At 42.2% G+C, this 138,622-nt stretch overlaps 17 protein-coding genes across 50 annotated transcripts in view; 5 read left to right on the top strand and 12 right to left on the bottom strand.

The window, feature by feature from the left end:
• LOC108026326 (uncharacterized) overlaps positions 1–163 on the top strand; it is a 12,849-nt gene extending 12,686 nt beyond the window's left edge. For all 4 annotated transcript variants that reach the window (XM_050889561.1, XM_050889560.1, XM_017097218.3 and 1 more), the window contains one exon: positions 1–163. This exon is cut by the window's left edge and continues 572 nt beyond it. The gene's annotated coding sequence lies outside the window, so the exon portion shown is untranslated.
• Positions 164–3,920: 3,757 nt separating this feature from the next.
• On the bottom strand, positions 3,921–12,761 carry LOC108026292 (poly [ADP-ribose] polymerase tankyrase). The gene is given in 7 exon segments (XM_017097159.3): positions 3,921–5,477; positions 5,537–5,693; positions 5,756–6,048; positions 6,111–6,268; positions 6,327–8,204; positions 8,275–9,057; positions 12,076–12,761. Coding segments are annotated over 7 exon segments (4,575 nt in total). The 5' UTR covers positions 12,272–12,761; the 3' UTR covers positions 3,921–4,367.
• Positions 12,762–13,230: 469 nt separating this feature from the next.
• LOC108026377 (myb-like protein P) lies at positions 13,231–17,303 on the top strand. Its single transcript, XM_017097298.3, has 5 exons — positions 13,231–13,926; positions 14,364–14,740; positions 14,841–15,543; positions 15,606–15,916; positions 15,978–17,303. The coding sequence occupies exons 1-5, from the start codon at positions 13,855–13,857 to the stop codon at positions 16,321–16,323; spliced, it is 1,809 nt and encodes a 602-aa protein (XP_016952787.1). The 5' UTR covers positions 13,231–13,854; the 3' UTR covers positions 16,324–17,303.
• Positions 17,304–18,840: 1,537 nt separating this feature from the next.
• LOC108026003 (relaxin receptor 2) lies at positions 18,841–31,541 on the top strand. Its single transcript, XM_017096693.3, has 10 exons — positions 18,841–19,094; positions 21,481–21,762; positions 21,897–22,077; positions 22,189–22,473; positions 23,370–23,441; positions 24,742–24,813; positions 29,803–29,874; positions 30,002–30,445; positions 30,508–30,782; positions 30,844–31,541. The coding sequence occupies exons 1-10, from the start codon at positions 19,007–19,009 to the stop codon at positions 31,380–31,382; spliced, it is 2,310 nt and encodes a 769-aa protein (XP_016952182.1). The 5' UTR covers positions 18,841–19,006; the 3' UTR covers positions 31,383–31,541.
• A 48-nt stretch (positions 31,542–31,589) lies between these two features.
• LOC108026004 (zinc finger protein 2) lies at positions 31,590–33,188 on the bottom strand. Its single transcript, XM_017096694.3, has 3 exons — positions 33,063–33,188; positions 31,985–33,003; positions 31,590–31,929 (listed from the first exon to the last, which is right to left on the bottom strand). Exons 2-3 carry the CDS (start codon positions 33,001–33,003, stop codon positions 31,773–31,775), a joined length of 1,176 nt encoding a protein of 391 aa, XP_016952183.1. The 5' UTR covers positions 33,063–33,188; the 3' UTR covers positions 31,590–31,772.
• Positions 33,131–33,834, top strand: LOC108026012 (uncharacterized). Its single transcript, XM_017096703.3, has 3 exons — positions 33,131–33,365; positions 33,447–33,632; positions 33,687–33,834. Exons 1-3 carry the CDS (start codon positions 33,237–33,239, stop codon positions 33,711–33,713), a joined length of 342 nt encoding a protein of 113 aa, XP_016952192.1. The 5' UTR covers positions 33,131–33,236; the 3' UTR covers positions 33,714–33,834.
• LOC108026011 (S-adenosylmethionine mitochondrial carrier protein homolog) lies at positions 33,725–35,049 on the bottom strand. The gene is made up of 4 exons (XM_017096702.2): positions 34,842–35,049; positions 34,520–34,786; positions 34,041–34,456; positions 33,725–33,953 (listed from the first exon to the last, which is right to left on the bottom strand). Exons 1-4 carry the CDS (start codon positions 34,935–34,937, stop codon positions 33,839–33,841), a joined length of 894 nt encoding a protein of 297 aa, XP_016952191.1. The 5' UTR covers positions 34,938–35,049; the 3' UTR covers positions 33,725–33,838.
• A 231-nt stretch (positions 35,050–35,280) lies between these two features.
• On the top strand, positions 35,281–38,236 carry LOC108026392 (isocitrate dehydrogenase [NAD] subunit gamma, mitochondrial). 3 transcript variants are annotated; one of them, XM_017097314.2, is made up of 7 exons: positions 35,281–35,459; positions 35,559–35,636; positions 35,707–36,486; positions 36,548–36,734; positions 36,801–36,876; positions 37,531–37,843; positions 37,931–38,236. In XM_017097314.2, the coding sequence occupies exons 1-6, from the start codon at positions 35,403–35,405 to the stop codon at positions 37,559–37,561; spliced, it is 1,209 nt and encodes a 402-aa protein (XP_016952803.1). In that variant the 5' UTR covers positions 35,281–35,402; the 3' UTR covers positions 37,562–37,843; positions 37,931–38,236. The 3 variants fall into 3 exon arrangements, with proteins under 3 accessions (XP_016952803.1, XP_016952804.1, XP_050744533.1); XM_017097315.3 differs by lacking the exon at positions 37,531–37,843; XM_050888576.1 differs by lacking the exons at positions 37,531–37,843; positions 37,931–38,236 and having other exon boundaries at positions 36,801–36,880.
• Positions 38,237–38,531: 295 nt separating this feature from the next.
• LOC108025999 (60S ribosomal protein L27) lies at positions 38,532–39,642 on the bottom strand. 3 transcript variants are annotated; one of them, XM_050888577.1, is made up of 2 exons: positions 39,621–39,642; positions 38,532–39,042 (listed from the first exon to the last, which is right to left on the bottom strand). In XM_050888577.1, exon 2 carries the CDS (start codon positions 39,026–39,028, stop codon positions 38,621–38,623), a length of 408 nt encoding a protein of 135 aa, XP_050744534.1. In that variant the 5' UTR covers positions 39,029–39,042; positions 39,621–39,642; the 3' UTR covers positions 38,532–38,620. The 3 variants fall into 3 exon arrangements, with proteins under 3 accessions (XP_050744534.1, XP_050744535.1, XP_016952178.1); XM_050888578.1 differs by lacking the exon at positions 39,621–39,642 and adding an exon at positions 39,601–39,620; XM_017096689.3 differs by lacking the exon at positions 39,621–39,642 and adding an exon at positions 39,547–39,569.
• A 219-nt stretch (positions 39,643–39,861) lies between these two features.
• On the bottom strand, positions 39,862–41,739 carry LOC108026014 (probable cardiolipin synthase (CMP-forming)). Its single transcript, XM_017096705.3, has 5 exons — positions 41,585–41,739; positions 40,916–41,467; positions 40,365–40,580; positions 40,170–40,305; positions 39,862–40,107 (listed from the first exon to the last, which is right to left on the bottom strand). The coding sequence occupies exons 2-5, from the start codon at positions 41,414–41,416 to the stop codon at positions 39,992–39,994; spliced, it is 969 nt and encodes a 322-aa protein (XP_016952194.1). The 5' UTR covers positions 41,417–41,467; positions 41,585–41,739; the 3' UTR covers positions 39,862–39,991.
• A 13,063-nt stretch (positions 41,740–54,802) lies between these two features.
• Positions 54,803–89,870, bottom strand: LOC108026163 (very low-density lipoprotein receptor). Of its 14 annotated transcripts, XR_001768243.3 has the most exons (13): positions 89,658–89,870; positions 88,478–89,021; positions 79,958–80,098; positions 70,887–71,006; positions 66,539–66,661; positions 65,824–66,050; positions 63,355–64,749; positions 62,589–62,787; positions 62,209–62,313; positions 57,590–57,726; positions 57,379–57,525; positions 55,975–56,157; positions 54,803–55,734 (listed from the first exon to the last, which is right to left on the bottom strand). XR_001768243.3 is itself a non-coding variant. In XM_017096899.3 (12 exons), the coding sequence occupies exons 2-12, from the start codon at positions 89,007–89,009 to the stop codon at positions 56,116–56,118; spliced, it is 3,165 nt and encodes a 1,054-aa protein (XP_016952388.1). In that variant the 5' UTR covers positions 89,010–89,021; positions 89,658–89,870; the 3' UTR covers positions 54,803–56,115. The 14 variants fall into 14 exon arrangements, 13 of the variants coding, with proteins under 13 accessions (XP_016952388.1, XP_016952386.1, XP_043951444.1 ...); XM_017096899.3 differs by lacking the exon at positions 66,539–66,661 and adding an exon at positions 70,328–70,447 and having other exon boundaries at positions 54,803–56,157; XM_017096897.3 differs by having other exon boundaries at positions 54,803–56,157.
• A 1,110-nt stretch (positions 89,871–90,980) lies between these two features.
• On the bottom strand, positions 90,981–116,995 carry LOC108026164 (very low-density lipoprotein receptor). 14 transcript variants are annotated; one of them, XM_050889021.1, is made up of 13 exons: positions 114,014–114,303; positions 112,658–113,155; positions 107,750–107,890; positions 102,378–102,497; positions 102,162–102,278; positions 101,186–101,308; positions 99,843–100,069; positions 97,710–99,122; positions 97,393–97,591; positions 97,067–97,243; positions 92,010–92,143; positions 91,780–91,941; positions 90,981–91,654 (listed from the first exon to the last, which is right to left on the bottom strand). In XM_050889021.1, the coding sequence occupies exons 2-13, from the start codon at positions 113,037–113,039 to the stop codon at positions 91,622–91,624; spliced, it is 3,228 nt and encodes a 1,075-aa protein (XP_050744978.1). In that variant the 5' UTR covers positions 113,040–113,155; positions 114,014–114,303; the 3' UTR covers positions 90,981–91,621. The 14 variants fall into 14 exon arrangements, with proteins under 14 accessions (XP_050744978.1, XP_043951446.1, XP_016952398.1 ...); XM_044095511.2 differs by lacking the exons at positions 102,162–102,278; positions 114,014–114,303 and adding an exon at positions 116,771–116,995; XM_017096909.3 differs by lacking the exons at positions 102,162–102,278; positions 114,014–114,303 and adding an exon at positions 116,669–116,751.
• An 11,569-nt stretch (positions 116,996–128,564) lies between these two features.
• LOC108026082 (probable palmitoyltransferase ZDHHC24) lies at positions 128,565–129,610 on the bottom strand. Its single transcript, XM_017096781.2, has one exon. It carries the CDS (start codon positions 129,526–129,528, stop codon positions 128,626–128,628), a length of 903 nt encoding a protein of 300 aa, XP_016952270.1. The 5' UTR covers positions 129,529–129,610; the 3' UTR covers positions 128,565–128,625.
• A 96-nt stretch (positions 129,611–129,706) lies between these two features.
• On the bottom strand, positions 129,707–130,643 carry LOC108026049 (probable palmitoyltransferase ZDHHC24). The gene has a single exon (XM_017096744.3). The coding sequence runs from the start codon at positions 130,606–130,608 to the stop codon at positions 129,763–129,765; it is 846 nt and encodes a 281-aa protein (XP_016952233.1). The 5' UTR covers positions 130,609–130,643; the 3' UTR covers positions 129,707–129,762.
• LOC108026048 (probable palmitoyltransferase ZDHHC24) lies at positions 130,637–131,760 on the bottom strand. The gene has a single exon (XM_017096743.3). It carries the CDS (start codon positions 131,612–131,614, stop codon positions 130,754–130,756), a length of 861 nt encoding a protein of 286 aa, XP_016952232.1. The 5' UTR covers positions 131,615–131,760; the 3' UTR covers positions 130,637–130,753.
• A 50-nt stretch (positions 131,761–131,810) lies between these two features.
• Positions 131,811–132,817, bottom strand: LOC108026038 (uncharacterized). Its single transcript, XM_017096731.3, has one exon. The coding sequence runs from the start codon at positions 132,812–132,814 to the stop codon at positions 131,948–131,950; it is 867 nt and encodes a 288-aa protein (XP_016952220.1). The 5' UTR covers positions 132,815–132,817; the 3' UTR covers positions 131,811–131,947.
• On the bottom strand, positions 132,801–133,953 carry LOC108026037 (probable palmitoyltransferase ZDHHC24). Its single transcript, XM_017096730.3, has one exon. The coding sequence runs from the start codon at positions 133,868–133,870 to the stop codon at positions 132,962–132,964; it is 909 nt and encodes a 302-aa protein (XP_016952219.1). The 5' UTR covers positions 133,871–133,953; the 3' UTR covers positions 132,801–132,961.
• Positions 133,954–138,622: the final 4,669 nt, after the last annotated feature.

The following is a 138,622-nucleotide window of genomic DNA, read 5'->3' as shown; positions in this document are numbered from 1 at the left end:
CGCACTTATGCATTCGGCATATGATGGCCGCATTAATGACAGAATCGATTACTCCATATATGTTTTAATTATACTCTTTTAAGTCTTCTAGCCTCGCAGTAACCGGGGTGGAAGATCCAAGCATTGCATTTCATTTATTAACATAATGGACAAAATACACTTATTTGCTTTGTTTTAAAGGCAGGGGAACGGGTCGACTAATCCAAATTGATCAATTTTCAGATTTCGGCAAAAGCATTATACCCTATCTGTAAGATGCACATCTGTAATGGTATAGAATCCTATAAATCCTATATAAAGGACCATACATATTTTAAACAATAACACATTTCATGGTTTCATTGATGAGTCGCGAAGATGCAAGGACCAGCCTAAGCTCTTTGGGATGAGAGTCGTTTTTTGGATCATAAAACCAATGACCTCCAAGGCTGACCCCTTCTTCGGCAACGATCTCTAATAGACCATTATATGCCAAAGGACTATATGATTGCTGGTCCTATATGCATAGTAAAAACGAAATCAGAAGTTGGGGATACATTTCATTTTCCTCCTGAGAGGCTGAAAAAGTAAACAATAGAAAAGGTCCTTAAGTTTGATTACTTTCTGTATGCGAGAACCACCCCAAAAGCTTCTGAAAGCTCCCAACTAGGAATGATTGCTTGCGGTCCTTGGTCCTTGAAACTGTGAACTTCTCAGGATGAACTTTAGATACTAACATCCCAGGAAGAAAATTCGTGCTGGGGAAATTTTTCAAACCAGTTGTGCCGGCGGCCATGAAGATTGCAATGGATTGCTTACGATGGCAATAGAATTCCTACTATTATGATCTGCTTTATGCCACCCAGAACCATCGGAGGTGTTCCCGAGTAGGATGCTGATTGATGTCGTGGGTCGGCCAACGCATTAACAAGACTGGCATAGTGCCAGAAATGTGTGCCGGGGCAAAAACTGGAACCTGCGTCGCAATGGGCAGCGTGGTCATTGCCAAATGAAGCCTGAGTAGGCACATCTCCATTTGGCCAAAACTGGGTGGGGCCTCCCGGCCATTTCTATGCGCATTTCCCCTTGTTTTCTTCCCTCTTTTTTAATAATGCGTCTATATTTCTTAATTAAATTACAGCTCCTCGCGTTTGGGAGTGAGTGTGTGCGTGTAATTACAGTGTTTATGTGGCTCTGGACATTCCTGGCTCCTTTTCCCAGCTGGCTGGCTGACTTGGCTTATTGATATCGCCAAGGCAAGGTACCCACGGATCGCAAAAGGTGAGTGGAGTGGAGTGGGGTGGGGAGGGGAGTGAAGTGCATCCCAGATGAGAGTGCAGTGGTGCATTAAAACGTCACCTGATGTAGGCCGTGCCCAGTTGCTATTTGTTGCTGTTTGGAAATACATATTGCACTAGTCCCGGCCTGCAGTGAGTGTCGCAGTCGACGATCTACACGAAGAAAACGAAAGAACTGTTTAAAAAATATTTAATTATAGTTCTAAGATTTAGTATTGCTAATATAAAGGTATATTATATTTCAAGATGAGCTATAAAGTTTAAGTTTAATCACATGCAATAATTAAAAACGTGGTGATTATAAATAACCTATTCATAAGATACATTTTTTAATACAAATCATCATTTTTGTAGTTTTATGGTTTAAAAATTATTAAGACATCGAAAAAAGTAGTATTTCTGTAAATTGTATGATCGACATAAATATCTATGGGGCAGCCACTGCTCGGGGCTCCCTTAAAATCCTTTAAAATATCATAGAAAAATGTATCTTAAAATGTAAATGTATCTTATATATTTTCGGCAATGTATCTTAAAATACATAGTTATTAAAAAATGTATCTTAGCATTTTTTGAAAACCATGAAAATTAAAGTATTTTGCAAATAAAAAAGAATAATATAAATATTTTATTTACTTCATATAAAGGAGCTTAAGGAAGGGTTTAATAGCCATTATTATAATACTCAATCCTGATACTGATCTCATGGTAATTTGATATGTATAAGCACTTATTATTAAATATATGGAAAACAATCTGTATCCCCTATTTTTTCCCGTGCAGTCGGACATCTTAGCATTAACGTAGACGCTAACTTAATGCTAACCGCACCACCAGAAACCATAACCATGGCCATAATGCGGTGCGGTGGGGCGGCATTTTGCGTGCTGCTGTTCGTCAAAGTCAGCACCGTCTTCTCATCTTCCCATCTCGACTGTCCTGGGCCCTGTAATTATATAATTTAATCAAATTACTTGCATATGTTGCCAAAAAAACGCAAAAAAAGGAAACGCCGAAAACTAAGGCCCGAAAAAAGACGCACTCGAGCGGGAAGGAAGACTTGAGAAATGGCCAAATGCGGGCCAACATAAGTGGCAACAGAAGTGAAAATAAAAATAAGAGCCAGCGACAGCAGCTCCTGGCGGCTCCCAAATGGTTTATAGCCGCATTTTTGACAGTGAAATGTGCCTGCGTGCGTTTTCTGTTTTCTTCCAGGGGGAGAAGGGGCCAGGAGAGATATTTGCGTACTTTAGCATTCATCATCATTATTCTTCGGATGCGGTTGCATTTTAAATTTTTAGGCGCAGCTTAACGTGTCGGAAGACTTGACAGTTGCAAATTGCAGATTGCAACCACATCAGCTGAGGGTTGAAAGCTGCAAAAAGCACGCTATAATAATAATCGTTAGGTTAGGAAGGAGTTTTCGTACTGGCCATTAAGTTAATCTGGTATGTTAAAATAGCTATCTTTAAGAAAGAAATTAAATAAAAGCAAGACAAATTATGAAGTATTTGGAAGTAAAGATTAATGAGTTAACAAGAAACGGTACACATAACTAATAAGTTAACTTGGTAGACCAGAATACATATACTGAAGAAAGATATTAAATGAAATTTGGACAAAATATGGAGTATTTTAAATTATAAAACTGCGCAAAAAATAAAACATTTAGGAAAATACATCTAAATAATGATGATGTATTATCTGCAGGAATATATAGTCACATGACTATAATTATAGCATGAAACAATTTTAAAAATAGCTGTTTTTCAGAGAGATTAAATAAATGTTTGACAAGTTATAGGGTACTTAAAATTATAAATTAATTAGCTTCCGAAAAATAATATGTACAAAATAGAGCTTAAAGTGATTATAATGTGTTTACGTCCTAGAAGTGATATGCTACTATAATTATAGAATGTATTTATATACGTTTAATAATATTCTAAGGCGAAGATAAGAGTCTATTGTCTCAGGCAAGCCTCCAAATTAAATGAATTGTTTGCAGTTCTAGTAAGTTGAGCTAAATAGTCAATGCCAACATAATTGTTAGTTTTAAAATTAATTACCAGCTTTTCACATATATGTAGGTAGCTAAAATAAATATGTTGGAAGAAATAATAATATACCTGCAGAATGTATTTATATCATTTTAATAATAATCTAAAGCAAACATAAAAACAAAAATAAAAATGGGTGAAAACAGATAAGGAATCATTTTCTCAGGCAAGCTTCCAAACTGAACTACATAATTGTTTGCAGTTCCATGATTGTGCTAAATACTCAATGCCAAGCTAATTGTTAGTTTTGAAATTAATAAACATCTGTTTACATATGTACATTGTATACAGCAATGCCATGAGCGGGGAACTTTCCCCTGTGAATGAACTATAAATAAAAGCACATATAGTTTTTGACCCTTGATCTTCGCTGATTGCCTCCTGAAATTGTACGCACATACAGAAATATGTGTAAATGAAGCGTCATTATCATTGTTTTCCAATTTTACAAAGAAAAAATATATTTACTTAGTTTTTGCTTTACAAATAAAAAAGTAAACTAATTAAATTACCAAAAATATATTTTTGTATTATCCCAAAATAAATCCTTACCTCTTACCCCGCCACATTATAAGAAAAAAAATTGAAGCAATACTCGTTTTCCGTTTGATGTATATGTATTTGTATATTTAAATTTAATTGGAGTTTTAATTATTGTTTAAATTAACTAAGCTTAAACACTTAAATAAACGCGCGAGCGCAATGTAATGTAATGTAATGCATTCATCGACAAAGAACTTGTAACCTCGTATAATCGCATTTTCCGTATTTCGAATTCAAAATCACTCAAAAACTGTGCTTCCGCTTTTGATTAACCCAATCCAAGCCAAGCCAATCGACTCAAGTCCGATCCTATCCGAACCCATCTCGCTAGCTCGCCCTTACGTGATATATTATAGAGTAATATAATAAACAACGAGAGAGAGAGAGACACACAGGACACGACATCTATAGCTAGTAATTGTAATAAAATAGACGGGAGGCCAACGGAGACAAAGAGATCAATAACCACCAGCAGGTCGTACCACCGTCACAACTCGTAGGTGATGTTGTTCATGTGGTCGCGCGTCTTTCGCGCCTTGAAGGGGGCCGCAAAGTGCTCGTAGGCGTTCTCCGCGTTGTACGACGAGCAGCGTCTTAGTCGGTGATGCTGCAGCGAGCTGCTGTACGGCGCATTCCCGTGCCCGGCTCCACCGGCTCCGAAGCAGCGCATGGCGGCGCACAGGAGACTGCACCACCGCCACGACGAGGTGAAGGCGTAAAAGTGACGACCTGCACCGCCGCCACCACCGTTTCCGCCTTTGGACAGCAGATGCTGGCGACTGTGGTGCAAGTACGGGTTGTAGTTCGAGCGGAAGCTGCTGCTGTCGCTGCTGTGGCCACTGTCGTCGCTGCTGCTGTCGCTCCGCCGCAATCCCAGCCGAAAGAGATTCCCATTGTTGTGGGCCGCATTGGCGAAATCCTCGAAATCCAAATGCGACTCGTACTCAAAGTTGCGATCTATGGAAACGGCGGGTGTGATGATCATAAATTGACTATACTTTTGGCTGCGATTCGCCTGCTGCAGCTGCTGATGATGGTGTTGCTGCTGCTGCTGCTGCTGATGTCGATGGTTGCGCTGCTGGTTGGCCAGCGAATTGAGCAGCGTCTGGTTGGTATCCACGGAGGAGTAACTATTGCTGTTCGACACCGGCGACATGTCATTGTTGTTATTATTCACATTGCCGCTGCTCGTATTGTTGTTGTTATTGCTGCTGTGCGCAAAGACGCCAGCGGGGGCAGGTTGGGTGGTGGTCACAGCGGGCGCGGATGCAACCACCGGGTGGTGCTGTGGCTGATAGTGCTGGTACTGCAACTGCAGCGACGGCTTGGGCCGCCTCTTGGCAACTGGAGCTGAGGTCTGCTGTTGTGGCGGTGGCAACGGCAGCGGTGGCTTCTGCTGCTGCTGTTGTTGTGGTTGCGTCTGCTGCTGCTGCTGTTGCTGCGGCGGCTGATGATGTGGGTGCGGCTGGTGCAGCGCTGGCGATGTGGTTGTGGGCGTGGACCCGACAGAGGGCATCCATCATCTCGTATCCTCCGTCCCGCTACTGCTGTCATCGGGCTTGACGATTTGGTAGGTTATCAAGTACTCCGGATACGACTGCAGAATCGGAGATATGAAACTTTGCTGAGGATATATATACACTATCAAGTACCCACCTGTTCGCCCCGATAGACAACGTATTCGGCGAAATGCAGGCCGCCCGCCGAGGGTCTTCCCACCACCGAGTGGTGTCCTGGCGGTGCGTGAGCCATTTTCATGGCGCTGTACTGTAAGAAGGATTTGCCCAAAGCCACTCGACACAGCAGCAGTTGTCTGTAAGCAAAGGGTTAATATAATTAGCAGTTGTATAAACTCTCCTAAAAGCAAAACCTTACCTAGGACACACGTAGCAGGACTTATCCTTGTGCGAGGGACACCCAATGCCGCCGCCAATTCCATACACATACTGGTTGCTCTTTGAGCTATGCTCGGCGAAGTAAATGCCAGCCCCAAACATGCCACCAATGTAGGCGTGGCGCTCATCAAATCCGCGCTGCACAATCGCATTGATAAATGGACTGCCGTGGAAGAGCATCCGCTCGTTGGACTGCAGGAAGTTCTCCTCGGCGATCTCCTGGCGGCGATGAGCGTAACGCTCCCACAACTTTCGGTTCTGTACTTTTTGAACCTGTTGCCAAAAAAGGGTTTTAGAAACAAAACTTTTTTCTGCGAATACTAGTAAACACGTACCCTTATTATGTTGTAGCGAGTAAAATAACCTCCAGCCTGTCCATTATCCCGATGCTCGCGAATCGTGGCCTGCATCTCCTCCTCGACCGCCACAAACTCCTTGTCGTCAGGCAGCAAATCCACCAACAAAGTGCACAGATTCACGTTGTTACCAATGCCTAAGGGATTATTTATATATAATATTTCCTTTTTTTTTAACATCTTTAATATATTCACCTGTGGTGGACCTTAGCTGGGCAATTCCCTTGAGTATCTTGTGCCGGAAGCCGTAGGCGGAGACGCCCACCTGCTTGAGATCGTCGTGGCCCATCTCGGCCAGAATGTCCAGGGTGATCTGCTCGCGTTCGAACAGTTCGGTAAGGTGATGCAGCTGCTGGCTGCACAGGAATCCAGACACATTCGTGATGGTATCCGCGTCCGGCAGCAGATCATCCGAGGAGGCACCCTCAGCCCCATTGGCCTCGGCTCCTTGGGCGGGACTGATCCGCGTGCTGCTGGACATGGGAAGTGGTACAGGAACACTGAGAATCATGGAGGCACCGGTGGGCAGCAGCACCGTTTCCGTGGTGGGCGAGAGTACCGCAGAAGAGGACGACGAGGAGGTGCCTGCACCCGCGGCAGCTGCATCTGGCGCAGGGGAACTGCTCGTCAGCGATTGCGTGGAAGCACTCAGCGCCTGCTGACTCAACGAGGTGGCCATCGCGTCCTGCAGCAAGCACTTCACATCATCTGCCGTGGCCAGCTCGATGGGCGTCTGTCCCTCCTGGTTCTTCATGTAGGCATCGGCTCCGTGGGCCAATAGCAGCGAGCACAGCTGAGTGCGTCCCTTCTGAGCAGCCTCATGAAGCGGCGTGAATCCCCATTTGTCCGTGGCATTGACCACGGTCTTGTGCTTAATCAGCAGTGCTGCAATATCCAAATGCCCATAGCTGCTGGCATTGTGCAGGGGTATGAGACCGCCTTTGTCCTGGGCATTAACATCCGCACCGTTCTCCAAAAGATACTCGGCACACTCGAAGTTGTTGTATCCTGCGGCCAGGTGAAGTGGTGTGGAGTTCCTGCCCTGCGCATCCCGGCAGTTGATCGACTCTGCGGTAACCAAGCGCTGAACCCGTGCCAAGTTCCCCTTCTTTGCTGCGTCCAGCAGGGCAGATGGTCCTCGCAACAGCTCAGCCACATCGTGATCGGATTCCTTGACCAAATCCGCTGGCGTGGCTCCATCCCGATTCTTCTTCATGGGATCAGCTCCATGCTTTAAAAGCAATTTGCATATATCGTACTTTCCCTTGGCGGCGGCTTCATGGAGAGGCGTAAACTTCCACAAGTCCGAAACATTAACGTTGGCTCCGTGCTTTACCAGCAATTCGGTAACTTCATAGTGTCCGTAGGAGCAGGCATTGTGCAGGGGAACTAGTCCGCCCTTGTCAGCAGCATAAACCTCGGCGCCGTGCTCCAAAAGAAACTGAACCACTGGCACTCGATTGAACCCAGCAGCGAAGTGCAAGGGTGTGGAATGTCGTCCATCCAAGTCCCGGCAGTTGACTGAGATCGGATTGTTGAGCACTATGCGGCGCACAGTATCAAGATCGCCGGCCTTGGCCGCCTCTAGCAAATGGGTCTCACTGTCCGGCGGATTCTTGAGCAGCTTCAGCACATTGTCAGAGGCCAATTGCGCGGCTGTAAGTCCCTCGAGGGAAACGATATTTGTATCTGCGGCGTAAGATAGCAGCAAACGAACCGCCTGCTCATCACGGGCACACCGGTGAAGCGGTGTTTGTCCTAGACTATCCAAGGCATTGACCTTGGCGCCCTGCTTCAGCAGCACCTCCATAGCATCGTAGTGGAGCAGTTCGGCGGCCAGGTGCAGTGGCGTGAGGAATGCCTTGTTTTTCTCATTTAACAGAGCTCCTTTCCGGGTCAGCAGTTCGATCAACTGCTTGCGCTTGCCATCCGGACAGACAACTGCCAGGTGGAGCGGAGTGTCCCCTGTGTACGGATGCACAAAGTTCACAATCTCGGCGCAGACCAGCTTCTTGGCACGGGACACGTCGCACTTTCGACAGGCGTCCAGCAGGCAGTGGCCCTTGTACTCAACTGGAAAAGAAAATGAGTCATATGTATAAAAATTAATCGATTTTAGGCATTAAATCCCTTGAGTACTCACAGGCAATGCGCTCCCTCAGCTCCCTGGTGGGCGCAGCATCAATGGCCGACTTGCTGTGGCAATTGAGCAGGGTGGGATCCGCTCCGCGACTGAGCAGCAGGCTGCAGACCTCGACGCGGCTCTTGGAGGCGGCCTCGTGGAGCGGCGTGAAGGCCCACAGATCGTTGGCGTTCACATTGGCGCCCGCCTGGATGAGCAGCTTGGTCACATCGAAGTGTCCGTAGGAGCAGGCATTGTGCAGCGGCACCAGGCCGCCCTTGTCCTTGGCATGCACATCCGCCCCGTTGTCCAGCAGAATCTCCACGATGCCGATCCTATTGTAGCCGGCTGCAAGGTGGAGCGGTGTGGACCGACGTCCATCGCTGGCATGACAGTTGACATTCAAGGGCGTCAGCAGGGCCAGCAGGCGATCCTCGGCCCCTGAGCGTGCAGCTTCTAGAAGCTCATCCTTGCGATATTCGCCGGTCAAGACGGGCCGCGTCGCCTCGTCCGCCAGTTCGAGGGGGGTCTTCTGCTCCGAGTTCCTTATGGTGTGGTTTGCGCCATGCTGCAACAGGGCCAGGCACACGTCCACCTTGCCCTTGCTGGCCGCCTCGTGCAGTGGCGTGTAGTTCCAGTTGTCGGTGGTGTTGGGACTGGCACCCGCCTTCAGCAGCAATCGCACCACCTCGGCGTGGCCAAAGGAGCAGCAGTTGTGCAGCGGATGCAGGCCGCCTTCGTCGCAGGCCTGGATGGAGGCGCCGCTGTTCAGCAGGAATTCCACCACTTCCCGGCGTCCATAGCCTGATGAAATGTGGGAAGAAAGAAGAGAATCCGTCATTAGATGGGTGTCACTTGGGCTCAGTGTGTTTTGGTCGATGGCAAGCCCTAGAAATGAACGGGAAGGTCTTGCCTTCAGGGTTCTCTGTCTTGGGTTCGGTCGACCTTGCCCGTGGCATATGAAAAAGGGGAAATCACGAGGAGAAATGAGGGAAGAAAGAGATTGGATTTCCGTATATTATCAAGCACATTTCCCAAGGGGTTTCTAAATCAGCAAAAATAAGTCTATTAGCTTTGATTTACGTTTTCTATAAGCAGTTTTTTAACTGTTTAAGTTGTTATTTAATTTTATATATTTTTTTATAGACCTACAAAGGTTTTGCACAGATATAAGGCTTATTATATATATTTTATCAAGGCTAATAATTAAAGTTTTTTATTAAGATAAAGATAACCTAAACCATTAAGATAATAATTTAAATGCTTTCAAAATTATAATAAAAATACAAATAAAAAATGAATGAATTTAAAGATTTATGAATCGAAATTTATAATTAAACAAATGCCACATGAAGCAGTAATCGCATTATAATAAACATTACAAAATTGACAGCCATAAATATTTAGGTGAGCTATCTGAGGCGGCGACTTATAAACATACTTTCGGCAACTCTTGCACTGTCTATCGCGGAAATCTGACTCATCTTAATTGGCCACCGGAATTAGTCACCCCGGCGATTATCAACATAAATGTTTATTGTCGTATTTATTGCAAGGTTTCCGAGCGAACTGCTTGGAGAACCGCAGCCAATTGCAAAGCCGGGCAAACAAAAGCTTGAGCCACCCACCAAAAAGCGGTTTGCGAAACGTGTGGTGCGCCGTTCACTTTTCTGTGGGCAAACACACAATTACGAAAGTTTTGCATTAAAAATTAATAGAATGGAAAACTTCATTTCAACTGTTGCACTTGGTGGAGTGGCCGAGCCTCATAAAAGTGATCCTTGAGTGTGGAATATCATATCATGCGAACTATAAACTGCCCGACTTGAGTTGATTTGCAATTACCAGCCCGAAGGCCAGTTTGCTCAGCTTTTTCGGCCAGCGATAAAAGTAAGTTTTAAGATATGGTGGGAAGGTCTCTCCGGGTTTATCGACCATATATACGCACGACCCGCCGCGATAAGGCGGCAATGTCAATAAGGCTGATAGCCGAAAAGATACTTTTATTGGGGGAAGGGCAGGAAACCGTTGACGTGAGCTTCGATTTGGTTTCCTCCGCAACAGGTATTGTGTTCAAATTCGAACGTTTCAAAATTTCATACATTCAACAAGGTGAAAACGAGCCAAAAAATAATACCACAATAAAAAACTTAAACGACACCCGACAATTCAACGGGCCCCTCGAAGATCTCACTTTTTGTGCACAGAACGTGACAAAAAGACGGACGAAAACCATAATGGAAAACCAGTTTATAGAAAGAAAGACCCAGCGAATGAATCATAGACCAGCGGATAATAAAAAAGTGCTCAAGTTAAAAAGAAGTCACCGATGGCCAAAAGGCGAAATTGATATGCAAGGGGCGTCGAGTGAAACGGTTAGCCAGAAAAGACAAAAGGCTTTCGGGGGGTGCGACTCTATCGAGGGGAAAGCCGACGTTTCTCTTGACTTTTGATGCTGGGCTGCCGCTGCCACTGCCGACTGACAAAATAAATCGCAATGCATAAAATGCTAACTAGGCCAAAGTCACAACAAAAGATGCGAAAATATTGAGCCAAAGACGTCAGCAGGATGGCGCATGCAACGCAGCAGCCACAACAAGTCGCCCACCACCCACTGCCCCATGCACCACCCACCACCCACTATCACTGTCAGCCCCCGAAAACACACACACACCCCTACAGCTGCAGGAATAGTTTTAAAAGCTCAGACAATAGTTTAAATACTTGGGTACTTGTGTTACGAAATATTAATTTGGCTCAAAAGGCCTTCAAAAGTCTGCGTTTAAAAGTTACAATTGCTAAACGTTTTATAAATATTACTACTTTAATATTAAGAGACTCCTTAAAAGTTAAAAGGTTAACCATTTTTTATATAGTTTGTTAGCAGTCCTTAGATAATTAAAAATTTTTAAAACCAAAAAATTATTATATTTATAGTAAATAAATAAGTAATATACTAAATACTACATTTTGTAAAAGATGTTGAGCTATGTTTTTATAAAGCTATATTACAATTTTATAAAAAAAACTTTGGGCTCTGATTATTAAGTGTAATGTCACCAAAAATCATGAATCATTGCAAAGACCCGTTTTTATGTTATAAACATGAAATTATCATGATTATTTTGAGGATCATAAATAACAGAATAATTAATTTCTTTACAAAACAGGTTAGTAACCCCAAAGTTCCAAATTTACACCATATGTTTCCAGGCTTTATCCCTGGAAATCAACAAATAAAGCTATGTAAATATGAAGTTATTTTCCCCCAATCAATTTTATTTCACCGCCAGTGCTGCGACAGTGAAAGCTCTCAGTGGAATGGCTAATTACCTTGGCACTCAGTGCTATTATCTCAACCGCAGTTGTATGGATATTTTTTGAAAATAGAAAATGCTAAAATGCAGCACGCACACCCATGAAGCGGCGGTGAAGAGGGGGAACCCCCACTCCGCCACAGAAAAGGGGGCTTCCGGAAACAAGCCGAACATATAGAACACACAGAGAAGCATAGGCAGAGGCAGCGGCCGCGGCACAGGCAGAAGCAGAAGCGACATGGAAACTAGGTCAACTCTCGACGCCATTGGAGCAGGCGAGTGTCCGACCGAGAGCGACGACAATGACGCCCGTCACACCCAGGCGCAACTAGCTCAAGGCCAAACCCGCACTGCAGCAGGGGGCTGGGGTGGGCTGGCTGAGTCCTTCAACCTTTCCACAAGGGGGCGGTGAAAGGATAGGGGGGTTACCCCCTCGCGCTGCCGTCCGCATATAGCCAGGCCGTCCTTGGACGGAGAGAGCACGGTGTATCATCCTCCTACTTACCCGCTGCGAAATGCAGTGGAGTGGACTTGCGTCCCGCCGTGTCCCGGGCGTTCACGGTCTGCGGCGTGATCAGCTTCTTCACCTTGGCGATCTCGCCCGTCTTGCAGGCCTCGAAGAGCTCCCGCAGCGGATCGTTGGCCATGACCGCATCGAGATTAACGCTCAAAATGGCCCGACTGCGACTGCTGTTGGCCATTGTTGTGGTTTTGTTTTAGCTACGCTTTGGCACACACACTCGCACGCTCCAAAGAAAAGCGATTCCAGTGGGCTTTCTGGTTCCCAGACCGCGGGTGTTGCTCCTCCGCTCAATCCAATCGACTCGAACTGGTCAGCTAAGCAATCCTCGGGGTGGCGCCTCCTTGGCTTGCCCGCATCCTGGTGTCCCCGGGTGTCCTGTGCCGCAGGAGCAACAATTTGCCACTGGCTGCCACGCGACCAGCCCTCGTTTTTCGCTTAATATTTAATGCACAATTGCAGCCCCAAAATCAATAGGATTTCCTTGGTTCGTCGTTGCGGGCTGGCGAGGATCGCGGCGGGCTCGTCTACGGTTTGATTGGGATGCGGACCAACTCGGGGGCTGGGTGCCTGGTGTTTGGCCTCCAGAGCTTTGGGCACGGGCGATTATTTTCGGATTAATTCACTCCTCCGCGGAATATTTTGTTTTGTGACCGAAGGCGAGTGTGACCGTTCGCGGAGTGACTAGCGGTGGGCAGGAAATATCGATATTTCCTGTCGATGTCTCTAGGCGGGAGGGAGTGCTGTAAAATACTAAAAAGTTACTGACCTTCATTTGGCGCTAAAATTTAAGTGGAGATAAATGAAATGGCCTTCTTCCAAATGCACTGCTTACCATTAGCAGCAAATGGTTGCTAAATTTAACATATATATAAGCACTAGCGCTCAGCAAATAAATTAAATGCATTAAACAGTTTATGAACATGGATATTTTCTGATGATAATCGATGTCTTTGAAAAATACCGAAGGTAGTTAAAATACGGCCACACTCAAATGTCGGTAGGTGTCTTTGCTTAGTCGAGACACTATCATCAAGAAATATTAGGTTGGTGTCCCCGCTATCTCATCGATAACTAGTACTCTCCAATCAGAACTGTTATCGATAGCCCTCGGGGACACCTGTTTGGCCATCCCTGGTCCGCTGCTGTTGCTATCGATTTTTGGCATCGAGTACAAGTGCAACAACAATGTTTGCGTTTACTTTTCGCTTTAAGCCGTAGAAAACCCCTTGAAAACAAATAAAAAGGCGGCGAGGCTGCTTAATAACAAGAAAAGGGTGCACAGAACAAGTCGAGTAACAGCGGAACAACACCACCGGAAGCGCGAAAGTAAACGCCAAATCGGAAATCCGAAAAGTGAATCAGAATTTTTCCAGCTCACACACACACACACACACACACAGCCGCACGCCCCGCAACACACATGCAAGCGCACGGAACCAGTCGTGTTGTTGCCGTTGTTGTTGTAGTAGTAAATAAGTGCAAGTGAAGAAGAGGAAGCAGAAGCTGCGATCGGAAAATTAAGCGAAAATCGTGGAAAAGCGGGCAGGGGCGGGGGAAAGTGGGGTGGAAAGTGGAAAGGCTGCTAGCACGCTTCGCTGGCCGCGCGACAGCAGAACGCCAGTCAAGCGCCAAGAGCCATTAGCGTAGAACCCCCTTTGCAGCTGGAGCGGCACAAGAAAGCAATTTTCTGGTAGCAGTGGCAGAAACAGAAATAATTGCTCGAAATCTTCGGAGCGACGGCGACAATTAGCCGGAATCGGAATGGAGCTGAAAGTTTGGGTCGAGGGCATCCAGCGGATCGTGTGCGGCGTTACAGTGAACACCACATGTCAGGTACAGTGAGTCACAGATGGGGTCAACATAATAGCTCTATATCATAAATTAAGAAAACATAGCATCAGCAGAATCATAAACTTCTGAAATAATAAAGAAATTTATATTTCTATATATATATTAACCCTTTAATATAAACAACAATTTTTAACTTTTATTTTTCCTACAAAAATTCAAATAATATCTAAAGAATTTGCTATTTTTATGAGCAAACGTCGAAAAACAAGGTTTCCTTTAAAAAACAGTTTTTGAAATCTATGTTTCAATACTTCCTTAATCATTAAACACAATTTATTTTAAATGCCAATAAATAAAACCACTAAAGTAGCAATACCTCATCTAAACTCAAAGCCATAGTGCTATTATTGTGTCATCAACTGTATAATATAACCCCTATATTATTGATTTTTCCCTAATTAACCTCTTATTTCCCACAGGATGTGGTCTTTGCCCTGGCCCATGCCACTGGGAAGGTCGGCAGATTCACTTTAATCGAAAGGTGGCGTAATAACGAACGCCACTTGGCCCCCAACGAGAATCCCATGAAGCTGCTGCTCAAGTGGGGCGAGTATGCAAATGATGTGCAGTTTATATTACAACGATCCGAGAACAAAACGCAGCAGCAGCAGACACAACAACAGCAGCAGCAGCAGCAGCAAAACAACAATAATAACAACAACTACGCTGTGATGACAACGAAAAAGCCGCTGGGCACGAACAATAATAACAATAATAAGCCAGCGCCCACCTTGCAAAAGCAAAAGTCGAACGTCGAACTCAGCTACCGCACAAAGGAATTGAAAAAGAGTTTTGGGTGGGTGGTTTTTATACAATAACTGATTCTAGAACACAGAGCTACCCTTAAAACCAATACTTACTATAAATAACACACTAATAACGATTATTTCTTGCAGCGGCTACGATGCCAAACAGTTTGACAATATAGGAATAGTCAAAGGGATTCCTCAGCAGCAGCCACCGGTTTCAGGAGCCCCAGTGAGCCCAGCAGCGGTTCCACAGGAGCAGCTGCCACCGCAGGATAACAACAATGTAGCACCTCTAGTGCCTAAGCATGAAAAGTCACTATCGAATCCCTTGGACATGACCAGCACGGGCAGCAATCCACCAACTTCTGCCAATGGCTACAACGACTTCTACAACAACAATAGCAGCAGTAACCATATCTACAGCCAGCTAAGCAAATCCAGCAACGAACTGCGACGCGCCAGTCCCAACGAGATGTACTACAACAATAATAACAACATTGTCAATAACAACAATAACTCACCGGAGCTGTATAAGCAAACCCCGACGATTTCCGCAAACGGTGCGCTAGTTCCACCTCCATATCGTGATCCGCCGCCGCCGAGGAACAGCCCTATGTGCCAGGGCCAACGCTTGCCCAGCAGCAATGCGGACACCATGTCCAATGCCTCCTCCTCGACGAATCCGTTCCTCAGCGACTACGATCAGCACAGCAACCATAACAATAACAATAATAGCCAGGCCATGGAGGAGGGCGAGACCATGTTCCAGGCCACGCAGTACAACGATTTGCTGCAGCTCATCAAGTTTCAGCGCGAGAAGATTACAGCCCAGCAAATGGAATTGCAAAAGGTAAAAATATTTACTAATGTACAATGATTTCAGGTACTAAACATTCCCTATGAATACCTTAGTTTGATACGGAAATCGTTTATTTGGAGAGCAAAGAACGCGACCACGCCCACGAGCTGGAGGCCATTTCTCGTGAGATTTCCAAAGCGGATCAAATCTTTCGTCAGGGCAGTGAACAGCTGCAGACGCTGCAGTACGTGGAGGAGGAGAACGAACTGGTCAAGCAGCAGGAGAAGACCCTGAAGTCGGAAATAGCCCTGCTCCGATCCAAGCTGGCCAACTGCGAGACTGAGCTGCTGCAATGCAAGAACAAGATGCGCCTGCTCATGGATGACATAGAACTGGAACAGCAACAGCAGCAGCAGACAAATAGGTGAGGAAAATTGTTTATATTTCATTTAGCCAAATCTTTTTACACTCCCCGACTATTGTAGGCAAACAGTGGAGCGTGACTTCCTAATGGAAATGGAGCGGATACAGAGCGAAATTGACCAGGCCCTGCACAACACCGACACTTCGAACAAGTCGACGGACAACTTGAAGAAGGAGCTGCTGATGATCGAGCATGCCATTGCCGAGAAGAAGCGGCAGGTGGAGCAGCTGGTCAACGAAATGAAGGAGGTGAACCTGCAAAGTCTGACTGTGACCACCACGGAGGAGATCAAGCACCTGTTGGAGGGACCCAACAAGCAGGGCAGCAGTCGGCGGATCATCGGTTCGCCCCGGCAACTAGAAACGGCTGTTCCAACCAGTAAAAATCCTCACGGCGTCTGGGTCTAGAGCGCACAACCTCCTTAGGCATCGAAACTATTTTTCTAAACATATTCATCCTCCAACCAATAATGTTTTTGGGAACAAAATTGATGAACATATCTTGAATGCATAATGGAGTTGACACGAATCGAATTCCATATGAATATCACAATTTTACACAATATTCTATACAAATTTACAATTGTTAACGTGCTTTTAGTATGTTTACATTCCAACCACCCTCTTATGGATCTCTCAATGCAATGATAAATGTTACAAATTTGCGAACACAAGCCACATGTCTCCACATTCCGCACTGCACTTTGTATTTTAATGTAGTTAATGAGTCCATAATCACGTGCCCCTAATTTTAATTTTGTGTGCTATACTTTTGTTTAATTTTTGTTGCTAGTCTACATGTTAACAAAAACCCTTTTCAATCTCTACAATTCGCCATTAGTTGTTAATTCTTACAATGAACTTAAATTGTTGCAATAATTCGAAAGTATCGTAACTTGAATCGCCTTTTTATCAGATAAGTAGTGCACTTAGTGATTTGTCTCCCACAGAATAATTCATTATAGAATTCACAATTCGAATTACACAAAAACTAAAGTACTTAGCAATTAGCGCAGCTTTAAACAGAAAAAAACAAATTACAAATTAGCAATGCTTTGTTAAAAAGTTTCACTTTTAAAGTGCTTAGCCTTAGCCAGCGGAACTGGAAGCATAGGACCGAAAAGGTGTCACGCATTATTATATGACTCTTATTTGGTAGGTTTAAAGCATAAAACTAATTCTGTATTATGTTTTTAATTAGCAATATTTAATATTTACACAAATTGATAGTGAGCCACACAAAAACACCAACCGAAATGCAATTTATCGAATAATATACACTACTATGAACATTAAACTAAAAAGGTTTTAGAACAAATTCTAATTGCATTATATCTAATTAGCTAATAAATACATTTTTATGATTTATTTCTTTAAAACTCGAACAAGATGATTTGTGTTTACTGTTTAGGGAGTTGGGGAACTAAAAAGTTAAACATTTCCCTAAGGATTTGATAAAATTTTTATGAAATATTTAAGGAAACTGCACAAAAATGAAGTCAGCGCTGGGACTTGAACCCAGGACCACTCTGAGCTCCTGAAAACCGCAGCATTTGAAACCCAACGGTCAGCCGAAGTCCTTTGGCACCCGAAGCTGCTCGGTTGATTTTCCTCTGCGGAGGATAACAAAATCAGCAACACTTGCTGCCACCAGCTTCAGTTGGCCGCTGTGCGTGGACGCGTTTGGTCCTTTTATCCTGGTCGATTTCCGTCGCCCTTGAAACACTCCTTTCCTGGAGAAGCGCGCGCGACTTTCGATTTAAAAACGAAAACGAAAAGAAAAGAAAAGTGTTGCCCACTTAACGGGTCAGTGAAAGTGGCCCGAAAGGAATAAAGAGGCGAAGGAGCACACATTTGAATGGTCTGTTTTGGGGCCGTGCTATCGCATTGACACAATCTGCAAAGTGGTCGAGGGAGCATTAAGTGGCCCGGCAGCAAACGCTCCCTTTTTATGGCCCTCTTCCACACCAAATGCTGTTCAATTGCGATGATTGCGATAATGAGAGTCCCAGTTTCGGTTTAGGGATCATGCATCGCCGAGACAATGTGACCTTTTGCGGAAATTATGATTTGTCTCCGGCTGACCTTGAGGCCTCCGGGGAGGCGCGACCCCGCCCCCCGGATTCAATTAGGCGAAATTTAATCAGCCCGAGATGAAATGTCGCGGAAAAAGGCCCCCCTCGAATATTGCCGGTCACATATTGCACTTTCACTTGGGGACATATTTATAACCTTCAGTCGGGCTTAATGTCTTGCATAAATCAGGAAGTAAAAGTGGCTACTTAAAAATAGAACCACATGAGGGCAGCCAAATTATTCCTTTTCCGTCTCGGAACTGAAATTATTCATCTCGATTTGTGAAACTCAGCGGGGGAGATATACAAAGCCAAGGTTTATGACTTTTTCTTGAAGGAATAGGAACTAATCAAAATGTGTTGTATTAAAGCTAAAAGCTTTCAGATATGTGATCTAATTTTGTATTTATTTTAAAACCACTTGGAAAAATTGCAAAATCTTGTTCTATTGATTTTCTTACTTTTGCTTGATTGAAACCAAAAGAAATATTAGAAAAAGCCCTCCGAAAACTGCCACTAACTTTAGTCCCTCTGCGAAACCCAAGCCCGTCGTCTGCCAAAATAGCGCTTTATGCATATTTTTTATGGACATCAAATCAATTTTATCCAGCGCTGAAATCGAAACCCCACCAAGTGGAAAGCACTTGCCATCCAAAATATTAATTTTGAACCCCCCTCCCGGCCGCGGCACCAGCATCCTCCTCCTTCCGCTCCAGCTGCTGTCTAATCCTGGCACTTAAAACTCTTCTCCACGAGCTGTGAACATTAGCCAAATGAAGTGACAAGAAATTAACAAAACAAAAACAAAAAAAGAGGGAGCGATATAAGAAATAATAATATAAGAACCCAATGAGTCAGCAGCGCATCGGTTGTTGCTGCGAGTGGGGGCGTGCCCGGAGTGGGAATTGAGTGCTCCTAATGATGAACTCGGTCAAGGAGCCAGTGCAGCCACGCTGGCCAAGTAATTAGATAAGCGAGCGTGGAAAACAGGACCGAGCCGATAAATCGCCATCGCAATGGTCTACGGGAGGAGCATCGCCGTAGGCGTCGGCCTGATGACCATCGTCCTTCTGCTCGCCGCCGGGATATTCTACTTGAGTCTGGGTGAGTAATACCCAGTCGAAACTTAAAATTCCGAAATTATCCAAAATCTCTTAGAACAGAGGTGCGCCAAAAATCATTTTCTACAATTATTAATTTTAATTTTAATCAATAAAAATGTTCTATAACTTTTTCATCGCTTCAATTATTTATACTTCTTTCCAAGTTCTGGGTTCCTAACCCATTAAAATCGTAGTTCCTGATACTTTAATTTCAAATTTATATTTTGATATTATTAATATTTAAGTTTTTGTAATTTTTTAAATATTGTAATACTAAGGAATGTATAAAATTATAGTAATGTATATATATATCCTAAAAACCACTTCAAAATAATTATCCCAAGATGCTTATGCTAATGAGTATATCCCTTTCGAATCGCCAAATTAAATATCCCAAGTGGCTGCGTTGCTGCCTTCTGGCCAAACAAAAACCAAAATCAAATTCCAAGCTGCAAAATGGCCATAAATTTTCTACTCAAAAGTATTTGAAAGTAATTTGTTGTATAATACGATAAAAAATCAGGCAACAACAAACAACAGGGTGGCAAAAACAACAAACGGCTGACCATAAAAAAATAAATACGAGTACGGAGCAAACTTTGTCCTGGGCACAAAACAATTTTCGCACATCCCCTAGACAAGCGAATGTATTAATATATATCTGGGCCTGTGCTCCCGAATGTTTTGGTTCCTCGTTGGAGGCTTTTATCTTGTTTTACGAGTATCAATATCGAGAAATTCGCGCTGCTTTTTGCTGCCTCAATATTATATTATTTTTTATGCCAATTTGCGTATTGATTTGCCATACCAGCCGGGAAACAGGCAAAACATGTTTGATTTATGCCCTTTTGTCGCCTCGGTTTCCAAGCACATGCACCAGGAAAAATTATCCATCTGCCGGAGAGCATTTGTCCGGCTTAGGTTTAAATCAGCCGGAGAAAGATGGACTTAAAGAGGGGGAAACGGGCAGCCGGATGTGTGTTAACATGTGTCCTTGTCAGAGACACAATCGAAGTCTCCGCCTAATGCACAATGCTTTTGTGTGAGCACAAGCCCTCCCCAATGAAGTTACATATTTATTCCTTTAGGAAATACAGCCAGAAATGAATCCATGCAGTTGGGTATTTAACTAAAGAATGTGCATAAGCAATTTGACAGGGAATTTACGTAAAAGACTTGACACTTGACAGGTTCATTTACATTTTCACTTTCACTCTAACATATTTTTGACATGGTTAATTAAAGCAGTCCTTACTTAATATCTTTATTTACTTAATGCCAAAGCGGGCCAAGAGAAATCCTTCTGCGAGATAAATTAGACAACCACACCTAAAAATAAAATATGTCTCTGACGCAATCCTTGCAATTGGATTAAAAGCTCCTCAAGGTGCTCAACTTTCACTTTTATTCGCTCATTTGTCCAACGCACTATGTTCCAAATTCTGCACAGAGTCTCCCGTCGCGGCACCCAAACAAATCATAAAAATGATAAAATGCAAAACAAAAATGTCATTCCGTTTTACGACAATTACGCAAAAAGTTGTAGGCATTCAGGCAGAAAAAAGTGCCAGGATAAATTAAATCTAAGGGTAAGAAATGGAAGTTATTTCGACCATCAATTGTTGAAAGTCAGTTGAACTTTTAGAGTTAAATTAGCTCAAATTTCGATTCATGTTGTTAGGTTCAATGCTTGAAAAAACATATTGTTAACAAGGCAAGCATCTCAAGAATAAAACAAGAGACAGGACAAACTTTTTTGCACATTAAGTTTAATTGCCATCTCTTGACAAAAAAAAAGACAAACAATAAACTGAAGTACTTTGTTTTATAGAGGGTAAAGGCCCGCAGATTAAGTTGACGTCTTGGGTTTAAAGTTGGCTTGACGGCGATTAGAATAATTACTCATACGTAGCGTGGGCCAAGTTGTTTTGGCAGGCACTTGAAATTATGAATTAACTAAAAATGTATTCAAAATAAATATAGAAATTTACATCCTTTAGAAATACATTAAAAATAATTTAATTTAATTTTTAATTTAATTTTTTAGGTATTTATATACATATCTCAAGGTTTGAAAAAAAGCTATAATTAACTATACTTAAAAACAATACCTAATTCACACGACCAAGAAAAAATTCCAAGAACATTATGGATTGTTACTTTTCCTACATGATATGTTAGACATTTTATTTTGTTTTTGATTTAATGCTAAAAGCATATTGTTTATCGGTACGTATATCTTAAAAAATCCCCTTGAAAAGGGATATGAGAAGTGAAAAAACCATACTGAAATAGCTGAACTGAATCCAAAGTAAATGCAGACCTCTCCGCTGTCCTTGGGTGATAATTAATTTGGGATCTGTTTGTGGTGTTTGGCTCCTCCCCAGGACCCTGCCCCGCGGGCAGCTTCGCCTGCGACAACGGCACGCTGTGCGTTCCAAGGCGCCAGATGTGCGACAATCGCCACGATTGCGCCGACAGCAGCGACGAGAATCCGGTGGAGTGCGGCCTCCTCTACGGAAGCAAGGAGATTGCCGACAAGATTGTGCGTAATGCGATTGAGAGGAAGCAACAGCGCCTAAGCTCCTCCGCCTCGAACTCGAGCAAGGTGGATGTGACACCGCCGGCGGTGCCAAGGAACCAGAGCCTAACTTTAAACATGACTTGTGGTAAGCGGATGACCCGATAATAGTTGTTTTGAAAAGAAATATAATCCCATTAAGAGCGTTTACCAGGAAGAATACTTACTTGAGAGTATTTATAAAGGTTTATTGCAGCACTAAGAATATTTAATATATTTTAGATATCGTCACATATCCCAAAACCTGTCAGTGCGGTCAGCGAACCATCATCTACTGCGGTCGCTATGCTAAGTTGCGTCGGTTTCCCAGGATCAGTTCGGAGGTCACCAATCTGATCATCATCCGCAACAATCTGAGCCTGAGGGACAACATCTTTGCCAACTTGACGCGTCTGCAGAAGCTGTAAGTAAAGAAAATGTTTAATAATTATATATATTAAGGCATACTTTTAAAGTACTTGATTTAAAAATATTTAAGCTCACCTGAGATCCTCCTTTGTTTTCCTCTCCGCAGGACCCTCAAATACAACAACATATCACGTGTCCCGCTGGGCAGCTTCAGTGGCTTATTCCACCTGGAGCGCCTGGAGCTGAGCCACAACAACATCAGCCACCTGCCCCACGACGCGCTCGTGGGCCTGGACAGCCTCCAGTGGCTGTTCCTGGTGAACAACCAGCTGCACCACCTGCCCATGGAGCAGCTCCGACTCTGCCACCGCTTGGAGTGGCTGGTGCTGAGCAGGAACCGCCTCACCCTGCGCAATGAGCAGCTGCCGAAAATCCCGTCGCTCTACGAGGTGTGAGTAAATCGAATTGCTTGTGCTGCTACTCCTCTATTTGCTAGATTAAAAACTGAGGAGAACTCGGGTCGGAGCTCTGGACTTGCAGCTCCGCTGATGTATTCAAGCGTGAAATGCTCCTGAAAGTGGTGGTAATGGTGCACCCCGCTCATTGGGTTACTCGGGTTCCGGTTTCCCACAAGCCGGCAACTGTTGGGCGATTCCCCTTTTAAACTGATACAATGTTGTCAACGTGGTGGCACTCAGTTAGTGTCCGAAGTGTGCGTTTGATGTCCTTTGGTGGCAAATGTTCTGAAGTTCACGCCTTAAAGTTGCAATCTGAGTGTTTTTTGATTGATCATTAAACACTCTTTAAATGCTTACTTTTTAACAGGAAGGTCTACTTAAAAAATCTTTAAATTACCACCGAAATGCAATTATATTGAAGTTCGTCCCTTAAAGTCTTTACATTATGTATCTTTAAGTATTTAAATCTTTTATTAGTGTGAGAGTGGGGCAGCTTGTACTGTTGTACGATGTACGTGTGCCGGCAGAGGCTGAGCAGAGCTATTTCCTATGCTTTAAAAGCATTTTCACAGTAGTAAAAGCTGTGTTTTAAATGGCATTTTCATTACATCTATTAATGGCATTGATTTATTGTATAAAGAACGTCATATCTTGATATCTCAAAGGTTCTTCCCCTAAAGTTTCCAGTAAACCTTAAAGTCTAGTCCCAGCTCCAACTGTGGTTATCTTACATCTGGCCACGAAACATTCCTCACTTGTCCACACAAGCACGCACAAAAGGCTTAGGGCAGTCTTAGAACACTGGCCCAAAAGTATATATACACCAAACTACAGCCTACAGCTTAGCCAGATTGTGGATGCCTGCATAAATATCTCCTTACTTTTACAGATATTTGGATTTCAATCGCATCGAATACATTGGCGAGGAAACTTTTTCCCAATTGGATAATTTACATTTGCTGTAAGTAAAACAATCAACTTTCCCCTTTCTCCCACTTCCATCCAAAAAAAAAAAGAAAAAGAAAAAAGAAGATGCCAGCAAGTGTCGAAAAGTCTATTGAAATATGTTGTACTTAGATTTTATGGGGCGTATGCGTAATTTTTACTCTTCGTTGCATTTCGCTTTCGTCTTCACTGCTTTTTTTCTGTACTTGTTTACTTTGAGAGATTTATGTGGGTTACTTTGTTGCTGAGACAGTGAAAATGGGAGACGGGGCGTTGCGTATACGCACTGTTGACATGACACTGAGCTGGATACGCGGTACTTCGACACCTTTTCACCGTCAAACCAAAGACAATTGAATTTATGCACCAATAACCATAAATTGGCACTTTTATTGTTTACGCAAATAACATATGCTAAACATATATTTAAACGAAGAGTGACAAGGAATAACAAGGCGGAAAATGGAATCTAATAACCGAAGATGGAAATACCCTAGGCAAAACAATTCCTCATTTTAAAAATATTAAATATTTTTAATTATAACTTATCTTTAACTATAATGTTATATGTTTTAGTCTTAGTCAAAGAGGGTATTTTTATATCACTCCTGTGAAAGGGTATACCTGAATAATCCTTAAAACTTATCACTGAAGTCACCTAAACAACTTGAAAGCATTTATCAGAGGTCGCCTCACATGTCGTAGGCCCTCTCTTTTTTCCCTTGAAAATCGCCGCCTGGCGGGGCATACATAATCATTAATTTATGCATCAATAGCTGACAATATAAGTCAATGGGTCGTCTGGGTGCCCGACGCCTAGCTGCTAACTGAAAATAAATCAGTTACACAAATTGCCCAGCGTAAATAAATGTGTTAACCTTTACAGACATTGGGAACGAATGGCAGCCATGAGATTTGGATGGGATAAATTGTGTCGCAATTTTTGTGCCCATCATGGCATCACATGTATTGTCAATTTATTTGGTAATCTCAAGCATATGGGAAGTTGAAGTTAGGTGTTTAAGGGAAATATAAGAGAATATGTGTCTTAATAAATGCATGATGTGTTCTGTAGTCTAAAGTGTGTACCTTAGTAAACATTTTTAAAATATATTTTTTAGGTGCCTAAAAGTATGCAGTAAATAAAGGACATTCGCCTTTCTTAATGAACTCATTCTAGCTCTGAGCTTAAACTTTATTGTTGCATACTTTCAGACACCAAAATAAAATATTTCAAAGCGATTTGTGTGGCACGCCCAAGTACTAAATATAATCTAGGATTTTAATTTTTAACCATTTCTCCCTTCCCTTCACAGAGATCTCCAGCACAACCTCATCACCCACATCCATGGACGAGCCTTTGCGAAGCTAACAAATATGCGAGATATGTGAGTATACAAAAGGGTAGGGAATGAATGCCATTCTGGATTTCTGAAAGTTTAACACCGACACTAAGCATGAATTATGGGCCACAGAGAGTTAATTAGCATAATAATACGAATAATGCGGCGAAACACAAGTAAATGAACTCGAGATCTGGTCAAATAATCAGGACTTCGCAAAAACCGCGGCAGTGTCCGCAAAGTAAATCCTAATTTGGCAAAGGATTTCAATTCCCGCCCCCTCTCCGGACACTCGCTTTGTGATTCAAAATCATATTCTATGATATTAATTTCAGTTCATTAATGCGCAATTACGTATACGAAATGGCGGTCCCTCTGTTTATGAAAACCTAAAGTTGAAAACTTTTGCGCCCACAGACAAATAAATAATAACAAGGGAAAGAAATTTCTGGGGGATGCTTGAGTTCCCTTCAATTGCAATGTTAGAAATATTTTCTTTTATGAACTTGACCACGCCCGCGCTATAAAAAAAGTTTACCCCCTCGGGCCAACTAATCTAACCTTTATAGTCATAGTTTATTATTATGCAAGTTATGGCCAACTCTAAACTAAGCAGGCGAATCTATAAACGGCAGTCGTAAAACGGAAAACAAATTGTTTAGCGCTTTGAGGAAGGAATTTGATGAGCCTCAGACAACATGGCGTATGCTCAATGTTTGATAGGGAAACCCAGTGATGGCTTTAAGCAGGGCTTGTAAAAAGGGAAAAACATCGAAAGCTGTGTGGCTTTCATAACCATATATCAATGGCATATTCAATAAATGTCTCGGGCAACTCTGCATCCATCGTCTAGCATCAAGCTGTGGCCTTAATAAATTTACCAAAACCATCCAGCGCATATACATACATCAGCATATCGAGGATGATAACGGACACACCAGGCTCTCATTCCAACTCTTGACCAGATTGGTTTTAATACAAACATTTCTGTATCTTTGGGACTTTGACTTTTGGTCCACCGCAGCCAGAGCAACAAATAAACAAACATTATTATGGCCAAATAAAAATGCAAATAAATTTGTATTTTATGTGAAAACAATTTCGCCAAAGCCTTGGCCAGTAACTGAAACCGACTGCGAGCCAAGTTGTGGGCCAATAATGAAGGAGTTTATTGAAATCGACTCGGGGCGGTATTCCCCAATCGTCATTGCTTCATTAGATGTTGCCCCTCCTGCCCCTTTTTGGTCTGCGAATCCTTTACGCCTGTTGATGACACCTCTTGCCATCTTACCATAAACCGCCCATCTTGGCAGTACCACCCCCTTTCGAACCCAGATCCATGCAAATAATTCGCCCTTTGTTGGCGTGATAGGAATTTCTCAGCATTCCAGGGAGCTTGTATGGCAAGTGTAAGACTTTTATGGCCACACGGAAAGAAAATACAAATCTATAAAGAACTAAGTCTAGGGAAGTTCCAAACGATATTACTTGGTAATATGTTGTTCAGAAATATATATAACATTTTATAACGAAATTTCTACCTTTTTAAAATATGCTTCTTATTTTCATTCAGTTTCATTCAGTAAGTACTATAATTTTTATAATAGATCTTTGAAAACCGTTCTCCCCTAACATAAATATGCATAAAATGTAGCATACTTCTCTGCACTATAGTCTTTTTCAAATAACCCTTTAATAACATTTGTTAGATTGTTACATACAAAGTGTATTTAAAGTTATTTACTTGTAATTCACTTCTTCTTGTGTGCTCCGATAAAAATAAACTGCACAGAAATTCCTTTGGCCGGCGTATCTGTGTCCGTGTATTTGTATCTATCAGATACGCATCTAAATGCTGCTCATGTATCCTGTCTTCCTCCAGCAATTTCTGCTGATTTGTTTTGTCTCTGGTAACGTATCCCCCAGGGGTTTTCGCGGGGTGGAGACAACGTGGCCATAAAACAAACGAAAGCGAAAATATTTGAGAAATCGCTGCACTAATTTGATTCCTGCTGTCAAGCCACTGAGCCACTGACAGGTCATTACGGAGATTTTTGGATGCTTCCATTTGCTTTAAAGACCCTCAAGTCCTGCATTGTGCACTGGACATGGCCGTGACGTTAATTATGGTCAATAAAGGCCCCGCCGCCCCCGCATTGTTGCAACAAATGCCGCAGTATCTCCGCAGAGCACATTGCCCCAAAAGAATCCACAGCTGAAACGTGTCATTTGCAAGGGAAGCGTAAACGGCTTCATTTGGTTAATATGCACTACCAGTGAAAGGAGGTACTTTGAATCAGTTGACAAGGGAAAAAATAACCAGGGAATAATTGAGATGGGGAATATTAATCAACAAGCTGACAGCATTCCCAACAAACCACATGAAATATTTTAAGTATCTTTTAACTACTCCAAATGTCCGATAAAGATGAACTTTAAGTTGTTCGGAAGAATAAAATCTTTAAAGAATCTTTAATTTGTAAAATATTGTCAGTGCGTCCTTTACGATTTAACTAAATTTTAACCCAGTTATGCTAAACAGGTCAAAGAAAAATATCAGTTTTTCGCCAAAAAACAAAGTTTCTCATTTTGCACCAAAAAATAATCAGTATTTTGGACGAAACAAGAAAAGTAATAGTCAAAAAATGGAATGTCATACCTTGTTGAACTCGTAATAAAATTTCCTATCGATTGGCATTCTCAACTAAAAAATTTTATTTTTGACCTATTTTCGCAAAAAAAGACGATGCTACCCCTTATAAAAAAATAAAAAAAAAACGAAATTTTTAAGTTTTTAGAATTATTCAGCAAATGACTGCGATCAATAATCCAGCTTGTTAGCTGTCCAAAACAGTATGTCTTTTAGATTTCGAAACATTTTTGACCAAGTTACACCAAAAAAGGTCAAAGAAAAATATCAGTTTTTCGCCAAAAAACGAAGTTTCTAATTTTGCACCCAAAAATAATCAGTATTTTGGGCGAAACAAAAAAAGTAATAGTCAAAAAGTGGAATGTCATACCTTGTTGAACTCGTAATAAAATTTCCTATCAATTGACATTCTCAGCAAAATTTTTTTATTTTTGACCTATTTTCGCAAAAAAAGACGATGCTGCCCCTTATAATAAAAGGCAAAATTGGCCAAATTTTTAAGTTCTTAGAAATATTTAGCAAATGACCGCGATAAATTATCTAGCATTCTAGCTGTCCAAAACAGTGCTTCTTGTAGGTTTCGGACAATTTTTGACCAAGTTACACCCAGAAAGATCGAAGGAAATAGTCGGCTACTTAGGCTACTTCGTTTCCTACCCTCGGACTTCCTAGGAAGAGTGTTTGGCCGTCGGTTCGATCCACCCTCCTACATTTGTGATACTTCTCCGCCATGATTTTTCGCTCTTGCACGTAGCGCACAAACACAACTAGAGGCATTTATTTGTCATTTTCTTAAATGCGCAATGACCGCCGTGCCAGCCCTTCATCGTTTACTCAGTCCTTTGGATACTGACGCACTTTCGTGCCCCCCCGAACGGGCCACGCGTAGTGTGTGGCCACTGGAGGATGTGCTCGCCCATGAACAATGGGCATTACTGGGGGCTTATTTGGGAGGCCCGCCACTGAGGGACTGCAACTTGTTGCCTGCCCTCCAGGAGAAATATGTTAATTGTGCTCGTGTGTCGTCGTCGACGTCTGGTTGGGCCGGATATTTATGAAGTTATTAAGTGCGGACTTTTGGGGTGCCCATGGAACCGCCGACAAAATCATGATGCCGGCCGATCCGAGAGGCCTGTCCCTCAATAATTAATTACAAATTTACATATTAAAATTTTGTTGGCCGCAGTAGCCACTTTTCCAACGGCTCAATTTGTGGCCGAGTTAAATATTTAGTTTAAGATTTTCCTCGCCTCGACCACGAAAAATTGCGCTGCAACTTTATAGCCAGCCAGCAATTACCAGCAATCTGTGGCGGCTCCTGGGGATGTGGGCTTGGGTGGGCGTGGGTGTGGGGGTGGCCATTGTCTTTGGGCGACAATCCATAAAAACAAACTGTTAACAGTTGGTGCGCCGGCATTGATTGACCAGACAAGTGCAAGCAATGGAGCTCCGACCAAGAGCTCAACGTCAGTATCCACATCCTCAGCACATAGCACCATCTCCATCGGATTCAGTTCCCTGGATCTCACATCAGATGCTGCAATTCCCATGGACGTGACACGGTGGGACCGAAGCTCCCCTATCCTGACTCCGAGGAAATATTGAAGTTATTATCCCCCTACGCGATAAACATAATAATAAAGCAGAGTAACTTTCGCCACACGGAGGAAAAGAGTCGCCAAAATAGGTCAATAAATTGGTAGTTCCTTAAAGGTTTAGGTAATTCAAGATCTTCAAGTTCAGTTTTAGTGTTTAAAAAAAAACCTTATAATCCTCTAAGCTATTGTTGTATATAACTATAGCAAATGTTAAAAAGATTATTTTTAAGATTAAAAAAAAAAATAAAAACATTTTCTAAGAATGATTTTTAACATAATACTATGTATATATGTATACTATATATTTTATATATATACTATATTTTCTTATTAAAAAATTTAAATAAATTTGTATGGTGCATTGACTTCCAAGAGCAGTTGCACATTTTTGAGTGGTTTCAGGCCACTGTGCCGCATCCTGTCCGCCCTGAATGATGCGCCCTTTGCTGCCAACACATTAAGCCCCGGCCAGTTGCATCTATTCCACACATTGATAGACAATGTTTGCGCTCTGATTTATACTCAGCCAGCTATTAAATACGAATTTTTGTTATTACGCTGCCCAGCGGGATTTTGTTGTGTGACTTTCAAAAGCCCCGGCCAACTTGTTGTGGCTTTGGCTTAAAGCCGCGCAGGGGAGAAAATTGTTTTTTAAGAACTTTTAAAGGCGACAACGTGTGTCTAGCTTTATCAGCCGAAAGCGCGGGGCCATTATGCGCGGCTCACGCGGCGTATGGGTAACCTTATATCTGCGAATAATTCTTAGACGTGCATTTCGTTTTACAGCCGCCTTGTCGGTAATCCCATTAAGGAGTTATCTGGCGAAACATTTCTGCACAACACTCGACTGGAGGCGCTGTGAGTATACTCGAAAAAATATTTCTATTTAGATTTTTAAAAATTAAATATACATTTTTTTATGAATGGTGAAACAAATGCACTAAAAATATGACTTAATTTGATAAATATTTTGTGTACCCACCAGTTCCCTGGCCCAAATGCCCATCCACATCAGTCGCGGCCTAATGGAGCCTCTGAACATATCGTTCCTGAATCTCACGGGCATTCGCTATGATCACATCGACTTTGCGGCCATCAATGCGATGCGCAATCTTAAATACATCATCTACGACCGGTTCTTCTACTGCTCCATGACCCCGCGGGTGAGGATGTGCAAGCCGTCCACCGATGGAGTCAGTTCCTTCCAGGATCTGCTGAGCAAACCCGTGCTCCGCTACTCCGCTTGGGTAATGGCCACCCTTACGATAGCAGGAAATGTTTTGGTGCTTTGGGGACGCTTCATTTACCGGGATGAGAATGTGGCTGTGACGATGGTCATCCGAAATCTCGCCCTGGCTGATATGCTGATGGGGTTCTATTTGGTCACCATTGGGGTGCAGGACTACCGCTACAGGAACGAGTATTACAAGTAAGTTGGAACCCATTCTGTGGATATACAATAGGTTAATTAATGGTATTACAATTATCCAGGGTTGTGCTGGATTGGATTAGCTCATGGCAGTGCACGCTGATTGGCACCCTGGCCGTAAGCTCTTCGGAGGTGTCCATGCTTATCCTGGCCTTCATGTCGCTGGAGCGCTTCTTGCTCATCGCGGATCCCTTCCGTGGTCACCGCAGCATTGGGAGTCGGGTGATGTGGCTGTCGCTGATCTGCATATGGATTACTGGAGTGGGCTTAGCTGTGATACCAGTACTCCTGTGGCGGACAAGCACCCTTCCCTACTACGGATCCTATTCCGGCACCTGTAATACAAGAATTTCTATAAGAAAATGAATCTCCAGAAGTATAGAAATTAATTATTACAGGTTTCCCTCTGCACATTCACGAGGCCTTTCCCATGGGCTGGCTTTACTCGGCGTTTGTTTTCCTGGGCGTCAATCTCCTGCTGCTGGTCATGATTGCCATGCTCTACACGGCCCTACTCATCTCGATATGGCGGACCCGAAGTGCCACTCCGCTGACGCTCTTGGATTGCGAGTTTGCAGTGAGGTTCTTTTTCATCGTGCTGACTGACTTCCTGTGTTGGGTGCCCATAATCGTTATGAAGATCTGGGTGTTCTTCAACTACAATATTTCCGATGACATCTACGCCTGGCTGGTGGTCTTCGTCTTGCCATTGAACTCGGCGGTTAATCCACTCTTGTACACCTTCACCACGCCCAAGTATCGAAATCAAATCTTCCTGCGCGGCTGGAAAAAGATTACCTCTAGAAAGCGAGCGGAGGCGGGCAATGGTAATGTGGCCACCACCACGACGGGCACGGCTACCGGCTCCTCGCAGCATCCGGATGACTCCACAGCTCTGGCCAAGGCCATGCCTTTAGCCCTTACTCTGTCGAACTGAAGGATTTTTGTGGGTGAGATCGAACTTGTATACCATCAGATTTAGCAGCATTTATTTTGTCTATGATATCGAATATCTCTATACGTGTATGTGAATATCTATCCCTATTCGTGTAAGTTAACCAAAAGAAAGTGTGAAATAAATTGAATGTGATATTTGTAAGGCAATTTTGGTGTGTTCTTAAAGGGCTTAAAAATAGATAAAATATTTGTGATGAATATATCATTAGTTAATGCAATCGAAACACCAATACTATATTTTAAAACGTCTTTAGAAAACTACACAGATTAAAATTGGCAATATGTGACATACATTGGCCTAATTGCAATATTTAAATTAAGTTCTTATACATTGGCTAGATATTTAACATCCTTTTGATTTAGACGTTCCTTAGCTTTTATTTTTAAAACTGCCTTCTGTTTCCTCCTGACCTGTATAAACTTTTGCCATTACCAACTTGGAGCGCACTTTATGAAATTTACGCATCTCTTCCAGCTCCTCCAGTTCCACTACCATATTATGCTTGCGCTCCAGATGTGCTCTCAATCTGAAATAGGATAAGATACTATCTAATTTATATTTTATATGATTAAGATACCAACTTGTTACGGGCTGGAAAACTCTGTTGACAGTGGGAGCACTCAAATGGCATGGCCGTATGGGTGCACTCGTGATTCCTTAGCGATGAAGACGACGTAAAGGACTTCTGGCAGTCTGGAAACTCACAAATAAAGCGGGAGCCCGTGTGCTTCACCTGCTGGTGGACAGTCAGATGGGAACGCTGGGCGAATCGCCGATCGCAGAGATCACAAGCATAGGGAAAATCTTTGTTGTGAAACCGTTTGTGAATTTCCAGGGCTTTGGCGATGGCGAACACCTTGCCGCAGGTGTCGCAGTGGACTCCAGATTGCCTATGCTTCGAGTCCACGTGGACTTTGAGGGCCTGTTTGGTGAGGTAGACCTTGTCGCACTGGCTACACTCGAAGTGTGGACGAACGGTCAGGTGAATCAACTGGTGCTTGGCCATGCGGGAATGGTTTTTGAACAGCTTGTGGCAGTATTTGCAGCTGAATTCACCCGAGTAGCGATGACGGGGCACGATGTCCTCTAAGGCGGAGTAGGCATTAGAGGTTTCCGGTTCATCCTGGTCATCCTGCTTCTCCTCAATCTCCTCCTCCACAGGGAATTCCTTTCCTACATCCTCCTCCTCTGGTAGCTCTGGCTCGGAACTTTCTGTGGATCCAAAGATCTCCCTCAGCTGCTGGTTGGCAATATCCACTTTCTTGTGGAAATCATAGGCCCAATGCAGCTCCACGGCACATCGTTTGCAAAGAGTTTTGGGCTCATGGCTGAGATTCTGACGAAGATCCTCCTTGGTGCAGATCTCGTAGCAGTCATAGTAGCTCAGTTCTGCCTCCTGGTCATAGATGGTGGACATATCCATCATCTGGTTGGGGTGGGGCTCCTCCAGACACAAGCGGCAGCAGTTGTTAAGCTCCAATAACAAAGCACCTTCTGAAAATGAGACTTCTGGGGGCCCAAGCTTCTCCGGAACTTCGGTCGCTCGCTTTCTTATGGTGAATGTCAGCGTTTTAGCTACTACTTTCTTTGGCGGATCCATCTGTGGAAGAGTGGTTATCACCAAATTGCTTAATTTGCATTAAATTACTTATTACTTGCCTGTTTGCAGTTAAAAATCCCCGCTCAGCACATTAAACGCATAGAAAAACTAAACATAGCTGGCACAGAGTTGCCACCTGTTCGGGGAAAATCTGGCAACGCCGAGGAGCGCTTAAATTTTTAAGAACTTTTCTGCTCCGCTGTTGTTGTGATTATTTTGTAAATCCCCCGAAAATGGAGAAGAATTTTGAGCCGGAGGCGACCGTGAAAAGTCCTGACACGGATATCCTGCATCCCGACGACGCACAGTACATTTGGCTGCCCATTTCGGTGCTCGTTGGCATTTTTGTTCTGGCAGCCTTGGTGCGTTACATTCCTTATCGCCCGTCTGTTTGTTCAAGTGAATTAACATTTGTTTAATTTATGCATTTGGGTTGTCAACAGGTCTACGCCATGTCTCGTAGTCGCTGCCGGGTTTCCTGGGACTGCCTGAGACGCAGGAAGGCCCCGCGAAGTGGCTACATCAACGTGGACGAGGAGGATTCCGATGTGCCCATGGCCTGCGGAGATGAACTTGGGGATCAACAGATTACAGCCAGCCTGCTCGCCGGTCGTCTGCACATTCAGGATGTAAGTAAAGCCTATATCATATGGTACTTCCCCTATAGCTTGTCTTATCCTCAGGCAGCAAGTAACGCTTCCAATGCCTAGAAAGTCTTCAATTACTTGCAAAAACTTTATTGTCCACGTTAACTCAAAACGGTGGTTGTCCTCTATTAAGTTACTACTGCAAACTACGTGCCTCTACTACAAGTACAACGAAAATAGCCCTAATGTTAATGATCCGTACTGGTGGCCCCCAGTATTCGCGTCGTCAGGTCGTAGAAGCCAAAGAAGAATGCACCGCCCAGTGTGATCCACATAACCCGCGGCACGAAGCCAGCGAACAGACTGAAAAACAACACAAAACATACATTAATAAATGTTTATTATTATTATTAACCTAGAATTTGCCTTGTTTATGTGGTCATTACTTACCCGCCAAAGCCTCTCTCTAGATAAATGCCGTGTAAAATACTCCGGGCACTGCGACGTCGGTTAAGACTCTCCCTTTCGGCCAGCATGATCCGGGTCTTGACCACATCGAGTGGTGTGGTTAAACCCGCGGAAATGCCACCAGCAACGGCTCCACAAAGAGCCACCGACAGGGGAGTGGATTCATAGCCGGTTAGGGGAGTCCACTGAAGCTTAAAGTACTCCCAGAGAGGGAACTGTATCAGACTGAAGGGAATCTCCCGCATGATGGTGGATCCGAATCCCCGATAGAGACCGCGTTGCAATCCCTCGGTGCGATAGGCCCTCAGCAGGATTTGCAGGCCGGACTGTTTGTTGCCCAGTAAGGTTTGGGAGCGCTGTTTGGCAATCTCCACGGGAACGCGGATCAGGCAGGCCAACTAAGGTAGAGAGATATTTGTTAGCTTCATAATCAAAGTACAAGGTTTCCAGGATAATCCCACCACTTCTGCCGCTGAAGCTGCAGCCATGTGAACATAGGGCGAATCTTTGGTTTGGGTGAACGAGCTGAGGAACTGCTTCCCGCACTCGTAGGTGCAAAAGAAGAGCGCCGCCGTGGGAGCACTACCGGCAGCCGCGGGAGCCAGTCCCTTGTAGATGCCCTTGAAGCCTCCAGCCCGCCAAAAACCCAGCTCGCTCTGCAGGCGGGTCTTGACCGTGTCTATGGGAAAGAGGGCAATGTCCACCACCATGCCAGCCACTCCTCCAGCCTGAAAGATCTTAGTTTAGGAACTTGATTCCCAAGTAGGTATTGCAGGTACTCACAACAAGGGCATGTAGGAATTTCAATTTGTTGACCGGCTCCTGCATGCCGATTTCCACAGACCCTGCGGCCGAGTCCAGACTTAGTTCCGCTGCCATGTCCTAGAAGTTTGTCTTAGACACCCAGTTTATGTCATGCCGCGAGGATATTTGTTTAAATTAATTAAATAAACAAAAACATAAAATGTGGTTGTTAACGTAACAGTCAGCTGGTTTTCAATGGTCCGGCAACGCCGCGCACCTCAGCTGATTGCTTTAGAGTTGTCAGGGTGTTTAAAAGTACAAATATATTTAAGAACTTGAAAATATAAATATTCAAACTAATTTTATTTTAATAATTATTTTAATTTTTTGGAGTTTTAAAAAAGTATTTAATTTTTTTATTGGATTTAAAGATGTAATACCTCTAATTTGCACTTGACAACCCTAAATAGCCGTCGTTCTTGGGAGGAAGAAGAGGCACAGCAGCACCGATTTGGCCAAGTGGAATAAAATCGGCCGTGATTTAACCCATAATAAAAGCTCGCCAGCTGCAGTAGAAACAAATAAACCCAGGATCGAATCATGGCCCTTCGCTTGTCCCAGAGATTGCTGCAGACGCAGACGCCGTTCCTCACCCGCGTACGTTTTGTCGGCCGGATAATTGGCCAACACAAATGCAAATTACATAATGCGCGGCGGGCAGATCCTACAGATCGTCTTTAACCATTCCCATTGCAGGGCTACCCCCTGCTGGTGACCAAGGAGAAGACCGAGGATGTGGCCCACACCAAATCGGCGCTGCAGAAGAAAGTCACGGTGAGTCTGGCCGCTGCAACTCCTGTTCCCCAATTGAGGTTATAGCATCCGTGTATATCTTCGTGGACAGGGCACAGACATCCCCTCGGCACAGTACGGAGGTCGTCATGCCGTCACCATGCTGCCCGGCGGCGGCATCGGTCCGGAGCTGATGGGCTACGTGCGCGAGATCTTCCGCTACTGCGGTGCCCCCATCGACTTCGAGGTGATCGACATCGATCCCTCCACCGAGGGCAACGAGGATCTGGACTATGCCATCACCTCGATCAAGAGGAACGGAGTGGCGCTCAAGGGCAACATCGAGACCAAGTCACAGACCCTGTCCGAGGTGTCGCGCAACGTGGCCATCCGCAACGAGCTGGATCTGTACGTGAATGTGGTGCACTGCAAGTCGTATCCCGGCATCCCGGCCCGCCATCACGACATCGATGTGGTGCTCATCCGCCAGAACACCGACGGCGAGTACGCCATGTTGGAGCACGAGTCGGTGCCCGGCATTGTGGAGAGCATGAAGGTGGTGACCGTCGAGAATGCCGAGCGTGTGGCCCGCTATGCCTTCGAGTATGCCCGCCAGAACAACCGCAAGAAGGTGACCACCATCCACAAGGCCAACATCATGAAGCTGTCCGATGGTCTCTTCCTGGAGGTGGCCAACCGCGTGCACAAGGACTATCCCGAGCTGGAGCACAACAACATGATCATCGACAACACCTGCATGCAGTCTGTGTCCAACCCGCACCAGTTCGACGTCATGAACATGACCAATCTGTACGGCACCATTGTGTCCAACGTCCTCTGCGGCCTGATGGGAGGAGCTGGCCTCATTTCCGGCAGGAACTACGGCGATCATGTGAGTTCCTCTACCTTATATTAATCTTATCACCCTCCATTAATACTAAACCACTTTCAAGTACGCCATCTTCGAGCCGGGCACCCGTAACACAGGCACCGCCATTGCCGGCAAGAACATCGCCAACCCTGTGGCCATGATCAATGCCAGTATCGACATGCTGAACCATCTGGGCCACAAGGAGCACGCCAATGTCATCCAGGAGGCCGTCTACCAGACCATTGTCAACGATGCCATTCGCACGCCAGGTGATTATCATCCTGCAAAGCATTCTTACCGAACGGAAGCACTTATATCACCTTTGTGTCTTCCAGATGTTGGCGGCACCCACTCCAGTACCGATGTGGTTGAGAACATACTCAAGATCTTGAGTGCCAAGCGCGTGAATTGGTAAAATAATCGTCTGCATTTAGAGTAGCTTATATGTTCTTTTATCGCGCTGTCAGAACCGAGTGTTGTATTTTCTATTTAGTTCTTAAACAAACAAACATCTATCGCTTGTCCCCCTTTTACTGTTCACTGTTGCGATGGGTTCTGCCCAAGAGAACCTTGTTGTATTATAATTTCATGCTCTGTTATTGTATTATTTTACTTACTACTGATTACTTCAGCAGAACTGTAAGTGTTATTGCCAAAAAAAGGCCTAACTGTGTCTCTAACCAACCAGCACGCCCACAGACTACACTTAACAACTAACTTTTTGGTTTCTTGACAACTATATTGGGAAAATTTACTATAAGCGATGGCAAATAACTTGTTACCAAGTTACTTTAAGTTGTTTATGGATTATTTTTTGAACACTCGTCTACAAAAATTGGCAAGCTATTTAGCAATTGCTTTGTTGAACTATTTTCTGTTGTAAATTCGTCTTAAGTAGTGCTCCTGTAGATCACACCACCACCACACACACATTCAGTACACAACAAGTATGTAGTTTTTCGTTTTGAACGTGTAACCAAAATGTCCTTGTGCAGCTCTAATCAACAAAATTATTCTGTTTTCTCTCCTCCCCCCGAAAATCCGAAACGCTTTACCGCTCCGCAGGCCACATGGAAACTATTTTAGCCAATTTTAGGCTCTCTTGCACTACCGAAACTCAACCAACTGCTAACAAACTCAGCAAGATAAACCAAATCGAACCAAGTCTAATACCAAAACCAATCAAAATTATATTAACCCACAAACTAAGCCAATTCGAGACATCTTGTACCCCAAACCAATGCATTCAGCCCTAATGTGATGCCCAGAAAAAAGTCGAGGTCGAATTGTTCCGCTGCTTAACCCAAACAAAATAAGATATGTTTCCCCGGCTAAATGTCCATTGTGTGTTCATTCGATGTCCAAGTGTGATAATCAGGTAATACAAATTCCAAGTAAATTTCAGTTTTAATGTTCGTGAAAAGTCTGAATGGAAAATAATAGTGTATCTTCTTATATTTCACAGATTTTCTTGCCGGCCCTCTCCTATGTTTCTGCACTCTGACTCTTTTTTTAGCCCCCTACTGAGAGACATACATTTTATTTTTCTTAACTTTTCTGTCCAAAATACCCTAAGGCAACAGTTGTACAACAAGAATAACACACTTTGCGCTCCCTAAAAGCCAAGCAAGTTTCCAAAAATAGTCAAAGCGATGTAAAATTGTAATTTAAAGTTTTCCAAAAGAAATGTAATAATGAGAAGTTGATTCAAACAAAATGTATTATTCTGTTCGAATATTTATTAGTAAAGAAAAGTAAAAAAAGACACTAATTATTAATGTTTTCGAATGGGCGGGAAAAATATTTGCATTATTGATAACAAATATTACCGATTGAGTTTTTCAAATATATAGGTCCTTCTTTAAGTTTGCGGAGGATAGAATTAAAATCCAGTGATAAACGTATATGAAAATACCTTTCGATAACTTGGGTTTAGATAGCAGTCACACCATTGGACTTCTTTGTATGTAGGAACATCAATATTCATGCTTTTCCAACTTCATCACACGGCTACTACAGGCTTCTGCCCCGCTTGAACACACAGAATGAAGGCACAGTTTCCACAGTTTCGGTCAGTTTTATCAGAATTACTTCTTTGTTTATTAAACCTTAAAAAGAGCGACAATCCAGTAACCACGGGTAGCGAATGGATAGCTTAGAAACGCAGCTTCTGGAAGAACCACTTGTTCTTGCCCTCCTTGTAGACGGACTCGAACTTGACGCGGGTCTGGAAGCGGTGCGTCTTGCGCTTGACGGGATCCTTCAGGTCCTTGGGCGACAGCTTCTCGAAGCTGATGTCGTGCGCGGTGTAGCGGGTGGGCATCAGATGGTTGTAGTTCAGGCTCTTCAGGAAGGGCTTGACCTTGGACTTCTTCTTCAGCTTGTTCTTGCCCATCTTCTTGGTCACCTTGCGCGGGTAGCGGTCGATGCCGGCGACCAGAGCGTGGCCGAAGGGCTTCTCAGGGGTGCCATCGTCGGAGGTCTTGACGATGATGGCCTTGCGACCGGCGTAACGTCCGCTAAGGACGATTACGATCTTGCCCTGCTTCATGATTTTCCTCATCTTGGCGGCTTGCTCTGAAATGGAAGCGAAAACAAGACACTCTTAGTATATTCATCAAATGATCAGTACTTAAAATCTATAACTAATTCCTGCCAAGAGATATATTCATTTCCGTCGATATGTGATAACAAGATATCTGCTGTTATATCGTTCCTATCTTTTGGTGGAATCTATACGACAACATAATGAAACCAAAATATGTCACCAACAAACACGTTTTCAAATTTTTTGCCGGAAGCATTAGGGTGCTCATATTCCTAAGCAGTATTTCTGTATCTTCAAACACAATTAACATATCCGAACTAAGATATAACCCTATGAAGTCAAAAGATAGAGCCGAGTACACCATGCGGAGTGTTACATCCATATATTGTTGGGTTTTTTATGGATACACAGGTGGACATTGCCTGTGTCGGATCTTTGGATCTACTTTATAGGGCCAAAAACGGCTCTTCTTTAGCAATTTATATTAAAATCCACTTCAAGAGGGCATAGTATCCATAATATACACCACTCACAGTCCTAGCGAATCACAGAAAAAGATATTTTGGCTAAAATTTAACTTAATTTACACGCGGAGCACACCACTCACCGGAAACGGGCGAAAAGAAAAGAAGGGGAGATTTTAGAGCTGGGAAATACTCGTTTTTTTCGATAACACCGCCTAGACGCGGTCACACTTACATTTAACTCTAATGAAAAGCCGGGTCACACTCACTTAGCCAGTGCACCCACCAATACCGATAACAAATCGATATCTTGTGGTTGTTTTTAAAAAACCTATTCTAATTTCCCTTATCAATTTTTAAAGTTCTGAAGTTAAAACCCTCAAATTTGTTAACAAAATAGATTTATTTAATTTTAGATGGTAATTATTTAGAAAACACAATACATACTAATCATTGCTTAAGGAGACTAACTACTCCTTTGTAGTGGTTTGATATTTATAGGAAATGCCCGGTCCTACGTCTTTTTCTGGATAATCTTAAATGTGTTACGCCGATTCAGTACGTAGCTGACGGCAGTGGCAGCCGTAGTTAGGCCAGTCAAATACCAAAGGCCATGCAGGGCGGGATGATCTGTGGCGGGAAGGTAAGAATTAATTACTTCTTCATGGTTAAGAATGAGATCGGAATCTTACCCAGATAGTTCCAAATGGGAGCCCCCAAGCTGAGGCCAATGGTGGCCAATTGCACGCCCGTGTTGATCTTGCTCAACATCGTGGGCTCCAGTTGAGCAGTTACATGGGTGGCATCGAAATAGCGCGAAAAGGTTTTCTGCGGAAGAAAAGAAAATGTTTACGAAGAATAAAGGGGAAGACGTATTTTCAACTCACCGGCGGTGGCAGACTTATGTAGCGTATAACAAATCCCGCTCCCAGGAGGAAGACATCACGGAACACCACGATTCCTGCCAGCCACATGGGCAGCAGATCTGTGGAGCACAGCGCAATGACCAGCGAGCCCATCAGCAGCTTATCGGCCATGGGATCCAGGAAGGAGCCGAATTTACTCGCCTGCGAGGGCCAACGGCGGGCAATCTGGCCATCCAACTGTGTAGTAAAAAAAGAAGATATTAGTATATGTAAAACTTTGTGCCTAATAAGAAATATTTAAATCATTTCACAACATATTTGCTGGCATACCAAAGCCGAAAGGCAACAAGTGTATGCGCCTATTTTGTTAGGATAAACAAACTATTTTTGGACCTATGTCCAGTGAATTCTATCTATTTAAAAGCGGGCAAAAAACAAATCAATAAATGATGCCAAAATATACGCTGCAAACGGTTTGGTTTCCCATTTAAGAAATTTCGTTGATTTTGACATAGTTAAACCTACAATATTAAACAGAAATACGTAAAGAACTCCGGTCTTAAGAAACTCACCAGGTCCGTGAACCCGGCGAAGGCTAGGAGACTCATTCCCAAGGTGAAGTCCCCCTGGACGATCACATATCCTATGTAGGGTGAGAGGACGGCGCGACTGATGGTCAGCATGTTGGGTATGGTCATGATATTCTCGCGCTCCTCGCGGATCTCGTCGATCTTCTCGCGCACTCGCTCCTGGACCTTGTGCCTCGCCTCGCGGATATCATCGACCAGGAAGTTCTTCCTCTCGATGACGCCCTGCAGGAGGTGGCGTCCCTGCAGAGTGCGCAGGTGGAGCGACTGCTTCTTGGCATCAGCGTAAAGACGGAGGCGGGACAACTCATAGTTGCGCCGCCGTTTAATGTCCAGGAACGAGATCCGGATGAATCCCGTGGCGGCGGCATAGCGGTTCAGGCAGTTCACGAAGCTACTGCCGCCCACGCCCAGGACGTGCTCCAAAGTGGCGGCTCCATGATGCAGTGGCCGCTGCACCTGCCGGAAAATGATGGCGGGCAGCATGGGTTAATTGACGTCCGATCCCAGTCTCAATTCCAGACTCTTTCTCGGGCTCTGCAATCACAAAATAAAGCCCACAATCAGTTCCAATTTATTGAGATCCGTAACCTTGGCTCCAAATAGATCGGCCACCGACCCTTGGTCGGTCGTTATCACCCGGTAGAAGCGTACCATTTGTCGGGGATCCTTTTTTACCAGTTGCCCCTGGGTGCAATACGAAATCTGGTTCAATATTCAATTACTAATTAATCAGTCCACGGCATTTACGGAAATTTTAACACAATTTTGCCTTGTTTTTATTACACAAGTCGGCTCCGATAACACTATCGATACGGCGATGACACCATCATAGGGCGCCGATAATTCCACGTGACTGTCAGAATGCACTAAATAATGCCGGTCTTTTACGCAACGGTTTTTTGAATTGCTTTTTTCAATTTATTTGAATTTATTTATTCAGGTGTTTTTATAATGATTGGCTTTCATCTTTTGAAGATTATTGATTTATTGTAATTATTTCGTAAGAGCGCACCACTGTTTCTCGTTGTGGAGGCTGAAAAGAATACTGTCCAATCTTTTATACTAACTCATCCCCACCATACAAAAAAATGAGGGAATACAAAAGATAACTAATTTATAATTACCAATTTAAATAGGCATTTACGTTGGCAGGATGTGCACTTTATTTTGAAAAAAAAATTTTAAACCTTTTTTTGCCTACTTAATAAAGTTAGTTGTTTCTGCACCTCATTAAATTTAAAATTTTTTAAAAACCAATCTTACGAATTTATTAAATTGTTAATTCAAATACATTTTTCGACCAGGTTAAATAAAATTTTAAAACGACTCTATAATAAAAAAGTACATCAAAATTACAAAACCCTAAGACGATTTATGTACAAGGTAGCCCTATGATAATCCTAGCAGTTAGCGTGATTTTTAGAACTTCCACGTTTACGGACCATTTTAAATTTATTAACATTTTTCCTGAATAAGTCTAGGTCAGACTTCTTATATACTTAATGAAGCCACCATTAATAAGCCGGATGGCAAGCTGCTCTGGACTTGTCAGTCGTTTAATTGGATTAAATTTAATTACACTGCCACTTAACCCAGGCGAAAGCTGCGCGGCGGCCGTCTTGGATATGGAAATTAAGCCGCGGTTAACGTTTATTACTTAATATAAACTTTGGCAGCGGCTCGACCATGACCTGACCCTATCGGCCGGCTAATGAATTTTCCCGAAAGTTGCCAGGCCGAATCTGTTCCACGTTTAATGGTCACAATTACGGACATGGCAGCGCAGTTAGTGAAAGCAAGCGGGAGCAAATAATTATGAAAGACTGCCAGTTTGCACTTTTGCCCAGGCTGGCACAAAGCAATCTTTTAGAAATACAGTCCCTCGTTTAGGGGCTGGGTCATTATGTCACGTCCTGGGCATCATAGTAATTAAAGGTGGGGGGACGAGGCGATGACACTTACGGGAATTTCCCCCTTGGGCATCCAAGACAATGCACCGGCATTAATAATGAACTGCAGGCCGAGGTGTTCGGGCCCAATAATGTCCATGGCATGTCAGCCGTCAGTCTGCATGTTAATTTCCAGAAACCACCTTCCATTTTCCCGATTTTCTGAATGACACTCTGGGCTACTCAGTAGCTGTCTGCCATAAACAGGAAGCTCTGGAAGGGCGGGAATTAAATTAAATAACAATTTCATATTTTATTTCTTTTTAAAAAAGGATTTTGGTTTAACTCATCATTTGGTAATGATTAAATAAAAGAGGATTTTTTACCAGTACATTTTTAAAAAATAATTTTAAAAACATAATATTGCATGATTATGCTTAACAATTTTGTAATTAAATGGTAAAGAATATAAGCTCAAAACTAATGTTTTTATCAAATTCTGTAATCCTTAAATTTAATATTTTCCTATTTATATTGAAAATCAATTTAAAGAAAGCTTTTTAAATTGAAGCGAGCCTTCTAACCTTGTAAACGAAATAATAATCCATTTTTCCTAGACAAACTATCCCTTGGCAAAGGGAATTTAAGCTTGGTGTTCGATTTTTGCCCTGCCCACTGCCTTTTATAATTTTTATTTGCTTCTTTTTTTGCGCGCCTCATTGCGCTTCATTAATCAAAAGTAATTTTCCGCCTTTCACAGCAGTCAGCGCCCAGCGCCAGCCCCTGCTCTTACCTGGCGAAATTCACCTAGTGAAGATGCCAAACGTCAGCGGCGAAGGCGAGGGAAACCGGAAAGGAAATGGCTGGAGGAGAAAAAACAAAATGATGGCGGCCATTTTGCATTAAGCCAGGACATTTGCCGTATGTGTGAGTGAGCATTGCGAGTGTGTGTGTGTGGGTGAGTGGGGCTAATTAACTGTTTTACATTAAGTGGCCATAAAGGCAGCGGAACGGCGGGCATTTTGGTCTATTTTAATGCCCTTCGAGTGGCCAGCGGGCGTGATCGACTCGGCAAATGAGGAGCTGGCAAGAAATGCTGGCCATTAGCGGGCATGTCTATATTATAAGCTCCATCTCAACGGACATCGCCATCCGCTCCGCCATTTTCTTAAATGATTTACGACTGCTTTAAAGGCCAGGCCATAAAAACCCAGAAGCCAACTTCATCTGGCCGCTCGGTGCTCGGTGCTCGGACTTTGGTGTTTTCCTTTGTGCTTAATTTAATTAAATACTTGCTCGGACTTTTGCTCTTTCGCTCGTTCTGTCGAGAATGGTTAATGTGGTCAGCATAAATTGTGGCCACCTCATTTCGCTTTAAATCATTTGCGGCCAGCTCTAACGCCCCGGCCCGAACATAAACCGTATAAACTGAACATGAACTGGCAATCGGTTCGACTAATGAGAGCGAAGCCAGGTCGCAATAGTTTTCTCCAGCAGGTGCGGTTCGAGATTTATAGTTAAGGTGTTTCCACACTGTGGTTTTATTATATATTAGTATAGACATTGTTTAAACTGACAAAAATATCTTGAGATCTTGTCTTTAAGATAAATGGGTTCTTTAAGAGCACCTATATCGTGGCAAAGTAGAAATTATTTTAAGGAAAATAAAATTTTGGAAAGTTAAGATCTTAGTTTAGATAAGATATATGCGTTCTCATCCCTCCCTCATATCATAGAAAACTAGAAACTATATTAAGAACATTTAAATATATATGTTACTTTTCTCATAATACCATTCTATCATGATAAACTATAACAAATCCTATACATTTTTTCACTTTATTTTTATATTATGATAAATATGTAATTATTTGTTAATATGTGATAGCTAAATTATTTGGAAAATGTTGGATATGCCCAATTCTTCAAAACATTCCTTTTCATATAGCTTCTTAGCCCTTAAACTCATGGGAAACCTCTTTCCCCAGTGCAATCCAATCAAATTTCCGTCCTGAGGTGAATCAAAAATCTGAACACAATTACTAGTTGGCTTTTGTGGTGGGAGAAGTTCGGTTCAGGTTTTGGAAATGCGTTTGGCTCTCCAATTTCGGAAATGCCCGAAAGTCTGCCCACAAATCACACGCCAATGACGACTAATTAGAGAGCTGAAAGCGAAGGGCCAAGGCGAGCTCTTCAGAGTAGGGTAACAATGACTTTTCACAAAACTCCAACTATTTTCAAGCTGTGCAAAGGACTGCCCTCGTTCCAGGACCCTCGCCCCCCACCCCCCTCTCCTAACTGCCACGCCCCCTGTGCCATATCCCTTTCCAACGCCCACATTGCCGCCCCGACTTTGCTTTGTTCTAAGTTATAAACCCACAAGTGGCGGCAAACTTTTGCTTTACGGTGTCGCCATCTTTTTTGCGAGAAGAAAATGGGGCGGGGAACGCAACTTAAAAGAAGATTAAACCGCAGCTGTCGGGGGATTCCCCCTTCTACTAGGAAAGGGTAGGGCACGGGGCGAACTTTTCCTGGACAACGGCACTTGAAATGAGAGCGTTTGGCGATTTTCAGGCGACACTTGTCGAAAGTTACGCGTAATTATAACAATGTGCGGGCATCCTGGGGATCCTCTGAGGATGGGTGGTTCCGCCTGTTAACCCGCCAAGGGAGCCACTTTGGTTTATGCCCAAAATTGGAAGTAGGGAGCCCCCGTAATAAGCAACCAATATGCGGGCAGGATGATAGGTGTTGGCCACAAGGAAGGGATGAGAAACCGCACACCAATTAACAAAAGTCGAGCGATAAGGGAAAGTTCAAAGGATTTATGTGTTTACATATTCTGCAGCTGGGAGATAGGTGGTGGAGGGATATTTCATTTTGAACTGTTATCATGCTAAAAAGTGTTTATATATATTTCAGGACTTACATTTCAATTTCCCACTTTAATATTTCCTTTTAACAAAATGTGCTTTGTATTGCAACTTTTCCTATTTCCCAGCACTCCATCTTAATTCGCTCATTTCATAAGGTACTTGAAAATGTTGTAAAGCCCATTGAAAGTTAGCTAGACGAACTCAGGAAAATGTGTAATTTACAAAGCCAAAAATATGAGCACAACCCTCGGCCGTTTGCAGCTTGAAAATGAAATTCTTGCGAACGGAAAAATAAGCCATTTTATTTCAACTGGAAGAACTCGCCTCGCCATGGCGACAGCATTAATTCGCTTTTAATATAATGAAGCCGCTTAAATGCCAAGACAATGAGACCAGAATATGGCATCAGGACAGAGGGGCACAATCACAAGACCATCAATCAAAATTCCGACGAGGGCCGTATGAAAAACTATAATAAAATCATTAGCCTGGTAATCCCCCAACGTCCCGGAATCAAAATAAAATCATCCGGCCGGAATGATGATGAATGGTTGCCCCGGTCGGTAGGCCCAAGTGGCCACCAGTGGCAGAGGCATTCTCCGCCGGTCATGACAAAACTGGGAATCTTTCTGCACTCCAATCTCTTTTTAATAAACACAACAAAGAGGAAAAAAATAAAAACAAAACAAAGTGATTGTGTTTTGTATGCTTCAGCGGCCAACACTCAACGGGCAGTCGGAAAACAGCAGTAAAAGCTATGGCGATGGCTCAACGGCATCATTATCGGGGAAAACGTCTGGCATCGCATTGGTCCCAGTTTGGTCCAGGCTTCGGACCCATGAAAATGGTTTTAGTTAATACTCTCTACCTGCAATTGTTGCCAAAAAATATCTATCCCCCATAAAACACTCTAAAACAAGTAAAAATATATGAAAGTTTGGATCTCAGAACTAACACTAGGATAGTCCTTTCATTTATTTTAAAATTTTATCATATATCCTGACCTCTTCTGATTTAAGTATCAAGTATCAACTTTTTTTCAAGGTCAAAATCTCTATAGACCGGAATTTTAAGATTGCTTATAACAACATAGATACCGATTTTACAAATGCCCCAAAAGCTACTTACACATGTAAACGGTGGTAATCCCATCAGATTTTACTTATAAAACCATTGCCCCCAAAGGGTATTAACATTTTCGGCCTGACCTATATATATTTATCATCTATTTTTGGGCAAGAAAAATGAAAATGTTTAACGGAAAAAATAAAATACTCACGTTTCTCCCAGGCGAACGTGATTCAATTTGTTTTGTTGGTTAGAAAACTAAAATAGCAAAGGCAAGCCACCAGCAAGGAGGGAAAGTACGGCTAAGGCCGGGAAAAGTTGAGGAAAGCGGCGAGGAAAGCACCGCAAAGCAAGGCGAAAACAGGAAAAATTATAGAACAAGCAAGAACGGTGGGCGGAAAGTGCAGAGGGTGGTGGCCTGCCGTTTGGTCACTCGGTGTTTTTCGCTCGGCATTTTAACAAAAACACACAAAAAATAAAATAAAAGCGAGGCAAAATGGAAAAATGTTAAAAGGCAGCCGGATGAGTCTTAAAGCCAGGATTGAGGCGATTCTGTTTTTGTCTCGGCCGCAGGCGGGCTCTCAAGAAGGCACCGGACTATGAATGCGAATTGCTGCACTGCAGTCCCTGCTGCTTCGCCCCAAAAAGTAGGCTACGGAAAAAGCGCGGGAAGAATGGCAGCTACAGAGGGCGGAAAGTGCAGTGGGAAAAGCATATAAATATAAGGGAAAATAACTCAAAAATATTATTATTATTCCAAATTTAACTAGCAGTAATAAAATATTATTTTTAATTTAGTAATCTATAGAAAATGATTTTTTTAATTAAATTCTTAGAATGTTTTTCAGGATTTTACAAAAAAAAATGTCCTTTCCTGTATAGTATTCCAAAGTGTGTCTAAAACTAAAATTTGGTATAATAACATTTATTTTTGAGACAAACTTCTACAAGATTATTATATATTTACAAAATTTAAGTAAATTCTAAGCTCCTTTAGTATAAACAGTATCAGGAATATCATTCAGGTGACTTGGCAAACTTTCATTGCTTCCCTCGCTGTCCGGAATAAAGTTAAATACGCTGCGGCCGAAAAAAGCATCCGCCCACGGACGCATCTGGGGAGACATATTGTACATTGTAACATGACCGGACTATTGTGCCGTCTGGCCCACATGTCGAAGGTCATTTTAAATTAGTTTTACTCCGGCTCCGTTGTGTTTATTTTTTTGCCACATCCTTCGGTTCCAGTGAGTGTGCGGGGGGTTATCCGCTTATCCCGCTTACCGGGGACATTGGGTCGATCTCTAACAATGTTTGCCTCGGGATTTGCCTCTCCACATCGGCAACTCGGTGGGCCGAAATAGTCATACGTCCCGTGGTCCCCGTGCTGCCGTTATGACAATTACGTTAGACATTTGCGTCACGTAAGTGAGCAGCGCCAGCGAGGAAAGCCCCGACTCATGCCGACCGGGCTAAAAACAGAATCGCTGGCTCATCCTGCGAAGCTCCTGGCCATCTCCCCGTGCATGTGTATAAGCTGCTCGACGTGGGTGTGTAGGAGTATTCGCAGAGCCACGTGTAACAGCATTCGACATAATCAACAACTTCATTCGGCAAAAATGGCTGCCTATATTCCCGGGTGATGGTGATCCGATGGAATGAAGGGGGCTTCTCCAATTGTTGACAACTTGTGCCTGTTCCCCTGCCTCAAAAAAAGTCATAATAAAGAAACGTGCGTGCCATTTTTTTGCCACCTGTGAGGGAGTTACCGGAAATACTAAAAGAAAGACTTTTTGGAAATATTAAAACACTGATCAAAATATTTTCCATTTTTAACAGCACATATTTTAATTAAATCATTAAAATGAATCTATTTTGTTTTAAATGAAGCCTTTATCAATTTAAATGACTTATTTTCCAATAGCCACGTGTTTCTTTTGATTTAATGCTTTTTTCAGAAATGCTTTAATCACGTTGTTTCCATTACCAAAGTCTGATTTCCCCTTGGTCCTTGTGGTGCTTCATTATCTGCTGGTCATTGTATCCCTGAAAATCCTTCATAAATTCGCAGCAAATTCACTTTGTGTCCTCTGCAGGGTAAGCATTCTCTCACTACAGGTGACGTCGCTCTGCGCCCTGTCAAAATCAGGATCAGGATTGGGATCAGGAGCAGGAGCAGGGGACGGGAGCAGCAGGACAACGTCTGCAATGTTTCTTTATTGGAACTGTCGTAAAAGTCGATAACAGAGCCCCGAGGCTGGGCGCCCAGTGGGTGGGTGCGAGTGGGTGTCTGGTGGGTTGCGATTCAGGTCACAGGCAATTTAATGTCAATTTCGGTATTAAACGTGCCGGCTGCCAATTCACCTGCCGTTTCCGCCTGCCAACAGCCTCGCTGTCTCCTATATTTCTTCCTTTCTGTCTGACTGTCATCCGCAAGCTGGACTTGGCCTGCTACCACTGTTTGCAGAGGCTGCCACACGCACTCAGAGCCACAAAAGCGAGCAGTGGGAAAGGCTCAACTGGGATATGTCCTGTACACACTTTCTACTACCAAAAATAAAATATATTTTTAAAGATAAAAATCACGACTGAATTCAAAAATAATTATGAAAAAGGATTTTATTATTTAATTTCTTCATACTGCATACAAATTATATAAAAAAATTGATTGAGTTAAAACAGAAAAAAAGGTTATTACAATTAAAATTCCAAAAATACAATAATACAAATACTTAACTGTTTATTATTAATAACCTAAAATAATATTTTTTATTATTAAATATTTATTTATCCCTTTATACGCTTGTTCTCTCCTAGTCAAACAACCAATTCACTGGGTATTACGACAACGGCTAAGTACGGAGGATCTTGCGAAGGTCCTTCAATAACTTTGGCAAACGAATATTGACAGACCACTGGCATGCGATTAAATCTAATTAATTTCAGCACAACGCCACGATTGGCGAATTGGTTTGTCGTCTATTCGCCTGTGCACTCTAATAGTGTTCGGATTTGTTTGTTTGCCATTAATTGGTTGGCCAGCGCAAAAATATTTCGCATTATTTGCCAAAAGCGATGAGCACTGTCAGCGATTATAATGCTTAATTAAATAACATTTCGGTCGATGGGGTTTTTCGTATATTAAATCCATTATTTTATTACAATCGAAAGATAGAAAAGCAGTTGAAATTGTTTATTTATTCAAATGATTTGTCAAATAATGTTTTAAAATATTTTTTTGGCTTTAGGAGTTTTAAACAGAGTTTTAGAAAGGTAATATTTAATATTTATTATATTTTCAGTATTTATAAGTAGGAAGCTTCTTTCCAAATGATGTTAATAATAAACCTATTATAATCGATCTTACATACTTAAAAGCCGTTTTATAGTTGGTTAACATTTAATGCAGATCAGCTTATGCTGTCACCGCCATTGCATATCGCCCACGCACACCACTTAACATGTTAACAAAATGGCGGCCACACTCGCCGACACACACGCACACCCTCATTCACACACACCCACAAAGTGCAATCTGCTGCCAACCGCAATACGAACTTTTCGCTTTTTTCGTGCTTTTGCTTTTGCTTCGAGTAATGGAAAAAGCGAAAAGAAATCCTGCCCGCTGCGCTGGGAACTCGAACAGCCGACATCTGGCGCTGGCGTTTCAAGTTAAAAATTTGCAAACAAGCCGAAAGACGCACAGAAATTTTATTTTATTTAGTTGAGGTCCTCGAGAGCACATTATATAAAATAAAAAAATTAAAATGCGAGTAATTAAAGCCCCAAAATACTCTTCTTACACACAAATGAAAAAGAAAAAGTTTGAATAGCATTGAACATATATCTTACATTTCCACCTTCTTCTGTCAATTCATAAAAAGGTAATCATAACTTAATTTCTATAAACTTTTCTTGCTCCCACACATTATAACTTCTACATTTTTTGCCATAATAACTTTTGCACATTGTGGATGCAGCATCAATTTTCATGCTCCCTGCAGTGAGCGGCAACCTTTGCGCGAAAGTAATTTTACCCCGGGACAAGGTCAGTGAGGGAAATCGCACAACTTTTTTGCAGGGCAGGACATAAAAAAGTGAAATTTAAGCCACACACGCAGGGCACAAGACAGACGACAGTTTTGCGCCAAGGCCAAAGGACTCGTGGTGCGAGTGTGAGTGTGTGAGTGCATGTGGCACACCCCCACCCACCCACTCATACACACACACGCTGCGTTAAGTCAGCTGCCGCCATTTTGTAGCCATTTTATCATGGCAAACAAAAGCGGCTTACAGCCTCCCGTTGTCTCCTGGTATTTTCTTTATTTTCTGTTTTATTTCTTCTTGAAGTTGATGAATTTTCCTCACGCTCAACGACCGTCTGCAAAGTTATTTTAGGCCCCTAATTTGGCGGGGGGTTTTTGAGGAGACGCGACAACTCGAAAAGCCGAGAATGCGGCACTTGATTAGCCGCACGTCAATTAGGCAAATGGCCTGGCTGCATTTTAAACTCTCCACATGCTTATCGACTTTGCCTTTGATTAGGCCCCACCCCCCACTGAGCGGGCTCTCAGGCGTAATTACATTAACAATTCCGAAAACACGGAACCCCAAAAAAGGCCGAGTCGTCGGCCAATGTCACTCACTGCTGGGCATTCAATGTGGCACGAAACGTATCCATTATTCAGGACGTGGTGCAAACAACTCGACCGACAAGCCAACATCGCCCTCCTGCGTGTAAGACGCAGTGCCTCCTAAAGTCCTGGAAAGCCCCCGTCCGCCCTATGCAGCCGCCCATCACTGCCCATTACCTCCCATTACCACCCACACATTCCATGGCATACGCACAGCAAATTTGGCTTGTGAACTTGCCTACTAACCTTGTGTGCATGTGCCATGCAATTGGCCCAAGGATAACCCAGCCATAATAACAACAACGGCAACATCGTGAACAACTACAACTACCACTGCAGCAACAGCCACTGCAAGGATGTGCAAACATGGCGAGGTCCTTTCGACTGCAATGGAACCGCTGGAATGGGGCAGGTGGTGGCCAGTGGAGTTGGCCTGTAATTAAAGTTCCCCCAGTGGCTGCTCCCTATAAGCGAATGGCGACAGGTACAGTCGCGGCAAAAGCACGTCATTTAAGATCATTAGTACAAAATATAAAAAACAAACATCTAAAATAAGTATTTATTATATAGTTAAAAAAACAGAATATAATTATAAGTCAAAGAATAATCAATGTGAATTTTATTAATAATTTTTTAAAAAATTGTACACTTAAGATACATTAGAATCTATAAATATCTTATTCCCTTGTCAAAGATAGTCATCTTTTTTACCGTATCTACCCTTTCTTAAAAGCACCCTAATTATCCCAAAAGGAATTTAATGCCAAGTCCTGCTAAAAAAAACACAGTTCCCGTTTCCATAGAAATCGCGAGTTTGCCTCCTCTAATAGAAAGCCCTTTTGACTACAATTTCACTTCTCATCCGAACGTGAAATGCAATTGCATTTTCGGTTCCCTTTGACAAGGAACACAAGCCCAAGGGGCAGGCGAAAAAACCGAGAGCGAAAGATATTGTTCACCAAAGTTATCGTTGGCTGCGCATCGCTAACAAAGTACAGTGGCGGCGGCGTGACCAATGACAGCCATGTTTCCTGCATCAGGAGTTGCACAAAGTTGTCGCTCAGATGCGTTCCAGCCCCAGCCCCATGCCAAGGCCCCAAGCCCCAGCCACCATCTCCATACACTCCCACGTCCACGTCCCTTCGAGCCACACACAATTCTGGCCACGTTTCCTCGTTCTATTTCTTTTTTCCAACTGCCGAGGCTCATTGGCTTTTGAGCAATGCACGGTGAAAAATGGCAGACATAATATCCTTAAAGCGTACAAATTTATGAGATACTTTTTTACTGATAAGGCTTAAATTTAATTAATGGTATAAGGTATCTGCGACTTAAAAATAAATAACAAATAAAGATAAGAAAAATATTTGATGGATTTTAAATGTAATCCAGGTATAATATCTTTAAAGCTTAAAAACATATGAGATACTTTTTTACTGATGACTTAACGAATATTCAAAACATAAAGTTAAGAAAAATATTTTATGGATTTTAAATGTAATCTATAAAAATATCCTTTCTGTCATTTTATGAATGCTACGTTTATTTGCAATTATTTCATAAACATATATATACTTTTTTTAATGTATTTTCTAGCATTTCTTTATTAAAAACAAATATTATATATTTTTTTTAACAGGACAAAGTCCTCTTCACCGGAAATTGATTTTAAGTTAAAGAATGCAGGTTAAGAGGTATCTGTTAAATTAAATATTATTTAAACTACAATTCTAAGAACAAGACATCTCAGATAATATTTTCAAGACTTCATTGAGCTTAATTTCACAACCGTTTTTCGCAGTGCACGACTTTGTGTGCGGGGGTTTTTGTTTGGTGGCCGCCTGCGGCTGGCAAAACGACAAAATGTATGCTATGTTCCGGCTGAATTGCAGATTTTCATCCTCGGGCGCGCAGTCCCCTTGCACGCACACCAACACATCGCTTATTCCCTGCGCCTTTATGTGCCAAAAGGGGGAATCCCTTTCGCCGTAGATTTCACTTTGTTCGGTGCTGCGGGGGGCGGGACACAGTGCTTTGCCATTTGGTCGCATATTGCTAATGGAAGGCAGCCTCAACCTCAGGCTCAGCCCCGTACACCTGGCGACGGGGGATTATCCCAGCCGTTTCCCGACATACTTTCGGGATCATATCTAAATTGAAAAAGTTATCGCTGCCGTGTGTCAAATGTGTCGCTGTCGCCTTTTATTTACATTTTATTTTCATGGCAAACGTGAGCCAGCGATGGCCCCAAGCCGGGGATAATCGATTCAAATCGATGCGCCAGCCGAAATCCGGAATCCGCTCACAACACGCCGACACTTCGCCAGCATTTCGCTGACAGTCGGCTGTCCGGCAGGCAATAAACAAAAATAATGTGGCCCGCTTCCAGGCGCGCTACGTAAATTATAACATTAAAGACACCCCCGAAAGGCATAAAAATCTTATTTATACAACGGAAATCGCAGCGTTGGACTTTTGTTCTCCCCCTCCGAGATAATAGGCAACCATAAATTAGGGGGCTCGATGGCGAGAGTTTGTGGCATGAAATTAAAACCTGTCGAGGCTAGACAGTCGCTTGTGCCTATCGAAAGGCGTCCAAAAACCACCCATTAACGACTGTTCAATCTCAAACTTCGACCTCAATCGGTCTCCGGACGCAGCTCATTACGTATTGATGCCCTCTCATGCGAAATAATTGCCGTAGTTGTGCATTAGCATTTAATAATTCATGGCTGGGTGTCCGTCTCCGTGAGGATGTGTGTCTGTGCCTGTGCTTGTGGGCCATCAAAAGTCAGGGCTGTGTTGGCGTTGAGGCTATTAAGTCCAGGCAATCAGCCACAATGTGTAAGCCGAATAGGTTGTGCCGCCCTGCATGTGATGTTCAATGCGCCTATCATCGCCATGATAATCCAGATGAACCAATCGCATGTAGTTGATTGATATTCGTATCCAGTGGATTTCCAATCTCCAGAGCACAATGCAGATACACAAGTTAAGTTTGTTGCTTCCAGGGACTGGGAAGTATCTAGATTGCTGCTAAAGGTATATCTACATATTTTGCGTTCTCGCAACTTACTCCCTATTTATAGAGATTTTTAATCATATTATCTATATGATATATTTATCATAATTATTAATCTTTTTCAAATTTTTCATGTTTCAAGATTAGAAAAGTATCTAGATTGTATAAAATATATTATATTATCATTTTAATATATTTTAAATATATTTTCATTATCCAGAAATTGTGTTTTATAATTATTAGATTTTAAAATATATATAGTTTTTTTTATATCCAAAGTTTTTTTTTTAGTATATTACCCCTATATATTAATTATTCCATTTCCCAACTCATCATTAAAATTCCATTTTATTTTTCAGAATAAACTTTAATTTACAATATTCTTTATTAATTTGTTTTATTACCATCATAAATTTTTTTTATTCAACTTTACACACATACCAGTTCTAGTTAGCTAATATTTTGTTTTTTTATGTTACTTTCAAAAAGCATTAAAGCAAATACTTTCGATGCCTAAATTAAAATACATTTCACAGGAACCAAAAATTGCCAATACACATTAAAATGTTTGATGCTGTGTAAAATTGGTGAATAAATTAAAACATATGAAAGCTTGTTTATACACTAAATAAATGAGAAGAATATTAGGCTTACTACAAAAAAAGATGATTTAATGTAGGTTTAATGCTTTTAAACTGATCACAGCAAATTGTTTTGAATACCCAAGAAAGAAACGCGGAGCAAAGTAAATATGCATACAATTTTAAACATTCTAATTTTCTTTTTTTGGCTTGTAAATTTTTTCTAAACATTTTAGTTTTAAGTTTTTGCTTCAGTTGACTTTTCATGTATTTACAGAGAGTTCTTTGTTCAAATATTTTGCTAAAAAGTTGTCCAACTTGGTGCTAAAAACTTTACTCTCAAGATAATAACTGCTTTTATTAATTCATTGGTAACAAAAAATATATGTATATTATAGCTAGTCACAATAATTGTTAGGTCTATAAACAGTTTCAGTTTAGCTATTATCTTATTTTTCGAGTTCACAAAATGTTTCTTTTGGTACCAAAAAACTTCAACGAAATGTCTTAACTTTTTACAATTGATTTCATGGACGTGAAAGGAAAGTTGGACTTCTGGCTCTGAATCCTGCCTCGTTCCTTCTCTGAGTTCTTCTGGGCTCAAGTGTGTGTGTGTGTGGTGTGTGTGTGGTTGCGAGTGAGTGTGAGTGTGAGGCGTTGCTTGTGTGGGCGCAAGGATATGCTTTCGTGTTTGTGTGGGTGCGACGCTAGTCGATGTCAAAACGTTGCGCCTAGAAAAGTTTGCGTTGTTATTAGTTTATGGGCGTGTCAGTGTGTGTGTGTGTATGGTTGTGTGTGGGTGTGTGTTTAGTGTTGTTACATTTAAATTAAATTTTAAACTAGGCAACAAATTGAATTTGTTGAGTATTTTCATTTTCCCCCTTGCTGATGTCTTGTCTTTTCTATTTTCTTTTTGGCATTCTTCATTTCTTACTGCTAAATGAAAGTTACATGTTCCTAGCATTTCTCACATTGAACTTTCACTTATTTAGTTGAGTTTTTTGGGGCCTTGGTCCAAAAAGGAATTACTAGTAGGAGATGCTTTGTAGGTCTTCGCGGTCAGCCGGCCAGTTCTTGCTGGATATGCATTTAAGTGGATCTTTGGCGGTGCCCTAGACACATTCGGTGCCGGGTTCAAAGAGGGGATTGACGGACTAGAAAAGAGAGTATTTCATTAGTTTAAATGCGAATATTAGGTCATTAAACTACAACTTAAGCGAAGGAAAATATTATAGCTTATAATTTATTAAAATCAAAAAATTATATATCAAAAATAAATTATAATCACTTCACCTGAAAAGGTTATTCTCGTTTTTCTTTAAAATAATCTTTTTTTGCCACAAAAAAGTTGCCAAATAATTATCACCGCTAAGTACTAATAAAAAAGAGATTTGCCCACAACACTTTACCAACGGCGATATTTAATTATAAGCCCTAATGAAAACAGCCGACCGCTAAGCCTGTGGCCTGAATTTTCAGTAAACCGAATCGCCTGCTTATATGCAAATTATGATGTTATTTATTGGTTGCCAGGCAAACAGAAAATCTCTCTTAATGCCATTTTGTTTAATTTTGCGTAATTATTGTTGTGCATTGTTGTCGGCTTCCGCCTGGATTTGTCTTATTTTTAACGTTTTAATTAATTAACCGCTTTAATTAAAATTGGCAACGAAGCAGCTGCAAAACGTGCCAAGGTGGGGCAACAAAAACACCTAATTTAATTGAAATATTTCACCAAAATGTGCTGGCCAAGTGAGTTGTTTCGCGTTTTAGTTGGCCAGCTGTCGGGCCGCCGAACATTTTGACGCTCCAATGCGGCCATTTAATTGGCCTTTTAGTTAATTGGCCAATTGATATGCATATTTTGATTGCATTTGCAGCTCTGCAATTAGCGAGACCCACGGGCATCGAATTCAAAGAGCACGCATTTCAAAGGGGGGCTGCTCCACCGAATGCTCAAATCGACGGTAAATTAAATTAAATTAAAGAGCAATAAAATGATAATTAAATTGTGCACACGAGACGACAATTATGTAACATAATATGCCAATAATTATCAAATAGGGATTTTGTGACCACAACTTACCGTTTTTAATATCTAAATTGTCACCGTGATTTCGTTCGCTCGCGGCATTTAAATGGAAAACAGTTCGATTAAATGGGGGATTCAAAACCTGCTACGTTCACAACAATTTTCAGGACTTATACCACTAGTCTTAGCCCTAGATAGGTACACCTATGATACGAGCACTTAGCCATCTATGTACAACATTAACTTAGCACCTAGCAGTCCCATGGGAGTGGGACACTCCCTAGAACCGGACGTAGCTAAAGTCGTTAGGATTCGTGGCCATCGGTGGGGCCGAACCGCTTACCTCCTCCTCCATGGCAGTGGCGTACATGTGCGGCGTCACGTTCTTCTCCAGACTGAAGTGATCCTCCGTGGTCTTGTGGTAGACGGGGTTCTCAAAGTTCATCGAGTTCACGGCCCGCGTGCAGCGTCGATAGACGACAAATATTACCTGTTTGTATTATTATAAAATATTTATTTATTTAAATAGTTATTGAATTGGTAGTAAAACTTACGCATGCCGTTAGGGCTGTGCTCGTTAGGCTGGCTATCACAATGAGAGCTATTTGGCCGTAATCCTTTTCCGTTTTTTCGGCAGACTTATCGACCCTGACGGTTGAGTCTGTGCCATTGCCAGCGCTTATTGCTCGATCTATTCAAGGAGAAAGTAAAAGAAAAAATCCCAAAATTACAAAATGTCTAATACAACTATAGACAACCAAACATATATGTAACCACCAGTGATGAAGATTGTTATTATACCAAAACCATGTAAATATTTAAAAGGATGTTTTATAAATATATTAAAAACCACTACCACCAATTAAGTGTGCCAATGAAACCAACTGTAGATTTTTCCTAAATTCCAATATCAAAGGCAGGCTCTGAAAATTGTAATAATAGATGCCTCCCCCGAACTCATCCTCTTTTTCGCCATAATTTCATAATTCCTATGGCCAAATATAATTAAAATGTTGTCTTTCTGGGAGCTTGGCAATGGGAAAGGAAAAAAAGCGAAGCAGTAAACTCGACGACGACTACATCCCGTGGCGAATATTTCCGCTTTTGGGGTTTCCCTGGCTTTGCTGTCAGCCTCTGTGCGCCTTTATTCGCTGCCTTTTGCTGTTGTCCTGGCAGGAAGTTGTAGGATTTTTCCGCTGTCATCATAATTCGTTTTCATATTTTTCCGTTTAGAATTTGTTCAACAGCAGAAAAAAGCGCACAAAGTTGAGAGAGCAGGAGGCGCGCGTTCGTCTGGCAAAGGATATGCGGCGCTTTTTGGCGGGTCCTCGAAATAAGTGCCACCTCCCCAAAAATAGACACCCAGCTGCTATTAATTTTTGCCCTACGAGTGTCCAAAAATCGGCAGCAGGAGGAGGAGGAGGGGCTTTTGGATCTGCTTGAGAGCATGTGGCAGGGAATTATCATTAAAAGTTGATAGCGGCAACAGATGTGCGGCATCGATTCTTTGGGAATTTTCGGCGTGGGCGCGCGTTAAGAAGCTGCAAATTTATTTTGGCGGCATTAACAGACAGTCAAATGGCAGGGCAAACATCGGAAAAGTTGCACGTTGTCCTGGCATATTAATTGCACGATTTCCTTTTGCTTTAAGCGTGTGGTTGTTTATCTTTTTCGGGGGACTGAGGCGCCAGAAACAGCAGCTGTTGCCTTAAAAGTTTGCTTCTAACATTTTTGTCACTGCCTTAAATTTATTTTGTGAAGCAGAAATATTTGTATTTTCTAAACAAGCACATACTGAGGTTTAACTACCTTAGATATTTGAACAGTAGCTTTTGTTTCTGAAATTTGCTCAGGCATTTTCATTCATTTTCATGCTAAATAGCATTTCACAAAACTCTGGTACTCCCCAACCATTTTTGACCCATTTCGACAAGATTAATTTATTTCCCTGCCAAAAGTGCTTCACAGAATTTGCATTTGTGGAGCACATCTCTGCCGTCTGGTTTTATGCTCGCCTATAAATGTCATATATTATTGCGCACTTCTAATCTATACAAAATGCAATTTCCGTGCTGCCAGCACACAAATACACACCCATAACAGAGAGTTATGCCTCATCGCCCATTTGTATAATCCCGCACATGTGCTCTCATATTTATTTCGAAACTCCAACTCAGGATAACGCATAGCAGGTGCTCAGGACCCCCTGGAAGCCCTCTATAAAAAGGACCCCCCCCCCCCCCCCCTCCTAGGATACCCGGCCAACGGAAGTGCCATAAAAAGTACGACAAAATGGCTGCCGTGCCACAATTTTCCCCGGCCAAATGAAATAAAAACGCATAAAATATGTTCCGTCACCTGTTTCAGGGTTCCCCTTCCCCCCCGATAGACATAGAGAGGGGATGTAAACAGATTAGATAAACCGACAGCAGGAAAAGTTGCAAAGTTTTATGCGAGAAAGTCAAAAATAAACAACATGGCGGCTTTGGCGGCCCCTGGTTTCTGGTATTTTTGACCCCATTGTGGCATTTCCTCACTTCGAAGGCAATATGCAGTAAAGTTAGAGGCGGACAATAACAATTGCCGGACTGGCCGAAGTGCAGGCAAATGAAAGTCATAAAATGCTGCAAGGAGCAGCAGCTGTTCGCCCAGTTTTTCCGCCCCTTTCCCGCTTTTCACCCCGGTTGCCCTCTCCATTTTCCTGCCATTTTATGTGGCCGGCTATTAAAAACGCAGTCGTTACTTCGACGGCTCAAAGTTTATGGCTAGTGGGGCTCTGTCCATCTGGATTTCGCACCGCCATTTCGCCGCCCTTCGCTCAGTTTCTGTGTCTCTCTGGGGTATTTGCGAAACTTTGCCGGCGCTTAATTAAGCAATCTGAAGTGGGCAAAGATGGCCATAGAAAAAGTGGCACAGACCGCTAATTGAAATTGCAGTTATGCTGGGCTGGACCCTCTAATTGAAATAGTCCCTAACTAGTTTATAGTTATTTACTGACCCGCGCCTGGCCACGACCACCCACCCCCTAGTTTGCTTAGGCCCTCCCCTCGTGGCCGCTAATGTGTTGGCCAGGACCAGAGTCCTGAGTCCTGAGTCCTCGACCTTCAAGCCCTCGCCCGCCACTAGGACTTCTTTAAATTGGCGTAATTAGGCGCAATTGTGTGGGCTTCTCGCTAAGCTCCTGCAGGAAACTTGATTTTAGCCCGTAGGCATGACAACGTTTTAAAGCTCCGGAAGTTTGCCCACTTTTCGCCTCTAAGCTGGCAGGACAACGAAAGAGGATAACGACTGGCAATGGTCGAGATTGAAAAAAAGAATCTTAGAGAGCAGAGGATTTATTTTATATCCTGTGTGGCTTGCTAATTTACCTCCCTAATTGGGTTTTTTAAGAGTTCTTCTAGCATTTTAGGGCAAACAATACTGCTGTTAATAAAATGTCACTATAAACTTTTTAAAGTAATTTCATACATAGATTTCAGTATGCCAAGATAGCACACTCATCAAAAAAGACACGAGTAAGCAAGGCATTTCTCTTCTCGTTTAAAATTTGAGTTTCTTTTTTGATGCCCACGGAAGCAGAGAAAATACCTTTTATTGGCCTCATTTATTCCCCGAAAAAAACAGTCACAAATTCGGTTGCCACAGCAAAAAAAGGAATATCTTTGTTCATGCCGCTGTAGCTTGTCGTTTTTAATACCCGAGGACTGTTCAATTTCGCATTCCCATTGATCAAAGTGCGTCTGCTAAATGTGGGTTTATTAAAAATAATGATACGGCATTTAGACGAGCCAGCGCCGAAAAAGAAATTCCAATTTAAATCAATGGCTTCAGCAAAACGGATGAAAACGGCCTGCATGCAACAGCAGTCGAGTGGTGGATGGCGATGGAGAAACGGGCTTTGCGGTGCGACATGTTTTTAGGGATAAACCGCCGGCTAGATGGGTTGTAATTCACTTTTGCCACACGGCCAACGCAAATATTTCGCACTATCCCCGCCCCCGAATGTCGACAGTTCGAGGAGGTGTTGACAGCGCCAATTTGCTGGGAGGATCACAATGCTGATGATGATGATGATGGTGCTGGGGGGATGACGAATCTCTGGTTAAACCATTTGCCATGCCCCATATCACTACGCCTGTGTGGGCGGCCGTTGCCTATGTACAATTTAATTTCGTGGCGATTTGTTGACGACTGCCGCTGAAATAGCCCTGCTCCTGCCCCTGCCGCTGCGGTTGTCAGTCGTTCATCATTCGGTTACGTTGCCATACCATCCCCTAGTATCCCCTACTATCCCCTAACATCCCCTCCAAACCCTACATCCCCGCATCCCAGAGCATTGCGCAAATTGCACGGACAAATTCTGGGCTCGCAGTTCCAGATACCAGAGTCCCAGAGTCCCGAACCCGGTTTATACATATACATAAGTTGGCCCAGGGAACAGCTCTGGGAATCGGTGGGTGGCGGTCCTCTGTCCTGTTGCCATTAAACATGTCACCAATGCTTCCCCTCTGTGGTTTTTGCCCTGTGTGTGAACCCGATATTTATGTTTTACGCTCCGCATTTTGCATGAGTATTTGGGCCAAAGGTCGTGCGGATGGTTGGATGTGTGCATTTTGAGTGATTACGTCGATATCATTGATGTTGATTTATGATGATGACGATGGCCGTGCATATCCGTGTAAATGTTTCTCCAGAAATTCTCGCGAAAATGTCAAATGAAATTAAAATGCCGGGAAAAGCAGGTGTAAATGCTGTTTACAAGGGTATAAGCACAAGTGAGACAGGTCGACTAAAAATAACAAACACCAGATATGGTAGATGAAAAAAGTACAGTCAGAGGTGATTTGAGATACATTTTTGTTCTAAGGGTGCGTACAATAGGAGAATTTTAAAAAAGAAGGGAGCTGTGATAAATATTTAAGTAAAGGAAACTGATTTCTCTTTAAAAGTATTTTTCGCTCAAAAGATAATAAATAATGTCTTTAAAGCTAATTCTATAAATTTTACAAGTTTATAAAACAGGAATAACCCTCTTCAACCTATTTAAAAAAATTATATTTATCACAGCTTTTCTTTAATTTATAATTTTTGAACCAAGTTTTCCGTGACAAATGGGTACTACTTTAACCCTAGAAAGCCACCACCATAGAGTTCGTAGAAAAGTGTCGCATACCCGGCGCTTCACTGTGCGCATCTTGAGGTAGTTCTGTGGTCGAGTTGGACGACTGGCTGGTGGGCCGGTGGCTCGGTGCAGTGGGCTGCACACTTGGGATACGCGCTACAAGCAAAGGGTAGATTTATGGATATAATGACATTCGAAAAGGTGGAAATGCAATTCAGTGAAATGCACAGCGCAGGAGGGCCATTTAAAAGGCCGCAACCGCAACAGGAAAGCTGTTCTGCACGACTCCATGCGTGTGTGTATCCACGCTTCGATTTTCAGGCCGTTGGTCAGGCGGACCGCAAAATGCAGCCATCGAGGCGGACGGTTCAAATGCAATTACGAAATCCCCCCGTTAAATGCCCAAAGAACACACGGCGGAATCTACTTACGATCTTCGACGCACATGAGGCCGTCGGGCATCAGTTTCAGGCCCGTCGGACAGGCGCAGGATATGCGAGGACTCCGCTCGTTAATCCTGGGCGCTGGCAGGCAGAGGTGCGAGCAGTGGCCGTTCACCGACTGGCAGTGGTTGACACCGTCGGGCTGGCGATAGGGGTGGTACACATGCACCACCATCGGATGTTCCACCTGAAATTGGAATGCGTGAGAATTAGCAGAATGGCTTAAACTTCAAATTGGGTGCGATTTCTCAATGTCAGGTTAAGGTTCTAGTTAGAGGAATTTATGATTTCGTTTTTAGAGCAACAAAACAAAAAGTTTCATGTTATCAAGGACAAAAACTTACATGACCTTGGGAGGTCGGATCTTAAGCAATACATTTTAAAGGCTAAGAGATATTTTTTATTTCCGTTCAATGATTAAACAAATAAATTTCCCTGGTAACATCTTTTTAAATTCTTGGAACCCTTTCACGATTCACTATCTTTTCTCATTACTACTTTACTTGCTTATTCGCTTTAATGAAAAACCCACACACTGCACAAGCAAACGCTTGGCACCAGATATAAGCATAAAAGATATATAAATATTCTCAAAACCGCAAAGCTGCTATCAGAGCTTGGGACATGGAATAGGAAATTTGGAATATATTGTACGCTTTACAATAAGCGTTGTATGACAAATAAGTGATAAATAACTTGTTTTAACCAAATTAATCACATTTGCTCTCATGATTTAATTCCAAAGTATGCCTACCATATGCGTCGCCGTGACGGCCTGCACTTCCTCCCCGTTGAACTTGTTGGCCTTGAACACCGCCTGCTTGTCCCAGTCGGTCCAGTAGACGTTGTCCTCGAAGGTGGTGATCGAGAAGGGGTGCTTCAGATACTCGCTGGAGTACAGCACCTGTCGCCTTTGCGAGCCGTCGTAGTTGGCCGACGAGATGGAGTTCAGCTTGCCGTCCACCCAGTAGAGGCGCTTCTGCACCAGGTCCAAGGTGATGCCATTGGGCCACTTGACATCGTAGGTAATGATGGCAGTGCGGTGGGAACCATCCATTCCCGCCCTCTCAATGCGGGGCGAGGCTCCCCAGTCGGACCAGTACATCCAGCCCTCAATGGGATCCAGGGCGATGGATCGCGGAATGTCCAGCGAGTCCTGCACCAGGACCTTGCCCATGCTGCCCTCGAAGTTGGTCAGTTCGATGGTGCACTTGTTGGTGTCCGTGAAGTAGACATGGTTGTAGATCCAGTCCACAGCCAGGCCATCCGAGGTCACCGAGGATTTGGTCAGCACCACCGTCTTCTCACTGCCCTCGTCGATGGGCGCCTTGTAGATGCTCTTCGTGGTCACATCGCTCCAGAAGATCATGCCCGTGCGGAAGACAAAGTCCAGGGCAGTGGCTGCCTTTGTACTGTTCACTATGGACGTCATTTCCATGTGGTCGAGGGCTATCTTCCGGATGTCATGACGCCGGGCCAGGAGCAGCGAGGCATGTCCTTCGCTGGCCTTGCACCTGGTGTGATTCCGCAGCAGCCGCATGTAACCCTCCTCGCACTCGCACTTGAAGGCTCCAATCTCATTGACGCACACCTGGGAGCAGATCCCGGGGGTCTCGCACTCATCGATGTCCACGCAGGTGCGCTGGTCCTCGGCCAACTTGTAGCCATCGTGGCAGACGCAGCGGTAGCCCACCTCCAGGTCCTCGCACTGGTGCATGCAGCCTCCGTTGTTCGTGGAGCACTCGTTGATGCCACACTTGCCAGCCGGCTCGTCCTCGCCATTCGGACAGTCCTTCCTGCGGTCGCAGACCTTCGAGAGGGCGATGCACTGACCACCGCCGCAATCGAATTCGCTGGTCGAATTGCACTCCCTTGGCGTCGAGTTCATTTGACAATCCTTCTCATCACTGCCATCCGAACAGTCGTGGTAGCCATTGCAGGTCAGGCGTCCAGCGATGCAGGTGCGATCGTCGCACTGGAACTGATCCGGACGACAGGATGTTTGGGGGCAATTCGCCAGCGACTCGTCCTCGCCATCAGAACAGTCTGCCTCGCCATCGCAAACCCAGGATCTGTCCAGGCAGGTAATCATATCCGAGCACTGGAACTCCGAAGACTTGCACAGGGACAGGCTTGCTGTGCAGTTTTGCTGCGGAGAGGGGGCAAAAGACATAGATAAATTAAATATCTAAATTTAAGTACTACAAAAGAATCCTTGCTTAAGGCTAAATTTCGGTCCTTTAAGCTGAACATTCCCCTGAAAGATGAATCTGTGCGCGTGGCGAGGATAAAGGAAGTTAACTTTACTGCTGCTACAACAGTTTGCTTTTCTTGTTAAGTGCCAACCAAATATTCAGGCAGCTAAGCCCGGTTCACAAACACACGCACACACACACAAGCGCACACGCAAGTCCTTATGCACCAGCACGCGCACACACATGTGTATGAAATACGTATATAGTAAAGGTCCCTGTGGCCATTGCCTGCATTTTTTGTGTTGCATACTTTTGAGAGATGCCAGAAAGCATTTTCCACAATTCATACGCTTTGTTCGAAGGGGTATCGGCGACTTATGATTGGTTTAAGCTGTTTATCTAAACTATTTACACTACTCTAATAACAGTGATTTTTAGTAATAATATTTCATAAATAAGCTTTAGTTATGGCGGAGTTTTGTTTGATGAGTCATATCAACTAATAACCATTAAACTTATGGTAAAAATGAGGCCATATTTTATTTTATAGGCTGTCTAACTTTAGGAAAAGCCAATTTTCATTTCTCATAAATTTTTCTAAAATATCATCTTAATAAATCGCTAAAAGAGCATTAAAGTTTCCATTCTTACGGGTAGTTTTCCCCATAGTTTTTATTGCTATTCGGTGGCATGCAATTTCGGGCACCACCCTACTGACAACAAAAGCCATGCGTCATACATATAAATGTTTATGGGAAACAGTTGCCGACATGGTCCTCGTCGTCGTTGCCAGTTTTGAATAATGCTCGCGTCTTGCATAATTTATGCTTCCTAGCTCGCTTCACATAAATACATATTTATATGCGAGGGCTGTTAAGCAACTCACTGCGTGTGTATAGTAATGTGTGTGTGGTTTGATAATGTGCTCATATCAATTTTCATTGCCAGTTGAGGGGAAGGGAGCCGTTTGAGGGTTTTTTATTCCATAGATTTTACCTGTTAGTATTTTAGTATTTTTGAGAACTCACCATCTCATCCGCTCCATTGCTGCAGTCAGGTTCCCCATCACAGACCCATAGCTGGGGAATGCAGGTGCCACTGGGGCAAGTGAAGGATTCGGGTTCGCATTTCGGCTTGTCCCCGCAGTTCTTTTCGTCCGACTCGTCGCCGCAATCGTCGTCGTCGTCGCACCTGAAGCGACTCTGGATGCACCGTCCATTGCCACAGGTGAACTCGTCCGAGCGACACGTCCTCTCTGCACAAAGTTCATTCCAATGATTAGCTTGATTCCTCCAAGGATTTTTGGATGGGTGATTTTGATTAGGATGCATTTGCGGATGGAGTGAGGAAATGTTTAGGCCACATAGAGCAAGGGGAAAAGCCAACACCATTACAAATATATCCAGCAAACAAACAAAGCATATACATAGAAAGTGGGAGTGAAAGGGAGGTGAAAGTGACAACAACAGAAATAGGGCAAACACAGCAAACTTAAGTGTTCCCTCTTCGGGTGTGTGTGCTTGTGTGTGTTTTCGCAAATATTTGTGCTCTATTGCATACTGGCTTAAGCATGGCATTACACTAGACTCGGGGAAATGTGTGCTTGGCACAGTCGAGTGCAGGGATAAATACGGATAAATAGCAAACCAACACCAAGGAAGGGCAGAGAAAAATCAAGGATAAATTCGGTTATTATGGCAACCAGCACCAAAGAAAGCTAGGAAATATTCGGTTATGGCTTACTGCACTGGGCCTCATCGCTTCCGTCGCGACAATCCTTGTTCTGGTCACACATCCAGGACAAGGGAATGCACTCGCCCTCGCCCGACTTGCAGGCAAACTGCTCGGGCGAGCAGGTTTGACTCCCTAGAAAAAGATTAGATCAAGAGGGGTTATGATTTGAGAGCCAATGTGAGATGTAGAAACATCTATATACCAAACTTGGGAAAGCCCAAATATTTGGCATTATTCTGTAATCAGTATAATAGTATTCATATTAAAGTTTCTTAAAGTAATAATATTTTGGTCACTCCCATATTAAAAAAAATATGTTTGGCTTCCCAAAAGTAGTGATTTGAGCAAGAGAGTTATATAATATATAATAATTTTCACTCTCCAGTGATGGTATGTATATTACATTTTGTTTTGAAGGTAATAAAAAAGAACTTGTAAAACATAGGACACCACCCTCAAGATTATAAGCATAAAGGGCCCCAGAAAAACCCTCTAACTGCCTGGCTAATGGGATCTTGCCTGGCTGAGATAGGAAACGCGCCCTAAAGTAGGCAACGGAGGGCAGTCCTGTAATTAAGTTTATAAGCAGCTGCCATATAAAAGGGCGCGGCAGCAACCGTTCTCCAAGTGATAAACATAGTTGTCATGCCAACACACACGCACACACTCAGGCACAGGCCAACTCACACAGGCACAACCATTCGGGGGCTAAACAGTTGGCATTTTATCTAGGCAGTAATTAAGACATTATCAGCCAACACTCCATAAAGTTAAAACGCACACATGCGTATGCATTAAAGCAATTATCGCACACACACACTAGCGGGCGCACACTGACACACACACACACACTACAATACTGGCGGACTGGAAGTTCCATTGAAGTTATCCTTGCCAAAGGAGCGGACATTAAACAAAGCTGACAACACTCCCACACAGGCACACATTAAAACGCTTGTGTTTAACCCTTAATGCGTATTAGTATGCCAGTTCTCGGTGCCTCGCTTTCCTGCTTTCTTCGCTTTCTTTCGCTTCCCCTCTACCCCTCTTCCAGTTTCACTGCCTACCACAAGGTCCTTTGTTCCACGCGGTGTGTGTGCGTGTTTTGTGTGATTTTCGCTGATATGATTATGTACCTACATGCCCGCTGTGTCTTTGTGTGTGCTGGCAATAAAATCTTATGGTTGCGCCACATATTTGAATATGCTTTTTGGCGTTTTGTCTACCTCATCCGCTTTTCCGCCCCTTCTTCCTTCCGCACTTTCTCCCCAACTTTCTTCTGTCTATTTGTTTATCGTTTACACGTGCATAGCGTACGGCGGAACGGAAATTTCTGACATCGTTGCAAATAAATTAATTTATTATTATTCTCTTCTTGGCATTCGCCATTTTTGGCGGTTGCTTAGCATGTACAACGCGTCGTATGCGTGATATGCCTTTAATTGGAATTTACTGTGACCAGCTTACTGAATTCGCTAGCTGAATATTTACTGAAACTGCCAGGATGCCTCTCAAAGCATTCTAAAAAGGTAGTTACATTTTTGTTTATAAATTGCTTTCAATAAATTTATAAGCTGGGTGCTCTGTGGCCTAGGTTCTGATTATAATTTGATATTTAAATCATCTATTCGTATTAATAAAATCCAAATGAAATAGTGAAAGTTAATAATATCCTTCAGCTTTTAGCTCTGGATTGGCTCTATGGTCTAGATTCTGATTATAATGCGATATTTAAAAACCTTTAATCAGAATTCATATAAACATAATATTACTTTTTTATAAAAGCTCAGCTCTCTGTGCATAAAATCATCGTATTCGTATTTCGTATTAATTAAATTCAAACGAAATACCGAAATTGGAAAATGAATGTGAATTATTATTTCCCTGTAATTATATACTTTAGCTTTCTAAAGTTTTCTCATAATTAAATGGAAGCTTATTCTCGTTCAGCTCAAACTATTTCTCGAGTACTTCGCTTTGCTTTCTACCAAAACCCTGATATATATTCAATTATCCAATATTATTTTGCCAACCATAATTTATGGCTTCATTAAATTCTCCATCGTTGGCGAGGATAAACATTTCCCCGGGGGAGCCTTCGAATATATATGAAAACTTTCCATTTTTATCCATTCGTAGGTAACTACTTGGCTGAACTGAATGGACGTTTCATTTTCGTTCTCGTGTGTCCATGGGGACTCAGCAGCTTCCTTCTCGGCTTCTGCTTTTGTGAGTCCTGGCAGAATCAATTTGCTGTCGTGGGGTCACAGTCAATGGAGGGTCCTTCCCCACACACACACACGCACACATCCTAGCATCCTGGCACATCCTGGCCCAGAACTTGGGCATTGTATTCAATAGCATTTTCTTGTTATCTGACGCCAAACCCCATATACTTGCAATTTGATTTTAATTTTATTTAAAATGCTTTTTAGACCATGTGTACAAGACAAGTCTTGGTCAAGTGCAGTGGCCACTCCCCCCAGCCCGCCCTCGGCACTCGAAAGCCAATGAAGCTTAATGCCTTTGTGGGGCAGTTTGCGTTTTGTTTATTGTTTTCTACAGCCCCCCTGCTCGATCTTTTGTTCGAAGGGTGGCCAATTTCCACCCATAATGGTAAACAAAGATATGAAGAGTCCGAGTGGAGTGTTAAATGGAATTAAATAACGGGGCGGAGACCATAACGGGCAAATAGCAGTTTTAAAGGCAGTAATCCTTTGCAGCGAGCGGAACTTTTTGTGGCCCCGAAAAACCAAGTTGAATTAAGATTCACAAGGGTAACCGGGTAGCGCGGCAAAAGCAGAAATGTCAACAAGGTTTGATGACAATTTTAAAGCACATAAAAGTCATAAAAAGACAGCCATATCCATTCACATGGGCAGACTTGGCTTTATGCACACCCAACACACAGCTCAAGGCACTGCAGTACTGCTAAGAGGAAAAATAAAAATCATCTAGTGATTTAAAAAAGAAATTTATCTTAAGTGAATTTTGTAAATTTCTTCAAAAAGCCTTCTAAATATATTTTCTCTTAAAGTAAGGAAATTATCTTTACCAAACGAAAATAAAAATGTTGTTATATATGTTTAATAAAATATTGCTACAGCATTTGCAGCTAAAATATCTTGAATATTTTTAAAATGACACTATTAACTTGAACACCATTGTAAATCCCGGCATCCTGGTAGCCATCCACTGAGCTACGACTCCCAGCGAATAAACCACAGGCTCAATTTGGCGCTGCGTTCGCTTTTTGATTACCGGTTTTTATTTTCATCAAGGATAACATCATAAAAATCGCATCATTTTTTCAATTACAGCGTTGAAATTCCGCCCGGCATAAAAACATTTTCGCCACTCTCCTCCTTCGGGCACTCTCCTCTGTATAAGTAGTGTACATAAAGTTGGAAAATTGTGTGTCGCAGACAATAAACCACTAAACAAGTTACTGAGCAGGAAAAAATGAGACGACTAAAGTGAAAAGCGGAAACTACGCCGAAAATGAAAAGAAAGGGAGCCTGAAAGCCTAATGCATAAATACAAATTAGTTCCGCCGATGGTCACGTCGCGATTTTCTCCGCAAGAAGTGACATTAATTTATGGCCTGGTCAGTCTTGGACCCGGGCAAGTCATAAAGCCTGTGAGGCAGATCTCCGGGGCCAATGGAGGTCCTTCATGGGGCATGCATTTAAATTTCGATTAAGTGACTCCGCTGTTTTTTGGCTCGCTTTAGTGGATGGACAAATCCTCCAGTTAGTATGCAAATGTGAGAGGGAATAATTCATTCTTTTTGCTTACTGCCACATTCCAATTCGTCGGACCCGTCGCGACAGTCCTCGTCGCCATCGCAGATGAAGTCCGCGTGGATACATTGCTCGCCATTTTTGCACATGTGCATTGTGGGCGCGCAACGATGTCCTGAACACATTATCATATTTTAATAAGGTTAGAAAAATCCTGCATTTTGTTACGGGTTCTTAGCTACATTTTTCTCTTTCATTTTAATGGGTTAGAAATGAATTTTAAATATACCAATATTAACTAAAGTTATTTATATTATATATGTGTTTAAATTAAATTTATATTTTCATAAGATTTCTAGTTATTTCATTAGTTTTGTAATGAGTAAATGTACTTTTTAATGTTTCTAACTTTTAAAAAATATAGTATGAACATAAAAGAACTCAAGAACTCAGGAACTCAACAGTTTCATATTTGGCTTGTGCAAATCCACAGAGATTCAATATTAAATCCCCTATTACCATTTGGAACCGCTTGGCAAGCGTTTCAATTACTTTCTCAATTACTACCAAACCGATATCCACTGCTTATATCAATAATAATGGCCAACACTTACGGCACTGGGTCATTGCCTCGTCGCTTCCATCGGCGCAGTCGTTCTCCCGATCGCAGACCCATCTCTGCGGAATGCATTTTCCGTTGCCACAGCGGAACTGCTCCTGGCTGCAAGTCGATTCTGCAAGGGTAAATGTTTGAAATCAATTTTACATAACTGCTGGAGATAATGGCTTCGATAGAATACTCCCATTCCCATTCCCGTTCCCATTCCCGTTCCCATAAATATATATATGCACATTTATGCAGAGCTTGGCTTTCAAACTTTTAATGCTCGAATGGTTAAGTGTGTCAAAAAAATAAATGTGATTTTTATGTTCCTGCGGCTTCCGCTTCAGCTTTTGTTTTATGCTTTAGGGCAAATAGTTCTTCTGTCATTTTCCGCTTATTTTAGTTTATGACTTTGCTCTTCTAGCGTCTTTGAAGGGCTAGCAAATATACGGAATGTTTAATGGAAGGAAAACAATTTGTTTGGCCGTCTGGGTGATGGCAATGCAATTAAAAGATAAAAGGAATTCCTGATGTAGTTAGGTTTGGCTTGTTAAACAATTGACAGCAGAATGTTGTGCTGGCTGATGTGGAGAAAATCTACTTATTGATTGGCCGCCACAAAGTGGCAGTATTGAAAGGCAGAGGGAAAAGCACTTGAAATATTCAAATTTTTTAAATGGCAATTTATCGGTGGTAAGAATTTCAAATTATTTAAATGTTCTAGAATATCTAAGGTTAAATAATAATAGTAAATGCTTCGTAACAATTTATTTTATTGGAAGTATCAACCCTTCCATTTTCCCTTTGCACATATTTTTCTAGATCGTGCTGCATTTTCCCCAAAGAGTTTCCTAAACGCTGCACCTTTTGTCAGCTTTGCTACAAGAGTGCAGACAATTTGGCGCTTAATTCAAACGAATTCCTTTGAATCACATCTGCATTCGGCTTGGGGATGACTTTAAGGGGATCCTTGGCCGCTCCGCCGGGTGAAGTTTCCCGACCCACCGGGCCGGTCCGGGAGTCGTTTGCCATAAACTTAAGCGCAACTTCTGTGCACTACCCAACTCCGGTAACCCCATGGCCCCAAACTCTGAGCCCCAAAACCCAAGAGCAGACCTAAACAGGAAGCCAAAGCCCAGGGGACTCAGACATACAGCCGCCGCAGTGCGAAAAATGCGCATCACGTTCTGCGTTTTGCGTTCGGGGACCCGGGAAGTCGGGAAAATGGTGGGAAATTGTTAGCTGGAATGGCGAAAACGTTCTGGGGCGTGTTTACCTAGACAGCGGCATTTAGCGCACCGAAAAAGGAACATTAACAAGGGGGATTAGTTTCCCGCGGTCTGGTGTGGGCTTAAAAGTCTGCTTTGGGTTTGATTTAGTCTCCGGCTAATGAGCAAAAACCATCAACGAGGCTCAAAGGAAGCGAGTTAAATATTTATAATCAAATTTTGGTTTGTGTTTTAGCACTGTTCTTCGTAAGTAGCGTAATCCCAAATAGCTGTGCAAATATATAAATTATTTATTTATTAAACCATAAATAGTCTGTCATCGCCAGAAAATTACACACAAAATTAAGGACATTATCCTTAGCTAAAGCACAAATAGACATTCTTCACAGGCAATTTGTTTTCCTTTATTGCAGAGAAAGAAATTTTTTGATAATAAGAAGAAATGGGAAAAAAAGGAAATAAAATAAACAAATTGTTGGGATTATTGGGGATGTTGTTATGCAAATTCAGCTAGTTATTATGGATGTTAATAAAGATATATCTAGTAAATATCGACTATTTATATGCCACTAACATGCACTGAATGTCCTTTCTTGGATAAAAATACTCTACATACACCCAAAATGTTGATCTTTGGTCCACAGTTTGCTGGAGTATATATGTATCTGAAATTAATGTATGCATTTTTTGTTCCTGTGCCTAAAAGCACTTTTCGCAGCTGCTTTGCTTTGCCACTTGCCACTTGCCACCCAGATGCAAACTTCATTATTTACAGTCTGCCGCGTCGCGACAACGCGGAGCAAAAGGTATGGGTTTTCGGATGGTTGTGTTACGAGTGGGCGGAAAATGTGGGGGTGTTCCCGCCAGACAGGCTCTTAATTCCCGTTAGCACAGGTGTGGGGGGAACAGAGCCCCACCCCCAAGCCACCCCTACAGATTATGCAATTCATTTAAAGTGCTTTTCCCGCCGCGAGGGGAGAAAATCCGACGACACCTCCGCGTGCGATAATGAATGTCACACCTGCGCTGGCAAATATTTATTAAACTGCAGTGCAGCACTTTGATTTCAGGAGACGCGGGGGCTATCGCAAATTGAGGTTCCCAACTGGCGGCGACAACAAAAGTCGAAGAAAGTCAGCCGACTTAAGCCAAAGCAAATACATCGAAAAGTTTTCATACACAGACACCGAGAACTAACCTCTTGGCAAAGTTTTGGTAACAATGCAGGTCCTTCCTCTTCGTCCTCCCCCTCTGCTGCTCCAGGACATTCCCCAGGACATCCCCAAGCTCATTTACAGGCCGAAAGCTTAGTGATAGAAAAAGTTGCCTTGTACTCGGGAAGTGTCCAAGGGAAATGGGGGAAAAGTTTCTGCGGTCATTCATCGATTTGGCGCATTAAAAGTTTTCTGATATTTGCCGTTTTCCAATATCCTTTCTCCACCTTCCTCCCCTTGTGGAAATTCCCATTTTGTAAAATTAATGCAAAGATTAAGTCCGTAGTGACAACTTGAATATTTTGCAAATCTAATATTCACTTTCAAACAAAAGAAAGGAAAACCCATAGGAAAAGGCCATAATATGAAATACTTTTATTGATTCCTGCGCTATTTTTTTTTTTTGCGAACGGGAAGATGTCCTAATGAAGTTTGTCTGTCTGGCAGAGCATAAATTGAATTGTCCGATTCATTTAAACGGCGGAAGAAAGCAAAAAATAGGAAGAGAAACAGGGAAAATGGGAAAGTGAATTTCAGTCTTGCCCCCAAGTCCACCTGACCCTCATCTCCTACGAACCCCCCTCTACGCCTGTCTCGTCTCAATAAATAAATGAAAAATTTGTGCCGCAGTTAGGGGGATTTTCCTTTTTTTCTTCCATTGTTCACAATTGTTTTTGCCCCGCCGGTTCTTTATTTATTTATTTTCCAGCCTTTGTTTAGAGAAGTATCTGCTTCCGCACACAGCGGGTTGTGTCGTAAAAAAAGGCTCGCCGCTTGTTGTTTATGGCACCTTTTTCCACTTTATTGAAGTTGTACTCCGCCTCAAGTATTTCAATAAAAAAAGAGCAGGAAAATGGGCCAGCCAAGGGTTTGTTTTTTATTCGCTACATGAGACAATGTCGAGCATCATAAATCATTCGCTGGCAAAAAGTGAAACCCTAATGAGGCAAAGTTTTATGTTTCGTTTAGGCCGAGCCAGCAACTGTTGCTGAATATTGGGCAGTGCAACAAATGACCCTGCAATCGCACTTTAAATGTTTGCCAATTTATATGTTAAATAAACTTGTTTCGCGGCAGCGACGCAAACAAATTGATTTTGCAGAATGGCAGGGGAGGGAGAGGAAATGGCGCCGTGAAAAATGCGAAAAGTAATTCCCATTTCCTTGGATTCCTGGCCAACTAAGGATCGAGGCAATTCGATGGATTGCTGCGCTTAAAAATGTGCGGAATACATAATTTATGGCTGTCGGGTAAGGACACGGATTGGGAAGCACGGCGAACAAGGCCAAGGACCAACGACCAAGGACCAAGGATGTGTGCGACTGAAGTTATCTTAGGCCCGCAGTTGGCGCACATAAAAATACATGGATATATATAGAGAGAGGATTCAGCTGCTGCTTCGTCACATTTTCCTTTTTAGATTTTTCACCAGCTCCTCTGGCCGGGCTTATCAGCTGTCTGCCTTTTCCGAATGTGCTGCATGAATATTTATGCCCTCGATATCGAGCACTAGCCTGCCACCCCTGACCAAAATGTGTGGCTGCCGCGCAGAACACATGGTGTTTAGGGGTGAAATAAAACTGCTTAAAAGTCTGGAGGCGTCTTCAGTGTCTCATGTCCCTTTGTCTCTCCGCCCGGCTTACGCGGCGTATGGGTAATGCGCTGTATATGGGCAACGCGGTGTATGAGCAACGCTCCCTTTAATGCCCTGGCTCAGCCCTGTTGTTAATGGCCCTGCCCCGTTTAGTTGCCTATAAGTTATTTATTTATTTACTCCGGCTTCTAAGACATTGTTTTTTTTTGTCATCTCGCTGGAATTGGTATCGATTTCCGCCCACTTCCCGGGGCCACGCCCGTGCATAAAAGATAAAACACCCACTCAACGATTACGCCGTACAGACAATAACACTAAATTGAAACTCACTTGAAGCGGCTAATGGGAGCGGGCTTTGTTATCTCAAAAACTTTGACCAGGCACTTTCAGATTGCATATATCTAGGTTTAGCCACATGGGGAAGTTGCATTACTAAGATAATTGAGGGCCCACATTTACTTTACAATAATAGCCGGTATGATATCAGCTTTCATTACATAAACACTTAAGTGTGTCAAGCCTGTTGTTGTTCTTTAAATATTGACCTTGAACCTTGCAGAATAAAATGTAAAGGTTATATAAAAAGGTTTAAGCAACAGCTTAGTTATCTCATTAATAATCCTTGAACTTATATAGTCATATATAAGTAATATCTTTATTATTATTATTTGATAAAAATGTAACCAAATGATATGAATTTTATTTTTAAGTTTGTTAAGCAACCATTTTTAGGCATTGTAAACAGATCCAACCATCTTATCCCATCTTAATCTGGTTGCTAATCTGATTTCGGGAATTATCTTCCCCAATCGTAACCGATTCCCCCGTCATACCAAACGCTCTGATAGCCTCCTGCGGCACTAATCCGATGATAAGCAGCAGGAAGAAGCAGCCGGGAGTGCTGCGCATGGGTCCCATGTTGGTTCTTCTTCGAGGCTCCACTGTACACTATGCGGCCGTGCGATAATGTTCTTGCCTAAGTGCTCCGCTGAATTATTAAATTAAATTGCTGTTTATTCGGGTTTGCTATGGCGCGAATGTTTGCACTGGGCTCTCTGTTGCGAGCGTGTAATCATAATTATTTTAAACGGCAGCCAAGTGGTTGGCCAGCAAAAATGGCAGCCGGAAACATCGTCGTGACATCATAACATCATATCGGCAGAACAGAAAGGCCAACGGCAGTGGCAGTAACTCAAAAGTAGGCAACTGTTTTCCGCTCACAAATAATAAATAAAGTTTATGCGCGCGAAAACGTCAGTTTAATTGGTTTCATGTGCGTTCAAGTTGTTCCTTTCAAGCGCTCAAATTCAATTTATGTACTGCCTTTATTAATGGACAGCTTTTTTCTGATATTTTAATGGTTAATTTGGCTATTATTCAGTTTATACATATTTATTGGGCTGCAATTGTTGCGCACAATTTATTGTTAATTTAAAAAACGCCACTTTATTTATCACTTTTTCGTTAAATTAACAAATGAATGGTTTAAAAATGTGGCTTAATATTTGCCCGCATTATCTCTACTTTAAATTAACCTTTTCATAAGCGAAACGCTTTCAAAAACTATCCATTTTAATTATTTTTTATGCATTGCTCTTATTGTTTGTTCAGTTCTCACATTTTCAAGGCATTTAACGCTTTAATTAAGCCACTTTTTTCTTGTCTGCTTGTCTGATTTTTGTTGAATAATTATTAATGCGTCCGCTTTATCAGAACTTCACATAATCCTCGCGCGGAATATTTTTTTTCAGTTAAGCCGAGTCGAGTGTTTACATTTAATTGCAATTTTGTACTTTGACATGACGGCAGGAATTATGACCCTCACAAATTCTCACACACAACTGGGAATTTTAAATGAAAACAAATAAATATAAATAACAATTATAACGGATTAAGGACAGGAAAGTGTGAAGATTTAATAGGATTGATCGAAACGCTACTCAAGTGGCGTTTTCTAGGTCCTTTAACCTGCATTCGGTGTCAAGTTCATGTAATCCAATGCAAAACAAAGACGAAATCTTGGCTAAATCAGAGCCGAATTATGCCAGACCGAAAAGAGCATTTACAAAGAGATGTTCCGCCGAAAAAAGAGAGTGGGCGAGTGGGCCAAAATGAAAATGTAATAAAAAGTGGCGCGCAGAAGCGTGATAAAAAAAAAAAAACACAAAAAACGGGAAAGCGGAAAACACACGCACACAAGGAACTGCGGAAAAGCTTCCGTTTTGGGGGAAAAGCTGCTGTTGCTTTGAACGCGGATGCCTTTTGATGTTACCGCCAAAGGGACGCCAGCCAACTGTTTTGGCTAAGGTTTGTGGGCACAATTCGGCCTTGCCATTCATTTTTGCTGGCTAACAACAGATGTTTATGTATAATTTGTATTTTATTATATTTTATAAATTTTTAATATTTTTAGGAATTCATTTTCCCTAAAAATCACTTTAAACTCGAAAAGCGTGGTTACTATTTTTTACTTTCTCACAACTTGTGTTTTACGAGTCTGTTTGTTATTTGCCGCCTCGAAGTCCTGAAATCTCAAATATCCTGGCCGAAAAGCCCACACGTCCGAATCTTTGCAGAGTTCGACGCAAACTGAGTTCCGTTTGGTCCTCATTGTGGATTTACCAGATGTAGTAGAGCCCCATGTTTCGCAGACTCCGCGGCAAAAGCTTGCACTCAATTGATAAGAGTTCCACTCAAAGCTCTTACTCACAGGGTGAATCTCACTCGCAAGAATGAGTCTTTGAATGAGTCTTGCAACTCACATGCATTTAAATATAATCCATCTAATCTTTGTGCGCAATTGAATTGCCAGTGAATTTGTCAAAACAAAAATCCCAAAACCTATTGACTCGACCCACTATGAAAATAATCTAGACTGCCATAAGTGTCGCCTCGTTATTGAAGGCGTCGCTTAGTTCTAGTGTGTAAGTTCCTGATAAGGTTCGTCTACTAGAATTCCTCCTGATTATTCCCTAAAGATCCGGCAGAATCTGCTTCTATATATGTTTTGGGTCAAGTTCGAACCGCATTTCTTTGTTGTGAGCTTCTCCTAATTCGTCTATTCTGCTTTATTTTGTTCTACAGTTCTTAAGGCGCCATTTCAAGCTTCGATAATACGAATGCGGAAAATATGTTTACTTTATGTGAAGGGAAATTCCCATAAACTGCTTGGGATATTTAAATGATATTGAATTGTTTATTCAGCATCTGTGTTTCCGGGAATTTGGGGGACTTAAATGTTGAGGAATTCGACTGGATTGCAAATTTCTTGTTTTTAGTTTCAAGAACTGCTAATTTAAATAAATATATTCCACGGTTTCAAAGAAACTTTCAATAATTACTAGTTAGAAGGGGAAATAACAGATAGCGAAGGAACTATGAATCTTTTCTAAACAATTATAAAATTGTTTTCTTATGATTGTGTACATGTAGATATTTGTTTTTTTTTTATTATTTTACTCGGTTACTCACAAAATTTCAATGATTAATAGATAGGGGGCACGAAATAGATAACGAAGAAACTACGAATGTTTTCGAAACAATTATAAATAAAATGATTGTATACATGTAGATTTTTTATATTTGTTATTTACATGTGTTAAATATTCATGATGTAACTTAAATTTTCCAATTATTTTATTTAAACTTCATTTTAAGATAATCTAACATATTGGTAGTTGAGTTTATGATTCTTTGAGTGATTAAATCCGTTCGATTTGAGCACTTTGGCTGGCCAGCCAAGGCTGATGCAATGGCTTAGTTGAATTGCACTTGACTTGCTGGCTGTGCCCCCAAATTAGACTCAACTCGACTGTAACTGGGTTGTTGGTAAATTACCAGGCGTGTGCTCGACTTAAGACCCCCTATACCATATATAATTGCGGCTGAGCTGAGTTCAGTGCTTAAAGTCTAAGCCCCTGCCCAATATTTACGGCTGGCAGTGTTTTGAGCATTGCTGCCTGAAAGTAGGCAATGCTACGTACATTTTTTTCTGGGAACCCCAGGCCAAACGAAGTCAACGAACCGTGGATCGAAACAGACTGGTCTGCTAAAGCAAACTTAAATTAAATGCAGTGGCTAATAGCAACAAAAAAAAAAACGAAAAAAAACACCCGACAACACACTCGGAGTGTAAAAATTAAATGAAAATAAATTCGAGGAGCCAGAGGATTTTCGGGGGGAATTGCGAGTCCTGCCTACATGACACTAAATAAACAGCCAGTTGTTACTTACTCAACAGCGAAGCCAAACAAATGGCCAGAGCACAGAAGCCCAGAAACACCAAAACCAATACGAGGGCAAACAGCACACGCAGAGCGAAGTAAATGGTTAGTTCTGTGACATTTCTAAATTGAAAAACTACAAATGACTGACAACAGATTAGAGCGAGAGCGCACGTAGTTCGCAGGCAACAGCTGGGCTTCGCAGGTCCTTCGTGCTCTGCAAATCCCTGTCCCAATAGCTAACCCAATACGGAACCCAATTCCATGGCCAGCGCTTGACTTTGTAGGATATGGCCAGCTCTTGGCCATGGCCACACACATAAGAAAATAAATAGAAAAAAAAACCGGGGGAAAAAACCAACACCATCTAGGGGTGGAAAAAAATTGGAAAAAACTTTCCTTTAAAAGGCTCCGGCAAAAGATACAGCCAGAAGAAGTGAGGCTGCAGATACAGTTTGCGGCTGTGGCTGTTGATTTCTTTCAAGTGCGCCGTTTTGTGCAACCTTTCGAGTGTATTTGAATAAGACAACAGCCGAAGTGAAGGCCTAATCAAGGCCGGAAAGATACAAATTGTAAGAAATAGCCATTGAGAGTGGCAGGGACAGAGATCTTTTTAGATAAAAAAAATAACTTTTCGTTTATTCAAAATTTTCCAAAATATATTTAACAAAATGTAGGGAAAAATACTAGAAGAAACTTTAATTTTATGAAAACTTAAAAATTTAAAATAGAGTTATTTTAAAGTTATTATATAGTTAAAACCCCAAAAGAGTAAAGTTTATTTCCAAGTTGAAATAAGAATTTTCTCCCAGTGGACTCACCTGTGAACTTGCACTGCTCCAGCCGCTCATCGCTGTGGTCCGGACAGTCGGAGTCCCCGTCGCACACGAACCGTATGGGGATACACTGGCCCGAGGAGCACTGGAACTGCTTCTCGTCGCAGTAGTTGGACAGGCCGAGCGCTGCAAAATCAAATGCATGTTAATTAATTAAGTTGAGATCCTCGGGTTAGCCGCAGACTATAATTAAACGGAAATGGGAGACGGCGGCGGCCGTAAGTCGGAGTTTTGTCCCAATGGGAGGGCCTAATAAAATTCATAACTAAAATTTAAGTTGAAAACTTTGGCTCGTTAAGCACACACCGAGGAGGCGAGATGGCGATGGTTAGACGGGAAAATAGGGGAAAGTGGTGAAAAGGAGCCGTTCAAGGCGTTTGTTGACAAGCCTAAAACCCTTTTTAATGAAAGCCGAGACTTGACAATAAACAAAAACTTGTAAATAATGAAATCCAACCGAAGGGCGGGCCTTCACATGTCCATGTCCGTGTAGATACATAAATGTGGGTGTTTCTGCGGTCCAAGTTTCTGTGGTGGACCGCAAAGGACCGAGAAAGTATTTGGGAATTAATAAGCGAGAATTTGATGGCGGCTAGTTGGAAAGTGTCGGATGGGATGGCTTCATCAATCGTTTTACGGGCCACTTGACATTTCACTCGGCCGCCCTAATCTATCCTTCATTTTCTCTTGTCATTTCTTCGATTAGCATATAGGCTGGGACCAACCGAATTTCGGTTAATGTGCCACCATTATGCCAAAGTATCTCATGGATGCGCGTGTGTGAGACGGTCTATCCGCGTGCCATTTACCGTTTAATTGCGCGCGTTTAACACAAATTGACAATTGCTTGGGAGACGTCACAATCACGCACGAGCTCATTCTGAAAGTCACACACACCTACGCAGAAAGGGTGGACCCTAATTGTTACGTTCTTAAATAGGAAGTATAAATATATGTTTATGAAATTCTTGAATAAACTCTTAAGAGGTGTTTAAAAAATCTTTAAAAATATCAAGAAGTTTATAAAATAATTCAATATTATCATACTTTTTAATATTCTTGTTAACATTTTTAGGGTAAACAAAGTTAGTTACATTTTTAAGTGGTGTTTAAAGCACGTTAAAAAGTATACCAACATAATAACGACTTTTTTATAACTCCCTTTATTGTAAGCGATCTTTGGCCTACCTAACGTATAATCTATTTTTCTCACATTTTAGTTGAAGTCACCAAGTCAAATAATTAAAAAAGGAATTTTTCACTAGAAATGTGAGAGTTTATTATTTAGGGCCATAAAAGTCGTGACTTTTAAGTCTCCTTTTAAATGCTAAAGGCACACGTAAACCATTTAAAGCTTAGCTCACATGGGTCCACCCCTAAGCACACACGCTTACGCATTTAATTACTAAATCAGAACTGTCATGCAATGCCCTGGGCACGCACACACTCACATTTGACGAGTGTTTGGGTATCTGTGTGAGCTCTTCATTACCATGAGAAATTCAAGTCATGCCAGGCTTCGAATTCCTCCTTTAAACGCTTCAACATTTTTTCGCTGATTCTACATTTTCCCCTGGCTTTTCCCACGCCCCTGCAATTTCTGCATTTTCTCTATGCCTGCCTGTGTGTTTACTTGCCAAAAAATAGATTCAACTCCCCGCACTTTCCCCTTGGCTTTGAAGCCCTCTATTCTTCTGTGTGAGCTTCACATTTTTTATTAGTCCCCGTAAATTATTAAAAATGTGCGCACACATTTTGAATTTATGAAAAGAGTTTCAGTTTTTTTGTTTGCTCCTGCCGTATGCAGTTTTGCTTGTTTGGTGCTCAGAAATTGCAATTGTAGACAGATCTGTATGGAAATGTGCAATGCAATTTGCATTTTAAGTGAGTCGTTTAGTAGCTTAATTGAAATAAATATTAAAAGAGAATGCCCCTTATCCAATCCATTTGACAGGGCTTAGATTAGTTGGTATAGCACACTCAGGCAAACCGAAACTAAATTGGTTTCATCTCCTTTTCTGCATTGTGTACATTTTTGCATTTCCAGAAATATATATTTTATGGCTGGCAATTGGTTAATGGACACACACAACGTATTTTCTTTGGTTCGTTCTCACAACCCAGTTATCGTTTTCATCTGTCAGCCTGGTTTGCTTTAATTCACAAAGGTGAGTAAAAGCAGGCGTTTGAAAGGCTTAAAATACTTTGCGGTGATTTTCTTAATAAAATGTGGAGTTAAACAGAAATTTTTATTGTGCTCCAATGGGATGTTGTTATTTAAGTTGAATATAAAATTTATTAAATGAAGAAACAATTGATTATTTTGATTATTGAATACCTGATATTGAATACCTTTTATAAAAATCTATTTTTGAAATAGAACTATTTATTTTATAATTTTCCCTTTAATTTTGGATTATTTGAAATAGAAGACTATTATTTAAGTAAAATCTAAAAAATATATCTAATATATATATATAAATATATATATAATATGTTCCTTTGAAATCGAATGATTTCTCGTATTATTTTGGAAGAATTGGAATTAGAATTTTATGAATAGAAAATCAGAACCAAAGCAAACTGGACTCTTTTGTTTATTTAACAGTAGTTCCTAGAAAATATACCTGCGAAGCGGCTGCAAAAATGTTTTCTTTTAAATCTAATTCCTTTTAAAAGCGAATTCCTTATCATTCTCCTCTCCAGGCACTTATTTCCACGGCAATTCACCCAGATCCCCCTGCCAGCCTTTAATACAAATTAAATCAGCGAGGCAATAATTTCTGGCGTGTTCCACAAAGACCGCAGATATGGAGCAGCTGCCTCCATCGGTAATAGCCGCCAATTTGATTGACAGAATCACAAATGTCCGTCCAACTCAGTAGCACAAAAGCAACGGCCAGGCAACTGGCCAATTAAATGCTTAATGCGAAGTTCATTGAACAGTTTTATTTTACTTTATTCCTCGCTCTCGCCCAGGAATCAATCAGAAGGGAAAACGCTGGTCAAGAGTGTGTTTCACATGAAAATCTCGCACCATTAATTCAATGACAGCAAAGGGCATGACAGGAGGGCTGTCTTGGTTGGCCAAGAGGGCGAAATAATAAACAGAAATCAGCGCAAAAGTCAATCAGAGTTCAAATCAATATAAATGCTTTATTAATGGCCCGAAAGGCTGTCGATGCTGATGCCAAACCCAAACCCAAGCCCAAGTCCCCCCTTGATTCGATTACGCCTGCAATCCTATTAATAGTCGGTGATTAATCACTGATTCGGCCATGGTCAACTACACCGCAATAACAATGGAGAATTACGCAAATTAAGCGAAATATATTCTTTTCGCTTAGATAAAATGGCAAGCCAGCGCAATATGATAGCGGGAACTTTGCCCTGAACAGGCGTTCAAACATCGAAGTGATAAGATTATTTTACGCATTGGTTCAAAGGCTCTAATAACTCTGTCGTCGACTAGACTGTAAACTACTTACGGACTGAGGTGCAAGCTATTTGGGGATGGTTAAGGTTACCTAATTGAGGGGACCTTACAATCGTTACCTAATGAAGTGGTCATTAAAGTTGTGTAATAACCTCAAAGTGGTCATTTACATTTAATTTACTATGTTTACTTTACAGATTTGCATGTTGTTAATCTTTAGTCCTGCTACAAAGAAGTATTTTAACTGTATTGGGGTCAGTCGAGGGGTACAACTACTTAATTAGGTGCTAGCAATTAGCATTAGATTTACTATTCCTGCGTGTGCCTTAATGTTTTTTCTCAAATTGGCACTTTGTTGAAGAATTGTTGCAATGTCAGGTTCTTGGTGGGAAAATAAGTTTAAAATAGGCTTTAAGGTATATTTTTATTAAAAGAATTTCAGATGTTGTGTCATCTTTTTATAAGTTCCTCCCAATTACATTTTAATTTAATTTCACCTAATAATGTAGAACTTAGCTCACTTTCCGACAGTTAAAAAACTAAACAATTTGGTTATCTGACTATCTGGAAGCGCCTGCTGGTCACTTCAGATAAGACAGATAACCCCACGAGTGGTAAAAAAGCAAAACTAGAAAACACTGTCTATAGATATGAGTACTACGTTTCTGCAGACCCCTTATCAAGACCACGTAATGTTTTGGTACCGGTCTAAATGGCTATTGTAGATTTTATGGTTTGAATGGATTTCGACTTAGTCATAAATTCAATTTCAAAGCAAGCGGAAGATTATAAATTTTCTTATCTCACAAGTACCTAAAATAAGTCATAGCTACGTAGTTGGTTTTAATTATAAATTTTCTAGTCGAGCATGAGAGGCAGAAAAAAATTAGATGAGTCAGGAAATAGTTTTGTAATGTGCAAAAAAATAAAAAACATTTTAATGATGATTTTGTATTTAAAAAAACTACAAATCGTTTATCTGTTGGGCTACTATCTCATAATTATAATAATTTCGTGTGATTTTTTTCCACTGCTGTGCAGATAGCATTTGGCTTGATAAAAAATGGTTACCTTTGCCTTCACGATAAAGAATAATCAACAAATAATTGTATAATCATGTGAATAATGTGAACATTGCGCTTTGGATACCAACCCGTACAGTCTGCACCCGCTTTTGGGGAACTCCAACTTGGAACCAGAGAACTCCAAAGAGTCGAGGTATTTAAAAGTTGAAACTAAAGAGAAACTATCTAGAGTGCTCTTAAATACTGCCTGGCAAGAGATGTGAATTCATTCGGTATGCTTTTCAGTACGAGTATCTTGTTATTGTTGCGCGGTTTCTGTTTAATGGGAAAAAGGTGGCCTGATCGCTAACGTCATAGCCCGACGAAAACAGTCAAACAACATTATTAACAACAACAACAATTACTCACACATCTGTTTGGGCCAAGTTGGGCATGGGCGTCGATAAAAATGGCTTAAAGATGACTCAGTACTATCTGCTAATAATGAATGATGTTCCCCGTCTTCTCTGGGAATTTCGCCAGCGTCATCAGCTGTTTGCTGTGCGATGGGGCGCCAGCTTCCTCCTATAGAATATCTAATGAATGCATTTTCCCGCTCTCTGTGCACTGTGATTATTCTGGGAACTTTTTGACAAGCCAGCTAATGGCAGGCCAACGCACATCGCATCACGCCACCTTCTCGCCTTGTAAGCGAATTTGGCGCGCCAACGCTGCGTATGCGTAATATTTTAATTGAAACAACCCGAAATAGAAAACCAATTAGAAAAGAGATAGTCGCTGGGCTGTGTGGGAAAAGTGGCGGGGATTCTAAGGCCAACAAGGGAGTGACCCTCACACCTGTGGACCAGCAGCGAAAAAATGGTTAACACCGTTCGATTGTGTTTTGCATGCGTCGCTTTTGAAATTCGTCACTCGAGCACGAACAATTGCAGTGCACTTATTGGGCTTCCATTAGTGGCGGTGGAAGTGGAAACCAGTTTTTAACAAACAAAAAACAAAAGAAAATCTTTTTTTGTGCCCCATAATTATACATAATGGCAAATGTTTCTGCAATTAAGGCAGTCGCAACGAAAAAACGAGCCGAGCTGCAGTCCAGGGACCAAGTTTGTATCAGGGCAGTCGAATCCGGAGCACGTGCAAATTCCAGGCATAATTAGCCAAGTTAATTATAAATGTCCCGGCCAAGTTGGGGACGACTGGCCGACAGAGCTGCGTTCCTTCCAGGCAGGCGATGAGCAAACTTGTTTAAATTCGATTTTGAAATAAATCAGCGCGGCCAGGAAGTCGATGCCTGGGAAACTTACGTTCGAAGGCAGTCATTAAGGCTGTCAAGGACGTGGCCCGAAGTTGCTGCCAAGCGAGCGTTGTCAACGTTGTCCTGCCAGAGTAGTTTTCGATTCCGATTTTGATTTCGATTTAGCCGGCTCCAAGTTTAGCTGGGCGGAAATAGATGTCATCTGGGCTGCCGTGACCTATATCCCCTATTAAAACCTGTCCAACGACTTATTTGACACCCGGGCTTTTGCCTCTATTGAAACTGTCAGAGGGTACAGCGAAAATGCATTTGCTCCTGGGAATCGCTTATCTTTTTGGCCAGCAACTATTTATAACGGCCAAAATCTTGCTGTCATAGATGGCAAACTACCACTCTCAATCATCTACTTTTAACCTTTAAGCTGCGGCTATAATCATGACCCAGCGCTATTCATTTTGTTTCTAGCTTTGACATTCGTTGGCATAAATTCAAAGCGTTTAGTAGAGAGACTTGACTTTTTCGCAAGTTGAAGGTTTCATTAAAATTTAAAAAATAACTCGCTTGGAGTCCATCGTTTTGTAATTCCCCTACTGTGAACTTAAACCCTATTATAATTCATAAATCATTTTGGTTTTCATTTTCTTTAACTAAAATTATTTTAAATTGGTGCTCTCAAAAAGGTATTTGACCTGAATTTGTATACATTCAGTTTTGGCTGTACTTTATAATTATTGTATAATAATTTCCAAGCTGTTCTTTGAACCTATGTATGTAAGGGACTATATTTTCAATTTAATGCAAGATTAACAGGAAAAGTAAGGTCAGAGGTAGGGTTGAATAGGCTAGGTTTTATGGAGTTGTAAAATGTCGTGCTAGCGCTGTAATTTAGCTTAGCAATAGCGAATGATTATAACTAAATCCAGGCGTTTCCAGTTCTTATTTGAGCTGTTTATCTGCCACGTGCTGGAATCACTCTAAAAAAGCTACTTTGACCAATGTGCAAGGCCAAGAAACTCCAAGAATCGTACACTTGTTGCTCTTTTTGTTCTCTTCTTCCCTGTCTGCCACGCTGTTTCTCTCCTCCTCTCTGTTTCTCTGTGTTTTCTCTGCGAGTTTCACAAGAGCCGCCGGAGTTGAGGTCTTCAAGTGGCGCTCCACTCGCTCCATGGAGCGAAGCCGGCCGGTAGAAAAAATGAGCATAAAACGGAATAATTATAAGGGGAAGCAGAACAAGCGAAGACTGTGCACTGGGGAAAATGCATTCAGACTACTAAGTTATTAAAAAAAATGTATTTTCAAAAAATATTTTTATCGATTAATTGAATCCTAGAAGCTGTGGAATATATTTTGTTCACAATATGACTGCTTGATCCTTTTTGTAAAAATTTATATTATTAACCTACTGTTACTATGCTTAGCAACTTATACCATCGATCGCCAAGGTGTATGCAACGCTTTTTAACAAATAAAGTTAAGAAAATACAGCGTAATATGTAATTTAATTTTGTAACTATATGTATGCAGGAAAAATAAAAAAAATTATATTTGTATGTTTGATGAATATTAAGAACATGGTAGAACTGTTAGATCTGTTCTTAAAGTTTTTGCGCTGTCGTTCGCCAAGAAGTATGCAATGATTTTTACTAAAAAAAAGAGCGTTTAACATTTTAATATGTTATACTACCGAAGTTTGGGAAATCCATGGTAATATGTAATATATTTCTTAGTAACTAAACCTTTTGGACTCTTATTGCCTAAATTGTTCCCAGTGTAAGCAGAGGCGAGTGCAGAGGAAAGTAAAAGGTTTCTGCCGACACTAAAAAAAAGGGGGGAAAGGAGTCGGGAGCCGGGAAAGGGGAAAGGGGGAAGAGCTTGCAGTCTGAAAATCGTATGACGTTGTGGAATGTTGAGACATGGAAATGGAAGTGGAGTTTACTGGCACTGCCAGACGCTTCGGCTTTCGGCTGGCCACAAAATTCACATAAATATAACTTGAGTCGGAGCCTCAGCTAAAATCGGAGCCGTGGCTGGTGGCATGATCGCCAGAAATGCGATTGGCGGCGGCAACAACATAAAACACCGCCGCCCCCTACACTCGGAGAAATCGAAGTGAGTGAGTGGTAACTAATGTGTCCCTAATTGAGATTAAACATATTGGTAAGGTGAGGTTTTCGTCAAGGTGTTCCGTCTGAAAATGGCTCTATTACTCATAACTGGTATATTTCTTATCAAATAAGCTGCACAGCAAGAGGGATTTGTAATTGATAATGCCAATCGGGATTTACTTTGAGAAATAGGTTTACAGTTCCAGAATTGACTCACTGTTTTATGGCTGGAAATCACTTAAGCTTGCTTTAAAATATGACTGCAGCTGGTGGTATTTTTATACATCATTGTACTGATTGCTTAATGGTATTTATATTTAGGTAGTGATGGTAGTGTTTAAGGTCTTGTTTATTCCGAAGTTCTAGCTAAGAAAGTGGAATTGAAAGGTATTTATCAACATAGACCTCTACAATTTGTGACAATAAAATGTATAAGTTTTAATAAATCATAGGAATATTCCCCAGTATAGCAAGAGAAATTGTAAAGGAAGTCGCCACATAATAAGAAAGTCACAAAATATAACTCAACGGCTTCTGATAAAACTAAATGTATTACTTCTAGTGAATCTTAGGTTAACAATTTTGGTAATTTCTAAGAAATCTTTCCCCAGCTTAATCACTTCCTATTTCTCCATCTGTGATTTTCCTAGAGTTACGAATATATCAAGGGGCTCGAGTACTCACAGACATCCAGTGGGGTGCCCACCTTGCCGGAGACGTTGAGGAACTTCAGCGGATTTCCGTTGAGCACCGAGTTGATGGAGTTGCCAAAGTGGCCCATTCCGATGCCAGGACTGATGCTGTTGGCCGCCGCCGGAGCCAGGTGCTTCAGCTGGTCGAGGGTCGGACCGAGAGTGCTGGCTTTCAGCCGCTCCAGCAGCGCCGATCCGCCCAGGTTGTGCATGATCTCGCTGGCGGTGGGCGTGGCAGCGGTGACCTGGGCGGCATTCACCGCCGCCGCATTGCAGAACTTGCTGATGCTCAGGATGCAGGTGATGAAGAGCAGGTGGAACGAGGAGGTGAAGCTGAAGCTGATCAGCTGCTGCACCTTACTCCGGTACTGGGTGCTGGCGCTGTAGAAGAAGCCACTGCTTTTGGAGGGTTCTCTCTGGCTTATAGTGCCACTGCCACTGCCACTGCCACTTTCGTTTGTTCCTGTATCTGGCGGGGGGATGTGAAAGGTCTCCGCGAGCTCCGGCAGACAGGCTGTGGCCATCTTTGGCAGCTGCTGGAATATACAGGGGGAGAATGCACTTTAGGCTCAGTGGGTCACACGCGCTTTGCACTCTAGTTCGGCTTGCCAACCTATTTGTATTCGCCCATCTTGTTAAATAATAAAAGTCCAAGCAAATACGCGCAGCGGTTGCCAAAAAAAAGCAGAAAAAATTTCACAAATGCGAGAGAATGAATCGAATGTATCGGGAAGAGAGTGCCAGGCGGAGGCGGCGATAAACATGCTGGGAAAGAGACCGCCGAAAAAAGAAACATCATACGATGTTGCGAAAAAGCAGCATAAGAGCAGTGGAAACACGAAATACACACGCTCGAAAAGTGCAAGCTAAGGGCGACGACTTTGGTCAAAACGAGGGTTAAGCCGCCTGCCGTCTCTCTCCCCCCCGGTGGTGCCGTCTCTCTCTCTTTTTATTTGAATATCTCAGCTATCGGCGCTGTAACGTGTGATAAGCCCAGGTAAGTCATGCGCAGCCCCTGCCCCTTGACACCATTCCCTTTTCGAAATTTGTTCTGTTTTTTTTTTTTATCAAATCATATATTTATTTGGCCTTATGGCCAGGGCGAAACACATGTTTTATGCTGTTTTTCACATGACATATTGACGTAACGTTTGGCCAAAATAGATGCGTACATTATTTTTCGATTAACACTTTTTTCCGCTCGACAAATGCGATGAGCTGGCCCCAGAGCCGCGGCCTGAACTTTTTTTATTTGCTTTGAACTTTTGCTTTCCGAAACTTTTCGCGTTCCGAAATTTCTCGGCTTAACGATGAAGTTATATCCGAAGCATGGGGCGGATACTCGATATGCGACTAGCGACGACCCAACGGCACGCACTGCGATTCCGGACTGCCGGCAGAGTATCATTTTTTAAGCGAGTTCGACGCCGGCGGACCAATGGCGCTGTTTTTCTGCCTTCGGCAGTGCTCGTTTTCGCTCGGCGGCGAACCGAAGACCGCCACGCGTACAAGATCTTACCTGTCAAGCGAAAGAAAAGAGCGCGAAAAGAGGCAGTGGCCCCCACATGGGTCGACGTCATCAGTGGAGGGCCCCCTGAAGAGAGTGATCAGTCCACTGTAAGCAAGTGATCATAAAGCCAAAGAGAGTGTCCCCTGTATCTAAGTGATCACAAAGTCAAAGAGAGTATCCCCCGTATCTAAGTGATATTGAAGAGTGTCCGCTGTAACCAAGTGATCAAAGCTGACATTGAAACGGGGCTAGCAGGTGGTTCTCCCTTTCTGCGCTCTCTTACCTCTCGTGTAACAGTCCATTTTGGAGGTGTGTTCGGTTCGAGTACTTGTCGTTCTAGGGCCAATTAGTGGGGTAGGCAATTTCCGTAATTAGAGGTCTAAATTGTTTGTTGGCCTGGGTCAAACAGCCAAGGCTTCGATTGAAAACAATAATGGGATTTTATTCCGAAACACCTGTGTCTCAGATTGATCAATTGCTTGGGAAGTGCTCTATGCAAATACACCGAGAGAAGATAATGTAATTCCGCAAGCCAAAGGGGATGCTGGAATTTTAAATATCAAAGTAAAACTGCGTAAGAGGTGGGGAAAACTACTTTGCTTTTCTTTCAAATTAACATCCTCAAAACTTTGAAGGGCTTTTAGCAAGTCTAAATGGCCACAAAGCATTGTAAAATCATTCGCCGAACTTTGCAAGGTGGGATCCATCATAAAAATTCCTCTCGACGTAATATATGTGCATCTTAAGCACGTACACTTTTGTATCTTAAATTGTTACAAATTCAGCAGAGACGTAAGTGACACGATAGCTTTGCAAAAATGTGCATACTTAACAGATGTTGTATTGTAAATTAGATAAATCCTAAAAAGGAAAAAAAGCGAAGACAGTAAGAATAAAAGATAATATAGCTGTAAGATATTATTGATGATTTACCTGTTAAGACAGCTAACCCCACCACAGATACGCAAAGCAAACACCACTCGAGTATGCTACACATAAGTATGTTCTGAGTTTATTATTCATCATATCTTTCTTTTAGTGGGGAGACATATACATATGTATGTACACTTAACAATACAGTTAACAAAAGGCTAATACGTATGTAGTAATAGTGGTAATATAATAAAACGATTCTGCTCCTCGACAACAGAAATATAATTTCTCAACTCTCTCAAATAGTAGACCGACCATAAGCACTATGATCCTTTTGTCATGTTTACGTATATTAATGTTAATTTGCTTCATTTAAAAATAATGCACACTTACAGCTATATACAGTTTGGAACTATGTAATTTATAATTAGCAATTAGATTTCACTTAAACATCTCGTTTTGTGTTTTACGCTTCTCGTTACTGTAATTTTACTTTTCTGTTTTTTGCGATAGAACTCTGCGACATAGTATTTTGTACAGCATCCTTTGAGGATGCGCCCCAAGGTGACCCGTCGTCCTTGCCGTGCCTTAAAATTTTAAAATAATTAATTTACACAATACACAGAGTTGCTCAGTCTTCAGGCGCGTGTTTTCTGCCGCGGGTCTCGAGTCAGCTTTGGTCGTTCCACTTTTCCAGCGACCAAGCGAAAGAATCATTCAATCCACATTTCACACGATTCCAAGGGAATCAGTCTAATACGAGGATATGCCTATGACGGGGGAGTACTGAAAGATATAAGTTAAATAACATTATATATCATTACTGAGGGACTTCCTTTATATTATTAAAAAAATTAAATATAATTAGTATATTTTTTGCTTCTAATTTAACAGTCAGTAGTTTGACCCACCTCCTCATCCATGACACTGGTATGGTCGTAGATCCGGGCCGGTAGGTTTTTCCGGAGACTGAAATGATCCTCTGTGGTGGTGGTTTTGCGGTAGATGGGATTCTCAAAGTTCATCGAGTTGATGCGTCGCTTGCTGCAGTAGCGGTAGCCAATGAGCAGGAGCTGTGGATGTCCAAATAATTTGATTAGTTCTCCCTCAGTTTCACAACCATCAGCCCCTCCCAACTTACCACCGACAGCAGGACTGCCAATCCACTGAGACTGGCTATAACCACCAGCGCAATAAAGCCGGAATCCGGCTGCTCACTGGGCGTTGTGGTCTTTTCGATTTGGGTCTGGTTCTTCACTGGACGCTGGTCGGCAACTGTGGACAAAAAGATTATGTTCATAAAGTTGTTCAATACAAAGTGGAAACAAAAAGCAAACACAATAAACAAATAAGCACATATACAACATACATATAGAAAGACAGTATTACAAAGCGTTAATAATTTACTTACAATTTTAAAATGTGCCTTAAATAACTAGACTTATCGTGTGATAACATATGCCACAAAAGTATGAATAAGATTATCCAATTAACATTTACAACACTTTACTGAGTACAACAAGACATGTTACTAAACTGAACCAAATAGCCAAATAAACTGCACTTAAAGATTTCATAACTTAAGTTTTTGGATGGTCGAAATTTTAACCCATTTTCATGTTCGATTTTCTAGATTCAATAACTTGAGTTATTGAATTCCGATTTAGACGTGGGATACCATTATGAGTTTGTATTTGAATTTCCTACGTTTTACATTCAAATTTTCCTATTTACGGAGGGTCGAAATTTTAACCCATTTTCATGTTCGATTTTTCCGTAAATCCAATGAATTTCAGAAGGGGACCCTAAAACCACACTTCTAGATTTCATAACTTGAGTTTTTGCAACCCGATTAAGTCGTGGGATACCTCTATGAATTTGTGGTGGAATTCTCTAAAAGTCTACATTAAAATTTTCCCTTTTAGCGATGGTCGAAATTTTAACCCATTTTCATGTTCGATTTTTCCGTAAATCCAATGGATTTCAGAAGGGGACCCTAAAACCACACTTCTAGATTTCATAACTTGAGTTTTTGCAACCCGATTAAGTCGTGGGATACCTCTATGAGTTTGTGGCGGAATTCTCTAAAAGTCTACATTAAAATTTTCCTTTTTAGCGATGGTCGAAATTTTAACCCATTTTCATGTTCGAATTTTCCGTAAACCCAATGGATTTCAGAAGGGGACCCTAAAATTGATCTTCTAGATTTCATAACTTGAGTAATAGGAACCCGATTTAGACGTGGGATACCTTTATGAATTTGTGGTGGAATTCTCTAATATTCTACATTAAAATTTTCCCTTTTAGAGTTAGTCGAAATTTTAACCCATTTTCATGTTCGAATTTTCCGTAAACCCAATGGATTTCAGAAGGGGACCCTAAAATTGATCTTCTAGATTTCATAACTTGAGTAATAGGAACCCGATTAAGTCGTGGGATACCTCTATGAGTTTGTGGCGGAATTCTCTAATATTCTACATTAAAATTTTCCTTTTTAGCGATGGTCGAAATTTTAACCCATTTTCATGTTCGATTTTTCCGTAAATCCAATGGATTTCAGAAGGGGACCCTAAAACCACACTTCTAGATTTCATAACTTGAGTTTTTGCAACCCGATTAAGTCGTGGGATACCTCTATGAGTTTGTGGCGGAATTCTCTAAAAGTCTACATTAAAATTTTCCTTTTTAGCGATGGTCGAAATTTTAACCCATTTTCATGTTCGAATTTTCCGTAAACCCAATGGATTTCAGAAGGGGACCCTAAAATTGATCTTCTAGATTTCATAACTTGAGTAATAGGAACCCGATTAAGTCGTGGGATACCTCTATGAGTTTGTGGCGGAATTCTCTAATATTCTACATTAAAATTTTCCCTTTTAGAGATAATGGAAATTTTAACCCATTTTCATGTTCGATTTTTCCGTAAATCCAATGGATTTCAGAAGGGGACCCTAAAACTACACTTCTAGATTTCATAACTTGAGTTTTTGCAACCCGATTAAGTCGTGGGATACCTCTATGAATTTGTGGTGGAATTCTCTAAAAGTCTACATTAAAATTTTCCCTTTTAGCGATGGTCGAAATTTTAACCCATTTTCATGTTCGATTTTTCCGTAAATCCAATGGATTTCAGAAGGGGACCCTAAAACTACACTTCTAGATTTCATAACTTGAGTTTTTGCAACCCGATTAAGTCGTGGGATACCTTTATGAATTTGTGGTGGAATTCTCTAAAAGTCTACATTAAAATTTTCCCTTTTAGCGATGGTCGAAATTTTAACCCATTTTCATGTTCGAATTTTCCGTAAACCCAATGGATTTCAGAAGGGGACCCTAAAATTGATCTTCTAGATTTCATAACTTGAGTAATAGGAACCCGATTTATACGTGGGATACCTTTATGAATTTGTGGTGAAATTCTCTAATAGTCTACATTAAACTTTTTCTTTTTAGCGATGGTCGAAATTTTAACCCATTTTCATGTTCGAATTTTCCGTAAACCCAATGGATTTCAGAAGGGGACCCTAAAATTGATCTTCTAGATTTCATAACTTGAGTAATAGGAACCCGATTTATACGTGGGATACCTTTATGAATTTGTGGTGAAATTCTCTAATAGTCTACATTAAACTTTTTCTTTTTAGCGATGCTCGAAATTTTAACCCATTTTCATGTTCGAATTTTCCGTAAACCCAATGGATTTCAGAAGGGGACCCTAAAATTGATCTTCTAGATTTCATAACTTGAGTTTTTGGAACCCGGTTAAGTCGTGGGATACCTTTATGAATTTGTGGTGGAATTCTCTAATATTCTACATTAAAATTTTCCCTTTTAGAGTTAGTCGAAATTTTAACCCATTTTCATGTTCGAATTTTCCGTAAACCCAATGGATTTCAGAAGGGGACCCTAAAATTGATCTTCTAGATTTCATAACTTGAGTAATAGGAACCCGATTTAGACGTGGGATACCTTTATGAATTTGTGGTGGAATTCTCTAATATTCTACATTAAAATTTTCCCTTTTAGAGATAATGGAAATTTTAACCCATTTTCATGTTCGATTTTTCCGTAAATCCAATGGATTTCAGAAGGGGACCCTAAAACTACACTTCTAGATTTCATAACTTGAGTTTTTGCAACCCGATTAAGTCGTGGGATACCTCTATGAATTTGTGGTGGAATTCTCTAATATTCTACATTAAAATTTTCCTTTTTAGCGGTGGTCGAAATTTTAACCCATTTTCATGTTCGATTTTTTCGTAAATTCCATGGATTTCAAAAGGGGACCCTAAAATTGCTCTTCTAGATTTCATAACTTGAGTTTTTGCAACCCGACTAAGACGTGGGAAACCTTTATGAATTTGTGGTGGAATTCTCTGTTATTCTACATTATAATTTTACATTTTAAAGAGGGTCAAAATTTTCATGTTTGATTTTTGTGTAAATCCAAGATTCCATAACATAAGTTATTGGAACCCGAATTAAATGGGACAACTCTATGAGTTTAAAAATCTACATTCAAAACTGACAAAACGAGAACTAAATAAAGTTAAAATCTCTACGAACACAGTTAAGCCCAGTTTCATAGGCACGAACGAAGTCGACGGGGGGAAACTAGTTACATTATAAATCTCAAGTGTGTTGAGTGCAACACACTTCAAGATACCATGGTGAAGTAAATCCTTTTTCACCCTTTAAGAATGTTCTTTTTCCGGCACAATGATGCGGCTCAAACTCCACCCCACCTTTGGCAATGATAAACAAAAGGAGAAAGTGTATAAAAAGAAAACGGAAGTCATAGCAATAAAGGAGCAAGGCGAAAGAGGGAATCAACATCAAAATCCAAGCGGCTTAGAGCCCCCTTGGCTCCGCCCCTGCCTTTTGGCCACCGGAGATGCGATGGAATTTTCAATCAAATCGCTCAAAGTGCGCATTTAGGCGCAAATAAACACTTAAACGCGCTCGCGCCTTTGATGGCGCTTACTTTCATGCGAAAGAAGCGGCCTGCCGCCGATTTAGATTGGGAATGGAAGTGGGAATGGAAGTTACAAATGGCAAATGGCAATGGCAACCTAATGACATCGTTAACGCAGCGCATTTAATGGGATTTTTGCCAGCCGTCGAGGGAGGACTTCTTCTAGCCGAAACACTAAAAGTTATCAACATTAAGCTGAGCCGCACTTTAAAGCAAACACTCCACTGGGGACGACAGACAAAACCACCTCCCGCTCCCCCAGCCCGCCGATATTAACCTCATACTTTGCGGCTGGGGATTGTGGGACGATGATATGGGGGCGGGGACGAGGATGATGGGTTCCCCCCAGAGGTTTCAATTGCAGTGGTGGCCCATCGCCTGCCTACTTGCGGTCGAGGGCGATGCAAGTGGCTCTACTGCGCTGGCATTTATGAAACTGTCAAGGATATATGGGCTACAGGGTATGTGGGGTAAGGGAGACGGCTTTATCCTTCCCGAACTCCTGATGATGATTAATGTGGGCCATGACAAAGCAAATGTTGCGGATTGGGCGCCTGCAAAGGGGGGTCTTTGGTGGATCCTGGCGAGCGGTTTGATTAATACGCTTGCAATAAATCTGAATCTGAATCTCACCAAAGTGTTTATAAACAGTGCGTGAGCGTGGATAAGAAAGAGTGCCAGAGAAAGACGTCGAACTTATAAATTGGGCGGAAGTGGCCGGGCTGTCAACCCATCCGAAAGGATAACTATCGAAGCTCCCCGCGGGACTTATTAATCAAAATTTGTGTTGACGTCCTGCTGATGAAGTTTTCCTCGCTTCCTTTGTGTCGGTTAAAAATTTGAGCTTGAATGACGGGATGGGGTTAATGCGTCCTGGATTCGAGGAGAATTGGACACGTTTGAATAATTGGCATGCCAAAAATAAAGTCAGCAGGGAACCCATAGTGATGGTTGATAGGAAGAGCACAATAAGAAACATTTAAGCTTGAAAAATAGGACGACTTATCAAATGTAACTACCGAAAACTATAAGATAATTTTGTATCTCTGATAGTTCGTAAGTTTGTTATTCATAGCTATAATAAGAACACTTGACAGAGACAACAGGAAATGGTTCTTTAGCCGACTTTCCAGACAAAATTAGGACAACACAAAAAGTGGGTAGCAATTAGGGTGGACCCACACAGGACATGACAGAACACAAAACACGGTTGTCAGGCCTACCGAAAGTCGCGGGCAACAGGGGCAGCCTGGTGCTCAGCCGGAGATCATCGTTAATCCCGATCCGAATGTCAGCATGACCCACTTGGACACCGGTGGGCAGTCGTCGTCGCGGGGTTTTCGGTCTGGGTTTCGTTTTGCGGGCTCGCGGGGGTTTCGTGGCGGGAGCCACATAAAGAGCTACATGCGGATGCAAGTCATGCCGGATTGGGGAATCGGGTTTTGGGTTGGGTTTATTAGTATAAGCATTAAAATCAAAATTCAAGCCATGCTGCAGGTTAAATCAAAAGCAAACGGCTTAGGAGTAGGTATACTGTTTGACTACTTACGATCTTCGACACACATGAGGCCATCGACCATCAGCTTCAGACCCGTGGGACAGGCGCAGGAAATGCGAGGACTCCGGTCATTGATCCTGGGAGCTGGCAGGCAGAGGTGAGAGCAGTGGCCATTCACCGACTGGCAGTGATTCACGCCATCCGGCTGGCGGTACGGGTGGTATACGTGGACCACCATCGGATGCTGGAGCTACAACGAAAGTAACAAAAATTGGAAATATATTAGAAATAACATAAAATACTTAGAAAAAGAGTTGAATTTTGATATGGTAATGAGGTAAGCAATGAAGTAACAATATTATGCTCACCATATGCATTGCTGTGACAGGCTCCACATCCTCTCCGGTGAACTTGTTGGCCTTGAACACCGCCTGCTTGTCCCAGTCGGTCCAGTAGACGTAATCCTCGAAGGTGGTGATGGAGAAGGGATGCCGCAGGTACTCGCCGGAGTAGAGAACCTGGCTCCGCTGGGAGCCATCGTAGTTCGCCGACGAGATGACGTTGAGTTTTCCGTCCACCCAGTAGATGCGCTTCCGCACCAGATCCAAGGTGATGCCATTGGGCCACTTGACATCGTAGCTAATGATGGTGGTGCGGTGCGAGCCATCCATGCCCGCCCTTTCGATGCGGGGAGAGGCGCCCCAGTCGGACCAGTACATCCAGCCCTCGATGGGATCCAGCGCAATGGAACGCGGAATGTCCAGCGAGTCCTCCACCAGGACCTTGCCCATGCTGCCCTCGAAGTTGGTCAGTTCGATGGTGCACTTGTGGGTGTCCGTGTAGTAGACATGGTTGTAGATCCAGTCCACAGCCAGACCATCCGAGGTCACCGAGGATTTGGTCAGCACCACCGTCTTCTCATTGCCCTCATCGATGGGAGCCTTGTAGATGCTCTGCGTGGTCACATCGCTCCAGAAGATCATGCCCGTGCGGAAGACAAAGTCCAGGGCAGTGGCTGCCTTTGTACTGTTGACAATGGACGTCATTTCCATGTGGTCGAGGGCTATCTTCCGGATGTCATGACGGCGGGCCAGGAGCAGCGAGGCGTGTCCTTCGCTGGCCTTGCACCTGGTGTGATTCTTGGGATCCCTCATGTAGCCCGCCTCGCACTCGCACTTGAAGCCCCCGATTTCGTTGACGCAGATCTGGGAGCACCTTCCGGGCGCATCGCACTCGTTGATGTCCTGGCAGTTCCGCTTGTCAGGGGATAAAGTATAGCCCTCGTGGCACTGGCAGTGGTGACCCACCTTCAGATCCACGCACTGGTGCATGCAGCCCCCGTTCTTGGAGGCACACTCGTTGATGCCACACTTGCCAGCCGGCTCATCCTCGCCATCCGGACAATCCTTTCGCTTATCACAGACCTTCGAGAGCGGAATGCACTGACCTCCTCCGCAATCGAATTCACTGGTGGTGTTGCACGCCCCTTGGGTCACTCCCAGACTGAGACTCAACCCGCAGTCCCGCTCGTCGCTGCCATCGGCGCAGTCCTTGTCCCCGTTGCAGGTGAGGTGACCCGGGATGCAGCTGCGATCCCCGCACTGGAACTGATCCGCCCGGCAGGTGACGTTCTTGCAGTTGGCCGTGTGCTCGTCATCGCCGTCGGGACAGTCGCGGTCACCATCGCAGAGCCAGCTGTGGTGCAGGCAGGTGATGCGGTCCTTGCACTGGTACTCGTGCGGCAGGCAAGGCGTGGTCGTCTTGGTCACATTCGCACAGGACTGATAAGGTGTAAAAAAAAATAAAATATTTATAAAAATAAATAAATAATAAAATAAATAAAAATTTAATGATTTTCGAAATTATACAAAAACCCCGTTGGCGGTCGGTTTTCAAAAAAATAATTTAAATCTTGAAATATGCTTTTTATTTTATTTGTTTAAAAGTATGCAACATTATATTACAAACTCCTAAGAAATAAGGAAGTTAATGCGACGCCTATATTAAAATTACTGCATACTTTTTGACACTTCTTTATTCTTTTATATAGGAAAAAAACGTTTAAATTTTTAACTTTTTTAAATTTTCGCCATCAAGATGAACTTAAACTTCAAATAGCTAAAATTGTAGTGATTTTTTCGGCTGGTTGAAAGGTTGTAAGGTGCAAAGAAAACCAAGGGTTAGGCTGGGGAAGCAGACAAAGTTTCCTGTCCTCAGGTTCGGAAACTTTTCGCTGCAGAGAAGAATGCAGAATGCAGAGGGGGCTAAGTGCCCCCAACACAGGGGAAATTATGCACCCCCTAAGCATGCAAAAATGCAATTTTATGCGTGCCATGCGTTGACAACAAAAGCTGCCAAAGCTGGCAGGGCGCTGAGTTATGCCCAAGTTGGCCATAATTCATGTGGCTTAGGCGAGCGCCCAAAAAAAGGGCGGATAGGGTGGATATTCCCCCAGGGCCGGGGCAAGGAATGGAAATTTATGGCTGGCATTATTCACTCACCCGCTCATCGGAGCCGTCGGAGCAGTCCGGATCGCCGTCGCAGACCCAGCGCTTGGCGATGCAGGCTCCGTTGGTGCAGGTGTGCTCCGCCACGGAGTCGCAGGGCACCACGGGGCACTCCTTCTCGTCGGATCCGTCGCCGCAGTCGTCGTCATGGTCGCACTTCCACCGCTTCTGGATGCACCGCCCATTGCCGCAGGTGAACTCGTCGGCGCGACAGGTCTGGTCTGCGGATTTATCGGGAATATTTAGGAGTTGCAACAAATGGTGGGCAAACAATAGAAACCAAAGCCAAATGAAGTGGAAGCAGGCTACTTTATCAGAGTGGTGAAAATGGAGTCAGGAGTGGCCTAAAGGTGAGTGTGGAAATTGAGTTTAATCTTTAAAAATGTGGATAAACATATCTGGAAATTAAGAAGTTTGTGTGGCATACAGAAATTCATTGGTAAATATTAACATGGATTTTTTAATGATGATTTATTTTTAACATATAAAGCTTGGTTGCCCCACAGAAATTCTTAGGTAAATATTAAAATGGAATTTCCAATGATTATAAACCTTGAGATATGTACCCTTTTTAATCAGAAATGAATCAAAAATATATCTTGAATGCAAAAACTTTCAGTGCCTTGCTGAAATGCAAGAGTAAATATTAAAATTGCTTTTCAAATGAAGCAGAACCTTTTAATTGAACTCTCAAACGGAGAGAAAACAAAAACATTCACAAATCAAATATACAACTGCAATGTTATTTTTTCGTTCTCTGAGTTTTAAATGCAGCAAAGAAATGATTATCCGCACACTCCGGATTCCACTCGGGGTCATCGGAATCCTTGCCACACAGCTGAAAGCTGCAATGGAAGGCAACTAAAAACCAAAAGCCAAATGAAGTGCGGTTGCCTCAATAGTTGGAATAAGTTAGCAATGGGTTTAGTTCGAGTGGGTGAATGGGGCAAGCTCGGAAGCCAGTTGGTTGTGGAATGTTGCTACAGACTGAGGAAAATTAAATAGTATTTGTACACCCAGGGGAAGTTCGACCAGAACTCAAGCCATTTATCTGAGCTGAAGTTGAATAAAAAGTAAATAAATGGGTGGGTTTAAACTGCAGGTGTAGGCAGAGATATCTAAAAACAAATGGAAGGATTCTGCAATTATTTGCAGCTCTGGTAAATGTTTTCATAGATAAATGTTGCTTTATGAAGAGTATGGCAAAGATTATAAGGTAAACCGCATAAAGATCTGTAGAAATTATATTTAACTAAAGAACGAATTTGATCATTTTTTAAGCAACTTCTCAACAGAATATTTTGAAAATAAAAAAATTGTTGATGGATTATCCTTACTGCAGTTGTGCTCGTCGGAGCCATCGCTGCAGTCCTTGCTCTGGTCGCACATCCAGGCCAAAGGAACGCACTGCCCCTCGCCGCTCTTGCAGGCGTACTCATCCGGCGAACAGGTTCGGGCTCCTATCGATATCAAAATCGATGTGCGGCATTTATTAGAATGGGTGAAAGGAGAAAGGAGGGGGAAAGCGTCGTGTTTTAGCTGTTATTACTCTCAATGCATACGCCATGCTGAACCGCTGGCTACATAGCAACAAATTCATTTATCCCCACCCTAATATCTTAAAGGGAAAATATGACCAAATAATATTCCCCTAGCCTCGTCTTCGGGTTCAATATCACCAACGTAGCAAACTGATTTTACCCTCCTTTACAGTCGAACCTCTGTAACCAACCAACCGATTCATTATTATTTTTCAAACTAGAATTTTGAATGATCTTAAAGTAAAGTTCCATTCAGAAACATATTTGTTTAACCCTTTTCTTATAAATGACAAACAAGGAGGACTTATACTTTTTAGGAGATCAAATAACGTTCTTTTTGTAGAAGCTCGACTGTATTAAAACCCTGAAAACGGCTGGGATCCTGTGGCCCCCCTCCGTGGGCGGGTATTAAGCGAATTTCATGCGATGTTGCCGGGCGCCAGCGACAACGCGTCGTATACTTGTTGTCAAGGGCGGCGGGAATGAGTACGCAATACGCAGAACACACACAAGTGAGCAGTACACACAGATACAGCCCCTCACAGGACTCTTACAGGACTCTCACTCTCAACGACTTGATTAAACTTCTAAGCACGAGACGGGGGGGAAATTGTTGCGAAAATTATGCAAGCGCCACTCCATTAAGGGTGCGTATGAGTTATGCGGCAAGTTAGTTGGTTAGTGAAAGCGATTAAACGGCGCATAGTGGGTGGCATTTGGGCGGTGGCTGGTTTCATATCGATTGCAGGGACGTGCAAGTGGGCGGGCTTACTGCAGTGGGCCTCATCGGACTTGTCGCGGCAATCGTTGCTGCCATCGCAGAGCCAGCTGCGCGGAATGCACTGGTCGACCGTGTGGCATTTGAACTCGTTGTTGGGACAGGCGTTCACTAAACACACAATCGAAATAGTCGTCGGTTAGCTAGCTCGTTGGGGATTCCCCGCTTATGGGGAGCCCGCTTTTCCCCCCGGGGGTTCGTAATACTTACTGCACAGCTCGTTGGCCTCGTCGGAGCCATCGGCACAATCGCTCTCCTGATCGCAGCGCCATTTGTTCGGTATGCAGTTGCCATTCCCGCAGCGGAATTGGTCCGAGGAGCAAGTGGCCTCTGCAAGAAAAGGGGGGAATCCAGGTTAAATCATGGCCAAAATGTTTTCGCTGCGGAATAAATAGAACTGCGAAGGCTGCTGTGATTTATTTGGCGGTACTTTTAGTTGCTTAAGCTAAAATGGAATACCTTTTAGGGCACTTTTAGTGTGATTTTTCAAAGGAGATAGAAAAGAGTTAACTTAAGTCTATTATTTACTGCAATACTTTAAATAATTTTATTTTTTAAATTAGAAAGCAGTTTAATGTAGACATTTACGCACAAAAACCCTATACTAACTATATAAACCTTATTTTGTTTCACTGGACTACTACAATGAGCATTATTAGTATGGAAAACATTTTAACTCATAAGAACTACCTCTTGCTGGAAAGAGTCTCTCTTTAACCGCAGTTGGGTTGCATGTTTGCCTGGCTTTGAACTCTGCCAGCGACCCGTATCAAAAACAAAAGCCAAACAAACACCGGGGAAATAGGGGCCCCTTGGAAATTTACGCTTCTTTACGAGTATGTGTGCGGCCACTCCCCCCACTTTTCCCGCCCAGTTTACACTCGCACACACATGTATTTATTTACACGCACTTGAGCACGTGCTGAGCAAGGAAAATTCCCCACAAAAACAAACAAAAAGAGCGCTGCAATGGCTTTTCAATGCCACTCCAAGGGGCAGCAAAAATGTGTCATTTTTATACCCCTCGCGTGTGCATACTATAAGCTATGTCTATATATAGAGCGGAAACGTGCACGGCTTGTAATCGGATTAGTCGATTTTAGAATCCGCTGACTTGTTGCTATGAAACGCAGCTTTTTTGGGCCACCTCAAACGGCCGGAAAAGCTGGCCACAAATTCTATAGCACACTTTTGGCAACAAAAAACGCTGGCAATTAGAAATTCTCCTTGCCTTGAAATGGTTGTTTGAATTCTTCTCTGGCATTTGACAAATTCTAGGGGCACTTTTAAGCTATTTTTACAACCTCTATAAAATAAAAGTCCAAACATTTCGGCGTAAATGATATCGAAACATGCCCTGGGGCCATTGAAAATGGCTGTTGATTATGCAAATCTAGGGAAACACGTTCGGCTGCCTAAAGTTTAATCAATTTTTATGCTTGTCAGGCCTGTGCTGGCCATATCAATAACATTTTATATGATTACTTTTCTAAACTTTTTATGAATTCGAATGAAATGTGGCATGAAAAAATGGGTGTGGCTGCGGGGGGGGAAAAAACTTTGATGTGAGCCAATATTTGTTAAAAATAAAAGCAAAACAAAAAGGCAAATATAAACACGCATCCAGTGAACAATAAAAATTGGCCACATGTGTGACCCGAGCGAGTATGAAATATATATAAAAAAGAGGGAAAATAACAAGTGGAAACAAGTGCAGGAGGTGGAAAACATTTTCCACGCCCGGCTTTTGCTTCAATCATTGTCGATTCGGTTTTATGTTATTTTTCTTTGCAGCTTTCAGTTACGTTTTTGCTAATATCTGACATTATTTTCGGCGAATTGTGCCCAGCGGACAAATTGGTAATATTCGGCGGTCCAGCCGTATTAAAATTTCATGTCGCCTCGGTCTCCAATTAAAAATCAAATTACAGCACTTTTTCGTATCATGTCTGACATGGCAGCGCGAAAACTTTCATTGATTGCAATTTATGCAAACCCAAGCACAAACCCAAAACAAAAAACCCCCATGCCGAATAAAAAGGACGAAAATAAACATAAATAAAAATATGAAAGTTGGCGCTGTCATGCAGCATTTTGCAGCATAATTTATTTTTTTAACTAAGTTTAAACGGCTTTTCAGTTGATTAAAAAACTTTGGCCTTTGGCAGTTGATGTTTCCGTGTATTTTCCCGCTCAGTCTCTGCCCTGCTCCTGCTGCCAATTTGTATGCAAATGTTAAGCGGCGCTTGCAAAAATATTCTGTTGCATGCGAGGCATAGCCGGAATCCCGAATCCTGCATTAAGGCCGGGGGCTGCAGCCGTGGAAAATGCGGAAAACTCCATGGGGAAAGCCGGGATTTTTGTAAATCCAGCTGATTGGGATTTTGGCATGTTTAATTTAAGTTAAAAGGTGTCGAAAACTTTTCGACCTGATAATAGTTAAAACTTTTCTCTCCCCCGAACTTCAACTAGTTTAACCGAGTGTTCTTCAGCGTTTGGAGCTCACTTTTAAGGCTGATAAAAGGACATTATAGCTACACTACAGAGTATTAAAGTGTAAGTACTTGAGTAGTGAAAAGCCCTTGAAAATAGTGTAGCACAAAATCTGGATAAGACTGGAAATATTTAGTGTATAATATAAGGGTTACTTTTGAAATATATTAAATTGTACTACAAACGAATTTAAATATTTAACGCTCCCTGTTTGTTTCGCAGTACTCATTTACGCAAATAAGCTTGAATTATATATGATAGGGATAAATTAATTCTCGTCAATATTTATATTTTCCCCCTAAATAAACGTAAATATTGCGGAAATATCTGCGATTATGGTAGTTCCAAACCGTCCATAAATAAACGTTTCACTTAATTTATGGTATTGTTCTCCCAAACACTACGCTAGACCATTAAATTCCCGGCAAACGAAATAATCAGCATAATTATTTGCATACCATTTATGGTCAGAGCGCGAAAACTGTGGCTCTGAGTGTGCAGCAAACTGGCCACGAGGAGTAAACACCAAATGCGAGCCATGCTGTGTAGGTTTTCCCGCGGTTTTCAAAATAGCTTTTCCTTATTTTTCAAGGAGCTGGAGAAGATTAGGCGATGAGTACGTCGAGTCAAGCGAGATTCTCGTTTATGATTGACAAACAAAACACCACAGTTTGCAGGCAACATCTTCGGGTGACATGTTCAAGAGGGGCAGCTCCTCAGTCAACTTGCACAAATTGATTGCATAATTTCCGCCAACAAAAACTGCCCTCGGGCAGCACATTTCAAGTTCATTACGAGCAGAGCAGACAAGCAGACGGAATATATATATAGAGCATGTAAATTGTAAACATGATATTCCATATTTTTGGGGTCAGGAGGGGAAATATGACGGAAACTCATTTAATGTTCAGCTAAATGATAAATGGCCAGAAGGGCGGCTGCTTTGGGGGGAAGTCAACCCCATCAACTGTCACCGATTGACTTTGAGGATAAGTCTGGCCCGGACGGGCCGAGAAACGGAGACTTCCTTGGCCATATCCTTTGGCGAACTCGGGCGCTGCTGGCGTTTTTTTGCTTGTCAGAGATAAAACGAATCTTGGCAGGACAGTCTCTGTCTGCTGGCAGTCCGATTAGCCTTAAATATTTTCGCGTAATTTGTTTATTCTTTCTCGGCTTCACGATTTTTTGGCACACACTCACACACTTGGCACACTTTCGCTGGCTTGCGTTTCACACGACTCGTTCAGTTTGTGGGGGCTTCCCCGTCTATATATATTTTATATATTGTATATGCAAATTCCCCTTCAGCTAGGAGGCAGTCCTTTCAGCACTCTTCGCGTCAACATCCGTTTGGTTGAGAGGTTCGCCGCCAACTGAGTGCTTGGTTGCAGAGCGGCTATCCTTAAAAACAATTCCGCCCAAGTTGTTTGCAGCCTCCGCAGCAGCCGAGCAACCGAAAGCTTGCCAAAGTCAGCGAGTCGAGTGCAAAAATCTGCCCTGAGTCGAGTGGAATTCTCGGTGAGTGGATTTTAAATGAGTGAGTCTCTGGAGTTACTTTCCGATTTGTTGTGAGTGCGATAAAAGCATCCTGAGGCAACCAAGGATGCGTAACGTTTAATTTTGAAAATTTCTTTTGTTTTTTCATTCGTTTGACGAAATAAAATCCAAAAAATAATAGCTGAGTTTAAATAGTTACCCAAATTGTAAAAGCTATTAACAGTTCCTATATATTTTATTTTTTACGAGATTGATAAGGATGTAAACTATTTATTTTCTTGATTAAAAATTTAGTTAAACATAAATTAAACAAATTATATAATTATCAAAATTTAAAATCAAATATTTTAATTAAACTCTGCCATTTCACCCATATTTCTATTTTGTTGCAACTAACAATCTTGACACACTTAACGCTGCACCACAAAAGTATCTTAATGTCGCAGTAGCATACATAAGCTAAGATAGTGCAGTTCCGTTAATGGGCATTTAGCATAATTACGGTCAGCATTCTACGGAAAATCCGAGCTGTCTCTTATCGAATTCCCCCAAGTTCAACAAAAATGCCATCCCAGCCTCCCAGCTCATTATCAATTTCACTGCAGGGGCATTCATTTCCCTCCAGCCGGGAGTTACATAAGGCAATTGCATTATGCGCAGCAAGAATCCCAAATTGGGATGCACTCGTTTTGAGGCTGCAGTAGTCAGTAGTCAGTTTTCAGTTTTCAGTTTTCGGTGTCTGGCACTACTTAAAGTTGGGTGATAAAGCCCGAGCGGAGCAGACGACCTCACATAGTTTCCTTTTACGATCCCATCGGGCCGCCATAAGTCGCAAAAGTCTCGTGCGACGCAAAATGATAAAGCTGGGCCACCAGACAGCGGCAAAAAAAATTGCTGATGCAACCGAGCCGCATGTTGCAGTCAGCTGAAGCTGAATGCTAAATGCTAAGTGCGTTGCAGCAACAAAAAGATACAAAGATACTCGCGGCGAGGGAATGCCATGGCACAGTTTTTGGTCAGCAGTCAGCGACAATTGCGATGCGTAAGTGTTGCAAACTAGTTTCGGTTTCCATTTCGATTCGGGCAGTTTCAGGTTTGATGTTGATTCAAACAAAAGGAAAACCAACAATGACCAACTGCTGACCGTGCCTAATTACGCGGACGCCACTGTTTACGTTCTGTTACAACGAGCGCCTAAGAGTATGCAATTGAAAAGTAAGCACTTTTAGAGCTTCACTTTTTCCCTAGCAACCTTACCTCCTAGCATTTAATTATATTTTAAAGCTAATTCTGATAATTATTATTATTAATAATTAATGTATTATAAATCCTTAACATTAGTTGATAGTAAAAAAGAAGTATATAAATTTTTTTAAATTTATGTTTATCTCCTAAAATTTAAAATTAAATGACGATTTAGCAACTAAATGCTGACGTTTTTATAAAATCCTGTTATATTATTATTTTAATAGCTGGGACATTAGAAATTAGTATTAGAAATTAGTTATGCATCTTTTAAAATAATTACTTTCTATTTGAAGGTAACATTAATGGTTGTCACTATAATTAGAGGTGTCAAACATAGAACTCACCTATGAACTTGCACTCCTTAATCTGCTCATCGCTGTGATCCTTGCAGTCCGCATCGCCGTCGCACACGAATCGAATGGGGATGCAGTCGCCGCTGTGGCACTGGAACTGCTTCTCATCGCACTTGGCCTCCAGGGATTGCCCTGCAACATAAACAGACCCTGATTTAGATGGGCAAACAAACGCTTAAAGCTAATTATAACGACTCCGAGTTACGGACTTACGGGCTTTGGGGCCACTTGCTCACAGCCAAACTTTTCTCATTAAAGGAAAAATAACAAAAGCTCAAATTGATTAGGGCTGAAAACTTCAAAAACAATCAGCAGCAGACGCACACAGATATATCCGCTTCGCTACATACACATGTGTGAGTGTGACAAGTAATTTGCATACTAAACGATAAACGAGAGGAGGAGCAAGGGGCTTTTAATCAACAGAAAAGCCTCAAACAAAATGGATCACAAAGTTTTTCGACTCCCGCCCCAAAATTCCGAACGATAGGAGCCCTTGAAAATATGCAATACACATATATTCGAAACAAAACAAGCCATCAGACAGGCAGAAACCCCAAGGAATGTCAACCGTCTTGCACAGAGAAAAATAAAGCTTGTTAGACACTCAAATTATTTATGTTTTACTGTAAAAAATAATATACTTATTAAGATTTTTCCTCAATGTATCAACAGTCTGACAAAGGGAAAAAGTTAAATAAATAAATATAAAAGTTATAAAAACGTACTGCATGTATTCAATACTAAAAGGCAAAGTCCCTTCATTATATATATATTATTTCTTATTTTAAAAAATATTAAAAATTCATATTTGTCACTTTCATAGTATTTTTCTCTGTTTAAGGACCCAAAACAAAATGTGACATATAAAAAAATGAATGTAATAGATTGCCATTGAACAAACAGAGAGCCGGAAAAGCGATAATAAAGGAGGAGGCAATCCTGAAGTGGAACCGCTTTGAAAAGGGTTTTTCCGTCCCGCCTGCCGTTGACAGCTGCTCGCTTGACCCATTCACATGACCTCCTCCCCCTGCCCCCTCGGGCGATCCATCACACGTTTGCATATTTCAATAGCCCCATATTTAACCATTTTCATTTGCATTCCCATTCCCATGTGCATAAAACTGCTAATTGTTGTAATTGAAGTTCGCAGCAATATGGAGTGCGTGTGTGGCAAAATAAACAAAGGGATATTTCCGAGTGCCAGCCGTCAATCAATAAGGTCAAATCAATTCGATTTCGAGTCGCCGCCCTGGCTGGCCGGGAATTGTTTTCAATTATGCACGATGACAGTCAACAAAATGGCGAAATATAATTCCAGCAAATGCATGCATATATTTATGCGACAGATGAGGGAATTTCATTCAAGCAAATTCCACATGACGTCAAGCCTGGCTGTGAATGAGTTTCTCTGCCTTATACGGCGCTCGTATGAATGAACAAGTCCAAAAATAAATATTAGCTTGGGGCTGGAAGAGGGATTTTAAATAGGATAATGGAAAAATAATAATATGGCTCTCTGAGCATAAATAGAAAAATGGCCAAATGACCCTGAAAATGGTCAGCATAACTTATTGAAATTGATGAGGGTCTTAAGTAGGACATCAAGATGAATCGAACAATGGGACAGCAGAAAAATAAGGACAAGGAAGATCCTTGAGAATTGACTCAGTATTGTCAGGCTGAAAGTTTACCCATCAATTAACCCATTTATGTATTTCACTCAACCATTGCAAGCACTTAACAATCAGTTCCATTGTCTCGCTGTCACATTCTAAAGTTTCTGCGGCTGACTTAATTGAGCCAGTCGTTTATTGATTACTGGGTTTCCGTAATAAGGCGGACACACCCCACGGATCGGAAAACCAGTTCAATATCAGCTTCATAGCCACACAGACTGTCTGCCGGTGACTTCGATGAAGCTCCGAACGCACTGCGAGACTATGAATAAATAAACGATATCGAACAGCAAACTGCTTAGCATATCTAATGATTTTCTTAATCGCTAAGGCGAAAACAAGTTCACTCTCAATCCGGTTGGCTTAACCCAATAAACTTTGCTTTGGCCCCCGAAAAAGCGAAGCCGCAAGTTGTCATCATCATCGTACGATTTTTTTTCTATTAAAAAATTCTAATAAATAAATTCCAGATAAGCAGTTATCTCATGGCCACAGTGGCCACCGCAAACACTGTATTAATCATAATTGTGTGAAAAAAGAGCATATTTTGATAAGAATGTTTGGGTTCAGCAAGGTGTTAAGTGCTGGGAAAAAATCGCAATCAGTAATCTGTTTTCTTTTTTCCGATTTAATACTAATTACTAATTTATTTGTATATACTCGCGCTGATAAGCTGAGCGCCCCCGTTTGTCTTGGGATCAAGGTTAATGGATTACCTGATAATTGACTGAATGAATTGAATTTTTATAAATACAATGACATAACACGTGATTCCTGGGGGATGAGATCAATTGAAACGTTGATTTGGGCATCATACGATGCTTGGGTAATTTCACTAGAACTGTTGAATCAATCAAAACATGTTTACTGTAAACAAACAAAACAATTAAACTGCATCAACATTCTCTACGTAAGATGAGCACGCCCACTATTAATTTGTTGTTGTTATTGTTTGCCATCGATTCTGGCACAAACTAGTTCTGTATGCTAGAGAAATCTGTTGGCACGGTGAATAAATTAAAATCTAAAGCGAAATGGGGCGCACAAATAAAAATTAACTCAAGCTCTGTCTCACTTCGACGACCTTGCAACATGGCATATATGTAGATACTATCCGCTAGATACTTATATGCACAAGCATATGTCAAATCAAGCATATGTTAATTTATCTGACGGCAACTCTCGGGCGAGAAAATTCAAATGGAATTAGCAATAAATCAGCGAGGAAACCAGAGGAAAATTTCAACAGCTCTGCAGCGATGGAAAGAGAGATACTCTCAGAGATAGCAGGAGATAATGAGCCATAATGAGCTGTGTTACAACGCAAATCGATAGGAAAATAGAGGGGCTCGCCTCTGTCTATATTTGTGTGCAGTTTCCTAGTTCACAACATGTTGAGGGGCCAAGAAATATTTAAATTTAACCAAACATCGCAATTGGATGGCGCACAGATGCTCTGGACCACGTCAATTTCCTCTTAAAAATATCTCAAAAATGCGCCTTGTTTTTTGTGCGCGGGTTAAGAAAAATATGTGTTTCTACTGTCAACAATTCAATCTATATTGAGCAAAGTCCAAGATTCCCACGAACAAAGTACATAATTGCAAGTAAATGGGATATTTTTAGCCTTGAGACTATTTATGTTGATCGATTTCTGCCTAAAAATATATGGTACTTTCAAGCATTTATTTTTAAATTTCTTATATTCCTCCTTATGTTTATTTGTTAAAATAAATTAGTATTAAATTTATTACACTTCCCATCAATATCACTTGAAGTTCATTTGAGTGACTTAATTTAACAATGCAAAGCTCTTTATCAGTCTATTAATTCTTGATTTATAGAGGGGAAATTCTGTTGTCTGGCTGCCCTTGATTGCCCACTTGTCGCCGAATCGCGAAATCCCGGCGGTCGAAAAATGCATAAAAACAAATCGTAAAATTGACCGATAAGATAATCCCCAGTTCAGGGCTGGCACTACGCGCCAATCCCTATTAGCCAAAGCAGGTGGCTAGATTTAAAGTTAGATTTATGGTTGGAATGCCCCGTGCCGCAAGAAGCGTCACAGTCAGACACGCAAGCTTTTCTTATCTAAAGAAAACCATTCGGAGATACAGATACACAGTGGTCAGCCAGGCGGAAATCAATGCGGAAGTCGATAAACAATTTTCGACTATTTCGGTACCACTGTAGCTGTGGGATCTACAAATCGAGTGTGTGTGTGCAACAAGTGGCAAGTGCACTTTTGTATCTGTATCTGCCACTGCAACGGTGTCTGTATCTGTATCTGTATCTTTTTAACTGAACCCATTTCAAGTGCAAGCAAGCAAAGCGCTTTCGATGACTCGACACTTAGATGATACCCTTGATGGAAAGATTGTGCGGATTATAAATCATCGGTGATGAAATTCTATATTAAATAATATTATTGACAGGTCATATATTATTAAGTCTTAATATTGACTCATATACGTCAGGCTTGTTTGTTCTGTTTGGGATTATTTATGTTTGGAATTACGAGTGTATTTTTTAATCAGCTGAAAAACGCTCAGCGGTGAGTAAGAAATAAAATTCTTTACAAATATCAACATAATTAAATTTAAATTAACACATGTTGATTATTCCTAACGATTAGGTTGTAAATTGAGTTATAACTTTGACTATTAAGCTTGAAAGTTTATGGTTGATAATACGATCGTACTGTTACGATAAGCTTTTAATTCACAGCACGTGTTTTTAATTGACAGCGCTTTCTAAACATTTAAGTTTGAAGGATTGTATATATTTTTTAGAACGTAATTTATGTGAAGAAATTTTAGATTAGTTTTAGATTACATTACAGACTTATAGACCCATGACTAGAAATATTTCACAAAGATAATCCTGTTCTTTAAAAATGGTAATCTTCCTTGAAAGCATAAATATCGTTAATAAATATTTTCTCAATATTTAACTTAGTACCCTATTATATTATTTACATTTTTTGTGGCCTAACCTTCCTGTAACACATATACCCCTTTGCAGGGCATCCAAACTTCAATTTCCACTTCAACCTCGCCGTCGTCTGTGGTCTAAAATTAGCACATGCCAAGCTAAAAACAAACTTCGCACTTTCAGTGCCCCCAGCCCCCTTTTCCCATCTTCCCATTCTGGTTTTCTAGACATATTCTTCGGGCTTCTCAGCTGCATCTCACCTGATGCACAGCTCTTGGGGTCTCACCTATGCCGAGGGGGGTGCCAATCTTTCCGGAAACGTTCAGGAACTTGAAGCCCATGTTGATGAAGGCCTTGCCATCGATCAGCTTGCTCAGCGTCCCTCCCTCGTCCAGTGTCCGGGGACTATGTGGGCCAACTGCAGCGGTGGGCGGGTCCGTCGAGGGCGTACTGAGTGGGCTGAGCGGCGTGGGCGTGGCTGTGCAGCATTTGCCGAATCCGAGTATCAAAGTCAGCAGCAGTAGATTGAAATTGGCGCAGGCGCAGCGGAACAGCTGTTCGGCCCGTCTTTTGCCGAGTGTTACTGGAGATTTGGGGCTTATTGCTGAGTTCGTGGCGGGTTTTGTGGTATCACTTGCAGTGCCCGTAGAGCGTGACTCTATGGCCATGGTATGGTATTTTACTGGTCTATCGTCTTGCTCTTCTTTGCTTTAGTCTTAGTCACTTGCTTTACTTTTTACTTTGGTCTTCACACCTTTTCCTTTGATCTTACAAAGTATTCACACTGTGTTGGTTGAAAGGGGGGCATGAGAGATGGGGTGATTTTCGGTGACCCTGGTTGTTAGATTATCTAAGCAGGAAGCGTGGGATCTTCGCTAGAGATTATCTAATCAGAGAAATGGCCAAAAGAGCCAGCGGCGGCGTAAAAATAAACGCAAGAACCAACGCAAAAACATTGAAGAACCGCTGTGCCAGCCAAAAAATAAGGAAAATAAACAGACTATCTGGCCAATTCTCTTCTTTTCTTGGGGGGCTCTCTTCTCATTTCTTATTTCGGGCTGAGAGCACCGAGGAAACTGGTTAAAAGTCGTGCGACACACAAAAACGCGACGCAGCCGAAAAAAACCGAAACGCCCGAAAAATTAAGCAAAAATATCGGACGACAACAAGATTGCCGAAAAATGCGAAGAGAGCAAAATGTAAAACGCACAAAAATACACAGAAAATACGTTTCGTACTATCACCTTTAAAGTAACCGAATACTTAAAAAAATTTAACATTTATTGATTTATTTTTAAATATTTTTTGAGTTATATGAGCTTGAATAACAACTTATACTTTTTTGTGTATAAAAAACGCAGTCGTTTCTGTTGACGTTGACAATTAATAAAGCTGACGAAGAATTAAAAGTATTTCTTGATCGGCTTGCCACGCCCCCTTGACCGCGCCAGTTAATTAATTAAATACTGTTTTCGCGTTCATTTTTTAGCTAGCACGCGTTGACTCGCTCTGATAAACACAGGCTTATCAGCATTGCCTTTTATTTTGATTTATTTTTTGCGGGCTTTCAAGGCGTCGGCAAATGTGCGGCACGTGCTCGACGAGTCTCTGCCAATTTTGAATTAAGTTAAAAGATCATTACATTTACGTTTGGATGTTTCAATTACATGAGGCTTGTTTGACTGAGTTTGCCGAGTTTTTGTTTTTTTTTGTTTATTTTTTGTGTTGAAAATGAACCGCTAAAAAAACGTTGATGCCCGGTTCGCACAACGCGCCTTTTTCAACTGAATTCGTTTAGAGAATTCGCCCGCAAATTTAAGCGAATTGCCAGCGATTTCGATTCGAGAGCTGAGAGCGGTTGCGATTGTGTTCGTTTTTGCACCGCCTCAAGGTGGCCTTATCAAACTGACAAGAAAACACCAGACGCCGTCGAAGAGCCACAAGTACGAAGAGCGTTGGGATCGCTAGAGATCGGCTTCTCTGCCATCCCAGCGATGCTGGGTTCAACTGCTCTTAAGTTGCAGATCACTTTTAAGGTGCTCTTAAGGCAGACCTGTTGATCAGTGATCAATGGAGCGCAGTTTCGAAGAAATTTTAGTGATCTATAGATCTTGAGATGAGATCTTTATCAACTCAGCATTGCAGAAGATCAATGTTTTAAATATGTTTTTATTTTTATTTTATAAGGTTGGGAACGAAAGAAAAAATGACTATTTTATAAATTATAATTTATATTTATGATATACTTGTACATTTTTAACAAGTGTAATCTAATCAATTGATGCAAGAAAGGTTAATAAGTAATAACTTATGATTGCTTGTTTTGACTAGACTGCGAATTAGGCTGTTTTTGTTTTTATGTAGCCCCTATCTTACTGCCTTCGAATTACTGCGATCTATTTTACAACTAGACAGAATTCCTGGAAATATGTTGAATAATATTATGCACTTGTAGCAGTAGCTACTTTCCACATTAATTTAAAAATATACTTTGTTGTTTTGTACTCGAAGTGGGAGGCAGGGAAAGGGTTCAAGTGCTTGACAATCAGCTAGGGTTATGTAGACCGTTTGAAAAGGTAATTGCATTCGAGGGACACGTAATTGTGCAAGCAATTAGTTAACCTGATACTAAAGTGCAATAACTATTGATTTTCCAGCTGTTATAGTTGGGAAATGGGTTTTTCTTACATATTTTAATACGTTTTTCTGGTTTTGAAGTACCAACCTGAACGAAAGGACCACGCCAAGGAGATCACAATCAGCACACAGAGATCACGTCTATGCATCGTACTGCCACCGTCCGAGTATTCGCTTCCCAGACTTTATCTAGACTTCCTTTTTTGCGTTGCCACCGCGTTTATCAGTGCGCAAAAAACGATATTTTTAATTAGGCTGGACAACCGGACGTGGGAATGGGGCGATTATCGTACGACGATCGTGACGTTCTGCATGGGCACACAGAGGCAATATGTCCAGGTGTCAATAGGTGTACTGCTTATACGTCTATTTCTGAAGACCCGGAAGGTTACGCGGTGCGATGCCCAGCGAAGACCGATGCGAACTGAATCGCCTTCTGGCGGTGGTCAGCACGGACTCGCAGCTCATTAGCATTGAAAGTGTTTGGCAGCGCCGCTTTCAATCAAACCAGGTGCGATTGGGTGTGATTGAAAGTGGTGTGAAGCTCGAAATCGAATTGGAGTGCTGTGGATTGCCACGGATTGGTTAGAGTCGAGTGACGTCGATGGACAGCTGCCTGACTGATAAGAGCCGGAGCCAAAGCCGCAGTTCGGCGGACAATGGGTTCGGTTGGGGTCAGAGGCGGATGTCAGTGTGGTAGAGTGCGTCATCTTCACAACAATCGAGCCCAGCACTAGCATCATACCAATCAGAATCTCAATCAAACTCACAATCGCATTCAAAATCACCATAACATCGCACTGCAATCGCAGTCGTCATCGGTTCTGGCATTGCATGGGCGTCATCTGCATTTGTCATGGATTCCCCGTCGCAATGGGCCACTTCAAATGGGCATAATTTATGATTTAGGCGTGTAAATCATTTTTCAAGCACCACCCCGCGACGCATGTGAGTGACAACCCCCTGAAAAGGGACCCCGAAAGCCACCGCCCATGCATGCCGCCGCCGTTTCTAATTGCAGGCGCTCGAAATCGCCGGCGAATCGCTCGCAAATCGCCTAATCAAGCACTTCAATTGACACTGCAGTTTATCGCCCTGGGGCCCCGAGTCGTGTGTTCAAGTTTTGTCGAGTGTGAGTTTAGGAAAACAGATATATATATTAAGGGGGCTATATGTCTTTTGTGGTTTTGGCAGGCGTGAAGGGCCCTGCTCATCTATCGCCGGGCCAGATAATGATCGGCACTCTTTAATCTCTGAGTGGGCTGACTGTAATCGCTATTTTCGGATGCCGAAAGCAGAGTCACTTGGCTGTAAAATAAAAAGTAACTAACTAAAACAAGAAATAAATTAAAAAATAAAAAATAAGTAATATATTTTCAGTATTATTCATGACTATACACCCAAAGTTCTTCGTTTTGCACTGCTTTGTATTATAAAATAAAAGTTAACTTTGCATTTTCCCTGGAAACAGAGCAGTTTATGTTAATGAATTTCGCCTGTAGTCCCATGAAAGGAATTAATTTTTTAAGTGACTTGATCTAGTAAATTCTAAGCGGAAGTTCTGACTTATGACTTTATCAAATGTCAGCTTGAAAGCCATATACCCTTCTAGCGAAGACTTTTAAACACCTGCATGGTATATTATCTTTGTCTAGGTTACTTTTTATTTTACACTTTCGAATTCAGGGATTTACAGCGCAGTAGAGAAACGCATGACCAAGGTATCTAGTGTCGTTATGGCAAAAGTCTCGTTTTGCTCTACTTGTAATCGATGTCTGGTGATCTCAACTTAGTTGGGCCTGCGCCTCCTTTGGGGTAGGTCTGTTTGCACTTTGTATCGCTTGTTCATGGGAATTCTTTATTTTTTTTGCACTGATTTGCACTCATAACTTCAAGTCTGTTTGTTGTTTTAGTTGCGTTGAGAAATATCATTCTTTGTATATTTTTTGGTTTCTCAAAGGCATTTTGTTAGTACCGATCCACTTGAGTGTCGACGCGATTCTAAAACTAACACGTAGGTTTTTCTGTAGTCGAAGTGTCTGACTTCTTAGCATTTCCAATAAAATCACCCCACAATGGGTTTGATTTAATTATCTATTACCATATTTGGGTGATTAGCATACTGCAGTGTGTTTGCTGAAGTGACGTAGTCCTAATGCATTAAAGAGAGAGGAAAAGTTTTCCAAGTCTTGGAATAATTAGATTTCTTGTATTTTATGTTTGTTTTTGGTTTGTCTGCCACATAATTTTAATTTTAGGTTATTTAGTATTTTATTTTCAGCACTAAAAGTTTATTAAAATATATTTTTTTAATTCATAAATTGCTTAGTATTTTTTATAGGTATTCTTAACTTTTTACCATAACATATTTTGAATATCTTCTTTATCAATCACTTAACACCGGGTTTGATCCAATCTCCCTATCGAAGCCCTAAATTTTAATGATCTGTCGACGACAATATCAATAACAATAACAATACACTGAGACAATGGCGCGGCGCATTCAAAATGCAAATCGGAAATATTTTCGAAAGTCGCGCCCGATTGGGAAAAGTCTTCGAATCGGAATGTAAACAGCGAATGAATGAGCGAAGAAGTAACGGTAAATTTCACATGTGCCAAATGACAATAGAAGTCGCCGACGCAGCTGCCTCTGCCGCAGCCGGCGTCGCAGTCGCAGCGGCCACGGCGCATTGGCAGAGGACTTTTGCTGTGGATGCTGCTGGAAAAGTCCTGCTAAGGCACTGTTAACCGCTAACAGCGCATGTTGCGCAGCAGCGGCGTCGGCGTTATCGCTCATAAACGTCACTCAATGGCCATATTCTTATGGGTGCGACTGCTTCGGGGTGTTCAGCTACGGCAGTGTGTGTGTGTGCCTGTGTCTGTGTGTGCCCAGCGAAGCGTTGCTAAATATGAAAACATAAAAATTAATGTTATATTTATAGTGTGGCAGCAAAAGTTGCGGCAGGAGGCGTTGCGGTCGCTGCAGGGCAGCAACAACCATACAGCAGCACCACCAGCAAAATCGAGAGAAGTAACGGAAGCAAAATAAGTAGGTGCACTGGGGAAACAAGCTGAAAGATATATTTGTATCTTCAAGATACACCTTTCTTAAGATACATTTTTGTAGCCTTAAGATACATTTCTTAAGAAGGTTTCGTTTGAGAGTGTTTTTTTAGGCCTACATTTTAAGCATTTGAAATTCTTCTTAAAATAATTATAAATATCATCTACTTCCTAAAAAATGTTTATCAAAAAAGTAAGTTTATGTAATAAATGCCAATATAAACTCCCAATTTCTAAATTTTAGAGCTAGTTTTTCTGTGGGTGTTGTTATTCATAGTTTATAATAAAAGTTGTATTCGTTATTTGTCAAATTATTTATTTAGTTTCGACTTCTACTAAATTATTAAATGATATTTTTCCCCGTGCATCGGCAGCCATAAGTTCTGGCCAAGTGTCGGCTGTTGGCTTTTGCTGGCTGGTATTTGTTGGTACTATATTTGCTTTGCCCGGCGGCAACTCGGTCGCTTCTGCTACTTTCCACTCACCCAACTATTTGTACTTATGCCGAAGTTCAAGGGGTTGGGAAAGAAAGGAGCAGCCGCCGTTTATCCCTTTTGAATTTCAATAAGCAGAACAAAACATTTTCAACAATAAATCGCTAAAATAAATACGTATATGAATCGATAGTGGTTACTCGCTAATGGAAACGGGAAGTTGATTTTAAATAACTCAGTAAAATAGATTCAAATACAGTAACTATTCGATAGAGTTTAAAATTTTCATAGATCGTATTAAATAAATTGTAATACTAAACATTAAGTATTTAATCTAACTTTCCTAACCTGGTTCGTAATACCTTTCATGTTTGGTTATTTTTTGAACAATTTATTTACGCACAGTAGTTACTGTACCCTGCGGGCATTTCCCCGGTATTTGTGGCATGCATTGTGTGTGTTTTGGCCCACATACGTAGCATGCCCCCTGGCAGTCGTGCGAAAAAGTTGCGGCCAACGTGGCGTATGATGAATTCAATTGTCTACCCAGGCATTTGTGGCAGATTAGTTTAGAAAAGTTAGTTGATTACGTAGGATAGGTAAATGGGTTATAAAAATCTGAATGTATTTCTATCAAGTGGGATTTTAAATCATTTTTATTCAAGTAAAACATGAAATTTCTGTTTCGAATCCTCCTTAAGTTGATTTCCTCTCTTTTCTCCCGTCTGATTGTTTTTCGAAAAAAAGCCTGAACTCTGATTGCAGCGCACTCAATTGGTCAACTTCCGTTGGCCATTTGAGGGGGAACCAGCTGCTACCTTTGGACTGCGTTTGCCAGGCCAGCATTTTTACTTTAAGCCAGGCTGGCTCCGAAAATCTGCGGCTGCCACACAGTGAACACAAATAACTAGCCAAGACCACAAACCAGCCGAAAAGCGACGACTTCCCTCACATTAGCAGTCAAATAATCATACGCCGCATTGTCCCGGGTCTTCAAAGAGGAGGGAAAAGGGGATCCCGAGGATGAGCAGGAGGCATGTGTCACGGCATCTGTTGTGGATATTTGAATGTGCCGTCAACAGGGTCCATGGAAAACGTTGGCATATCAGAGGAATGGGATTTCGGGCTGGGGCTAGAGGAACTTTAAACTGCGGGCCTATCTGGCGGAGGAGGAGGGAGTGGAATACAGATAGCAACCACTGCCAGGAGCCAGGACTTTGCCTCGGCTGTCCCTCAACCACATCCTCGTGCTCACACTGCTCCTGTGTGTGTGCAGGGCTAAAATTTACCGCTAAGCATTTGCCAACAACGTGCGAGTGTTCAAAGGACAAAGGGTATTGCTGGCAGGGAAGAGGGTCTGCCAGGACACGCGACTGCTGGTCGGGATCATGGGGGTCATTGTAATCATAACGGTGGCCCTGTCCTCCAGAGAGGAGACTTCCCAAACCAAGCAGGACCAAAAAGTGCGCTGAAAAGGCGCCAAATTAGTCAAATCGTATAATGGCCAAAACAGGGTGCTCGCTGCATAAAATCTTCATAATATAAGCAATTCAAAATATCCCTAACCATTACCAATATTAAGCCCCTATACCATTTCTTGTACCCCCAACACTACTTTGGCAAACCAACAAAAGCAATCGAGTGTGGCCGCTTTTCTTGGTACTTTTCCGGCTGCGCTGCTGCTGCTCTGCCACTGCGCTGCCTTCCCGCAGCTTTTCCTCTGCTTTCCCTGCTCTGCGATGATGGACAAATGGCATCGCCAAGTGAACAACTAAGCAGCGACAGTTTTTATGATTTTTCGGTTTCATCCCGCATTTCCTGGTTGCTTTTCTGTTTGTTTTGCAATTATTTCCCCTCGCAGTAACAGCTTGTTTTCGCTGCTGGTTCTGTTATCCTTTTCTGGTGGTGTCCTGGTATTATCATCCACAACTGAACAGAGTGTGCGCAGCATTATCATCAGCCATCTCTTAAGTTTTCCCTCTGCCATTTGCCAAATTCCCATTCCAAAAACCAAATCAAAAGTTAGGCAAATAGACGAACAAACAGCCGGCGAACTTATCACTTTCCACCTAATTGATATCAGTTGAGGATTCCCTTTCAGCGGCAAGTGGCTGAAAAAGTTTCTGATCCCCCAGGGAGCTCGACCAAGTGTTGGCCAATGTAAATCCGCTTACAGCGAAGTGGACTCATAAATTATTGATTTGATTATGTCACCCGCTGCTTGGACACCCGAGATGCGAGACCCCGGTGCCCAGGAGTCACTCACTTTCCGCAGGATGTGGCGGCAGCTGGTGTCCCTGCCTGGTATTTATAAAGGATCAACAAGCGATTATGTCCTGCCGGCCTCGGCACTCGCCGAAAAGGGAAAACCGGACAGATGGACAGCTGGACAGCCGGGCGGTGGGAGGAGGTTGGAGGTGAAAAGTGGCGAGGTGACCTCAGGTCGGCGAACGAAAGTGCCGTCGGATTAGTTGACATATCAATGTCAGCTCTCCTCGCCAATCTCCAATCTCCATCTGCCTTTGTATCTCAATCTGGTTTTGTATCTGCCCCAATGCGGAATGCATTATTGATGACTGGCAGTCCGTTTTTAGCGCTTGCCTCTTTTTTCCTGCTGGCCATTTGCATGCATGCCCGATGCCCGGCTATTTATAGTCGACGGTTAACCCGATTGCCGGGTCCTTGGTTGAAAACCCAAAAAGAAAAGCAACCCACCTCCCACCTGCGATGGCCTTGCCACATGTTTGCCATTTTCGTGCTGATTTCCATTTCCCTGCTCTTCTGAGATGTTTTTAAGATGCTATAAAGGAAGGTATTAGCATTTTAGGAGTGCACTGTAATATTTTGTTAATACTGTTTAAAAGAGTTATATTTTGGAAGAAGAATAGAGGATAGTGAATGATTAACTTTAATCAATAAAATATATCAACTTAAAAATTCTCTTAATAATCTTAATAAAATTAAGACCTATTTCTAACGTGCTGTAACTCAAGAATATAATTATGCCTTCTATAAGTTTATTATTTTCATATTTATTATATTTTAAACAATGTTAAAGCCACAACTTTCTTTTCTGCAAAGAGTATTTCAGGCACTGCAATGCATATATTCAGCTCATCCTTGCCCCTTGGGCCACCTTTGCTACCGTTTCTTTGCGTGTCCGGCGCGTGTCTTCCATTCCTGCCCCTCGTCCTTCCGGGTTTTCGTACTCCCTACGAATCCTGTCCTGCTTACATGCCATTTGAGTGCCTGCCACGTTTGGCGGAGCGAAAGGAGCTCAGCGCATTGAGAGTGCCCCGATTGATGCCACTCACAGATTTCCCATTGACCTTGGGCGGGGCATTTTCCCGCCCCGTTGACAAGGTTGTAATTAAAGGCTGTCGCTATCTGCGGTTAGTAGCTGGCATATTTGGCGTGTTATCTTAACCAGCTCAGCCAAGCCCATCCCAAAGATCTTGGTTAAAGCAGTTTCTTCAGATAATTTACTTTACACAGAAAACAAAGCAACTACGGAGGTATTCCTCGAAATTAAATCCCTTTAAAAGACGTCAAAAAGTACGCAATTTTTCAGAAATTTACACTATACATTACTTTTGGCATGTGGAATGTATGTCAAGACCCTTATATTAATTTTAAATTTAAGTATTTTTGGAAAAGAATACAATTGAAAAGCTGAAATTGTTCTCTCTGTACAACTCTCCTTTCAGAATGTGTTAATCATTCCTCTCGGCGCACGTTTCGTCTTGGCTGTTTTGGGTCATTTGAGGGTCTTCCTTTCGGCGGCACCCCCATCGCAGCCCACCCGTTAATTTGCCCAGGATCTCCTTGTGTGCCCCTGGCCACTTCCACTTCCACTTCCATATCCCTCCATTGTCGTCCATTTGTAGACATATTTGTTGTGCGGTCCTCCCACTTTGTCACTTGGCCGTCCACCGCCCACTTCCAACTCCTCATCGCCCTTGGATGTTGGCTTTTATTTATTTGTTTGCCTTTTGTTGACAGCAATTTAAACGCTTCAATGGACCAGCCACCACCACCAGGCCACCCCCCTTAACCGCTAGAGCGCAAAAAGGGTTTCGCAAATAAGTTTCACCTCGTAAATTAATTTCCCGTGCTCTTGGTAAGCAGATACAATTTGTTCGAGTGTGTGTGAGGGCGGGCTGCAAAGCCCAGGGGAGTGGGAAGACTCTGCTCAAGACACGACCTCCGCCAAAGGTCAAAGGGATTTTGGAACAAATTAATTACTTCGCCAACCAAATTGCAGTGAAATAAAGTGCCGACACGAAACAGCAAAGCGAAATAAACAAAAAATTAAACCTAAAACTGTTTTGTTGCTATTTGCGTTTCGATTATTTCATTTGATAATTTTATTTGTTTAATATGCAAATTGTTTCTTTTTTTTTTGGCCGGGGCTAATTTTTATTTGCGGATTACCAGAGCGAGTGCGAAATTATTTAAATGGTTTTTCGCATTTATTGGAGAGGGGACTTAACCGATCATTGATTGGATATGGTTTTAAGGCCCCTTTGATTTATTATTGTAATGCCATTGTACCTATATTTATTTATTTACATTTAAATGTGTGCACTCGAACATTTTAGCTTATTATGGCTTAAGGGCTGAGAGCCCTTTGTTCAGCTTTAAATAGCAGAAAATGCTGCTTTATATAAGTTGTTTGTTAAAAATAATTGTAGCTGTAAAGATGTTCAATCCAAAAAAAAGATATATAAGTCAATACAGCGTGTTCATGTTTAAACACATTAGAATATAAATAGATAAGTGTAGTAAGAAATATTTTCGGAGCGTTCATGCAAAGATACTTTAGTATACGGGTTATAATTGAAATTCTACAATGTTTTTTTTATTATTATTATTAATTCATAGTGGATATATTATTATAATTTAACTACCAGTCTTAAGTAGTTCCAGGGTTAAAGGTTTTCTGGGTACCATCACTCTCTCCTTTAGTTTCAACCATATTTTCCAGATAAGCCTCATATCCTTTACAGCTTGTCACTTCAGCCGAAGGCCGATTTTCCACCCATTTCCTTTCACCCAAAAACAGCTTTCACTTCCCGCTGGCAGAAGCACTTCGATAAGGTCGCCGCTCCTTTCCCTGTTTTCTGGGAGGTCCTTTAGGGCACATTGCCGCGTTTATGTGATTCAATTTACTTCGATTAGGCATTCCAATTGGCGGGCGGAGCTGACAGATGTGCCTTGTCACGGCTGACAGATTTATATAAAGTCAAGTCGAGGCGGGAGCGTTTGAAATTAAAATGGCTTTCGCTCATCAAGTTCCGTTCCGGGGCGATGAGCGCGAGGAGGAGACGAACCTCGCCCGGTGACAGCTGCTCCTGTCATGTGTGTGTGCGGGGTATTTGGGTATTTGGATATTGTGTGTTGCATATTAGGAAGGGGCATTCCAGCAAACAGACAAAACTGTTTGATATCCGGTGGCGACGCCGGTTCCAACTTTTGCGACGTCGTCCAGACAACACCACGTGCCCTCCAGGACTTCCTTCTTCGCCTGCGTCCTCCGCCATCCGAGGTTCTCCATCCTTGGCCTTCAGCTACGTTCCTCCTCCGAGCTGTCACGTTGCCGACTGATGGAAAACTGTCAACTTTATTGCTCATGCACAGCAGGAAAATATTTTTAAATATAGTATCTATATTTCAAGGGAATCTTATCTTACTATCCACATCTATACCTAAAGACCCATCAACCTTTCTAATGTACTCTATTGTTTATAGATACTGAAGAGGTAATTTTTATTCTAAGAAATACATTTTCATTATTTTAGAGAACAATTACTATTACATATAATACTACTTTTTAGGAACTGCATTTATTTTTATTTTTTAATGATATAATATTGTTGAACCCTGTCAACTCTTAATATACATTTCTAAACATTTCAAACAACTTATGTTTATATTTCTTAAAAATCTCTGTAATAAATTTATATCTCAGTGTACTGGATAGTCTAGTCTGTCAATCTCCGTCACCACGTAGCCCAAAACTTCCGGAAAGCACAAATTTTGACTCCGGCATATGGTGAATCGGATTCCCCGGCAGAAATTTTCCGGGGGGAGCCTACATAATGTGCATGGCGTTGCACGTGCCACGTTTCGGCGGAGAGAGGGTGGGTGGAAAAGCCAGGGGGCGGAGGCCGTTAAGCGGCCGAGCGAACAATTGAAAAATTAACAGTATTTATTTATGATGAACAACAAAAAGAGAGAGAGAAAGGCGTGCCAGATGAAGCTCATTCGCGAATCCACGCCTCAAAATTCCCCCTCACACAGCTTCTGCAGTGCAGAAACCCCACCCCCAAGCATTTTTCATCCACCCTTTTGAATTTTTCCCACCACTCCCCCCGCCGCAACGCCCCCGCAGTGCGTGCTCGGCATGGAAAAGTGGCGAATAATGCCAAGGGCCAGAAAACGAAAACGGCCAGTTGCAACAATTTTTTAATTGGCGCGGAAATTGCTGATGGAATTGACGCTATGAAAGGCAATTTCGGACTACAAGCTGCAAGGCTGTTGGCCAATTTGCTGCTGAATGCAAACGAGATGCCTCGCAAGTGCGAAAGGGATAAGGTGGGAGTGATGGGAGTTTTTAAAGGCAAAAGTCAGGAACTTCAGACTCCTAATAAAGTGTATAAATACTTATCTTTATAAAATTTTTTTTTATCATTTAGAAAAAATAGGAAGTATTGAAATAATGTACTTTACCAAATTTTTTTTTTGTAATACCTTTTTTATTTTATTTTTAAAACGAATAGAGGCGTATTATAATAAAATAAATATAAAAGTTAACCCTTACAGCGTCAAATTCTATGCTTTTAAAAAGTTCTACACGTAACCATCAAAGAAGTGGTATAATACTTTTATATTCAACGATAGGAAAAACCAATATCAAATATTCAAGCGGCTAACTCTACTTAGAGGCCCCGGAGCCATAAATTCAAAAGGTAAGTGGAAATCAATGCAGAATTATAGCACATTAAAGCCATAAATAAGGTGGAAGTAAAGGCGAACCCGATCGAACTGGGAATGGGCAAATCGAGCTGGTCATTTATTTAATTTTTCGCACGATTTCAGCATTTGCTGCCCGGAAAAGGCCGCAGGCCAAGTGGACGCAAGATGGGGCGATGAGGGAGCGAGACGAGTAGATAGGAAACGCGGGTTCTGGGACAATTTGCATATTTATGGTAAAACTGTAGCTGTCAAACAGTGTAACGGACCTGTAAGGATGTTGGTGTAAGTAGTTTTATTCTACTGATAAACAATTTCGATTCATGTTATCAGGTATTAAAATAACATTAAAATTTCCTTCACTAAGTCAAGTGCTTCTTTTATCTTATACAGGTACAGGATCAATAGCCTTACACACCAAAAGGTGATTTTTTAAATTTGGCTAAGTACAGTAACAAAGGAGAAGGGGGTGGGAAACGCTCGAATGGGTAAATGTGCGTACGTGCGAGGGGTGGTGAAAAATGGGAATGGAAATGGAAAAGTGGCAGCGTGTGAAGTGCCGGGCAAATAAAGTGGGTGGTGGCAATAACATAAAGGGGTCACCACACACAGTCAGGCAAATGCAAATAAAGGCAGGGAATACCAAATGGCAGAAGGTGAGCCACTTGGTGCAAATGAAATTACCCAAAGACCCAAAGAAACAGTGAAACATATACAAGAAACTAAGTGCATGCCACATGAAATGTATGCAAATGCTGGGAGATGCCAGCAAACAAGTTCTCGAATTTCAAAGAAAATATGACAAACACATTTTCATATGCCCCTAATAGGAATGCGACAGTTGTGGCAATGTGAAAAACTAAAAAATTGGGGTGAGTTAACATAGAAGACACTGCCGAAAGAGATGGCAACAGTAACATTACAGTCCACTTTTCCCGTCAGGGGAAATAATTGCAAAACAAACAAAAGGAAAACTCGCTGAAACCGAAAAATCATAAAAACTGTCGCTGCTTAGTGGCTCACTTGGCGATGCCATTTGTCCATCATCCAGAAGCAGAGGAAAAGCAGGGGGAAAGCACGGGGAATGCTGAGGAAAAGCAGCGGAGAAGCAGAGAAAAATCAGAGCAGTGGCTGCGCAGCAACAGCGCAGTCAGCGTTTCGGCCAGCGGAGAAAATTCTTGGTGAAAAGTCTGCAGAAAAAGCCAGTCCACTCGATTGCTTTCGTTGGGCTGCCAAAATTTTGCAGCAAAGATGGGATTAAAATTATGGCTGGTCAGGGTTGAAATCACTGAATTGTTTAGAATTGCTTATACTACGCATATATTTTAAGCAGCAGGAATACCACTAATTTGGCGCCCTTTCAGAGCAGTTTTTCCTCCTGTTTGGAAGGTTTTCCCTTGCAGAGCAGAGCCAACGTTATGATTACACTGACCCCCATGATCCCCCATGTCAGCCCGGTTCCATGTCCTTTTCCCTGTCCCAAAATCCCCTTTGTCCTTTGAACAGTCGCACATTGTTGGCAAATGCTTAGCGGTGAATTTTGTCCTGCACACAGGAGCTGAATGGGCTGGGGCTTTGGTTGAGAGACAGTTAACAGAGCCTGGCTCCCGGCAGTGGTTGCTATCTGAATGTGCGGCCGAAAGGACTCAATACCCATCCCCTGTGCGAGATGGGCCCGCATTTTAAAGTTCTCTAGCCCACAACGAATATCCGAGCCCATTCTGACTGACGTGCCAACGTGTTCTCCATGGAAATAGCCACAACTGACGGGTTTCCACTCTAGAACTGGGAGTACTGTGCCTTTAAGAACCAGTCACCACACGTATCAGCTGTTATTTTTCTCCCCCCATCTGACGCCAAATGCCTTCGGAAGTTGCCCAATTGAGTGCGCTGCAATCAGGCATCAGAGGTCATCAGCCATCAACAGTCAGGGGAGGCGGAATCGGGATAGGAATCGGAATCGGGAACTCTGATATGACCATCGCAATAAGCGATTGCCGGAACAAATGTCGCTGACGGGGATTCCCCGAGCCCCGCCCCCTTCCGATTGGCCAAAAAGTGTTGACAATGCCATTTCTCAGTGGACTTCGGACTCTTGCTTTTCGCTACAGGCAGCTGTTCCATGGCCTCCTCGAATGGTCCTGGTCCTGCTCATTTTTCAGCCAGTTTTGATTAATGGTCAGGCGGTGGGAGCCTGAGCCGGCGGCGACTTTTTTATTTGGCAATTATGTTGTTTAGACCTCGCAACAGATTTCGCACCTCGAACATTTTTCATGCACCGAAACACGGAAACGCCCACTCTTGGACTTTGATTCCATGTTTCGGGGCTTGTCACTGGCATGCGCCGTCATTAATTCTCCCATGGCCCATACCCTCCCGGCTGCACTCCAGCATGGTCTCTATCTCTATCCCGAGTGGCTTTCATTTTTCAAAACGGATTTCGGCTTTTTCCGACACTTGACAAGTGTTTTCGACTTGCGGCAGAAGGTGTCACAAGCCATGGACAGATTTGAGGCTATCTTTCGGGGGCGGAGATGCCTTCTCAGCGATTCTGGGGGCGGCGGAACTTTATGCAAATTTCGAGTACGGCGGAAGTAAAATATTAACCGGTGTCTAGTTGACTTTTGTATGTACTGCCAAATGAAATTCTTTTGTGTTTTACTAGCTTAAATAAATACTTTAATATTAAAACTTCATAGAAATATTATAAGTTAAGGTTTTAAGGTTCTACTAATATTTTCAGAAATATAATATATTTATACTAAATATAGTATAGTGTACAGTACACTAAATCTTATGATAGGATCTCCAGTTTATGTTACATTGTATGTTTAATCATTCTTGAAAGTATTTATTTTCCTTAAATACCTAAAGTTTTCTGCTTAATCCTGGTTTCTAAGCAAACACCACATCATTGACACACTATTGACTCATTATTCGAAGTGAATCTCTAGGTAGTTAATCCCCAACTGGTAATCCGATAGGACTTGGACACGTGGCGCATCCATACCATTCCACCCCATTTTCATACCACCCGTTTCCCTTGGTAATTAGCAGAACTAAATGAAGTGGAAGACCCGATTGTGTGGGATGCAAAACCAAATATAATCTGCGACAACGATGAGAAGATATCAAAATATATTTAAACGGTGCCCTTCGACTCCCATTGAGTGCCATTGTGCGAAAGAGGACTCTTGATGTCAGGCGATAAGCAGGTCCAGAATCGCCGACGTCCAAGAACCTGACCAAAGTTGTTCCAAATACCCAAATCGTAGGTGCAATCAGCAGTTTTATACATAACCGAGTTGTTGCGGACTACAACTAATTGCGAGATGAACAGGACGCCGGGAAATACGATGGCGAACACGTTCATAGTCAAGATGAATCTTATTAGGATTTCCCAGAGCAAGTCAAAGGTGCCCGGATGTAGGTACTCGACAAAAAGAAGATAATGCATCGTGAACAGGTTCACAAATTCGAAACCATGCTTATGGGCGTACAGCAGATTGTCGTAGAGGGCCAGTGCGCTGCCAATCATGGCGTAGAACGAGAACCACATGAAGTAGCGCTGGTTGTTGTGGCCCACGCAGTTTCCCACGAAATTGCAGTGGTGGTCCCGCTTCAAGATGCACGTACTGCAGGTCTTGCAGTGCCAGGACCTGGGCGGTACAGTCCTTTGACAAGGGTCGCAATAGTGCCACAGACTCTCCTCCCCCTCGGCCGGCTTCAGCACTTCCGGCGGCAAGGTGTCCACCGAGTTCAAGGTCCTCGTGCAGGCTCTCAAATTGCCCAAGATGTTGTAGGCTATCCAAGTGCTTACCACAAAATGCACCGCCTGTCCAAAGATTCCCAGAAATTGCGGCATCACGTAGAACACATCGAAAAAATAAAAGAAAAGCGTCATGGAGACATTCATGGACACGGCTATGGTATCAGCCCAAGGTTTGATGCGTTTTACAATGCGCTTGGGCATGCTGACGCCGCCCCTTTGATCCGGTGAATCCATCTTAGCTCGCAGCCTTAAGGATTCAACAGTATTTTCCATAAACTGCAGATCAGTAACTCAAAACAAACTGTAATTTTGTATGTATCGTACTGAATTTACTGATGTATATGCCAAGGGAATGTTTGGTGAGATACAGATACAGATAGTAACAAAGTTAAAATAGTATATTAGGGATGGAATATCTTTAAACTAAATAGTTTTGTATTCGCTACAGATTATAATTATTTATAATATCCCATTTAACTAAAAAAAAGGACAAATAAGGAATATATATTAACACTCGCCGATGCCCACATCCTTGGCTTCCCATTTGGTGCCGTCGTGTGGTAAGGGACTTTTGATGGTGGGCGAAAAAAAGGTCCAAAGACCCTTTTCACCCACAACCATCTTGAAATTCCGCCAGATTCCCAGATTGTACGTCTCACTATAGAGGTCATGCAAAGTACCATTTATATGCAATGCCAAAAACTGAACGAACAAGGCAGCTCCTGGAGCAGCAAGTGCGTAGATATTGACCAACAAGCTTAAAAACAGCCAATTTGGAAGGTCTTTTACATTACTAAAGTTTAAGAAAAACAAGTTCATATAGCTGCAATATTGCAAAACAACCAGTGTATGAGTTGCCAAGGCCACGCCAGTGCCCAAGGCCATATGGAAGGTGAACCAGAAGAAGTATCGCTGATTATTGTGCCCAATGCAGGTGGCCGTGAAGATGCAGTGATGATCCCGCTTCAGGATGCAACGATTGCACAGGACACAGTGCCAGGACCTCGGAGGCATCTTCCTCTCGCAGATGTCGCAGAAATCCCAGAGGTGCCCCTCTCCCGGTTCCGGACTCTGCTTTTCCAGTGGCAGGCTCGGCACCGAAGTATCTGTGAGATGGCAGGCCAGCATGTTGCCGAAGATATTGTAGCAAATAAAGATGGCCAACAGCCAGAACAGTTTGTACACCAATGTATCCATTTCGAATAGTTTGGGCACCACGTAAAACATTTGCAATACCACAAAATATACGGTGATCACCAGCACTAAAATCACAGCGAATGGATGTAAGAAGCCCACGAAAATCTTCGGGTGTCGATGAGCGAAGGACCTTGTGCAGGCCCATAATAAACACATTTTTTGCGGTAACGAACAATTTTAAAAATTTTAGGTTGCGCGAAAAGAATAAAATTTTATTTGAAACCTATGACAAGTAGAGCAAATTATCCTTAAACAAACATTTGTAATTTTTGCATACAAAGTTACAGAAATATTTATTAAATCAGACGGCTTGCCTAATCGGCCACTGGGTTCCATCGTGTGGCAAAGGACTCTTCAACCAGGGCGACAAGAAAGTCCAGAGGCCTCGCTGACCCATTACACTCTTGCAGTTCTTCTGGAAACCGAGATTGTAAAGCCGACTGGATAGCTTGTAGTACGTAGTGTTCGATTTAACAATTCTTATTTGAAGCACCAGCATGAGGAAGGGAAACAGGCCGGCGACAACGTTGAGAAGCAGGATAATGTAGCGCCAGTAAATGTACCATAGGACTGTTGTTCCTGAAGAATCCCATAAGTACTCCATTAAGAGAAACTTTAAGGGCATAAAAGGCCAGAATTCCATCACCGCATCAATGAATAAGGTGGCCAGACTCAAGCCGGTGCCAAGTGTCAAGTAGAATGTGAACCAGAAGAAATATCGATGGTTATTGTGTCCAATGCAATTGGCCGTGAAGCTGCAGTGATGATCCCTCTTCAAAATGCAGCACTTGCACAGTGTACAGTGCCAGGATCTTGGAGGCATGAGCTTTTCACAGGCTTCGCAGTAACGCCACAGGTGCTGCTCCTCTGGAACCGGAACTTGGCAGTCCTTGGGCAAGCTCTCCACCGATGAGCTGGAGATATAGCAGGCTAGCATGTTGCCCAGGATGTTGTACGTTATAAAGGTGCCCACCACCCAGCCAAGTTTGTGCATAAATGTATCCGCTCCAAATATATTGGGCACCACGTGAAACATTTGGAGGGAAAAGAAGAAGGCGGTGCCCACCAACACCAAAATCACCGAAAGCGGATGGGCTATTCGCACGAACTTCTTGGGATCACTCTTGGCGTAGTCGCGACACGTATCAGTCAGGATGCACATGGTTCACGATGGCAGTTCTGTATTTTTTAGAAAAATATAAGCCAGATAGGACAACTTGGACAACTTTTGTTTTTGAATCTTTTGTATTTATACTAAAATTGTATACAACTAGCATTCTTAATTTAAAATCCTTGGCCTGCTTATTGTTACTGTTTGTAGACATCACAGCAATTTCCTAATGAAAACTGTCATATAATGAAATATAATGAAAGAAATCTTTCATATGGTCCTTTAATAAAATTAAATATTTTTCTTAATTCTTTACATAAAAAGCACGTTAGTCATAGTATTATCTTCTTAATTTTGGATTTTCGTTGAAAGGCCGCAATAAATTCAATGGGACTGTGGCTTCATCTGCCACTGAGTGCCATCGTGGGGCAAAGGACTCTTCAGCCAGGGAGTTAGGAATGTCCAGAGTCCTCGCTGGCCCATGATAAGCTTGCAGTTCTCGAGGAAGCCCAAATCATAGACCCTATCAAACACTTGGTAGTAACTAGAGTTAAGCCACAAGATCTGTACTTGATATGCCAGCATGAAGCCAGGAATAACCAGGGCGAAAACGTTCAGTACGTAGGTTATGGTCTGAAAGACACTGCCGCCTGAGGTAGTGTTGCGATGTGTGCACAAGAACTCCAAAATCATATTCGAGTACAGGTCAGGCAACACAAACAAATTACAGCCAGTCGTTCTTAAGTATAGGCAAAAGGTGACAAAGCTCACGACAAGGCCAAATGTTAAGTAGAATGCAAACCAGAAGAAGTATCGCTGATTATTGTGCCCAATGCAGGTGGCGGTGAAAATGCAGTGGTGGTCCCTCCTCAGAATGCAGCATTTACACAGTGCACAGTGCCAGGACCTGGGAGGCATGAGCTTCTTACAGGATTCACAGAAGCGCCACAGGTGCTCCTCCTCCGGAACCGGTTTTTGGGAATCCTTGGGCAGACTCTCCACCGATGAGCTGGTTCTATAGCAGGCCCACCAGTTGCCTAGTATATTTTGCATTATAAAGATGGCCAGCAGCCAGTAGAGCTCGTAGGCCATGTCCTTGTACACTCGAGGTGCGATGTAAAACATTTGCACCGAGAAGAAAAAGGATATTCCCGCCACCACGAAGATAGTCGCCAGTGGATGAACTATATTCACAAACTTCTTGGGGGAGCGATTGGCATAATATTGGCAAATGCTGTTCACGTAGCACATGGTCAAGGTTACCAAAACAATTTTATTGGTTTAAAATTTGAAGATTTGACTTAAGCAAACTAACAACCAGAAAGTAAGAGGCGACTATATAATTTTGGGTAGGTACTATTCACATTTTTATATACAGACTGTTGTTTTTCCAATTATTTAAACAAACTGCTTCTGAGTCCACTGGGTGCCATCGTTGGGCAGAGGACTTGCAATGGTGGGCCAGAGGAAGGTCCAGAAGCATCGTTTTCCCAGGACCAACTCAAAGTTTCGCCGCCAGCCTACATCGTAACTGCGGTCCAATATCTTATAGCAAGTACTGTTCCTTTGGACCATCAGCATTTGCAGGGCCAACATGCCGAAGGGAACCATGAAAAGAAAGAAATTCAGCTTGAAGATGGCGGCGACTGTGTACTTCCACTCGAAGTCAGGATCTTGAGAGCGATCCTGGCCCAACATTAGTAAGGGATCGGAGACCCCAAAGGCCCTACTTTTAGAGGTCAACATGGCGTTGTAGACCAGGGCCTGTGCGCTGCCCAAGGTCAGGTGAAACAAGAAGCCCAGGAAGTACCGCTGATTGTTGTGGCCGATGCAGTTCCCCGTGAAAGTGCAGTGGTGATCCCGCTTGAGAATGCAAGCATTGCACAATCTGCAGTGCCAGGACCTCGGGGGCACTAGCTTCTGGCAGGATGTGCAGTAGTGCCAAAGGTGTGCCTCACCCGCAGCAGGATGTTGTCTTTTCGGCGACAAACTCTCCACCGACGTGCTCCTCGCAAAGCCGAGCCACCAGTTTCCCAGTATATTGCAGACAACATAAACTCCCAGCAGCCAGTTCAGCTTGTGCCACATCCCCCGGGGATCGGCTATGGCCGGCAGAACGTACCACAATTCGTAGACAAACACAAATCCAATCAGAACGAGCAGAAATATGGCCGAGAAGGGATGCAGGCAGGCCACGCACTTGTCGCGATGTGCCTGCGTAAGGCGAAGGATCCCATCCTCGGCTCGAAAACACATCCTACGACTCCAGCAACAAGCAGCTCTCAAAGCCACCCGAAATCGAACCATTAATGCAAGCCACTTGCCAGGAAAATTATAAATGTATCATTTATATTTATATTTTGTAATTTAATGGACTTTGGTTGCTTTGATTGGGAAATATGTATCTAACTGGCATAATCGCATCACTCAGTGAATTGGAAAATTGTGGCCTTTGGTGGGGGGCTTGTCATTCCATTTCTTTTCATTTTTAAGCGGATTAATGCGAAATTACTTTTTATAATTGCCGGCGGTTTGTGGCTTATAAGACAAATTATAAAAAGCATGTGAGTGAGTGAAAGATGGGGACAATTATGATTTGTCAAGGGTGTTTTTTATGTATAGATAAAAATAGCTCTAAAGAATTTGTATTGTCTAGAATGGTAAAAATAAAAATTGCATATACGTAGGAATACCTAAAACCTTACCTTTTAAACTAGTATTGAGAAATTTTGGTATGCTTCTGAAAACATACTGACAGGCTTTGCATTTTTAACAATTTAAAGAACAAGTGCACAGCTTTTCATATTTTTTCTCCACCTACCGAGCTGATATAACCCAGATACATTCGCTAGGCGGAGCCCTGCTTAAAAATGTAAGCTTATATGCAGAAAATAAATTGCTACAAAAAACAATGGAGTGTACGAGCAGCCTCGACATGGGCAAAATATGGAGTATGGTAGTGTATGGTGTTTTTGCAGCAGCTGTATGTTATGTAAGCAAAGTGGGCGGAACAAAAACACCGGCGAATGCATATCAAATATAGGAAACAGATGGCCGGAGTCGACTTCATCGTGTCGCCGACCGCAAAATGTCAGCTGTCAGCCAGGTTTAGACCGCAAAAGCGAATGTTGTCTATTTCGCATAAATTTTTATGAATTATTAATATGAACTAAGCATTTTGAATGAGGCCTCTCGGCCGTGGGAAGGGTGGAGAAGTCGCGGTTTCTCATTTTAAGTTTGCGGTGAGGCTGCACACCTATAGAGGAGGTACTCTTCTTTTTTTGCAGCAAAGTAGAGTGGCAGTGTGCTTTTCGTTTGCATAAAATATGTACGAGGGCTGGGCGGAATTTTCCTCACTTCGTGGCTAAATGTGTTTGCCGTCTTTGGCCCAGACCGGAAGCAAACAAACAGCCATTTTGTGCTGCCATTCGGCGCTGCCATTTCCGGCAGCCACTCAGTGAGTCAGTCAGTCAGCGAGTCAGTCAACCTGTGGCTTGACTTTCTCCCACTCTCGCTTCGCTTTCTCTTTGACTTTGTGTGCGGGCACTTCTAGTCATTAGCATTTGCTCACACACACAGCAAAAAATGAGAATGGTTTGCGGAGTTTGGCAACTGCTTTTGGCCAACTTCTCGCATAATTGCCGAGTTTTGCTGCTAATTTAAGATGATTTTACCCGCACCCAGAAACGGCCGGGAGCTCGCATTCGGTGTCTTTGTTTGATTTCATTACGACAGGAGACTCTCAACTTGGGGCAGATGCTCGGGAAAGTTTTGCCAGTTTTTGTCTCCCCCGGTTTTTACTTTCTCGGATTGGGTAGGGAGTATTACTGTGTAATTTGCAAGCAATTACCTGGCAGGGGGAACACCCACATCATCCCATATCTTCCGGCTCCCTCGGCGCGACTTCTTGGAATGTAATTGAGTTTGAAAAATGTTTAAAATTAGATATGTGCGTGGCTCGGGCCAGGAATGGCACCTGCGTGAGTGGCATGCAAAGGTATAAAAAGCCAGGGGAAAATTTATGCAGCACCAGATAATCGACAGGGCAATACCTCGGCGTGTCTTCTAATCCCGGTGGTTTTAGGATTTAACCAACTGGAGATGTGTTTGAAATTATGTAAGGAACAAAAGAATAAATCAGAAGAAAGTAGGTACACGGCGACCTCCAACAAAGCCCTTGGCTGCATAAAAATGTATATATTTTTATTTCATATTCCTAGCTGACTTTATTTTTATATCTATAAATATAACGAAAACTCTCCATGCTTACTGTAAAATTAAAACTGGTATGCGTTATTTTTGGATGTCACAAACGTATGAAATTACACTCTACATTCTTCCCTTTGCAATTTCGGGCGAGTACTGATTGTAAGTACTGGCGCACGTGTGCCAGGAGCCCCATTAATATTACTCCACACTGCGAATATGTTTTTTTTTAGGTTAAGATCCCCTCAAGACTCGACTTCGCTCGGCAATTAAGGTGCAGGCCGAGCTGCACACTTGAATTTATTTTGCTATTTATCTAAGCTTGCGGCAAAACATTAATTTAGCCTGGGTGCCACTGGCAAGTGCTCTTCCACCTGTCCAACTTGAACCTTTGAGCTCCTTTGCATCCTACATTTAAATGCTAGGCAGCCGGCACCTGGTCTCGATTTATTGTGCTCAATTGCTTCCAGCCAATGCAGCAGGCAAAATTTTAATGAACCATCAAGCGGCAATTGGAGCTGTTCAATTCTCGGCGGCAACGTTGCGTATGAGTGATTTTGCAGAGGCGAGCCAGCTGCTCGACTCGTTTCGTTCGCTTTTGGATATTTTCCTGTAGGAGTTCTCCATTTTGTCGGGCTGTTTTGTGTGCCAAAATATGTTTGGCTGGCTGGCATGTAAAATATTTGGCACTTGGCACACAAAATGGCTTGTCATTTGGGCGAAATGAGTTGGAAGTTTCACGTGAACGAAACGAAAAATTCAGTTTTTGCCCGGGCAGCCCCTTTGCAAAATATGTTTTATTTATTTTTGTTGGTTCACCTTCTTTTTTTTTAGCCTGGCGCGACATATTTTTCGCTGCTCTTCTTGTTGTTCTTTCATTTGCGTTTTCATAAATTTTTCATTTTGCTTGACAATGTTTTGCGCCTTCGACATGTGTTTGCAATTTGCATGAGGTGGGCGTGGGGGGGTTAGGCATTGCACGTTTGTGTGTTAAAATTGGAACGAACACGGTCTCCGTCTGTGTAAAGGACCTTTTGGGATCCAATGTTTGCTGATTGATACTCTGTGGGAGTGAAGTATTTGCCTTATGTGATTAAAGCTGCCTGATACCCAGAGTTGACGGAGCATAATTTGTTGACAAGAAAATAAATTATAGGAATTTCAGCTCAGGATTGATTTATGTGGATTTTTATGCGGAGGAGATTGATGATTAGCGTCCCTAATGCATACAAACTTTTAACTGGGGAAGTAATTGTTGTATCTGAATAAAGAAGACTTCTTTACAAATGTTTTTGGGTTGTAAAGCTGTAAAAAATCAATTAATTTAAGCAATTTAAATTTAAATAAAATGATATGACTAAATGGAAAATAAAAAATATTCTAAAAAGAAGTAGGATTTATAATTATTAAAGTACAAATTTCCATGAGTGCAAGAAATTACAGCAGTAAAATGACTAAAATTGTAATATCTCTTCGTAATTTTTCAACCAAATCTGCTCTCTTTTCCTACAAAAGTCGTGTCAATCTTACACTGAGAGTATTTTATGGTCGCACTGACCTCTTACGCGACCTATCCATTTCCATATTGACATCCCTCTATGTGTGTGAAATATTGGAAACCTAATAGTGAGGGAGAACGCCGGCTAGCACTTTGGGTTTTTCATTATTTTCATAGATTTATTGCGAAAGTTTTGTGATTACTTTCCTTTTCATCTGCCGGCATGGCATCTTTCTTTTTTTCTGGTTTTCATTTTTTGTTCGCATATTTTTCATGCCATTTTCTGATGTGGTTCGAGACCCAATTGCTGATTGACTTTGCCGCAGCTGGGCCGCGTAAAGGCTGTGAAAATGCGGGGAAAACGGATGAAAATGGATGAAAGTGGGAAAATCTTTAAGAGAGACGCGAACTATTTACGTGCGGATGGATCGCATGGACTCGCATAGTTACGTTAGCTGAAAAGCAATTAAAAACTAATTACAGTAGCTGAAAGCCGGAGACGAAAAATGCGCACAGGCATTTAATAAAAATTTAAAACTTAATTCAGTAAATGCCAGACAGCGATGGCGGCAGCAACAAAAATGCTGCCGGCGGGTGGGTGACAACGCGGATAATTAGAGGAAAAGGCGGGCAAGGAAAAATACCTCCCCCTGGAGGGAGAGAAAACTGGGAAAACTGCTGCTGCCGCCACGCACACCTGACTTTGTTCTATCCGCGCAACGTGGCGTATGAGCAATTAGTAGTTAATTGTAAAGTTACCCCAAGTGAGGGGGCGGGCGGGAAAATGACGGCATGCAGTCGTGACATTGACGACGGGGATGCGCCAAGGATTGCAGGTTTTTCCGGTGGAAGGGATATCTCTTCAAAGGATGGGATAATTAAGTAGCAATTTTTGCCACTGCAGCAGTCTCTGTGTGTGTGTGTGCTTGATAAATTATCGCCAGTAATTAGCGTATCAATGGCGATAAAACAAAGTCCTGGCACGTCGCCTAGCTAAGCCTAGGTAAAAATAATAAAGCAGCCATCCTTTGATCGGGCGAAAATGTCAGTTAAATATTAACCTAATAACTCAAATGCAGCAGCAGCCTGGGATTAAGCCAGCAGGACAGGAAAAGCACTTTAAGCAATGCTTTCCGACTAATTGAAATGAAAAGCCAGGCTAAAGAGGGCCAAAGTCAGTTGGCAGGATAACTAAGCAAGGCGATTAAAAGACCAACTAACCGAGAAATGAACAATGGCTAAGCCAAATAACAGAAAAAAACTGAGGCAATAAAAAAATCAAACACGCAAGATGCAGAAACAAATGGCTCAGTGCTCCTGGGAAGCCATCTTGGCCAAGTTGGCAGGACGAGGGG

Source organism: Drosophila biarmipes, chromosome 3R (assembly GCF_025231255.1).
Source record: "Drosophila biarmipes strain raj3 chromosome 3R, RU_DBia_V1.1, whole genome shotgun sequence".
In the NCBI taxonomy this organism is placed as follows: Eukaryota; Metazoa; Arthropoda; class Insecta; order Diptera; family Drosophilidae; genus Drosophila; species Drosophila biarmipes.
The sequence above is the reverse complement of the archived record's forward strand: the minus strand, read 5'-3'. Positions and strand labels throughout refer to the sequence as shown.

What these genes read in the sequence shown, in the direction of transcription:
- LOC108026164 (XM_050889021.1), bottom strand. Translation starts at nt 113,039, where the DNA reads ATGGCCATAGAGTCACGCTCTACGGGCACTGCAAGTGATACCACAAAA. An exon ending in CTGTCACAGCAATGCATATG is followed by an intron (nt 97,592 to 97,709) that starts GTGAGCATAATA and finishes CTTTCGTTGTAG; the next exon opens with CTCCAGCATCCGATGGTGGT. An exon ending in CCTCATGTGTGTCGAAGATC is followed by an intron (nt 97,244 to 97,392) that starts GTAAGTAGTCAA and finishes ATCCGCATGTAG; the next exon opens with CTCTTTATGTGGCTCCCGCC.
- LOC108026003 (XM_017096693.3), top strand. Translation starts at nt 19,007, where the DNA reads ATGGTCTACGGGAGGAGCATCGCCGTAGGCGTCGGCCTGATGACCATC. An exon ending in AACTTTAAACATGACTTGTG is followed by an intron (nt 21,763 to 21,896) that starts GTAAGCGGATGA and finishes AATATATTTTAG; the next exon opens with ATATCGTCACATATCCCAAA. An exon ending in TTGGATAATTTACATTTGCT is followed by an intron (nt 23,442 to 24,741) that starts GTAAGTAAAACA and finishes TTCCCTTCACAG; the next exon opens with AGATCTCCAGCACAACCTCA.
- LOC108026049 (XM_017096744.3), bottom strand. Translation starts at nt 130,608, where the DNA reads ATGTGTTTATTATGGGCCTGCACAAGGTCCTTCGCTCATCGACACCCG.
- LOC108025999 (XM_050888577.1), bottom strand. Translation starts at nt 39,028, where the DNA reads ATGAGGAAAATCATGAAGCAGGGCAAGATCGTAATCGTCCTTAGCGGA.
- LOC108026037 (XM_017096730.3), bottom strand. Translation starts at nt 133,870, where the DNA reads ATGGTTCGATTTCGGGTGGCTTTGAGAGCTGCTTGTTGCTGGAGTCGT.
- LOC108026082 (XM_017096781.2), bottom strand. Translation starts at nt 129,528, where the DNA reads ATGGAAAATACTGTTGAATCCTTAAGGCTGCGAGCTAAGATGGATTCA.
- LOC108026012 (XM_017096703.3), top strand. Translation starts at nt 33,237, where the DNA reads ATGGAGAAGAATTTTGAGCCGGAGGCGACCGTGAAAAGTCCTGACACG. An exon ending in TTTTTGTTCTGGCAGCCTTG is followed by an intron (nt 33,366 to 33,446) that starts GTGCGTTACATT and finishes GGTTGTCAACAG; the next exon opens with GTCTACGCCATGTCTCGTAG. An exon ending in GTCGTCTGCACATTCAGGAT is followed by an intron (nt 33,633 to 33,686) that starts GTAAGTAAAGCC and finishes TCTTATCCTCAG; the next exon opens with GCAGCAAGTAACGCTTCCAA.
- LOC108026014 (XM_017096705.3), bottom strand. Translation starts at nt 41,416, where the DNA reads ATGCTGCCCGCCATCATTTTCCGGCAGGTGCAGCGGCCACTGCATCAT. An exon ending in TCGCCGGGTTCACGGACCTG is followed by an intron (nt 40,581 to 40,915) that starts GTGAGTTTCTTA and finishes TTTACTACACAG; the next exon opens with TTGGATGGCCAGATTGCCCG. An exon ending in TCCCATTTGGAACTATCTGG is followed by an intron (nt 40,108 to 40,169) that starts GTAAGATTCCGA and finishes TTCCCGCCACAG; the next exon opens with ATCATCCCGCCCTGCATGGC.
- LOC108026048 (XM_017096743.3), bottom strand. Translation starts at nt 131,614, where the DNA reads ATGTGCATCCTGACTGATACGTGTCGCGACTACGCCAAGAGTGATCCC.
- LOC108026011 (XM_017096702.2), bottom strand. Translation starts at nt 34,937, where the DNA reads ATGGCAGCGGAACTAAGTCTGGACTCGGCCGCAGGGTCTGTGGAAATC. An exon ending in CAGCTTCAGCGGCAGAAGTG is followed by an intron (nt 34,457 to 34,519) that starts GTGGGATTATCC and finishes TCTCTACCTTAG; the next exon opens with TTGGCCTGCCTGATCCGCGT. An exon ending in CTAGAGAGAGGCTTTGGCGG is followed by an intron (nt 33,954 to 34,040) that starts GTAAGTAATGAC and finishes GTTGTTTTTCAG; the next exon opens with TCTGTTCGCTGGCTTCGTGC.
- LOC108026004 (XM_017096694.3), bottom strand. Translation starts at nt 33,003, where the DNA reads ATGGATCCGCCAAAGAAAGTAGTAGCTAAAACGCTGACATTCACCATA. An exon ending in AGTTTTCCAGCCCGTAACAA is followed by an intron (nt 31,930 to 31,984) that starts GTTGGTATCTTA and finishes ATCCTATTTCAG; the next exon opens with ATTGAGAGCACATCTGGAGC.
- LOC108026163 (XM_017096897.3), bottom strand. Translation starts at nt 89,009, where the DNA reads ATGGCCACAGCCTGTCTGCCGGAGCTCGCGGAGACCTTTCACATCCCC. An exon ending in CCTCATGTGCGTCGAAGATC is followed by an intron (nt 62,314 to 62,588) that starts GTAAGTAGATTC and finishes CTTTGCTTGTAG; the next exon opens with CGCGTATCCCAAGTGTGCAG. An exon ending in CCACTGCCATGGAGGAGGAG is followed by an intron (nt 56,158 to 57,378) that starts GTAAGCGGTTCG and finishes TCTCTTTTCTAG; the next exon opens with TCCGTCAATCCCCTCTTTGA.
- LOC108026392 (XM_017097314.2), top strand. Translation starts at nt 35,403, where the DNA reads ATGGCCCTTCGCTTGTCCCAGAGATTGCTGCAGACGCAGACGCCGTTC. An exon ending in CGCTGCAGAAGAAAGTCACG is followed by an intron (nt 35,637 to 35,706) that starts GTGAGTCTGGCC and finishes CTTCGTGGACAG; the next exon opens with GGCACAGACATCCCCTCGGC. An exon ending in AGTGCCAAGCGCGTGAATTG is followed by an intron (nt 36,877 to 37,530) that starts GTAAAATAATCG and finishes ACCGCTCCGCAG; the next exon opens with GCCACATGGAAACTATTTTA.
- LOC108026377 (XM_017097298.3), top strand. Translation starts at nt 13,855, where the DNA reads ATGGAGCTGAAAGTTTGGGTCGAGGGCATCCAGCGGATCGTGTGCGGC. An exon ending in CAGTGAACACCACATGTCAG is followed by an intron (nt 13,927 to 14,363) that starts GTACAGTGAGTC and finishes TATTTCCCACAG; the next exon opens with GATGTGGTCTTTGCCCTGGC. An exon ending in AGCAAATGGAATTGCAAAAG is followed by an intron (nt 15,544 to 15,605) that starts GTAAAAATATTT and finishes TGAATACCTTAG; the next exon opens with TTTGATACGGAAATCGTTTA.
- LOC108026038 (XM_017096731.3), bottom strand. Translation starts at nt 132,814, where the DNA reads ATGTGCTACGTGAACAGCATTTGCCAATATTATGCCAATCGCTCCCCC.